The 144,179-nt window shown below is 41.6% G+C and overlaps 1 protein-coding gene across 1 annotated transcript; it reads right to left on the bottom strand.

Annotated features, from left to right (window-relative positions):
- Positions 1-53,024: 53,024 nt before the first annotated feature.
- On the bottom strand, positions 53,025-134,169 carry LOC141986963 (uncharacterized). Its single transcript, XM_074952057.1, has 15 exons — positions 134,006-134,169; positions 129,403-129,514; positions 128,226-128,300; positions 120,661-120,749; positions 114,013-114,175; positions 112,765-112,848; positions 96,928-96,992; positions 71,292-71,369; positions 70,563-70,623; positions 66,993-67,140; positions 65,928-65,992; positions 64,311-64,374; positions 59,746-59,805; positions 58,408-58,455; positions 53,025-53,364 (listed from the first exon to the last, which is right to left on the bottom strand). Exons 1-15 carry the CDS (start codon positions 134,167-134,169, stop codon positions 53,357-53,359), a joined length of 1,284 nt encoding a protein of 427 aa, XP_074808158.1. The 3' UTR covers positions 53,025-53,356.
- Positions 134,170-144,179: the final 10,010 nt, after the last annotated feature.

The following is a 144,179-nucleotide window of genomic DNA, read 5'->3' as shown; positions in this document are numbered from 1 at the left end:
AGCTCTACACCCTCCTCCATCCTCAGGCACCGCCCTCGCAGCTCCCACTGGCTGTGGTTCCTGGCCAATGGGAGCTGTGAAGCCTGCGCTTGGGGCAGGGGTAGCATGTGGAGTCCTCTGGCTGCCGCTACACCTCGGAGCCAGAGAGGGGACATGCCGCTACTTCAAGGTGCTGCATGGAGCCAGGGCAGGCAGGGAGACTGCCGTAGCCCCGCTGCGCCGCCGACCAGACTTTTGACGGCCCAGTCAGCGGTGCTGACCAGAGCTGCCAGGGTCTCTATTTGGCCAGAAGGTTTGGTCGAAAACCAGACACCTGCCAGTCCTATGACTGAAGCATCATAGCATGAACTAGCAAGCCTTCAGTGAGCCAGTGACCTCAATGGCAGTAGAACTGGGTCCTAAATGAAACATAATCATGGAATAATTGTAAATGGACGAGTGTAGACGTTATGTTGCTTGTTCAGTGTTTTTATTTCTTTACGGTTGCTATGCAATAGTTACTTTTAAGGGAACTGAAAGGGTTTGTTTTCATTTTAAATGTTATTCTTAATAATGTGCTACTTAGATAATGAAACCATATTAGTCTAAAGACCCCATAACTGAAAATCTCTCTCTCACCACACACATCTGCTCACCCCTCTGAAGGTTTTGGATGTCCTCCAAACCTTCAGGTAAATGGGGTTGTACAATATTATTTTCATAGTAATAATAATTGCAATACATTACAATATTAACTAATTATCCCTTACATCATCCTGTGAGGAAGGTAGGCAAGTATATATTATCCCCATTTTATAAATGGGGAAAACAGGCCAAAAGGTTAAGTGACTTGCCAAAGGCCACAGAAGGAGCCAATGTCACAACTAGGTTTAGAACTCAGGAAGTCCTGTCTCCTAGTCCTCTGTTGAGAGCCCGTCCTTCCCCACGTTCAGATATCGCTGTCTATGTTCTCAGAGATGGTATGTTAAACAAATGTAAGGGTAGCTGTTAAAAAAAATAAAAACACCATATTCTTGAAAGCAAGAAAATCACCAGGATTGTCAGAGTACAGTGTAGTTCGGTGGCAAACAAAAAGGGACATGAAGAGATAAAAGTGTTTTGTTTTCATTGTGGACAGGGTACAATAGCAAATTCAGGAGGCAACATACTAGGTAGGTGGAGCCAGCCACACTCTCTATTGCTTCCAAATAGATTTCAGTGGCACACAGCAATTGTAGCAAACGTCTCAGAACATCAAAAGTGGATAATGCCCTCATCTTGTTCTCCCAGGTTGATTGATCACTGTAGTTTGCAATTTCCTCTTTCGGAGGGCATAATTTCATGACAGTGAATCTTACTTTTTATGCCTGTTTTAGGGTTGAAGTGCTACTTTTTTAATGTTAATGTTTAAATTAGATCATATCCTGAGTGTCACTTCTGAAACTTCCACAAAATTGACACACTCCAGTCATTTTGAATTGATTTGCATTCCACTGGGCATGCCCAGAGTCAAACGCTCCCAGATTGAAGTACTGCTAAAATTTAAGTACTTCTGTAAATGGAAATTGCTCAGGAAAGTCCCACAATCCTGATCTCTTCCCAGTTGAAGGGCCCTTAGACATTATAAATGCTTGAACAAGTTTAATTATGCCTGTTATGAATGACTAGAAGTCGTATTCATTGTTATTTCTAATTACATATACTAATGTCAGTGCAAAATGACCATTACAAAGTTACTGTATGTTTATTTGATAACTAATTTTAATTCCCAGCTGTAGGGATATCATTTCCGCAGTATAATTTTGATGACTGTTGTATTTTTTCTTCAAATTTATTTAGTTTCTTAGTTGATAGAAAATTCTGCTTTAGGACAAATTCTCCTTTAGACATACATCTGAGTGTAGGGGACTTACAAACAGCTGCTCAAGAAACATTCACATGTATCTGCATGCTTGCAAACTTGTCACAAAGTGATATTAAACTGGGAAAAATAAACAGAGAAGAATCCATTTGGCTCAGTGATGCAGTTACTTGCCCGTGCATGGCACAATGAAAGCATCAAACAAGTGATCTGAATGAGCTCTCCCCTGACATCTCTGATGAGCTGTGGAAAAGGACTTCAGAAGCTGATTTTGTTTGCATGGGCACACCAACCCTGCCTAGGTGCTCAGCATGATGGGATTGCTTGCCCAAATGATCACTTTTGGCTGGTGTTGGATCCCCAGTCTCCTTGTTAATGGGTCAGGAGTAATAAGGGGTTGTTATCCTTGTTGTGTGAATCAAGAGCAGCAGAACTGTACCTGGCATACCCTGGTGGAGGGACTCACCCTCAACTGAATGGCATGCACTAGGCAGGTGGCATGGGTTCCAAAGCCCAATGAGTGGAGAGAGGGTTTGGGCAGGTATATGTAGGCCCTGTTTAAGGGTTCTGGACACCATGTCATCCTTCTTCTCTCCACTGTAAAATAGAAGTGCTAATTTAGACTCAGTTGAAAGTCTTGTTACACACTGAAGAGCTGAAATCACTGATACTTTTGGAACAGTGTGTCTGGTACCAGAGACTGCCCAGTGTACAGTAGCAGTGAGGCTCTTCCACTAACAGCTGAAATCACTGACAGCTGTGTTAAGTGATGGGCCCTGCAGACATCCTGGTGAGGCAGGGCAGCGAGCGAGTGCCCAAGTAGTGGAGCATGTAAGGTGCCTCCTTATCTGTCCCCCTTTTCACCCAGGGTGGGAGGTGAACTCTTTAGATGACTCTCTGAACTCTGGGGTTGTACTGACCAAGGACAGCAACTGGAGTGGGGTGCAGAGAAGGGATGGACACATTAAAGGGACTTTTAGGGTTGCTGGACTTAAGAATCTGAGGGGAAAAGGACACTGCTCAACTTGCTCGGGGGGGGGGGCGGCGTGTCTTTTGCTCATGGTTTATGTCTATGAACCCTAGTTGCAGTGTTTTACCCAATTAATGCTGGGTTACTCACCTCCTTTTATTAAAAGTTTTTGCTACACTCAGACTCTGTGCTTGTGAGAGGGGAAGTATTGCCTTTTAGAGGCACCCAGGGGGTGGTGTGTAATTGGCCCAGGTCACGAAGTGGGGGCTTGAGCTGGTTCTGTGTTGTATTGTTGAAAAGGAACCCCTAGATATTGAACCCGTCCCTTACTGTTGTTAGCTCTGACTGCTAGAAGGGTTACACAAGGAAGAAAAGTAGTTCCTCCCCCCTCCGCCTCCACAGGTAGATAAGCAAACTATATCCCTGCTAGCTGGTGGCTGCTGAGGTAGTTGTTTGCCACCTTTCTTAAGGAGGCTGCCCAGAGGCAGTGAACTGTGGGCTGAATAGAAAAAATAAATAATTACATTATGTCTAGTTATTTCAGTGCCTTCAGATAGAGTTTGTTACTGTGAGCTTGATGTACCATGTGTGTTGTTGCATTGTTCATCCACAGTAATGTATTTTTGTAGATTGCATCAGTCCATGGAGAAAGTGTAGTGGAATCTCTCTCAGCATTTTCTGGCAGTTTCTCAAAGAAACAATATTAAAGGTGCGACTGCAAATTATCATGATGTGAAGGAACAATAGGAAGAATAAATAGTAAGAGGCCAATATGACTCCCTCAGGAACTCTTTAATGACCTAAAAATCAAAAAGGAATCTTACAAAAAGTGGAAACAAAGCTATGCATGAGTACAAAAAGAGTAGCATAAGGATGAAGGGACAAAATCAGAAAGGCTAAAGCACACAATATCTCCCCCCAGCAAGAGACATTAAAGGCAATAAAAAGAGGTTCTTTAAATACATTAGGAGCAAGGGAAACAAAGTAAAGTGTAGATCCTCTACACCGAGGGAAAGGAGAGCTAATAACAGATGACATCAAGAAGGCGGTGGTGTTTAATGCCTATTTTGCTTCAGTTTTCACTAAAAAGGCTAATGGTAACCAGATATTCAACACAATTGCTATTTATCCTTCTCATAAATTTTATCTTGTTAATTTAATTTATATTGAGTCCAGTTAGTTTAAAGTGGACAATTAAATAATTCAGTCTTGTCTGCAAATTGAGACACATTATCCAGCATATAACTTGGAGATACATGGAAAGCAGAAATGTATAGAGTAGTGGAAGAGCTAGAAGAGACATCCCATTTTAAAGGGTGAAAGTGGACAAGATATTGGCAATGAACTTACAGCTAGGAATGGGTGAGCCTGAGTAGTTTGGATTTGTGTACTGATGTTGACTACGAAGTTCAGTATCTAGATACCTTCACTCCACATCATGAAGCTGCAGACTTGAAGTAAAAGGTTCTTCTGAGTCAGCCATGAAACAAGATAAATCTCTTCTCTGCCTTCCATATATGGGCTTCTAAGATCAGAGGGTGGAACACTTTTTGTATCCTCCCTCATAACTACAGGGGAGGATTCACTAATTGGAGGAGCAGTGTAATCTTTCCTTACCCTGGGATTTGAGGCAACATAGGTGGATGTGACTCATGTCACCACAAACCACAGGAAACAAAAAAACAAAAAAATCCCTCGAGCATAGGAAAAGTGATAATGTAAAAGATTTAACAGATTCACAACCAGGACTGCACCCAAAGTCCCTCCCAGAGCCTGCACCCTGTCCCATACCCCAAACCCCTGCCCCTGCCTGGGGGAAGTGAGTGATGGTGGGGGAGAGCAAGCAAGCAGAGGGAGGGGGGAAATGGAGTTAGCAGGGACGGGGCCTCAGAGAGGGGGCAGGGCAAGAGTCTTTGGGTTTGCGCAGTTAGACAGTTGGAAACCCTACTGGGCAGGCATGTAAAAGCTCTGACTGTCCCAGAAGAGCTCACCCAACAGCGCAGCTGGCAGCTTGCAGGGCACCAGCCAGCACAGGTGCAGCACCACCCAAATGTCAGGCAGACTGCATTCACATGGGCACAGCTTGTGTGCGCGTGAGGGCTCATCGACTGTTCTGCTCTGGGGCCTGGAATTGCTGTCAGTGGGCCTGTTCACAACCTTCTCCCATTAAAAATATATATATTTCAGTAAGCAATCAAATGAAAAATTTAGAGACTCAATGAGATTTTTCCTGTGATGATGGGAGAAGTGAGTGTTCAGCACCTCACAGGATGAGGCCCAAGAATGGTATTTTAAAAAAATCATTTACTCAAAACAATTGGGACAAAACCTAGTCTTCACTGAGCTTATTATTCACTTAGAACTTCCACTTAAATGTATTATTAGGCTAAATCCTGATGGGCACCAAGCATCTGAACTTCCCAAATAAGTCACTGGGTCAAATCATGAAGTCTTAACAGCTTTATAAAAGCAGTGGGATTTTGCTTAACTAAGGACTACGTAAAAGCTAAGTATCAGAGGCTCTGGCTCTAGTACAAGCAAACACTCTTTTCAACCCTCCAAATACAACTGAGCATTCACACCATACAAAAAGTCTTGTAGGTTTCTAAGTTTAGCAAAACATTGAGCAGGGCTCTGTGCCAGTCCAGCAAATACTGCACTATGATGGGTGTGTTGTAGTGCTCACATCCCAGTCTCTAACTTTCTTCTAGGCTTCTAACAGCCTGGCTTTTATTTGCAATAAGGGCCTTTTGCACTCCTCTGGCACTGCAAAGTGGCCTCAAAGTGAGCATAAAGTGAATATGAATGTAATTTAAGGGCCTTCTGCTCTGGTAGCATAAAGTGGCCTCAATCAATGCAAACAAGAATCAAGCCCAAAGTCATACTTGCTTATTTTAGTAACAGTTCTCATTTACACAAGTGTAAATCCAGGTTAAATCTGTTGAATTAAAAATGGAGAACAGAATCTAGCCTTAGATTACTAATTGTGCATGATTCTTCCACTGTTAGCCCGGGTTTTCAGAACCCAAAGCAGTGGTAACTTAACTGTTTCACTCCAGGTAGTGTCAGGAATAAATCAGTGGGAAGACAGTGCCTCTGGCTGATGACAGACTGATACAAGTAAGCATGCTCTCAGGGCCAGATTAAGACCTTTAGAGGCCCTAAGCACTGAAAAGATTATGGTGCCCCTCCCATATGTAATTCCAAATAAAAACAATACTATACCGTAAAATAAATTTTTTCAAAATGACACAAAACTTACATGTATGCTGAAATTAAAATAGCTTCTTTCTAGATTTTCTGATTGCAAAATTCTGGATAAGTTCTTTGAAGCTGACTCGACGAAGCATGTGTGCTTTTATACATAATAGGGAAAGTGAATCAAGTCTGTCCTGACACATTGTTGTTCCAAGGGTTTTTTATTCTTTTCAGCTGAGAAAAAGAGCATTCTGCGGAGCAGTTAGTAATCAGTTAGAAAAATACGTAGTGCAATCTCTACATTTGGAAATACAGTATTGAAAGACTGAATACAATGTGTGTCATGAAGATCAATGTGACTGAATTTCATTTTTCCTGTTTCATTAAACTTTACATGCATATAACTGTGGAACTGCCATACTTCTCCACAGAGATTCATGTTCAAGTCAACAGGGTATGAGTCAACTAGCTTTTGGGAACCTTGTGAATATTATTCATCAGATAAGTCCATATTGTTTAGAAGAGAAAAATCTACTTGATATTTCTTTGTACACTTTACCTCTCCTCTTCATATGAGTTTCAAGTGTATCAGTTATAGCACAGTAAGTAGATACGCAAAATGTGTCTCTAGGATTCAATGCTGTTTTGGTTGCAGTGCTATCATTTGCTTGTTTTTTCCTGATTTGCTTGTGGGACTGGGCTTCTTTGTAGTTAGTATCAGGCAAGATATCTTTTGATATGTCTTCAAATCATTCCTCAAAGTGTGTAAGAGGTCTGCTAATCATTGACAGAGGTCTGCACATGTTTTCAAATCCAGTTTTTTCTTAGAGAGCTTGACTTGTGTGGTAAAAGTGTTGTAAAATTTCATTCCACATGGTCAACATGAATACAAACTCTAGTTCTTGTGTCTTGTTTGCAATGTTTTCTGCCTCTCGTATAGTTTCTCCCTTTTGTGATTGGTCTTCAGCTATACTTTCTAATGCATCTTTGCATCCGATGAAGTGAGCTGTAGCTCACGAAAGCTTATGCTCAAATAAATTTGTTAGTCTCTAAGGTGCCACAAGTACTCCTTTTCTTTTTGCGAATACAGACTAAAACAGCTGCTACTCTGAAACCAATCTTTGAGTAGGACTCCAGAATTGCACTTGTTGCCACTGCATGTGCCTCCCAGCAAGTATTAGAAAGATTTCAACACACAATCATTGCCCAAATATGTTTTAAGAACTGCCCATCGGTGTGTTGAGGCAGAGAAAAATATATAAAGTAACTGGACTGTTGAGAAAAAAAAACTTACTGCCACCGGACATCAACCAACAGCACTGCGGCCAACAAGATTGAGAGAGTGTGCAGCACATGGTATGAATATGGCATATTCTATTCTAAAAGCTTCTTCTGCGTTCCTTGATAACGCCCTGACATGTTGGCAGCGTTGTCATAAGATTGACGTCTGCACTTTGAGACATCTATTTTGCAAACTTGGCACAGATAATGCAGTACTTGATTTGCCATTTCTTCACCAGTGTGGCTTTTCAAATTGAGAAATGTTATAAATCATTCAACTGGTTTTCCATCTGTGGGAGGCACATATCTTAGTACAATACTCAATTGATCAATATGTGAAAGATCAGGTGTAGTGTCGACAGATAAACTGAAGTACCCAGCAGTACTTATTTCATCCACAATAGCCGAATGAACTTTGTCACTCATTAGACCAATGAGTTCATCATATATTGTCTTGGATAAGTGTGATGGGTTACCTTTGCCAGCATTCCCATATTTTGAGATATGGCCTGCTAAAATGGGTCATACTGAGCCACAAGCTCCAACCATCTCAAGAAATTTCCATTATGCAATGATCCAAATGTGTCATTTGATCCCCGGAAAGGCAGACCACGTTCAGCTAATGTTTGAACAACAGCTATAACATGCTACAAGACATGTTGCCAGTATTCACACTTCCCTTTAATTTGTTTTTCCAATTTTTGTGTCAATCCAAAGCCCTGTCTTCGATTTAAATATGTCAACACTGAATCTCTGTGAGTCGTGCTATTTTCATGTTGTTCAATTAAAACAGTATTCTGCCAGTCCCTAAATCCATCTGCAGCAAACGGGGATGTTGAAGGTTTATATGCAAAAAATTTGCAAACAAAACAGTACACAGACCCTGTTGATGGTGAACACAGTAGCTATTCTCGAGTGTATTTCTCACCATTCGCTTTCATGCAGAAAAATATTTTTTGTGGACAATATCTTGTTTCTTTGCCATTGGTAAAAGTCCGACGTGATTTCTCAAATGGCCCAGTGTGGTGCTGACAGTCATTGGGTCCACGATCTAGCCAGTAAGCGACATCATCGGTACTGAAATCAACCCACATACCAGGATCTTTTCTCCTATTATTTACAGCATGAGCAGGTTCAGTCTCTGACACATCCACACCTTCTAGAACAATGTCTGTTTTACCACCAGGAGTAGGATGTTCAGTTACAGTCTGACACATCCACATGTTCTTCTATTGGTGAAACATACACAATTCCAGAAGGGTCAGTCTCTGAAACACCTGCAGGTTTTGGAACAATGTCTGTGCTACTGAGAGAAGATGTTCTTTCTGATGGATTCGCTTTGAAAAAATGATGTCAGCTTTGGAAGATTTTGGAAAATTTCACTAGTTTTGTGTTTCTTTTCTTCCGCCAGTTTACATTTCTGTGCTCCACTCAGTTGGTTACGTTTCATCCTGCCCCTTATCTCAGTTATCTGAACTTAAAACAAACACCACAAATGTACACTATTTTTATATATATAAAGAAAAAAATGAATCAAGTACGTATAACTCAGAAGAATATATCAATAATAGATGTATTGAAATACATGACAGGATCTGATTTCCTCGCATTATTTCAATCTACATTAGTAGGATGCCCCCCTGGTTTAGGTGGGGATAAGTAATAAAAAGAGAACAGAAAAACGGGGGTAGACTGTGTAGTGGAGTGTAAGGAAGTCTAACAAAGTTCCAATTTTTCCCATGATGACTACTTCGGTGCTTTTCTTGAAATATCAAATATCAATTAAAAAAAACATCCTTTTTTTTTGGTGCCCCCTGCTTTGCTGGTGCCCTAAGTCTGCCTATTGGGTAATCCAGCCCTGCATGATGCTCTTATCTAAAACTACCATTTTTTAGATTTAAGCACACAGAGACATAAGCAATAGGTTTAGAACATCCCAAATAATTACCAAGAATCTGAGATATTGAATAATTAGGAGCAGGTTGGTGATGGCTAGTCACTTCCCCTCTGGGGATGAGGGGTCAGGAAAAAGTCTCTCACGACAGCTTCAGAGAACTGCTCCAAAATACACTCCATTATCTAGTCTTTTTATAATTAACTTTTACAAAACACACAGCTCATAGGGACACCCCATTGGATTATCACTTCTCTTAACTTCAATAAGCTACTTAAAACATTCCTAGCAATCTTAGTCATAATAAACTTCTATATCAAAATGTGCCCAAACTCAAGGTCTCCATCCACTTATTTTCTTCCAGTCTCAATTTATTGACTTTCCTCCCTCCTCCCATGCTGATTAGCAGAAACTGCAAGCCTGCAGCTAGCATTTGACTTTGCCTCCAGAAGCCCTACTTGTTCAAATTAACCCTTAACTAGGTGGTATTCTATGAATTCATGGTAGCTGAATGCACACAATATGGTTGCAATTTGCTTAATCAAATTCTGGGGTAACACCAGTTACTATCATTGTTCCCTGAGAAGGAAAAAGCTGGAATTACACTGATAATTGAAAGTTCTCTAACCTATTAGAAGCTGGCCTCCAGAATTCTTGGACAGGTGCCAGGTCTTGTACTGTTGCACATGCAATCCTTTACTCTGTCATTTTAATTACACAGCTCTCAGTCAGTGATTGCTGTTGTTATCCAGTGTAGCTGTCTCACACTACAGAGTTTCAAGTATTAGTTACACTGATGACAGCCGTACACTTCTTGCCTAGTCTTTTACCAATAAGACAATTAAAAATACTTGTTTTTGCAAGATCTTTATCTATCGGTAATGACTTAGTAAAGTTGTAGCAGGTAAAATGAATCAGGTTTTATGTAACTCAGGTAACACATCTTTCTACCCACATTAATTATGTCTACCAGTGTTCTCCCCTCCCCCCAATACCCTGATAAGTTCTCTGTCTCAGAGAAAACAAGTCACATACATCCAAACTGTCAGGGCTAGGCCATGGGTGGACTGTGTGCAATGGTCAGTTACCAAGTTGCAGTCAAGAGACAAGTAGCAGGATTAGGGAGAAGATGGGTAAGGACACCAGGAAATTAGAGTCAGGCGCAGAGCAGCAGGTGGGAGGCAAGTTGCAGAGTTGGTGTCAAGCCAGGTTAGGATACCAGGAAGTCAGGGTCAGGTACCAGGTTACAGACAACAGGAAAGTAGTGGAGTCAGGAATGAAGTGGGGTCAGAAGTGGAGTCTAGAGTTCACAGCAAGGCAAGGTCTTGGGCAGAAGTAAACAAACGGTCTACATCATTGTAGAGACAGCTAACCATGCTAACTTCTTGGTTTATATACTTACATGAGCCAACCAATCAGTGTGGGGGGGGGCTGCCACTCAGGCTTCACTGGGTGGTACTTCCTGTAATGTCTAGCATCACAGGCTTCTTCAGGAGAAAGAAGACTTGAGCCTTCAGTAGTGATATAGAGGTGTGGGTAGCCCCACACCCTCGTACTCCCCGGTGCTAGTCCTGCAGTTTCCTACAACTCACACCACAACAGCTTTCTGTTGTTGCAAACTATTTTCAAATAAGTGACTTTGAATGGATTTGTGATGGGTTCCTGCCATCAAAACTACTAATTCTTCTATATCGGTTTAAACACATTGGTCCAAATTCATCCCTGGTGTATTGCCACTCACTGCAAAGGTATTATATAAGAGATTAATTTTGCCTACTGAGAACAAGCTTTCTAAAAGAACAGATAACCTTAGAAATAAGTGTGCCCAGTAATCTGAAATACAAGGCTCAGGTTTTCCATCAACTTTATCACTCACTCAGTATCTTAGATTTCTCATGGGCATTTCTTGATCAAGGGTAGACAAGGTTTAAGTTTCTTGTTCTACCTCTGAAGGCACATATAGTGATCTAATTATTTGTGCACCACTTAAGTCAGACAAACAAAGAAGCTATTTAAAAAAAAAAAGAAAAAAAAAAGGCCACAACAACATAATGCCCCTGGACTCAGCTGATCTCAAAAGTCAAATGTTAGTTTGACATCTCTTCTCCTGGCAGGTCTGAGCTTTTGAACTGCTTTATATAAGAAAACAATTTGAAGCTTTGATGCTTAGCCTGCAGCTGTTACTTTAGTGCAACACTCAAACATTTCTTAAATCTCTTAGCCTGACTTGAGTAGAAAGGTGTGGCATTAAAAGTCTATATACAAGGAGAGGGAACATTACAAAATGTTGTGTTCGCTATTTAAAAGATTAGATCCCGAGGCTTGTGATGTGAAGTAGGGCTCTAAATTGACCTTTACTATCTCAGCATTAAGAGCAAATTTCAGATTAGTGACTAGGAAACAGATACTTGCATCTGGATACAGGAGTGATGCTGTTATGAGCCAATATCTTAAATATGTGTGATCTCTCTTTGATTTCTATCCCAAAGAACTGCTTTTCTTTTGAGGGTGAGCAAAATCCACATGTAAAATCCTACACTCAACCAAAGAAGGAAGGGGTTAAGGGTCTGGTTTGCAGACAGGACCTACCCTCAGCACCTCCCTCTGGCATTCAGAAATCACCCTGGGCCCAAGAGATCCTCTTTATTCACTACCAACTGCCCCTGCATAACAAAACATGGACTTCTGCAAGCCCCTCCCTCACACTTGCTGTCTGGGAAGCTATACCCTGTAAAGATTCAGTTCCCAATACCACATCTTCCTTTCCCAGCCAAAGCTTAATAAGAATAACACTTACACAATTCTAAATACTTATAACCAGCCTGTTAACTAAACTTACTAACAGTGTTTGTTTAATCTCTGAAGAGTCTTGCATTGTTACTTGGACTTGTGGGTCTCCCTTGAAATATCAGTATGAATGTCAGGGGCCAGTGAGTCCATTTGCTCTGGCAGTGTTATGTCCTGGGGCTCAGTTGTCTTGACCTGCTGTGATTGTTCCCCGAGCTCTCCACAGGCAAAATGGCAAACACAGTGCTGCATATCTCCCATCCGTCTTGACACTCGAGAAGGTGCTGCATATTCCTCCTCAGTATATATCTATTGCAGTGACAGCTTCATGAAATTGTGGTGCACCCCCATGTGACACCACTGCTTTTTGGAACCACCGATTTCCACCATAGATGTGCACTGCATACTGTTAATGAAACGGGGGCAGCTCCCAGGATCCCAAATCACATTGCTACTTTTGTTTAGCTGTATCTGTTTCTTTACACTTCTGCAAATCCTCATTTCCTCTGACATCAGCTTCTACCATTATAGGCATTCTAGTTTTCAGTTTAAATAAGACATCTGCAGGGGGCAAACTATGTTTCATAAATGACAGGATGGCATCAAACAGAGTATGGGTCAGAGTCTGACTCCATAATCTTTTTCAGTTGCTGCTTTATCATTTTCCACCAACTCATTTGATTGGGAATAATATGGACTAGTGGTTACAAGTCTAAACCCACATTTCAATGCAGTTTCTTAGTTAACATCCTCTGCCTGAGTTAACTAAAAACTGTCAAACATGTCAAGTGTGTCAGAATCAGCTTGTCACAGGGTTCACTCACCACTAGCAGTGCCACCTGCTGGCTGTCCTGAGAATTAGCTCCACCAGGCTTGCTCTCTCCCTCCGCTTGTGTCTTCCCCACTCCAGTCTTGCTCTGCAGCCCCGTTCACTCTCAGATCTGCAGTCTCCTCTTCATGGCTTGGCCCTCCAGCCAGGTCACTAAGATCATCCCCATCCAGAGAATTCAAAGTCCTTCCAGACCCACTGTCTGGCCAGCATCTTCAACACCCTTGCTACTTCCCTAAAGTTTCAGCCCAGGGACCCTATAACAAGCCGACAAGGTCTCTGCATGGTCCTATCCCTTGCCGCTGTTTCACTAGGCTTCCTCCTTCTCATCTGGCTTCCCCGCTCTCTGGGGTTGCTAACCACCCACATCCCTCCACTCAGGGATAACTACAAGCTAATTCCCTGCCTTCTTGCAGCCCTCTTATAGCTCATTGCTCCTGGGCTTTATATAGGCCCCGCCTGTTCCTGCCCAGCTGAGCCTACTTCTAATTAGTGGCATGCTCCCTGGCTCCCCCTCCAGGTGAAGCTAACTGGCCTGCCTGGCCACCTTAACGCACTTCAACAGCCCATTACACAGCTATTGTCAGAGATAAGACTGCCTTCTGATTATCTTTCTTGTCACTGGCACCCATTGCTTGCAGACACAGTTGTCTTCCCCATCTCCAGAGTGTTTCAGCTTTGGTGTAGCTTACAGCTGCACTGTTCTTCCACTCAGGTTATTTTCTTTAATTTCTACTTATTCCAGGCAATACACGGTGTTCAGGAATCACTTTAGTATTATAAGAGATCCTCTTTATTCAGTAACACAGTTCTAACTGCTTTTACAGCATCTCTTCCCCACACTTCCTGTCTGGGAAGCTAAAACTCTTAAGGGTACAGGTCTTAATCCCACATACCCAACAACTCCTGCCCAGGTGTCAAGACTGGAAGGAGGGTCTTCCAGCTGGAGGAAATAAGAAAGAAAGGTACAAGAAATAAAAGGAAGGAAGAAGGATACTGGGGCTGGATGCTTTCGAAGAAGGAGTAGTTCTCTTGTAGGTCTGGAAGGAACTGGGTCCCAGAGGACTGAGAACTACAGCTTGCCCAGAAGAGCAGCCAGTAGAGACACCAGGTTTCCTCTTAGTTCCTCCATACAGCCTTGAATTCCTTTGATTGTCCTGTTCTAGTCCATCTTTTTACAAGTTGGGGAAAGAGAAAGCTCTCTCCAGATTATTGGCCTACTAAAAGTGTTTCTCTGGGTATGGAAGACACATGAGATCTTGACGGATCACATAAATAATTTTGTGCCCAGATTTATGAAGGAAGTGTCTGAGCTCCCCAAGATAAATACTGAAAAAATCTTAAAGTACATTCCAGACAAAATGGCCTAACATAATGGTAGGGGCTGTGCTCCTTTTGACCTGCTGCTCACAAACAGGGAAGAATTGGTAAGGGAAGTAGTGGGCAACTTGGGCAGCAGTGATCATGAGATAGTCGAGTTCAGGATCCTGACACAGGGAAGAAAGGAGACTAGCAGAATAGGGACCCTGGACTTCAGAAAAGCAGACTTTGACTCCTTCAGGGAACTGATGGGCAGGATCCCCTTGGAGGCTAATATGAGGGGGAAGGGAATCCAGGGGAGCTGGTTGTATTTTAAAGAAGTCTTATTGAACAAACCATCTCCATATGCAGAAAGAATAGCAAATATGGCAGGCGACCAGCTTGGCTTAACAGAGAAATCTTCGGTGAGCTTAAACACAAAAAGGAAGCTTACAAGAAGTGGAAACTTGGACAGATGACCAGGGAGGAGTATAAAAATATTGCTCAAGCATGCCAGGGTGTAATCAGGAAGGCCAAAGCACAATTGGAGTTGCAGCTAGCAACTGATGTGAAAGGTAACAAGAAGGGTTTCTAGAGGTATGTTAGCAACAAGAAGGTGGTCAGGGAAAGTGTGGGAGCCTTCCTGAATGGGGGAGGCAACCGAGTGACAGATGATGTGGAAAAAGCTGAAATACCCAATGCTTTTTTTGCCTCCATCTTCACAGACAAGGTCAGCTCCCAGACTGCCGCACTGGGCAGCACAGCATGGGGAGGAGGTGAGCAGCCCTCAGTGGTGAAAGAATAGGTTAAGGACTACATAGAAAAGCTGGACGTGCACAAGTCCATGGGTCCGGATGCAATGCATCCAAGGGTGCTGAGGGAGTTGGCTGATGTGATTGCAGGGCCATTGGCCATTATTTTTGAAAACTCGTGGTGATCGGGGAGGTCCCAGACAATTGGAAAAAAGGCAAATATAGTGCCCATCTTTAAAAAAGGGAAGAAGGAGAATCTGAGGAACTACAGCTTCACCTCAGTCCCTGGAATAATCATAGAGCAGGTCCTCAAGGAATCCATCTTGAAGCACTTGGAGGAGAGGAAGGTGATCAGGAACAGTCAACATGAGTTCACCAAGGACAAGTCATGCCTGACCAGCCTGATTGCCTTCTATGATGAGATAACTGGCTCTGTGGATATGGGGAAAGCAGTGGACATGATATACCTTGACTTTAGCAAAGCTTTTGATACGCTCTCCCACAGTATTGCCAGCAAGTTAAAAAAGTATGGATTGGATGAATGGACTATAAGGTGGATAGAAAGCTGGCTAGGTCGTCAGGCTCAACAAGTAGTGATCAATGGCTCGATGTCTAGTTGGCAGCCGGTATCAAGTGGAGTGTCCCAGGGGTCGGTCCTGAGGCCAGTTTTGTTCAACATCTTCATTAATGATCTGGATGATGGGATGGATTGCACCCTCAGCAAGTTCGTGTATGACACTAAGCTGAGGGGAGAGGTAGATACGCTGGAGGGTAGGGATAGGGTCCAGAGTGACCTAGACAAATTAGAGGATTGGGCCAAAAGAAATCTGATGAGGTTCAACAAGGTCACGTGCAGAGTCCTGCACTTAGGACAGAAGAATCCTGTGCACTGCTACAGGCTGGAGACCGACTGGCTAAGTGGCAGTTCTGCAGAAAAGGATCTGGGAATTACAGTGAATGAGAAGTTGGATATGAGTCAATAGTGCGGCCTCGTTGCCAAGAAGGCTAATGGCATATTGGGCTGCATTAGTAGGAGCATTGCCAGCAGATAGAGGGAAGTGATTATTCCCCTCTATTCGGCACGGGTGAGGCCACATCTTGGGTATTGCTCCCAGTTTTGGGACCCCACTACAGAAAGGATGTGGACAAATTGGAGAGAGTCCAGCGGAGGGCAACGAAAATTATTAGGGGGCTGGGGCACATGATTTACAAGGACAGGCTGAGAGAACTGGGTTTATTTAGTCTGCAGAAGAGAAGAATGAGGGGGGATTTGATAGCAGCCTGAAGGGGGGTTCCAAAGAGTCTGGAGCTCGGCTGTTCTTAGCGGTGGCAGTGACAGAACAAGGAGCAACGGTCTCAAGTTGCAGTGTGGGAGGCTTAGATTGGATATTAGGAAAAACAATTTCACTAGGAGGGTGGTGAAGCGCTTGAATGGGTTACCTAGGGAGGTGGTGGAATCTCCATCCTTAGAGGTTTTTAAGGCCCGGCTTGACAAAGCCCTGTCTGGGATGATTTAGTTGGGGTTGCTCCTGCTCTGAGAAGGGGTTGGACTAGATGACCTCCTGAGGTCTCTTCCAACCCTAGTCTTCTATGATTCTATGGTTCAATAAGACCCTGGAAAATACGCTCTAACTCTTCAGTACCATTGCTCCACCACAGGAACCAGCTTGTTCAGCCCTCCTTTTTGATGTCCAGAATGTTCCTCAGCCATCGACTAGCTTCTTTCCTTTAGCTCCCAAATAATGCCATGGCATGTACCCTAACAATACTCTTCCCAAGTGAAGCTCAACATAGATGTGGAATAGATGTGGCTCACCACAATGTGGAATTCCTCTTCTAGGAAGGAAGTCATATAGCATTTACCAGATGGGCCCATGGCTTGCTGGGATGGGGTGAAATCTCCTCTACCTCCAGTAATGATCAAGAAAGGGTTAAAAAGGCCCAGTTAGTCACATTCACTTCACCTGGAAGCAGACAGGAAGGCTGGCTCCTGTGAAGGGCTGAAGTGCTAGAGATTGTTGGAGCGTAGAGGCCTCAGCAGGACTTACGTTGGGCAGGACAGTGCTCAGAACCAGAGCTGGGGAAATGTAGTGAAACCCCAGGAAAGGGTTGAACAGATAACCCAGAAGATTAAATTGATTGTTTAGGACTACACCTAGACATTTGGTTACCCCGAAGGTGTTTGAACTAAACACTTCTCAGCCAGAGGGCTGAGTGGTATGCAAAGACAGCCACCCTGCAGGGTGCACCAGAGATGAAAACCTCTGTAATATTGCACTGTGAGACAGGTGGGTGGACTTGCAGTGAGCAGAGGTCATTACACTTGCTCATGAGGATGACTGTGTGTGATGGGATATTCCAATCACACACTGGGCCAGGGTCAGAAAGGGTTACTAGTCTTCTCTGCAGAGTGTTGCTGCAGTTGGCGCTGCTGTGCAACATCTGTCATAAGTGTCCGGTCTGAAGGAATGAAATAAGCAGAAGTGGAAGAAGGGAGAATGCGGATTTCATGGGGCTATTTTCCATGGTAGAAGTAGGAGGTCTCTTGTAGTCCTAGGAAGGACTGAATCCTAGAGCCCTGAGAACTACAGTAGAACTAGAAGAGAGTGAAGGAGCAATAGCGCTTCCTGAGGGGAAGAAGAATAGTTTGAGCCTGAGTTTATTTCTACTGTAGATGGAATAACTGGCCAAGTTTCCTGCAACAGCTGGGAAAGTCTGAGGACCAGATGTACATGCTGTTTTTCCGGAGATACGTTCACACATTTGAAAGCCCAGTGAATGGGAGAGACTTTCCCATTCCCCAAGGAAAGCCTGGGAATGGATGAGAGCGATCATACTGATTCTTGTGTGTCTGCAGCTAGCCCCAGTCTATACCCAGCCCTAGGAGCTGACCTTCTGTTGAATACTCAGATTATCATTTTGATAAAATAGGTTTCTCCTTTAAACCTCCCCTGTGGCAAAAACTTTCCTTTTGGCTTCTGCTGTGGCTTTTCTTGTTCTAAATTTCAAACACCACATTTATCATTGGGCTGGAGGGATCAGTGTGTAGCTGCTAACAAAAGGTCCATCAAAGTATTATATGGAATCACTGAGGCTGAGGCTATTTGTGGGGTAGTGGAAGAGGATATAACGTAATATCCATATCTAATTTTGGGAGGTGGACTGAGACAGTAAAAAGTAGAAGTTATCTGAACTGGATTCAAACTTTTCTTGCCATTCTCTTCCATGTATCCTACTGCCTCAATAATGAATACAAGGACTTTATAGGGAACACATTGCTTCATCTTCCCCAAAAATGTAAAAGGAGCTCTGGTCACTCACATTCACTCTCTTTTTCTCTTTCTTTCTCTCTTCCTTCCTGGAGATACAAAACCCATTCAGGTGAGGGAGACATTCTACAACTTGACACAGAGATAACCAGCTTTTAGTTTCAGAGCCAGGTTTGATCTTCCCATGTGCCATTGCTCAGGTATCTAAACTATACTGTGAAAGAGAGGTTGAGAACCTGCTTAGCAAGGCTGTCTATGCTGTCAAGGCAAGTGAATATTTTGCTTATCTTTTATTTCACGATTTCTTCTCTCCTACTGTAATTTGCTAAGAAGTAGGATCTGAATTATGACAATGTGACCAAGGGCTTGGCCACTGTTAGTGAGGGACAGTGAGTAACTGACACACTCTGGGCCTGATCAACTCTCGATGAATTGCAATTTCGATCCAATAGTAACGTAGCAAGCAAGAGGGTATGCACTACCCGGGGCATTGAGAACTGACTGGCCAAAAGGGAAGAAGCCTGGTACTGTTGTTATTTGTGCTCTTTATAGTTAATAGCAATATAGCTAAAACATGTGAGTTTTCCCTGTACATTCTCAGTGTAGTCTTGAGGAAACAGTTCCATAAAGTTCCCCAAGATCATGTGGCTGATGAGGTCTTTTATTGAGAATACTTAGCTCAAGCTTTTGTTTAGCTAGAAAAACTCATTAATTTATATGGTAGGGGAAGAGGAGGAAGGAACACTGCTGTGAACTATATTTTGCAAAGATTTGTGAACTCAGATTTATTCCGCAAACCCAACAGAACAGACAGAGGGTTGGAAAATCTTCAGGTGTTGCCCATCTTTAGCCTGCTTATATTAATTACTGAAGGCAATCTCAACTCACGAACAAGCTGAGTTAACTGCTAAGTGATTTAGGACACTGGGATAATTGTACCTTCATATCTAAGAGTTTAAGTAACAATATTTGAGTTCTTATTGGGCTGTGAAAGCCCACTGACTTCAGTGAAGTTGCACTGTCCTTACTAAGAGAATTCAACCATTGGTTTAAATTCACATATGGTTTAAGAGGGTGCATCCTCAGTTACTTCTGCTAAGTCACACCTACTTACGTCAGATCTGAATTGAGCTCATTGTCTTTAAGAACAGACAACCCTGTGAACAAGGAGTTGAGAGCTTTGGCATCCTATTAAATGATATCTATTCATATTGTATTGTCATGTCAGATAGAACCTATCCTGACTGAAGTCCTAGGAACCTAAACCACATGATCAGACACATGCCAAGGATAGGGAAAACAGCACTTGCTCTGTTTGAAGAGACAGTTAAAATAAACTGGAGTTGAACAACACTGATTCTTGCAATTTTATTTTTGTGTTGGCTGAGAACACTGGCAGTTTGTACTAAGAGTTGCAGTATCTTTGTGAATAAATTAGGGTATTTACTATTTATGATCCATCTATGGTCAATGTTATATATACACAGGAGCAACTGTAGGTATATATTTGTACATAAAATAGAGTAGTATAATTTTGTGGACTCACACATCTCTGCTAACAGATATATTGCTTAGAGATTACTAATAAAAGATCACTATCAGCTCTGCTATTCTATGGTATCTTAGGTATCTCAGTGATTTCCTGATACTTCAGTGTGGTAGCAGTTGCCAGTTGTTCACTTGTTTTAAATTGGTGGTTCCTGAGTTGTGTGAAGTCATGACAGTAACATCTGTGCTGACAAAATAAGCAGGCCTGAACAGAGAAAGCAATTCTGCATTACTAGAGTGAGCTTTCCACTACGTCTACAAACCCGTTTCTTTCTCTGTTTTCCACTCAAAGTCTCTAAAGAAATTATTAGTGATAAACAGATATGAATTTCCACAGGCTTTCATGTTATTTCCAATAAGCTTTAGGGAAAGCAAAGGTACAGGGGGAAAATGCCTCTCTTTTTTGTCAGGTTTCAGAGTAACAGCCGTGTTAGTCTGTATTCGCAAAAAGAAAAGGAGTACTTGTGGCACCTTAGAGACTAACCAATTTATTTGAGCATAAGCTTTCGTGAGCTACAGCATCCGATGAAGTGAGCTGTAGCTCACGAAAGCTTATGCTCAAATAAATTGGTTAGTCTCTAAGGTGCCACAAGTACTCCTTTTCTCTTTTTTGTGTTGAAGAGATTTCCAAAATAGCCATAGAAATACAAACATTTGTATCACTGTCACACTTTGGCTTTTTGTGGAATTTAGTTAGTAATACCCATTGTGGACCCAAATGGAATAATCATTTTAAGCATGGTTTGAATGCCTTTCCTTTATAATATTAATAACCCATTTACATTTTTAATGACAGGTTTCAGAGTAACAGCCGTGTTAGTCTGTATTCGCAAAAAGAAAAGGAGTACTTGTGGCACCTTAGAGACTAACCAATTTATTTGAGCATGAGCTTTCTTGAGCTACAGCTCACTTCATTGGATGCATACTGTGGAAGCTGCAGAAGACATTATATACACACAGAGACCATGAAACAATACCTCCTCCCACCCCACTCTCCTGCTGGTAATAGCTTATCTAAAGTGATCATCAAGTTGGGCCATTTCCAGCACAAATCCAGGTTTTCTCACCCTCCGCCCCCCCCCCCCCAAACTCACTCTCCTGCTGGTAATAGCCCATCCAAAGTGACCACTCTCTTCACAATGTGTATGATAATCAAGGTGGGCCATTTCCTGCACAAATCCAGGTTCTCTCACCCCCTCACCCCCCTCCAAAAACCACACACACAAACTCACTCTCCTGCTGGTAATAGCCTATCCAAAGTGACCACTCTCCTTACAACGTGCATGAAAATCAAGGTGGGACATTTCCAGCACAAATACAGGTTTTCTCAAACCCCCCCCCCCTTTTTTTTTTTCCAAAAAACACACACACACAAACTTACTCTCCTGCTGGTAATAGCTCATCCAAAGTATCCACTCTCCTTATAACGTGCATGATAATCAAGGTGGGCCATTTCCAGCATAAATCCAGGTTTTCTCACCCCCCCCCCCCCAAAACACACACAGAAACCCATTTCCAGCATAAATCCAAGTTTAACCAGAACGTCTGGGGGGGGGGGGGGTTGTAGGAAAAAACAAGGGGAAATAGGCTACCTTGCATAATGACTTAGCCACTCTCAGTCTCTATTTAAGCCTAAATTAATAGTATCCAATTTGCAAATGAATTCCAATTCAGCAGTTTCTCGCTGGAGTCTGGATTTGAAGTTTTTTTGTTGTAAGATAGCGACCTTCATGTCTGTGATTGCGTGACCAGAGAGATTGAAGTGTTCTCCGACTGGTTTATGAGTGTTATAATTCTTGACATCTGATTTGTGTCCATTTATTCTTTTACGTAGAGACTGTCCAGTTTGACCAATGTACATGGCAGAGGGGCATTGCTGGCACATGATGGCATATATCACATTGGTGGATGTGCAGGTGAACAAGCCTCTGATAGTGTGGCTGATGTTATTAGGCCCTGTGATGGTGTCCCCTGAATAGATATGTGGGCACAGTTGGCAACGGGCTTTGTTGCAAGGATAGGTTCCTGGGTTAGTGGTTCTGTTGTGTGGTATGTGGTTGTTGGTGAGTATTTGCTTCAGGTTGGGGGGCTGTCTGTAGGCAAGGACTGGCCTGTCTCCCAAGATTTGTGAGAGTGTTGGGTCATCCTTAAGGATAGGTTGTAGATCCTTAATAATGCGTTGGAGGGGTTTTAGTTGGGGGCTGAAGGTGACGGCTAGTGGCGTTCTGTTATTTTCTTTGTTAGGCCTGTCCTGTAGTAGGTGACTTCTGGGAACTCTTCTGGCTCTATCAATCTGTTTCTTCACTTCCGCAGGTGGGTATTGTAGTTCTAAGAATGCTTGATAGAGATCTTGTAGGTGTTTGTCTCTGTCTGAGGGGTTGGAGCAAATGCGGTTGTATCGCAGAGCTTGGCTGTAGACGATGGATCGTGTGGTGTGGTCAGGGTGAAAGCTGGAGGCATGTAGGTAGGAATAGCAGTCAGTAGGTTTTCGGTATAGGGTGGTGTTTATGTGACCATCGTTTATTAGCACTGTAGTGTCCAGGAAGTGGATCTGTTGTGTGGACTGGACCAGGCTGAGGTTGATGGTGGGATGGAAATTGTTGAAATCATGGTGGAATTCCTCAAGGGCTTCTTTTCCATGGGTCCAGATGATGAAGATGTCATCAATATAGCGCAAGTAGAGTAGGGGCGTTAGGGGACGAGAGCTGAGGAAGCGTTGTTCTAAATCAGCCATAAAAATGTTGGCATACTGTGGGGCCATGCGGGTACCCATAGCAGTGCCGCTGATCTGAAGGTATACATTGTCCCCAAATGTAAAATAGTTATGGGTAAGGACAAAGTCACAAAGTTCAGCCACCAGGTTAGCCGTGACATTATCGGGGATAGTGTTCTTGACGGCTTGTAGTCCATCTTTGTGTGGAATGTTGGTATAGAGGGCTTCTACATCCATAGTGGCCAGGATGGTGTTATCAGGAAGATCACCGATGGATTGGGATTTGTGCTGGAAATGGCCCACCTTGATTATCATGCACATTATAGGGAGAGTGGATACTTTGGATGAGCTATTACCAGCAGGAGAGTGAGTTTGTGTGTGTATGGGGGTGGGGGGGTGAGAAAACCTGGATTTGTGCTGGAAATGGCCCACCTTGATTATCATGCACATTGTAGGGAGAGTGGTCACTTTGGATAAGCTATTACCAGCAGGAGAGTGAGTTTGTGTGTGTGTGTGTTTTTTGGAAAAAAAAAAAGGGGGGGATGAGAAAACCTGTATTTGTGCTGGAAATGTCCCACCTTGATTTTCATGCACGTTGTAAGGAGAGTGGTCACTTCGGATAGGCTATTACCAGCAGGAGAGTGAGTTTGTGTGTGTGGTTTTTGGAGGGGGGTGAGGGGATGAGAGAACCTGGATTTGTGCAGGAAATGGCCCACCTTGATTATCATACACATTGTGAAGAGAGTGGTCACTTTGGATGGGCTATTACCAGCAGGAGAGTGAGTTTGTGGGGGCGGGGGCGGAGGGTGAGAAAACCTGGATTTGTGCTGGAAATGGCCCAACTTGATGATCACTTTAGATAAGCTATTACCAGCAGGAGAGTGGGGTGGGAGGAGGTATTGTTTCATGGTCTCTGTGCGTATATAATGTCTTCTGCAGCTTCCACAGTATGCATCCGATGAAGTGAGCTGTAGCTCACGAAAGCTCATGCTCAAATAAATTGGTTAGTCTCTAAGGTGCCACAAGTACTCCTTTTCTTTTTACATTTTTAAGAATTTCAGTTGTTCTGTTTGGCATGGTAGGACACTAAAGAATATCTCAGATTTATAGTCTTGACTCCACAGACTAATATTCATCCCTTTTTTCATACTTTGCTTTCTTGGCACAACTGGTAAATATTTAACAATATACTGGCTACAGGACTATATTGTATGATGCAAATTAATTTCTCTTCACACTGCTTATATGGCTTTTTTGTTGGACTCTGTGGAGATACTACATACACAAATGTACAGTATTAATTTGTCAAAGTTCCTGATGTCTGGCAAGAGCTGGTGGAGCAGATGTGCATAAATAACTTGGGAACATCCAAATTGGACAGCTATAACAAAGCAGACCTCATTAGTCTTTAAATAATATTTACTGACCCTCAGTGAAAGGCCTGGAAAACCTACAAGTTTTCTCAGTGCCAGAAGCATTACAAGGAAAACACAGCAATGATTTGTCCCTATTACACCCAGTCCTACCCAGAGTGGCCTTTTCTGACAGCAAGCGCAGAGATATATTTAAGACAGCATTAAAAAACCCCAAACCCCTCTCTTTAATTGATACCATTTGTTTTTAACCCTATGGCTCTTCTGAAATGTGGACTATCAAAATCCACCAGGCTTGTGTTGCATCCAGGACTGTCCAGCCCCATCACTTTCTCTCCATACTACATGCCCTTTTAAGAGATAAAGTTAAAAACCCCAAGTCTGTCCTGTTTGAAGTCTTTACCCTCTCTTAACAAACAAAATAAGTTGAAGTGTCTCTTACACTTCCTTTCCTGGTCTCCCCTGCCTTATTTCCCCTCACGTCAATCCCTTTTATGGCCCCTTTCCCTTTCCTTATCTTTCTGTTTAGTGAATCCCCCTCCTAACTAAACCCCACTCAAAGAATTAAAAATAATTGTGGAACTAACATAATATTTCCAAACCATCGCCTATTTGTAAGTTCTTTCCCTTTCCCCTACCCTTTGTCTGTCTTGTCTATTTTAATTGTAAAGTATTAGGGGCAGAGACGGTCTATTACTCGATATTAGTAAATGCATACCGCAATGGAGTCTCATTCTCAATATGCCCTTTGGCACTAGCTATAAATAAGGCCCTACGAATTTCACAGCCCTAAAAAACATGTCATGGACCATGAAATTAGCCCTTCCTCATTAAATCTAATCTCCCCCTTGCTGCTGGGAGTACCCCAGCTGGGGGGCTCCAAGCTGCAAGTTGCTGCTGGGCTGGGGAGGGGCACGACTTGTTTTTCCCCTGAAAGTTAGAGTGTGTGTGTGGGTGGTGACAACTCCCTGTCATTTGCAGGCTCCGAACTAGAGGCAACTACAGTCTCTAGGCTTGGGAGCACACATCTACTGCTCCCTTTGCGTGCTTTCATGGCTTCTCCTTGCCTTGGCCTTCAGGGTAGGTCAGGCATATGGGGGAAGCAGGTTGCACTATCCGACAATGTGGTGCAAGCTCTAAACTCCCCTTGCACCTTAGAAGGGATTGTTCTTCCCCACATTCCCCTGGGACAGTGTATCTTCATACTACCCCTTACTCAAGACAGTACCTAAGTGACAATCTAGTGCTTACTGTCTAAGCGTGGTTATTTATATAAGAAATAAATGCTAGTGTAGAAATTACTGCAATTTCTAGGCTATTAGGAGAAGATATACAGGACCAGTGGCATTTCTAATCTACATAGTTCCATGTGGAGGCCCCATGCTTCACATCTGACCAGCAAGCCATAGTATTATCTGTCCATGTGTCTGCCCAACGGGCTGCTGGGAGAAGGTGGAATAGAACTAGCATTGCTGACTCTATCTAGGCAGGGATACTCTCCCACTAGGTGAATCCCCACCTGTGAAAGCAATACAAAGAACTTTTATCACAGGCCAATTTGGTCTTGAGAGCTGGGGCACTTCCACAGATCCATTATTTTGAAGTTTGTTATAAATACTGTATAGATACATTTCCACATGAGAGAATAAATACACACTTTGCTTTGAAACTTTAACCTACACATTTGTCAGATGCAACATTACACATCTCCACATGGCAGCAGTTAGAACCTGTAGGGCTGGAATCTGCAACCATAGGCTTCGGGGCCACTGAGGTCTCTTCATCACCACAAGAGGCTGAGGCTGGACTCCTGTGGCAGGATGCTTTGGAGCTGGGCTCAGCAGGAAGTACCACCCAGCAGGACCGGAATGGCAGCCTCAGACAGGTCCCTGACTGGCCAATAAACCAGTAAGTCAAGAAGGGGAGCTGTCGGAGGAACAATCTAACTGCCTGCCTCTGCTGCCGACCTTGCTTGCGAGACACCCTAGATTCTGGTTTCTGACCCTGCCTGCCTCCTGATGCCTGACTCTTGGTTTTCCCTCTGGCCTACCTGGACTCTGACCTCCTGGTACCTGATTCCTAACTCTTGCTCCGACCACTAGGTCTGACCACCCACACCCTAGTTGTGACAGCAGCAGTCTATTTGATTCCCCAAGTCTACAAAAGATTTAGCCACACCTGAGAAGTTTCACACTGTAACAAATTCTTAACTTGAGTTCTTAAGGACTCCTGATCCATATTTCATCTCAGAGTTCTCTCTGGATAGGGCAAGTAATTAAAATGGAACAGAAATTAGAAAATTTTATTCTAAAAATGTACAGGATTTGCCATCTTACAAATACGATCCCACACTGGAGATTGTAAATAACCTATGCTCATTCAGACTTTTTTTTTAATATTGTAGAAATCTTCTAAAATTTTGATGATGAAATGAATTGAGACTTACATGTACAATAATGTGTAATAAAATCTCCTCCCCTGTGGACTCGGGGAAGACTTGATGTACTGTATGAGAGGGCATTTCAGAGATAGAACACCTTCTGGACAGCCTGGGATGTTTTATGAGATCTTACCACTTTCCCTCATCTTACTTTTTCTGTGATGGACGAGTCTAATAAATCATTCCCACTAAAATATGGGAAGTCTAGTGCTTTTGGTGCTAAATCACTGACATCAGAGTGTGAAAGCAATTCTCATGTTGCAATGACATTGGTCTGACCAACAGGTCAGTGGTGTTCTGTTATTTTCCTTGTTGGGCCTGTCCTGTAGTAAGTGATTTCTGGGTACCCGTCTCACCCTGTCAATCTTTTTCCTCACTTCTTCAGGTGGGTATTGTAGTTTTAAGAATGCTTGATAAAGATCTTGTAGGTGTCTGTCTACATCTGAGGGACTGGAACAAATTCGGTTGTATCTTAGGGCTTGGCTGTAGACAATGGATCATGTGATGTGTCCTGGATGGAAGCTGGAGGCATGTAGGTAAGTATAGTGGTCAGTAGGTTTCCCGTATAGGGTGGTGTTTATGTGACCATCTCTTATTTGCACTGTAGTGTCCAGGAAGTGGATCTCTTGTGTGGACTGGTCCAGGCTGAGGTTGATGGTGGGGTGGAAATTGTTGAAATCCAGGTGGAATTCTTCAAGGGCCTCCTTCCCATGGGTCCATATGATGAAGATTTCATTAATGTAGCGCAAGTAGAGGAAGGGCGCTAGGGGACGAGAGCTGAGGAAGTGTTGTTCTAAGTTAGCCATAAAAATGTTGGCATACTGTGGGGCCATGCATGCACCCACAGCAGTGCCATTGACTTGAGGGTATAAGTTGTCCCCAAATCTGAAATGGTTGTGGGTGAGGACAAAGTCACAAAGCTCAGCCACCAGGTGTGCCGTGGCCTCATCGGGGATACTGTTCTTGACAGCTTGTAGTCCATCCTCATGTGGAATATTGGTAAAAGAGCTGTCAAGAACACCATGTGCAGTATTGAGTAAGTCATTTGGTCCTTCCATATATACTGTTTTGAATTAATCAGATACCAAAACTTAGGTGCAAGCTACATCATTACAGCAATTGTCCTCACTATGTGTGTACATTTATTTTTTTTCCTTGAGTCTTGGTGACCCAGATAGTTACAAAGTTCTGTGCTAAGTACCTCTGCTAATTATTGACCTTTATAGCTCTAAGATTCAATCAGATACAATGTACCAAAAAAGTACACACAGGTACACGGTATAAAACCATAAAGAAATCATAACATCAGCATTTCACTTTTTGTTATGTTTCGTTTTGGGTATTTTTAGGCAATCCCATAGAACGAAGGACATATGGAAAAAGCAAAGATCGCTGGGTTTCCTGGTTTTTCAGGTTCTGGAAGGCTTCAATCCAAGTCACCCTCCTGTGTGGTGAGGTAATGCAGTCTCTCACACTGTGCCCAAGAGTGCACCGTTATTGTAGAGTTTCCTCACGAATCCTTTCTTTTGGGGAGGGAAGTGAATGCAATGTGGCAGTTGTGGGTACTGATGTAAAGGAGGCTTGCTATCAATCAGAAGTTTCTAATGTTCCCATCTCCTCTGGCGCAACCAAACAATCCTATTCATTCCCTTTAACTTCAGTTTCACTATCAAGGTTCTTTTGCCCTCTGATTTTCTCTTGGTGTTGCAGTCTCTGCTGGGGTGTGTAGAAGGGCTCCTGCAATATTGGATTTTCCTTGCATTTGTCACCATAGTTAATGTGCTAAGCACCAGTGGGTGACAGCTAAGTAGCCCAATTTCAGTAAGGTCAATGGATATTGAATAACAGCCATTTACCTTTAGATTTGATGTCCACATCTAGTCTTTTAGCTTCTTTAATTTCCCACATGAAATAAAAATATATATTTTGTTAAAAGTGGTCAGTGTAATTTAAATATTTAAAGCTTATTATAAAACTGGCCCTTGTGCAAGCAGAATGAGTGTGGTTCATCTGTATACAAGTATATACACATACTCAATAGAATATATATATATATATATATATATATATGAAATCTACTGAGTACATGGTTCATCTGTGTAGGCATATTATACATATACAGTAGAACTTCAGAGTTACGAACTGACCAGTCAGCAACACACCTCATTGGGAACCGGAAGTACGCACTCAGACAGCAGCAGAGACCCTCTCCTCCTCCCACACTGTGTTAACTGTAAATTACTAAAAAGAAAAAGGGGGGGGGCAGTTTTTAAAAAATTGACAAGGTAAGGAAACTGTTTCTGTACTTGTTTCATTTAAATTAAGATGGGTAAAAGCAGCATTTTTCTTTTGCATAGTAAAGTTTCAAAGCTGTATTAAGTCAATGTTGAGTTGTAAACTTTTGAAAGAACCATAACATTTTGTTCAGAGTAACGAACATTTCAAAGGTTTCAGAGTAACAGCCGTGTTAGTCTGTATTCGCAAAAAGAAAAGGAGGACTTGTGGCACCTTAGAGACTAACCAATTTATTTGAGCACGAGCTTTCGTGAGCTACAGCTCACTTCATCGGATGCATACTGTGGAAACTGCAGAAGACATTATATACACAGAGACCATGAAACAATACCTCCTCCCACCCCACTCTCCTGCTGGTAATAGCTTATCTAAAGTGATCATCAAGTTGGGCCATTTCCAGCACAAATCCAGGTTTTCTCACCCTCCGCCCCCCCCCCCACAAACTCACTCTCCTGCTGGTAATAGCCCATCCAAAGTGACCACTCTCTTTACAATAAGAAAAGGAGTACTTGTGGCACCTTAGAGACTAAATTGGTTAGTCTATGGTGCCACAAGTACTCCTTTTCTTTTTGCGAACATTTCAAAGTTACCATTCCAGAGATGCTCATAACTCTGAGGTTCTACTGTATAAATCTGATACAATACTCATGTTACTGTGAGTAACATGAGCTGAATATATTCAATATGTATATTGAATAGATATATACTGTATATGCTCAGTCCGTTCTTGGGGTTTGACTTCATTGGCAACATAGAAAATAAAGCTAAGCTTTCTCCCTGAATACGACTGTTCTTAGGGTGTCTCCACAGTGCCTCTGACCGTACACAGCGGATATGTTCCACCCCTCTTCTACAGTTAGTCTGGTGCGGTGCTACATGGACACACCTGATTAAACCTCAGAGTCACTCAGCAAAATTACATCTATATGTTGGTCAAGCATGTGACATCCGATGAAGTGAGCTGTAGCTCACGAAAGCTTATGCTCAAATAAATTTGTTAGTCTCTAAGGTGCCACAAGTACTCCTTTTCTTTTTGTGAATACAGACTAACACGGCTGCTACTCTGAAACCAGAATACCTTTGTATACATGTATGTTTATGCAATCCTTCACTTGGCTCTGCAGAAATATAGTATAAAGTAGAAGTATCTTATGAAAAAATAAAGTTATTTGGGAAAAAAAGTGATCTACTGTTAAATACCTGGGATGCAGTACACATTTCAGACCATATATCAATTCATGTATAAATCTTAGCTGTCACAGGCTTCAATTTTATGTAATGTGTGGGTGATTTATATCACTGAAATGGCAAATAAAAATCTGTGAACTATTAAAGGCACAGAGAAGCTCCCTCCCCAATAATAGGTCAATTACTCACCACTAATTAATGTATAAATGGGAAATGTCCAGGGCTGATAAGTCATCTAATTTCTTATTGCTTTGAAGTTTTTCAAAAGGTTTATCAAAAGATTTAAATTTTAGTCCCTAATATTAAAATCAGAGTGTATGAATGGTGCAATTTAGTATCAATGACCTTTCCTCCTCCACATTAACAGTTATCCTTTCTTTGGACCCCATTTGTGAGTGGTGGCCTTAGTTCTATGAGAAAGTACCTAAATAAGAGTTCTGTCCCCCTCTACATTCCTTCACTGGTTTGGATACACACAAGCTATCCCCCAATCTCTAGGAATTAAGTTATTCTACAAATTCTGCCCTTTCAGGGCCTTACAATTTCATAGTTACTGCATAATTATCTGTTCTTTCACATTAGGTAAGTGATTAGTAAAGTTTTCCCCATCCACCCTCAGAAGCTATTCTTGAGTCCTTAAAGGCCTTCCATCAATATTTCTTTCAGAGACAAGGTTCTAACTGGTGGCTTCTCCTTTGAACAATTCAGTGGAATTAAATATAAACATTAGGCCTGTGATCTACACCAAGTGGCGATGTCTGTCTCCTTGAATTCTTTACTTACATTATATTATTATTTAGTGAAATAGCAGAGTGAAGGAAAGCAGCTGCATTACAGAGTTCTTGTTAACTTTTTTTTCTTAAATGTATATACTGATAGTGAATGAAGTAGGTTTCAAAGGAGGATTAGAATTCAATTAGCCTCTAAAGCCTGAGGGGAAGTTGAAATGCAAATATACAAGAAAAATTATAGAAAGATTAAAAGGTTTCTGAAAGCTTCAAAATCAGCAGTTCTGCTAGTTGGATAAGAACCTGTGTGCCTAGGATAAGAAGCCTGATTTAGGCAGGAGCCATGCTCCTGATGCAGGGAGACTGAGCTAGGCAGAATCTCCTCCTGAGACTGGAAGCCTGAGCTAAACAAAAACTGTGCTCCCAGGGCAGGAATCTGGGTTAAGCAGAAAGTAAGTTCCTAGGGTAGAGAGCCTAAAGGGGGGTTCTGGAAACAGAGAGGTTCTTGGGGAACCTACCAGGCCAGGGAGCCTGGAAAAAATACTTCAGGACAGGGTAGGACTCAGGAGGGAGAGTCACAGTGGGCAGACAGCCCAGAGGCCCCTGCCTAGTATTTGCGGTGGCCCCTTTGAGAGACCTCCATAAATCCCCATGTCAGAGAGAGACTCCACCCAGGCAGCATCAGGAGCCTTGAGGTGAGAACAACCAGATATAGTACCTGGCTGGAGGGGACTACTAAACTCAAGACAGGTGACAGACAGACTGGGACTGACTGAGTCCCTCAGCCAGGAAGCTGAGATAAAACATGTCCTGTATGCCTGTGGGGGACACTGTTAAATAAAGAGAGATCCTCCAGGAAGTTTGCCCTTTAATACCAAAAGCTGGTCTGCACTTGTTCATGTTCCGCATGAAGAGAAATCAAGGCAGGACTCACCTGCACTGCCATGCCCGATTGTATGGGCATGTGCTGGTGTATGCTGTCATGTTTGAAATTTCATCCATAGCTACAGTACTCAAAGTAGACTCATCTTATTCCAGTCATGATTCTGTAGGGTTTTCTGAGTAGTGAGACTAATTTTATAAATTATATCAAGTCTCAAGAGGCATCTTCTACTTCTAGAGCCACATTGCAAAAGAATTAGACTCCTTAAGTCTGTTTCTTCAAGTAGCTCTTTAAAGAGTTCAGTGGAAAAAAATAATTTGGCTTTATTTAGTTCTCTCTTCTTGAGTTGTGCTGTTCTATATAGAGGTACATTAGAGTATCTTGAATGTGACTTTTCTTTTTGGCCTGGCTCTTAAAATGCCTTTGCATAAAAATTGAATCTGTTTTTCAATGCTCTGACTGTGAAACACTTGGAAAAATAAATTTGACATTCTAACCCCAATAGTGCATGTTTCATTATATCAAATGTGACTGTAGAGTAGTTTCTGGTGGCTATACATTGTAAAGAGTCTGTTTCACTTGCCCTATTCATGGGGAAAAGGCACATTATAGATTCACTGTGAAGAAAATTGAATTTCACTCTTCCCTTGGTCTGTCCTTCTTTTCATAGGAAAGTCTGTTTTGCACTATTCTTGTCTCCAGGGTGGCAATTGCTCTTCATTTTAAAGACAGGAGAAAACCAGAAGTTTCATGTATTTCTTAATCAATGAAGTGTCTGTCTGTCTCCAGCTCATAGCCCTGGGGCTACCTGTCGCCTTTGAGGCTCAAAACTAGTCTTGAGGGGCAACTGTGTTTAGAAGAAGACTTTAATGCATTATTGCCAACTCCCAGCATTCAAAATTCTGAGCTGGGGCCCCCAGAAGTCATGGTACTGGCTTAAAATCATGAAACTTAAAATATATATATATTTACCCTCACATTGTCAAGCTTTTCTTTGCACCCATTAGGCTTAGAAACCTGCATTGGGTTTTAATGAACGCTGAGATTCTTGCATGTTCACAGGACTTCATGAGACAGGACTTTAAGAAACTCTCCAAATATCACAAGAGTTGGCAGTACTGATTATGAATTGAAATATGTTCTCTGAGCCAGGCCCTGTGATTTTAGATCAGGCTGCATGTCACCCACAGAACTGGAGTTTACCAGCTCCTGTAGCTCTGGACTCATCCTCTAGCCCCTTCCACCCCCCCACTCAAAAGGACACAAACTATAATGTATGCAGTGTTGCAGACATTTGGTCCCAGGGTAGAGTGTTGTAATAAGCCATAAATCCAGTGTCTCTATTCAATCCAAAACTTTTAGTGTCTAACAAAGTTGTGACTTTACGCTCCCAGACTTGTCTTTTGAAGGTGTTGTGCAAGTTTCCTTTGAGGATGAGCACCGAGAGATCAGATATAGAGTGATCACTTTGTGAAAAGTGTTCACTCACCGGTGATATGGTGTTTTTATCTTTTAGCATTTTTCTGTGAATTCGAGAGTGTTGCGAGTGTCTGGTTTTCCCCCACATAGTTATTGGCGCATTTAGTGCACTGGATGAGGTACAACACATGTTGATAGGTATGTGTAGGACTCGTGGATCTTGGAAAGGTGTGTTGTGAGGGGTGTTGATTGTTAGGGGAGATTTTGACAGCCCAGCAAAATGCCTAGGCCACTGCCAGTGCTGGAATATTGATTATTATGCTTATTTCCAAAAGCAGCTGTAAGGCCTTTGTAGCAGCCTTAGCATAATTCAGCAGGCCAGGAGAGGAGGGAGAGTGACCACGAGAACTGAGCATGATCCTGTGCCATCCTGTCTTGCTACTTTCAAACCGGTGACGTATGTGGTTTTGGAAAGACTGGAAATCTGTCTGTATTTGACGTGTGTGTGTGTGTGTGTGTGTGTGTGTGTGTGTGTGTGTGTGTTGGGGCCCATGAGACTGTGGACTCTGCAGAAACACATCTATATAACTAATAGCTCGAAACTTCTTGCTTAACAAACTGCTTGCTCAGTGGTTATTGGTGATTGACAAGCTATGTGACTTTTTGAACATAAAAAGGGAAAGATCTGAGTGATTTGGATTTGACCTTCTGAATATCTCCTGGAATCTCCAGTGACAGGCGGATAGCTGGCCACTTAAACTTTGTCATTTGACCACCAAAGGCCCCTCCAGACCCTGGATAACTATTGTTTGGGGGTGCTCTAACACTTTTGCATATCTCTGTGTGCTGGAGATCTAATAAAATAGTAATTTTGGAAAAAAGCACTTTGGGTTTATGCCAGTCTTAAATCAGTGGAGACATAGCCCATCCATCTGATTGATTTCCTGATACCACCTCACAAAGAGTAAAGTTACCAAGAGCTTTGGGTTGAGAGAACCCCGGATAACATTGAGCAGTGCCAGTATGTCTACAGGTTTTGCATCTGTTCTGGCAGGGTGTGGTGCTGCTTGGAGTTGGTGGGTCCTGGTCTGTGGGTATCTTGCTTCTGATGGTGTTTGGGGATTGTTTGAAGGCCAGAAGAGGGGATTCAGAAAAGGATTCCTTTCAGGATATGGTCCTCATTGAGTTTGGGTTGTAATATTTGGTCATAAACTGTATGGATTCCACTGTGGGGTGGTAGGTGACAACTAGAGGTGCGTGGTCAGAGGGGGTTTTATTTCTGTATTTTCTTGGGGTATTTGGGTGGACCATTCCACAATGCAATCTACCTCTCTGAAGGAATGTCCTTATCTAGTGAAAGCAGGTTTACATGTGTTAAGGTGTATATCCCAGACTTTCTCCTCAGCGTATATTCTCTGGTATCTGAGTGCCTGGCTGTAGAGAAGAGATTTCGCGATGTGTTTGGGGTGGTTACTGGGTCTGTGAAGGCAGGTGAGGTGATCTGTGGGTTTCTTGTATATAGTTGTCTATAGTGTTCCAGTGCTGAAGCTGATTGTGGTGTCCAGGAAGCTGATGCTGGCATGGGATTGCTCTAATGAAAATTATATTAATGGTGTCAGTGGTTGAAGTTGTGATGGAAATCTGAGGGAGTTTAGGTCATCTGTCCAGAGGATGAAAATTCAGGAAGTTGATGCTAGTGTGAGGATGAAAAAACTCATCCTCTAGGCAGATGACCTAAACTCCCTTTTAGATTTCCACCACAACTTCAACCCCTGCCACCCATCCATTAAACTCTCCCTGGAACCGTCCCACTCCCACTAGGCAGGCCACTGGCTTTATACCAGACAGTCCTCTTCTTGGCTGATTTGTTTCACCCATCCAGTACTAAGACAAAATTAGACATGGTTTTGTCCAGTATCAGATGGGGGGGACACCATTTTGAATAGTAAGCCACTTTGCCCCCACTGGTGTGACAGCATATGCACGCTGCATTCGAGATCATACTGGTAAGGACAGGGCAGGGCCCTCTTGAAATAGCATCCCCTATGATATTGCACACACTGTGTATACAAGGTGACACTGGCGGAGTGGCCCATGCCATTCCCAGAAGTGCAGCACTTCTGGGAATGGCATGGGCCACTCCGCCAGTGTCACCTTGTATACACAGTGTGTGCAATATCATGGGGGATGCTATTTTATATATATAAAATACAGCACACTGATAAAATTTGCAGATGAGCTGGGGTGGGGTTGCCAATACTTTGGAGGATAAAGCTAAAAATGCAGAGGGAACTTGAAAAATTGGAGAACTGGACTACAGACAACAAAATGAAATTCACGGAAGACAAATGTAAGAACCTGCACTTAGGAAAGAAAAAACAAATGCACAAATACAGAATGGGGGAAAACTGGCTTGACAGCAGCACTGCTGAGAAGGATCTGGGAGTTGTGGTGAATCATAACCTCTGCATGAGTCAGCAATGCGATGCTGCTGCAGAAAAAGCAAGTCACAGGCGGTGATAGTACCACTCTACTCAGTGCTGGTTAGGCCTCAGTTGGAGGTCCAACTATATATTGGTCCAAATTTGGTCACCAATATATAGAAAGGATTAGCAAAACTGGAAAGGATGCAGAGGCGAGCAACAAAGATGATCAAAGGGATGGAATGCAAGCCATATGAGCAAAGGTTGAAGGAACTGGGTATGTTTCGTTCGGAAAAGAGGAGATTAGGGGGGATATGATAGTGGTCTTCAGATACAGAAAGGCTGCCATAAAAAAATGAGGAAAAAAATGTTCTCTCTTGCCACAGAGGGTAGGACAAGAGGCAATGAGTTCAAACTACAGCACAGCAGATTTAGATTAAATTTCAGGAAAAAAATCCTAACTATAAGAATAGTAGGACAATGGAACAGTCTGCCTCAGGAGGTTGTGGAAGCTCCTTCACTGGAGGTTTTCAAAAAGAGGCTGGATACCCACCTGTCTTGAATTGTTGAGACACAACAAATCCTGTATCTTGGCAGGGGGTTAGACTAGATGACCCTTGTGGTCCCTTCTGGCCCCCTCCGTTCATGGCTCAAATGTTTGTGATGGGCAAGTCTGCAACTGGGCTCACTGGGTAAAAGGTTTGCAGTGCAATAACATCCTGCAGAGCTGTGAGAGTTTGATTTAAAATATTCCTGATAAGAATAGGGAGGGTTTTAGTGTGAATGGAGCTTCCCCAACTGCAGTGAAGCTATTGAAGGAATTGTTTTTTTGCAAGCCGCTACTCACAAAAGGCAAATAGCCTGAAAGGCGACAACTGCATGAAATGAAAGCCCTAATGGATTACAGAGCCCAGCTCCTGGACAGTTGCATCAACTTCCCTGGAAAAGCACGACAGAGATTTTCAAGAGCTCTGGCTTGTACGAGAAGGAACAGAAAGGGAAACTTTTTTCTTCTTTCCCTACACAACATAGCTACTAACAGACGACCCGTGAGGAATGGGAGTGATGGTGAGGGTAAGCGTTGGAGGTGGTGAGGATGGGAACATGAGTGGGAACATGAGACAGTGTCATTACAGAAAGATTGGGATTCAGAAGAAAGAAGAGGTGGAAGATGATAGGAGGCAACTGGTGGAGGCAGTGTTAGTTCGTGTTTAATGGTTGTACAACTAGAATTGTTGAGAGAAAAACTCTTAACAAGGAAGCAAATGCCCCACTTTGCAGTTCACAGTTGAGAAAGCTCCTAATATTATAGAGGAACAAACAGCAAGATAAGGATATGCCCTGGGATTGAATGTGTGGGAGTTGAGAGGAGTTGTGCTGCTGGACAAGGAAAATAGCAGAGTGGAAGTAGGAGAGAGCTGACTTGTAGTGGACATAGTCTCAATAGTCATGGGACTGTCTCCATAGTGTCAGCAGCAAGAGTGAAACAAACAGAAGTTGGGGGTAAGGCAGGGTTGGTGAGATGGTCCTTTCAGGGAGAGAAGTGAAAAAGAGTCAGGTTTATGAAGAACGTTATCTCCCCTCTGTAACAGGGGTGATAGGAGGTTAAATTCATTGACTGTCAGTCATTCAGCTACTACAGAGATGGGGCCAAAGAAAAGCCAATAAGTAAATTCTGTCCCCTTCTCCCCCTCAAATAAGTCCTCCAGTAATACCAAGGAACATCAGACTTGACACTGCTCGGGGAGTGAACACAGATTTCAGGCTTTGCGTGTAAGACAGTAGCAAAAAAGTGCACAAGTCCAGGCTGATTTTCTCTATTAACATCACAACACAGGCTGAGAGTTAAGTGCCAGAACTCTGTTTCTGCTGGGTCTCTTTAAACCCTGCTTTCAAGGTAATGAGCTCCAGCTAATAAGACTTAACTGACTATTGGATTTCTTCAACATGCACTTCAGCAAAACAGCAAATGCCTCGTGGGGGGGCACTGCAGAAATAAACTGCTTATTATGCATCAGTCAAAGCTAAACTGTTTTGTTTCAAGGCTTAACTCTGAAGAGACTTGGGACTCCTGTCAAATTCATGGGGAGCATGCAAGGAGCAAGGTTCCATGTCTGTCAGAAGCTCATTGTTCAGTGCCATGTTCTGACACTTTTCAAACCAATTACACAGCCTAACTTCTGGAATACATGACATGCTGAAACTGTTAATCCCATTTTCACTGCCTCTGACTACCCTTTGGCTTATTTGTCATGTGTCCTAATCACAAATTAATCATGTGGAAAAGCACAAGACAAAGCAGCCTGGATGAGCTGGAAAATGCTTTAATGGAGCCTCATTTGGTGGCCTCGCTGCTGGCATTCTAGAGAAATGTAAATTTGCTCTCTTCCCTCTGAGATGCTTACACAACTCATCAATCTGGACAACATGAATGCTTGTTATTTTCCTAAGGATTTGTGAGATGTCCTTCAAATATTTTTTTAAACTTTCTTTCTCTTGAACTCCCTTTTAACTTTAGACCCAGTGACCATGAAAGCTTAATTTATACTCAGGCTGGTATCTATTATATCATTACTATCATCAGATGTGTTTGACTACAATGGAAAGCTCTAATGGTACTGAAGTGTTGTATATAAGTTTTTTGGGGATAGACATCTTCTCTGTAAAGTTGCTAGGTGGTGGTCACTTCCATGGCTAGTGGTACTGGCTAACATTGCACCAGCAACTATCCGATGAGATGTTGGACAATTAGCGAGTACATAAAGATCATGGCAAATACCACACGACCGCTCCTCCGTGACCTAGAACACTCCCCTCATTGCTGACTTCTGCTCTCATGACACAGCCCTCTTTGCGGGAGATAAGGATGTTCTCAGAAGATCGTCTGAAGCCTGGTCAGCTGCTAAAATACCAATACAAAAAAATCTGCACGTGCCAGGCTTCTTCTCCAAATGGCATATATGGACAGCTCTTAACTCGTATTTGCACTCAACATGGAAGATGCATATACTTACTCCACAGATGGAAAGTGAGGGAATTACTGAACTGCAACTGTTGTGTGGTGCTCTGGGCTGGATAAGAGACTTTAAGATCCACCTTTAGTTACACCACTACGTTCACTGTTCCGCTATTGCCATACGTAAAAAGAAGGTGGCGCTGGTTGCATCTATGGCTCAGCACAAATAAGAAATAAGTAAATGCAGTTTTCTAATTAAAGCAAGATCACAGAAGTGTATGAGTCCAATGTCTCTACAAGTGTACACTCAAAGCTCTCAAGGAGTTCCCCAGTGGATCGTGTCATGGTTCACATTTATCCCTGGTAAAAAAACTCCATTGACTTAGTTGGAGTTACACAAGGCATCCATGTAGCACAATGTATTTAAATAATCCCGCTTCATAATGTCAATACGATGAACAATAAAGTTAGCTTAGAGTGTAAGTGTTGATGGTTCTCTCATTGTTCTACTTCTTGGTTACTCAAATTAGGAAGCATTTAAATCCATCTGTTGCAAGAGCTCCACCGTGTACAAATACAGATCTGCAAAACCTGCCAAAGTCCTTCAATACACAGTTCAGCCAGAGACAGAGCTACCTCTTCCACTTTCCAGCTCTAAGACGGTCTTCTCAGAAGAAGTGACTGAGAGTTTGGCCTGTTTTCATTTGTTATCACTTCTTTTCTTGTGTGACTGGCAGTTCCAATCACTTTCCGCTTTCTTCCCATGTGAAATGCTTGTTTCTGGTCCCCCTCCCCCCTTCCCCCCGCACTATTACTTTTCTGGTGAATATGGAGCAAAAGTGTGTAACGTTTCCCAGCAATGTGCACTTGTTTTGTTGCAAGAACACCCTGCCATTAGTAAGGTATTTTAATAATATCTTTACAATAATGCAGAGATGCTGGGATGAAATTCACCATTTCTGCTCTTGAATAACCCACAGAAAATTTCTACTAATTTCAGCACAACATTTCTGATCAAAATTCTGATTCATCTGAAATGCACCACACACTTCAGTGAGCAAGACTCACCTCAGACTGTGATAGCAATCAAGCTGAGCCCCAGCTTTGGTAGGAATGCTCCACTGAGCTCATGAAGCTGAAACACGGATTGTCGTACAATTCTCTGTGAGGTGACACCTCAGCATGCAAAGTCAGAGCCCAGAAGAAGAATGTTTGAGTGAGTGAAGACAGGTGGGTATAATACCCTTCAATTACAGGCTTAAAAAGAAGCAAATCAATAGAACAATTGTAAATTGCCTTGCAGCTGGTAAACAGCAAATATGCAGAGATACCCCCTATGTAGTTCACAACTACACAGAACATCAGCTGGGCATGTTAGGAATTATACATTTTTAAAAAACCTATACAATAAAACTAAAATTGTGTTACATTGCTTAAGTGCACACATTTTGGTGAGGAAAGTTACACAGCTTTCTATCAAGGTAGGCAAAACTAGTACCAGTAAAAAGGTAATTTCACAAGTTTCTAGTTCTCATGGTTTTCCTTCCATTAAAAATGTCCACTGAACTGAGAAAATAAAAGGATTTTTTACAAAAAGTTCCTAAGTCATGTACAAGGATAATAAACCCTTTATATTGGGCACTCTTATATTGACTTCTACTGGGACAGGTCACAGTAATTTACAAACATTAGTGAACTAAGCCTGACAAAGCTCTTGTGAAGTAGGTCAGTGATGGTTTTCCCATTTTACAGATGAGGAAACAGTCTTAAAGAAGGTGACATACCCAATGCACACAGTAAATTGAAGAGTCATGACTAGGACCTAAAACTCATGACTCTCGGTCCTGCTTTTTAGCTGCTAGGCAGTGTCCTGTCAAAAAAGTACAGTATAGTCAGCTTGAATGTTCTAAACAGAGGGACAGGAATACACTCAAGATCCCAAGCTCACCTCATAACATCCAAACACTCTCCTGTCCCTATTTCTGGCACAATGCCTCCAGTGCTCCTTTTTATACTTTAACACTTAGCTACGTGTCCTAAGGGTTATAAGGATGGCCTCTCACACAAAGTAAAGTAAAAAGCAACCAGCATGTGCTGGCTTCATCTTATTTGCTTCAGACCATCCACTGGGCAATTACTCATTGAAGAGAATTAGCCTTCGCTTATCACTGAGTACATTTTCGCTGGTTCTATTTGCAAATCTCTGGAACTTGTCACTTGTTCAATTTTGGCCCATCCTTCCTCAGATGGTATCTACTAGGAAGTTAACACTTCTTTTGCCAAGGGTTCTGCTTGTGAATGACCACCAGCAAAAGTACATCTATTCCATACACACCCCACAGAGACTATTAATAGCCCTCAACAGGCATATCACACTTCATATCTTTGAAGCAGTGTACAAAGGCTACATAATCACCTCCCAACCTTGTGAGGTGATTAAGTATGATTATACTTTCCTGTACAGATGGGGAGGCTGAGGGAAAGGAGCAAAGAAACTTGCCCACAGCATCATTAGAAGACCCAGGATTAGAACTTGTGTTCTCCAGATCCTTAACCCTATGCTCATGCCGTCATACCATGCTGCCTCCCTAAAGTACTAAATACACTGTTATACTTCCTTGTCTGGGATGGTTGTTTCTTGCAGTGGGGGTACATACACAATGCTACAAGCCCTTAAAAGTACAAGGCATGTGTATAGTCAATCATCTCTTTCTGCTATGTTTTACTGCCCATAAAATCTTTATAATTTAACTTGTGATAATTCATTAATGATTTCATTTATGTATAATTTATTCTTAATTTAATAGTTAGCTCTCTAGACAAAATCCATATTAAAACTTTTCATGTATTAAACTTGTATTTTAAAACTGTCGTGTGCTAATTTGTTGAGAAGATCTGCTATACTTCATAATGCATGAAATTAGTTTTTAATCCAAATAAACCTACTCTGAGGTCATAATACACATTTATTTTTATCTTGACTATAGGGTATGCAAGCACACAATTTTAAACAAACCCTGATCCATATGGACATGTTCTTTTATTGTGTATGTATAATGTCATTAAAATTTGAGATGCAGCATCTTAATCCAATCTCATCCTACTGCAATGATAGATCACTGAAGCACATGAAAAAATCAAGTTGTTTGCCTCCGATTATGGAGAACTTGGGGTTTCTCTGCCATCTCTCACAAAAAAATAGCCCTCTCGAGTGGTTTGATGTAATGTATTAACTTTGTTTTACCACAGCTGTCTTCATTTCCAAAAGCAATTATGTATTGTGCTTACACACATCAACAGTTCCTGACCCAAAGAACTGACAATGGACAGTCCTGATCCTGCAAGTTATTCTGCATGGGTGGACCCCTGCGCTTATGCAGAACCCTATTGATGTCAGTGGGGCTCGGCATCAGCAGAGATGTCCAGCTGTACAGAGCAGATAGCAGGATCAGGACCTATGACATCCAAACCCTTAACTCAGAAGGTATGAGATTCAGAACTTCAAATACTTGATATTGGCCTACTCTTCTTCCAAGAAGCTAAACCAAACTTCCAGATCTGAGCAGCCCTGCATTCTGGGAAAGTTGAGGTCCAGATTAAAACGTAGTGGCTATGCCTCTAACAATAAGTTTTTACTTTGTAAGCCAGTGAGAAAAATGCAGGTGGTTGCGACCAGGGGTATATTAGGGCAGACTTCTGGATCTTCAGGTTCAGACCCTATGTCTGGAAAAGGCACTGGTGCTTTTAAATGGTGCTAATAAAGATCTAATGCAGTGGGGGGTGTCCACAGAAAATGAAACCATTAAGTCTGGAAGAGTAGCAGGAGGCACAAATGGATGTTGATGTTCTAGGTTGCTGCCTTCCTGCACTTTGCAGTCCTGCCCTGGTGAGCCAGCTGAGAGTGGGCAGGCTGTTGGCACCTGTGGGACAAGAGGCTTGCCAAAGGCAGAAACAAGCCTCAAGGAGACACAAGGTCACAGGGCCGGTCTAACTCCAATTTCCCTTTGTGTGGGGAGGAGCATTAAAAGTGCAGCAGGCAGCGATATAACCTGCCCTACCAGAAATACTCAGCTTGCCTGCAGGCTAGCTACATCTCTTTCCCCTCAGTTCAAGGGTTCTGGAACTGCATTTTCCAAATCTATTTCTCATTTTTTACAAATAATTTTTAGTTCCCTGTTACAGTGTCTAATTCCTACAATTCAGCATATTCATTGCATTCATTAACATCACATAGAAATTCCCTGCTTACTGCCCCTTCCCTGTTTAGCAATCCCAGCAGCATTAACATTTTCTCCTGAGTTTCCCCTGTAGAATGGTCAAATATACATATATCCAAACTCTTCTCTTACCTCCCATCCATGCAAAGTCATTTCATTCAATGAGATGTGCATAGCATCTCAGTCAGGCCAGCCTTTGGTTCATACCATTATGTGTTTGTATATAGTATATATGGATATATATTCTTTTGACATATACAGTGTCTATTAATAATTCTCTAGGTTCAATCCACTGAAATTCGTATACAATAACTGACTAGTGTTGAAATGATACTAAAAGGATCTCTCATTCCCCAAGTAAAACCCTCTTCTCTCAAGAAACACTGGAGCATATACAGTAGATGTGTATTTGCAGTATGCCCAGATTGTCAATGCACTCATATTTGTTGGACCTGTGGGAAAAAAGCAAATTCCAAAGTCCAGAGGCCTCCATTTTGACTATCCTTCCCCAAACACCTGGGTTCATAGAGATGGTGAACTTGAGCAGTCCAGTAGATCTCAATTGGCATGGTATTGCACCAAGTGGCTGCTTCCCCAAACCATCATTCATACAAGTAGTTGCCATCAGTGGGACTACTCACATAAGAAAATGTTTGCAGGATGGAGCCCAAAGAGAGAGGTCTCCTAGCTACTCAGGGGCAGATCTTCAACTGGTGTGAATTGTCATAGCTCTGGAGCAATGGAACTATGACAGTTTACACCAGTTGCCAAGCTTCCCTCGTCACCCCAGGTGTAAGTCACAAAGGGTTTTATAGAACAAATCTAACACTTTGGAATGCACCTGGAAACCCACTGGCAGCCAGTGCAGCCACTAGAGTTGCAATATGCCTTCCGTGCACACTGCTGCTGAGTAAGTGGGCAGATGCTGTGATGGTGCCCCCATAAGGCTTTATGGAAATATGCTTATGAATATGTATGACATAACTGGAATATGTTCTATGCTATATATGCCATGTAGCATATCTATGTAAAGGTTATGATCTACTGAATCTATTAATCCTATTTGTATGCATGTATCATTTTTGTATTCGAAGTTATGAATATTGGCCGTATTCTGGCTTGATTTCCAAATAAGAGCATTTGGTCAGTTCCTGGAGAAAGGAATGCGCAAAGTTAAGTGCCCAATCAAGAAGCACTTAAGGAACAATGCATCTTGGAATGCTCCAATCCACATAAGAAGTCTTCCTGGAGACATTCAGGATACCATGTGGGCAATGGTTTCTGCCTGTAAAAACTGTGAGTCATGCATGGACATGTGACTTGCCCAGGTGACTCCAGAACTCCATCTTGGAGCTGGACTTTGCATAGGAGAGAGGAGAGGGTCTCCACCCACAAGAGAAAGTCTATTTAAGCCTCTGGGAGACCCCTCCATTTTGTCTTCAGCTGGCTAAAGAGAGAGCCTCTCCACCCCCAAGAAAGAAACTGGAACAAAGGGCAATAACTACAGGGGGTGTGAATGATTGCTGGACCCAGTCTAGAAGGAGATCAGTCTGTAAAAGGAAGCTTACTGGAACTGGTGAGGTTTTGTCTGTATTCAGTTTTATTAGACATAGACTTGTGGGTTTTATTTTATTTTGCTTGGTAATTCACTTTGTTCTGTCTGTTACTACTTGGAAACACTTAAATCCTACTTTCTGTATTTAATAAAATCAATTTTTACTTATTAATTAACCCAGAGTATGTATTAATACTGGGGGGGAGGGGCAAACAACTGTGCATATCTCTCTATCAGTGTTATAGAGGGCGAACAATTTATGAGTTTACCCTGTATATGCTTTATACAGGGTAAAACAGATTTATTTAGGGTTTGGATCCCGTTGGGAGTTGGGCATCTGAGTGTTAAAGACAGGAACACTTCTGTAAGCTGCTTTCAATCAAGCCTGTGGCTTTGGGGCACGTGGATCAGACTCTGGGTCTGTATTGGAGCAGACTGGCGTGTCTGGCTCAACAAGACAGGGTGCTGGAGTCCTAAGCTAGCAGGGAAAGCAGGGGCAGAAGTAGTCTTGGCACATCAGGTGAGAGTCACGAGGGGGTTTCTGTGATCCAACCTGTCACAGATGCATTTTGCACATGCTAAAGTTTGTACTGGTCAAGGGTAGGTCCAAATTAAAAATGGTGCAATAATCCAGTCTGGAATGACAAGGGCAGGGAAGATTTACATTGCACTTGCAAAGCACAGATGAAGAAGGCACTCTTGCTTCTGCACCTATTTAGAAATTCAGAAGCAGTTATGGGTACAATAGGGCTCCTTTAGTGTATATATGAATATATCTATATATACTGTGGACACATGTATAGATATATGGTATATAATTAACACCTGGATTTTTTTAACCAATCTGGAACGATAAAATATGGTAATTAATGTCAGAAACAAGATCTGTGCTATTCCCCCGTAAGAGAGCTCACAGCATCACTGACATCAAACAGCAGCTGCAACTAGCCAGCATGGCAGCTGACTGACCTCACGCTTCCTGCTGGGAAGAGAAACGATCATCTTCCCTAATATTTTGTGCAAGGATCTGCTGCTTGCCCAGGGAGCTATCACAACCTGTTAGCGAAAGGAGAGGTTGGACTGGACAGCTACACTTAGGCAGGAGACACAGTTGGCTTGCAGAGTCTCACAATCTTCAACACATATCACTAAGTCACTAGTGGCTCCCTTTGTATACTCCACTTATCACACCCATGACAACTGCAAACAAAAAAGGGCTGAACACTAACCCCTGATGCAGGCCAACATTTACCAGAAATTCTCTCCTGTAGCCCCATTAGTTTTGACTATGGTAGTCTTTCCATCACACATATTCTGGATAAGACAGACATATCCTTCAGGCACTCCTCTCCATCACAAACTTCACCAAACTAGCTCTCTTGGTATACCACAATCATACGCCTTCTTCATGTCCTCACAGCCCATATTCAGTTGCCATCTCTCTTCTCTGAACTTCTACCATGAAGATTCATAGTGGAAATATGACAAACTGTGCTCCTTCCTAGCAGGAATCCATACTGACCCTTCCAAATTTCAACCATTCCATGGAGACAATTTTCAATAATTTTCTCCCATACTTTCATAGTATGTGACATCAGCTAAATCGGGCAATAATTAGCACAAAGTGTAATATCTCCTTTGTGTTTGAAAATGGGCACCACAAAGCTTTTACACCATTCATTTGGCATTTTCCTTTTCTAAGAATGTCATTGACAAACTTGTAAGATATTTGATGCCTCCCTTCCCAATAGCTTCACCACTGCCATGGCTAGTTCATCTGTCCCAGATGCTTCCTCCTTTTTCATTTTCCTAAGTACCTCTGCCAGCTCTTCCTCATGTATGCAATCTCTCATGCCCTGGTTTGGCTTACGTGTGCTTACTTCCTCCCTGGGATTCTCCTCATTCATCATTCTTTCAAAATAATCACTTCAAACTTTGTTGACTGATTCACCATTCATTTACAATATACCATATTAATTTCTAATGTAAGCAAGCGATTATTCATCATTTCTCATATTGTTAAAAAGAAATCAATTTGGACTTGTGTCCTTGTGATGCGGTTTACAGACCCCATGCTAAACCAGAGCAAGGAAAAGAGTAGTACTGGGCTATGGAGGCCCCACTCCTCAGGAGCTGCAGGGCATGCTCCAAGTGGAGGGGTAGTCTAAAAGGGCACTGGTAGCCCAAGGGAAGGAGCTATAGCCTCACTTCCTGGTGCAGTCTAACTCCAGGAGCTGTGAGAAAAAAGGGAAGAAGGAGAATCCGGGGAAATACAGACCGGTCAGCCTCACTTCAGTCCCCAGAAAAATCATGGAGCAAGTCCTCAAGGAATCCATTTTGAAGCACTTGGAGGAGAGGAAGGTGATCAGTAACAGTCAACATGGATTCACCAAGGGCAAGTCATGCCTGACCAACCTGATTGCCTTCTATGGTGAGATAACTGGCTCTGTGGATATGAGGAAAGTGGTGGATGTGATATACCTTGACTTTAGGAAAGCTTTTGATATTTCTCTTTCAGGTTATTTCAGTTACAGGGTCAATTGGGATTGTGTGTCTGGGGACTGTTTGAGCCTTTGTTCCCTGGATTATCCTTGATCAGCCTCAGTCAGCCTTGTGATCACCCTCCCCCTGTGTGATTAACGAGGGGGTAGGGCTGACCTAGGAGAAAAGACCTTAAAAGCCAGGGGCTAAGCAACCAAGGGGAACTAGAGAGGGAGTTTGTGGGAGGGAGATGTAATATAATTGCTACATTTAGGAAGGCCGCATCGCCAGTGCCAACACTGCTCCTGTCTCCTCCACCTGCACCTGTATCCAGACAGAGAACCTAACCATGGGTGCCTCTACCCAGATCCTTGTGTGGATTTGCAGAGACTGTGGCCTGCATTTCCCACTAACAGAAAGCCAGGCTGGGGGAACCGTCCTGTGCAAAAGGTGCCTGCTGGTGAATCTCTCAGGAAGCAGGTGGGAGAATTACAGGAGGATGTGGCTAGGCTGAGGAGCATCCATGCCCACAAGGAATTCCTTGAGAGTATTCACAGGGAGACATCCAAGGCTGAGGAAGCTATCCAGCTAGAGAGGACTGCTGTTACACAACCAGGGGAGGAGGATATGGCTCTGGTACAGGGAGGACACTGACTGCTGGTTACTTCTGGCAGCAGGCAGTGCTTCAACCCTACTCCCACCCCACCCACCATGGTGATGCAAAACCATTATGCTGCCCTGGCAACAAGCAAGGAGGAATCACCCTCAAAGGTGAAGGAGAAGAAGCCATGTACTGCCAAGGCTGGGAGGATCACAGCCACCACTCCCAGGAGGAAACGTAGGGTAGTGGTGGTTTGTGACCCTCTTCTGAGGGGGACGGAGGCACCCATGTGTCGCCCTGACATGACATCCCGGGAGGTATGCTGCCTGCCAGGGGCCCGTATCCAAGACGGGGCCCGTATCCAAGACGTTACAGAGGGATTGTCAAGGATCATCCAGCCCTCTGACTACTACCCCATGCTACTCATCTATGTGGGCACTAATGATACTGCGAGGTATGACCCTCTGCAGATCAGAAGTGACTACAGGGCTCTGGGAGCAAGGGTGAAGGAGTTGGGAACACAGGTGGTGTTCTCTTTGATCCTTCTGGTCAAGGGTAGGGGCCCTGGCAGAGACAGGTGCCTCCTGGAGATGAATGCCTGGCTGCGTTGATGGTGTCACCAGGTGGGCTTTGGCTTTCTTGACTATGGGATGCTGTTCCAGGAAGAAGGACTGCTAAGCAGAGATGGGGCCCACCTTTCGAGCATATTTGGATACAGACTGGCTAACCTAATGAGGAGGGCTTTAAACTAGGTTCGAAGGGGGCAGGTGACCAAAGCCCACAGGTAAGTCAAAAACGGGGAAATCAAATCAGTATCTTAGATGTCTGTATACTAATGCGAGAAGTATGGGGAATAAGCAGGAAGAACTCAAAATGCTAGTAAATAAACACAACTATGACATATTTGGCATCACAGGATAATACGAATGACTGGAATATTGGTATAGAAGGGTACAGCTTGCTCAGGAAGGACAGGCAGGGGAAAAGGGAGGAGGTGTTGCCTTGTATATTAAAAATGTATACACTTGGACTGAGGTTGAGATGGAAATAGGAGACAGGCTTGTTCAAAGTCTCTGGGTAAGGATAAAAGGGGTAAAAAAACTAAGGGTGATGTCATGGTAGGGGTCTACTACAGAACCACCTAACCAGGAAGAAGAGGTGGATAAGCCTTTTTTTAGTTGCACACATACAAAACGAGAAAGGACGGCCTAGGAAGGAGTGCTGCGGAAAGGGATCTGGGGGTCATAGCAGACTACAAGCTAAATATGAGTCAACAGTGTAACACTGTTGCAAAAAAAGCAAACATCATTCTGGGATGTATTAGCCTAGGGAGGTTGTGGAATCTACATCATTGGAGATTTTTAAGAGCGGTTAGACAAACACCTGTCAGGGATAGTCTAGATAATACTTAATCCTGCCATGAGTGCAGGGGACTGGACTAGATGACCTCTCCAGGTCCCTTCCTGTCCTATGATTCTATGATCATTTCAGTTTTTGTTCATAACGTTATACACAAAGTTGCTACTTACATTTCACCATGATATTATTGACCACTGAGCTATTAGTTTCCAAATGATATCTCACAAGGCATATTTTGTACAAAGATTATTACATTAGTGTGTAGGGTGTGCATACAGGGGTGCATTTGGTCACAGGGCACCACCTCTATCAGTTTTTCTTCTAAAAGGACTAACTTGGCATATGTCCCTAATTTCAGGAGAAGATTCACCTTTGTGAATCCCAAGTGGAGGGCGGTTTCTCCAGCACAGAGTTAGACCTTGTCTACACTACAGATGCTTTGCTGCTATAGCTATGCCACGTAGCATGTGCCAAAAGGAGTTTTTCTGTCAGCGTAATTATACTACCACCCCAATGACAGCTATGTGAATAGAAGCACTCATATGGTGGCATAGCTGCATCCATGCTGGGGGTTTTGCTAGCATAGTTATGTCAGCGATGGGGTGTGTTTTTCACACCTTTGACTGTGGTACCTATGACAATAAAACTATGTAGTGTTTTATAAAACTGGCCTTAGGGGTCTAACACTCTTGGAAGTGCAGGAGTTAGGCCACCCCTTCCCCTCAGCATTTCCAACTGGTTAGCTTAGGCAGTTCCCTGCTCTGTGTGCTGGCCTCGGTGAATCCCATTTTTATGCACCTAATGCTCCCAATGCCTTGTGTGGGGAGCCTGGGCACATAACTCGGGGTTGAGAATCCCCCTTGATAGCAGGACCTCTAGAAGTTAGATGCTCAGCCTAAGTCCCCCTTGAGAATCCTAGTCTGTTAATATGCATGCATGCCCTGGATTTTCTGTAGCAATAGATGAACAGTTCTGCAATTCTGCACTGTACTTAGGTCTCCTATTCATATGAAGTTGTGAGGCTGGGTCACAGGACCTTGTGGGGTGCACTCCCTGATTGCAGAACTGCTCCATAACCAGTTCTTCTGGCATTTGTTGCTAGGCATCCTGTTTGCTTTTTCTATTGTGGCCTCACATTGGGCGGAAGGCTTTAGATATGTATATTTAGTTATCAACTTGCTACCTTGATATTTGCACATGTCTATTCAGCAACTGTTCTTTCCTTCATTTTTCTAGCCCAGGAAAACAGCTGCTCATATTAGACTACAAATAAACATCTCCTCTATATGAGATTAATAAATACAGGCAATTATTCCACTAGTTGGAAGATAAAATTAAAAGAAAAACAAGACTCGATAAAGAGCTTTTTTTTTATAGATGCTAGTGATTTTGCTCTAATCCTCTTTTCAGAAGAAGTTGCAACCAAAATTACCAGCAGTGAGTTTCCAGATGGAGATAATTTGCTCACAAGGGAATGCCTCATGGAAGCAGTTTTGTATGGTCCACAACACTGAGTCAATGGACAGCATAGGCAAGGCTGTTCTCTGAGAAACCTTGGAGTAATAATAGTCTCATATTCACAGCTTCTGGGTTTCTTTTCTGAGGAAATCCGATAATTCTATACAGGGCCAATGGAAGCAGGCAGCTGAAACCTGCCTATTGCTGGGGGGAAAATGAGGAGGAGAAAGGAGGTCAGCAAAACGTCACTCATGTAATCGATGTTCAGTTGCAAAACTTTTTCATTGTTGGTTTTAGAGACATGATTGGGGAGCAGTGAAGGGATATATGAGTGGACATTTTATAGCTGAGTAGAATCTTTTCCTAAGTTTAGGGGAGGGGGAGAATTCAACCTTTCAATAGATGTATGCTGTATTCTCCTTCTGTGAATGTAATAGTGAAACATATCTTACATGGTAATTAAAATAATTGTGAAAAAACAAATTCGCGGGTAGCATTATTCTGCTCCATCACTGTAACAGGGGACTCACCTCTAGATCACCTCCAAGCAGCAGGGTATGGTACTAGAGTTATTTTCTTGCCCCTGGTCCCCCTACAGGCTATTAGTCAATCTTGGAGAGTCAAACCACTGAAGACCCTGCCAGCCAAATCACAAAGTCCAAATGAACCCCTTCCAGAGTATTGAGTCCAATCAATAGACAATCTATTTGCCCTCATTAGGGTCTTCACCCCTGGCTCTGGGCCATTTAAACACAGCCCTTTGTTCAGGCAGCTCCCAACGAAGCCCTGTCCCCTCATTTATGCCACTTTACTTGTGGCCAGTAGGGGAACCCAGGCCCAACCACCACCCCAGGTTCCAACCTAGGGACCCTAAAACATCAGCCACATACTTGATTCAGTTCATTGCTGCTATTTCCCTGGGTCTCTTCCTGCCTTTAGCTTCACCCTTATCTCAGGGTTAAGGTTCTCAGGTCCTCTTCTCCCCTATAAACCCAGATATGCAAAATGCAGCCAGAAAAAAAACCATTAGCTATCACTCAAGCATCTTTGGCCAGAGACAAACACCCTCCCTCATCCCTCTGTTTCCACCCAGCAACTGAACTGTTAACGCCCTGCAGACCCTTTTATCTGAGCCTGCTGGGCTCTGATTGGCTGTCATTTGCCCTGTTAGCCTTTTGACAGCCAGGTCTCTCTAGTTTCCAAGATGGTTGCTCCAGGGAGGCCTCTTTATGCAGGCCTGGAGGACCCACTTTTTGCAACTCTTTCCCTCCCATTTTACTGCTTCCTGGGGTGGGGAGTAGTAGGGCTGTGGGGCCTCCCGTAGGGAGCTGCAAAGGCCAGGTACACCCTGTTACAATCACCTTTTCATAAATAGATTTTCAAAATTTCTAGCACAGAACTCCACAAGGGATCAAGTGACAGAGGGCGAACAGTGATTTAGCAGAGCTTCTCAGGTGTTAAGCTAATAACAAAGGTTCTGATTTTGAGCCCTTTTTGTAACTTTAAGACAAAGAAAAAAATTCTCATTGACAATGTGAACATTTTCTGAGAATGTTGAATAAACTATATCACACTTATTGGGATTAAACATGTTTTAAATGACTTCATTTAGGGATAAAAGTAGGTATTAATGTGTTCAAGGTAGAGCTCCATTATTAACTTAATTTCATCGCTTTTAAGGTTTGTTTTTTAAACGTGATAGATACCTGTCAGCTAGCAACCTTAAGTGCTTTTCTTGAAACTAAATGTTTTGATTTTGCAACATGTTTCTGAGGATATCCCCATGGAAATTCTTATTTAAGTTCTCCATTCTGTTAGGATAACTTAAGTAAAGTGTGGGGAACAAATTCAGCCCTAATTTAAAGTGGGTACCTAACACCAGGGCTAAATTTGTCCCTTATTAATAAGATGCTTTTCCCTTTTAAAACCAGGACAGTTGCTCTTCCTGAAGACCTGCTGTTTCTGAAGGGATGGCATTTACTCCACCTCCGTTGATTTCTTCTGCTTCTGTCTCTTCCCTCCTTTTGAGTTCACTTCTGAGCAAGCATCATGCTTGTCAGGAGCACTGAGGGAAGGTGCACAATGACTCTTGCTACACCCTCCAACAGGGTACAGTGTCTGGCTAGCTCTATTGACTGAGATGAAAGGGAAGCCACCCCATAGTTTCTATTTCTACATTTGACCACTGAGCCAGGTGCAATTGTGGTCCTTTGCTCTCCCGTCACACAAGGTGAGGACAAGCTCCTTACAGCCTTCTCTTGCCCTTCTGCACGCTGTCACAGGGCTAGGCACAGGGATTATTAACTCTAGCAGGGCCATTCCTTTTTGCAGTTGCCATAGACTGGGTCTTTCCTGTGCACAAGAAATGCTATAGAAAGAGCAGAAGAGAGGCCTGCAAAGGCCTTGCAGAGATAAAATTTAATCCCCACAAGGCTGAATATACAGAAAGCTGCATCTTAAGATTTACTGGAAGCCCTGCATACTGTATATAACACTTGATATGTTCAAAGCACTATATAAATATTCAGTAATTTATCCTCAGAACATTTCTGTGAAGTAGATTGTTATGCCCATTTTATAAATAGTGAAAGTGAGGCAAGGAAGTGAAATGATTTGCTTAAGATCCTGCAGTGAATTAATAGCAAGCTCAAACTCAGACTTTAACTCCCAACCCTGTAGTCGGAATCATTCCTTCCTATGACAATAGAAAGAAGAAATATAAAGTGTATACCTATACAATGCAGAACTCCTTGTTTTATTCTAACATTAATATCAGCCTCAGCTCTACCTCTTCTATTGTTCCATCCATTTTCCCATAATGGTAAACTGGCACCACACGGTATTTGATTGTCTGCTCCCCTGACTTTTGTTTACAAGAGGCTTATCAAAGTTTTTATAATGGCATCCATCTAACATGAGTTTTTACAGTGTAGAAGAAAACTAAAATCTCCATTACAATGTGCTGGCTGGTTTGTTTGCACTGTGGCCACAGCAATGATACTCAGATACTGACTATAGCCAGACAAATAAGAATTGTGGCACACCTGGAGTGGTAGAGGAAGAGCTAGGAACTTCAACATACTATTTAAAAGAGAAGTGTAGGACAAAAACAGGTGATTTTTAGGCTCTGATCTTCGAGGGCAGCAACTCCCATTGGAGTCTTTGTTGGCTCTTAGGATCAGGCCTATTGATCAAAAATACTTGCAGTTTTATACAATGGAACAAACTTTATTTAAAAGGCATATAACATGTCTGCATTATCCTGTGTGTATATAGTCATGGACAGTACATATTTTCCCATTAGCACATGCTTGAGTATCATCATTATCTCATTCACTAAAAGAAGAAGTATCTGGCCATAAGGCACCACCATAGACATCTTAAAAAGAAAAGCCAGCTGAAGTTGGCATAGCTTGTCTCTCAAGCTGTTGTCCAATAAGCTTGGCCTTGTAAGTATTCCAAGCTTGATGCGTAGTATAGTTCTCCATAATCATGTTCTCTGAGGGGTAACTTTTCACCAACTCGAGAGCCATCTTTCTCAACTTGACAGGTGCTTTGTCTAGAAAAAGTTTTTTGGGAATAAAAATGCACTCCGCTCCTTCACTGATCTGTGGGAAAGAAAAAACAAACAAAAACCCAGAATAACTGTATTGGTTTCTAGGCAGTACTAAAACTTCATACTGTTCTCTCTTCCTATATCTTCACTGTAAATTATTAATTACAAATAGGTTTATAAATGCATCTTAATTTATTACAGTGTGTTCTGTATTTACGTTACGTATCACATTAAGAATTCTTTCAAAATCAGTTCAGAAAGTTGATAGACAACATGTAAGAGTTGCCCAGCCATTATGTTTTATTTCTGTAGCTCACAGATGGAAAAGATCAAAAACACTATTATCCAAAATAAAATGGTTTCCTCCTTTAAAAAAGGTTAGGTTTATTTTTTATTTTAAGGATAATGAAATCTGAGTTCACATTTATGAATGTTGTGATAGCTTAAACTAGGATTAAATGGAATTATCATACTGTGCTCTGCATAGAGAGTGATGCTGATTCGGTAAGAGAAATTGCTTGGATTTAAAATGATAACAGGGAAGTAAATACATTCTCTTTAGCTTTTAAGGAAACTTGTCAGTTTTCAGGCCAAACCAGATTTGCTAATCCAAGTTCATATAGGGCTTATAATGGACACTGGCTGCAACCTTAAATAGAAAGGATATCCCTCCAAAACAAATGTCATAATTAGCATGTGTGTAACACTGTTTTTTAAAGCTCTCGTAGCAGGGTGGCCTGCCCCTATCAGGGTGAGATTGTTAACGAATCAGATGCAGCCGAGATAAAACTGGACGTGGTTTTGTCCAATATCAGATGCCATTCTGAAGAGCGCATTGCTCTCTCCCAGCCACTGTGACCTCTCATGCATTGTGCATCTGAGGTCACGCCGGTTGGGGCAGGGCAGTGCGCTATAAAAACACCCTGTTCGACATGCTCTTAAAAATGGTCCAAGTCCAAATGTCTACACCACAATTAAACAACCCCTTAGCCTGAGCCAAGTCAGCTGGCATGGGCCAACTGCGACTGTGCAACTGAAGTGTAGACATACCCTTACAGCTCTCTATTCAGTTTTAACTAAGGGCTCATCTACACTGTGCCTCGGTGTGGAATATGGGAGCTTTGGAGTAAATTGCAAAGTGCATTAAAGTGTTGCATTGTAACTGCCCTGCGTGGACAGTGCTAACGTAAATGAAGAGGTTCCTAGTTCTTGGTAACGTACTCTTTGAAATGGGACTATGAACGAGGCACCTCTTTGTTCATGCCAGCAATGTACACAACAGGTAGTTACACCAACACTCTGATGCTCTCTGTAATTTACACACACCACTCCACAGTCCGCACTACACTATAGGATGAGAGAGAACAGATGAATTCAAAAGCAGAGAAGGGGAGCACAAGCAAACAATGAAACAATACTGGTCAGCATGGTAAGCCAGTCACATAACTTCTATCTTGACACTTTTTTTTTTTATATTCTTAATGGAAAATGTCACTTTCTGTACTTTTCATTTTATCTAATGTTAATCTCATAACACCACTGCCCTCACAAGCAAACATTCCTTATTTAATTTATTATCCATTTATTACTATTAAAAGCACTTGTTAACATTTTTATCTCTACCATCTCTCTCTAAACCTATCTTGTATATCTATTTATATATGTTCATGAAATTAAGAAATCTGATATTATTTTATAATGGACCAGAATCTCTATTTTCCCACAAAATGAATGCTTCTGAGTAGCCTTTCAGTATGACTATAACCAGAACCTACTGGTTGGATTTTCAGAGGTGTTCCTAGTAAAGTCATTGGGAGTTGTATGTGCTCAACATCTTTGAAAATCTGGCCATATAGTCTATGTATGATTTAATGGCAGCATCCATAAAACCTTGAGAAAGAGTCCCATATTTACTAGATTCATGAAAAGTTGAGCTCTTCAAAACATTGTCTTTGCTTCATTATTAATTAGCAAACAAATACCCCAAGTACTCATTTTCTAAACAACATACTGATAAATACAACAATCACAAGTAAACTTCCGACTGTGGCATAATAAAAGAAATTTGCTCATAACATAAAAACTCTACCAGTTCCAGACACTAAGAATCTTAATACAATTGTGTGTGTTTATAGAAATGTACTGGAGAAACCAACAAAAAAAAATTACTGGGACAAAAATGATGGTTTTAGAAGACAGCAAGCAAGTCTCCTTGATCTGCTGGGACAAGTCAAGCCCTGATTCTACAGCATGAATCATTAGTTGTCTCTGCATTGATGCATATGTACAACAGTACAAGGCTCTGAAGAGAGAGCAGAAATGTCAACGCTTGCCAAGTAGGATGAACTGAGCAGTTAAAATCATCCCTACCTCTCCTACTCCTAGTCCCTACTTCAGTACTCAATCTATTTTCTTTATAGTAGTTCTTTCCCAACTCATAACAGCTTGAAGAAATGACATTTCTTTGTGTTTACAGCTCTGTATGAGTTTATTGAGCAGCTCTTAGGCCAATGAGGAGAGAAGTATCTGTGGTTCTTTCTTCAGTACACTGCTCATTACCACCAAACAAATTTGTCTGCTAACGATGAGCAGTGCACTGAAGAAAGAACCTGACCAGGCTTGACATACTTACTACACCTAACAAACTGTTGTCATGATATATACCCAACGGGTGGCATGATATAATTCATTGGAAAACTAATAACTCACTGATCATTAATATTTTTGCATGTAGGTATGGGGTATGCACAAAGAGTTATGGATATGTGCTAGAATTATATTCTTAAAATGTGTTTGGCAAGCACTGCTTAAGCCCAGTCTGCCCTAGACAAAGGAATGAGTATTTTCTGACCTGCCTGATTGTCAGGCAGAGACAATGAAGGCACATTTACTTAGAAGGTAAACAAAGCCATCAATCTAGCGAGTGGAGGAGATAGCCTCTGGTGTATAAAGACAGGGAGTCTGAACTGCTACATGAGGAATTATGAATATTCAATGATACTATGCTTTAAAGTCTGTGACCTAACACAGGGAGAAACAGGTTTCCCCCAGACAGGAGGAAAGGCAGCTATTTACCTGTCCCCATTGAAATTGAGCAAAGTGTGACCAAAAACAATGGAAACTCCATTTACATACAAATCAGCAGGGGGATGGGAAATCCACAGGAAGGAAAGGACAGCATGAGATAATCCTAAGTCTGGGGACAAAACAGTGAGTTTGTGACGATATAAGGAAAGAGAAGGAGCCATCTTGACATCCATCACTAGACAGACACAAGGGGCTGGAGCTCTTGCAAGCCTAGAAAGATGGGCCCTTCAACCAAGGGGGTTGAAGTCTCTGGGACTGGAAGACAGATGGGGAAACTACCTTGAACAAAGATTGCTGAAGTTAAGTCTTAGTAACTAGAAATCACTTTCCACATTTATTTGCTTGTAACCAATTCTGACTTTATCCCTTATACTTGAACTCACTTAAAATCCACTTTCTTTCCATTAGTAAACTTGTTCTACTTTTAATCTAAACTAACCCAGTGTTTGTGTTTGAATTGAAGTGATTATTAACTCCAGTTAAAGCAGCACATTGCTGTTTTTGTCTCTTTAAAAGAGCAATGGACCTTACTACTTCTCTAAACATTCCAGGAAGGGACTGGACATTTCAGGGCAGTTATGGGGAAATCTGGGACTGGAGGTGTATTGGGGTCACTAGGCTAGTAGTAACCAAGGCTGGTGGACTCCAGAGTGTGGCTGTTGTGTAACAAACAGGCTGCTAGAGTCAGAGCTGCTGAACTAGGGCTGCTTAACACACAGACACTCAGTGCATGCTTATCTGTCCAGACAGGAAGCAAGCACAGCAGAGCATTTTAAGGCACTCAGGGTTACAGGACAAGTGGTGAAACAACCTTTCACTGGTCTGGGTTGCACCCCAAAATGTGACACCTGGTCAATGATGATCAAACTACAGGAAATTGCACACAGATGTTAGGAGGCTTTGATAGTATTTTAGCTGTAATGCAATCTTTGTGAACTCAAGAGATGCAAAGTGCAGCTTGTTTTTGAAAACCACTGAATAGCTGAGACAATTGCTTTTTGGAATAACACCCACTTGTTGAGCTAGTATAATAGGCCCCATCTAAACAGCTATAACAACTGTGTTGTGACTACCATGTTTAAATGTGGTTTAAACTCTATTATAATCTAAGCAGGTCAGACTAGTTTCACCAGACAGTGTAGATGTGGCTAAAGTTATGGTTTAACCATTTAACAATCATGCTTTATCCCAGGTAGAGACCTAGGATAGAGTGTATTCTTTTTGAAGTGCTTTGGTCTCATCCAGATGTGTTTGCCAAAATATACTGAAATCCAGTTGGGCCAAGATCAAGTTTACATCCTTCTTGAGTATGGCTTGTGTAGAGAGGGCTTTTTTCTCTTTCTTTTCCCCGTGTCTTTTATTAAGTGGGATATAATGGTGTACAAATTGCAAACTATATTCAGGAATATGTTGGAGAACAAGAGCTGTCACAGGTAACCACAAGGCATAGCTTTGTCTATTTCAGTGACCACTGGTGCAGGTAATGGAGGGGATGAGGACTATTGTCATCAATTTCCTCTTTCCCAACCATTGGACCAGTCACGGCTTTCTTCTTCACATCTGCATGATCAAAAAGAGGGAGAGAGACCAGTGGTGATGCCTACAGAGCACATAAACAATTCAAGATGACTTCCTCAAGATTTTCTTCTTCTTTTAGTTTTCAGGCTCATTTTTCTTATTAAAAGAAACAGGAACATTCAGACTAAGAACAAGTCCTACTGGGGGAATGGCAATTACCACACAGGCTTTACTGTGACAGGCTCACAATTACTGGAAATGCCTATTTTTTACATATATTTTGGAACTGAATATGGTCTCAGCCCAAACTGCAGCAATTTAAGTTCAGACTTACATTTGTCTAAATACAAATTTTTTAATTTCAGTGCAGAATGGCAGCTGCCTCCGTTTAAATACGTCCAGTTGGTTAAAAATCTCAAAAAAAACCCCAAAATAAAACAAAAAACCAAAAACCCCAACATTTTACTACCCTCCCTTCCAATCTTCTTACCAAGCTGAATTGAAGGCGACAAAACTTGTCCATTGTTTCTCTCAAACCCTACAATGATAAAGAACTTTTTAAAAAGTTAACATGATTTAATATAGGGCCAAACTATATGAATTTTTTCTAAGTGGAAACCATTGCAATTTAATACAGCGCAAGAAAAGTATAAGCCAAATGATGTAAAAGTATAAGCCATTCTCTCTGATGGAATGTCTGCTCCCGTGTAGTGCAATATTTCAATTTTTAAAAGTTGTTTTCTTCTCCTTGGTAATCCATGAGAGCTGGATAAGTGACCCCCCTCCCCCTTGCTTTCAGAGGAAGGATACAGTCACAGCAATATTTCAGTGTAGGAAATATAGACTGTAATTCAGGAAAGCACTTATGCATGCACTTTACTTTTAAAAAGTGCTTTAAGACCATTGACTTCAATGGGAATTCTCATTTACTTAAAGTTAAGCATATGCTTAAGTGCTCTGCTGAATCTGGGCCTATGTATGTTATCGGCATATATCACAAAAAAACCATATAGATGTAAGTGATGTATGGATTGATTTGAAAGTGACCATTACAATAATTTTTAAATATCCTGCTTGTTTGTTTTTTTGGTGGGGTGGGATAGGACAAACTGCTAAACACCAACTTAAAGTAATTTTCACATGGTTTTAGATGTTATGTGGAGGAGAAACTTGTACCCAGGGACTAGCCAATATGGTCTCTGCCCTCCCTGTAGCTCAAGCACTACACAAAGGTTGTTGTCGGTGTTAGTGTCTTAAAAGTATGCAAGGAGGAGCTACGTAGTGTTCAAAACATGACCACTTATTTCTGCCACTGTTGCCTCATTGCTGCACTCTGTGATATGAAAAGTTCTCAGGACAACCATAGCTTAATCGAAGCTTTTGCTTATGCCATTCACGGCAGATGTTGTTTCTCCTTAGAGATCTGTCTTACCACCTATTCTCTATCATTGTAGTTTTCACAGTAGTATGGATAGATACTAAGAGTGAAGAATATGTCACACTTAATTACCTCTTTGCCTGGAATGTGTATAGAGCTGAACTTTTAAAAATATATTTTAAAACATTTATTTATTTAAGTTAAGAGTTCTGAAAATATTTTGCTAAAGCACCCCGTGACTTTTGGTATGGATTGCCCAAATTCTAAATCTATTATTATTGGTATAAAAGCTAAGAGTAAAGGAGGGAATGTCCTGGAATCAGGACTCCTGGGTTCCGTTCCCAGTTCTGTCAATGACTCACTGTGTCACACTGGGAAGGTTACAGCTATTTTTTAAATACACAAACCCACATACACAACTTCACAACAGATTTAATCACAGAAACTCACAAAAATGCCACCTTGTTCCAGAGCCCTTATCTTCAGGAACTGAGGAGCTGATGAAGCCACCTGCAGAGAGAAGACCACCATGAAACACTTATGACCATTAACTGGAAAGAGGTAAAGCCAGAGGTAAAATAGGAGCATGCTTGACAAAACATCTGAGATCTCTTTACACCATTAAAGATATTGTATATTGTCAGTATTATTTAGATGCTGCAATCCAAATGCATTGCTATGTTAGTTACACCAGAATATTAAATCTAGGGTTACTGATATGTATGCCTGTGTTTTAAATATGTCATGTTTTGAAACAGAGTGGGCCAGATCCCCTGCAAGTGTAAATGGACATAGCTCTGTTAGCTGCATTAGAGCTGTGCTGATTCACACCAGCCAAGGAGGGTCCTGTCTGTAGAGTGAATATGGTACAAACTATTTCCTTTATAGTACAAGGTAATCACCAGAGAAACTGATTTCTGTCCGAGAATCTAACAACCACTACAGATAATTTCACAGTCACACCAGTATATAAACTTAGTCTTTACAAATCCACACATCAATGTTACTTTTACAAGGAGAAACCATCAATAGTATGTATTAAATCATTTGGAAAATGACAGCTAGTATTCTTTCAGTTCAAAAGATGTATTCTTAAAACTAAACCATTAGGCATGTGACTTTCAAAGCAGTAGGAGTAGCAATGTCAAGTTCTGAAGTATTCTATTAAGTTACAGCAAATTATTCTTCTGGCACAGATTTATACAATGTTTTTTTAAAATATATCAATTACAAAACTAGCAAAATTTAATTATAGGATATTCTAGTAATTAGGGTAAGGAAAGGAATCTAGACAGAGGAAACATTGTTTTGAAGTAGTTTTGTAAGTCTTGAGCCCCATTTCTGCAAAGACTTTAAGCACACGGGTAGCCCTATTGAAATCAATGAGGCTGCTCACTTATACAAAATTAAGCACATGCCTAAATATTTGGAACTGTGCTCTAACTGTGTCAAGAAACAACTGTACTGTGATCAGGTCACTCAGGAAGGCTGTGCTTGTAATGCAGATGGGGCTTACACTAGAAATCGTGTTAGAAGTTTAGTATCGGGTAATAAAAAAGGGGGAGAAAATGATAAAAGCAAAAATGGGATAGCAATTTGCCAATAGTAGTTATTTAAATATGAGGTGAAGGAAAGTTAATAAGCAAAGATTTAGATTTGACTAAATTGGTGCAACAAATCCTAAGGAGGAAAATATCATTACAATATAATAGAGATTGAGAAGGAAAATTGTGTACATTTGTTTTAATCATCATAAGTAATAGGAAGGAAATGTCTTGGGAATGAAAGATTACCAAGAAACATATTGATTGTTCTTGTGGGAGAAGATTACAGTGCAGTAACTGACCAGACCTACAGCTATATGACTAACATTGGCATCACTTTTTAAACCTAGTCTGGGAACAAGATAATAAACTGGACTAACTGAATGATCAGTATTAATGTTTGCCGGGGTGCAGTATTAAAAGAAGAAAAAATGAAACCATTAAAATACTTTATGAATGTAGGGACTGGTACAGATATTAAGGAATAGGTTGTGTTATAGAATATATCCTGTAGGATATTAAGAATTTAGGTCCAATTCAGTAAACCTCTTAAGCATTTGCTTGAAATTAAGTGCTTGAAATTAAGCACATTAACCCTATCACTACTGAACAATGCACTTAAGTATGTGGCTAAAATTAAGCAGGCGCTTATGGGAATTGCTGAATCAGGGCCCCTGGGATTAACAAATAATTTGTCTTGTAAATAAAATTATTTTGACATTGTGATGTGTACTAATTTTTCCCCTCCCTTATTCTGTTGGTGATACCCTATGAGGTAAGATCACAGGAAAAGCAATATGCTATGTTCTTTCCATCATTCCCAAAAGTTTGTCCCATACAGGAGATAATTCAGAAAAATGTCACAGCAACGGCCAACTATAGGCTTGCACAATTATGTCATTGTTGGAAACAGACCTTTCTCCTTTCTCCAAGAATGCTATGTCTGAGAATGAGAAGGTTCAAAGTAGTGAACAATTGTAATACCAGGTTGGAGTGAGCATGGTAAAATCCCTGGTTGCTCCAATCCAAACCTAGCTATATCCTAAGCCCATTGATTTGAAATCAATGGAATGACTCCCATTGACTTCAATGAGCTTTGGAACTGACTGTGGGCTCAATCTTGTGAGGTGCTGAGCACTCTAGCCCCAATCCAGCAAAGAACTTAAGCATCAAAGGGGCCAATACATGCTTAAGATTAAGCATATGCTTAAGTGCTTTGCTGAATTGGAACAGAGTGCTCAGCCCCTGAAGAACTTACTTAGCCATAAATTAATCAAAATCTTTTTCAGGTATGTATACATCACATATAGGGTTTGGTAGTAAACTATGCTTATTGCAGGTACAGCGTTCACAGGGTGGGATTTAAAGGATGCCTTGTAATGATTCACTGTACTGGCTTGTGCACCATTGCCTATGAATGGTTGTTAAAAGATCTGTTAAAAATTCTGGCTCAAAGTATGACAAACATTAGTCATAAATTGAAATACAGATGCTTACAGGATGATGGTAATAAAGTTAAATATTTGAATTTAACTTGCAATGTGCATAATGTATCAAGATATTATGCTTATATGTGATTAATCCAGTGATTAAGGTATGACTTGCGTGAGAATATCCACATGAATAAAGTTAGGTATAGTCTTAAATCTTTGCAGGATTGGGCCCCATAGGGTTTGACTGGCACTTACTAAGGTCCTGTATTATAGGTGCCTAGTTTCAATATTGATAACAAAATTATCTTCTCAGTATAGAACCAAATTAGATCCCAATCCCACAAAGACTTTTGAACATGTTTAACCTTACATACTTTGTGAGTAGCCCCATTGAAGCCACTGACAGTGCGTAAAATTAAGTACATGCAAAAGTCTTTGCAGGATCAGGGTCTTCAATAGGATTACTACTTTTTGATAATACTTTAGTTATTCTATCAAATTTAATGATCATTTCTTGATAAATTTGCACATGCCAAGTTAAATAAAGATGTTGATCTTTCTTATCATCATATAGGCATCTTTAGTTCTACTTTTATTTCTTTTAAAGGTTTTCTTAACCAAAATGTAAATTTCTTCTAAATTTTTAACAGAGAATTGAAGTAAATTTATAAGAAAGTTTTGTATGGTTCATTTATTTTAATTTGATGTTGAAAACTTATTCTCACTTTCTCATTTAATGTTAAAAAAACAGATTCAAGAGAAAAATGCAATATTTTAATGCCTTTTGTTTCCTGCCACCTCTCTTCGTCTCAGCATCTTTTTCACCTAATCCTAAAAAAAATAAATAAATAAATAAATCTCACAATCATAAATCTACAAGAAACCCTAAAGATATCAGAAAGATGAAGAATATGAAATGTAAAATCACCTCTAAAGTTCCTAGGTACCTAAAGTGTAGCATAGTAACACATACAGTTTGGCCAGGAGGCTCAACATAAAATCTAATAGTTAAAAATATATATTTAAGAAGCACCAAGTCAGAGCTGTAAGTGGTTTTTCGCTTGCTTGTTGTTGGTTTTTTGTTTTGGTTTGGATTTTTGTAGAATATGCTGTTAAGTGATCATCAGCAAAACCACAACGAGAAGCTCCATTTGTTTTAATGGTGTCATTCTTGCTGCATTGCTACAGTACAGTCAGTATATTGAAACTAGTTTATAGGATTCAGGTATTCTTGCTATTCTGTTAAAGAGGTCAACAGCTTTTAGCATGTGTAGATAAATGGTCAGCGCAAAGGCTTCAACTACTTTACCAACATATAATCCCAAAGAAGACTACGGTTTGACTGGTAAAAGAAATATTTTAAGAGGCAATCAGATACACTGTTCTCCTCACTAGGGAAAGAACCAGATTATAACAGAATAGAGACAACTCATGACTTTTAAATTCCCTTGTTTTCATAGATTCTGTGGGTGAATAATTTGTGAATTAGAGATTTTTCAGAATAATTGTTTTAAACTGCACAGAGTAGAAAACTAGCTATCGCTATTTTTGTGCAGAGAAATATTTTAAAATACAGAAAGGTACATCTACAAAAGGTAGGTGACAGCTCCAGTTGCAGAAGAGAAAATTATAATATGCAGGGATAGAATTAGGATTTTTACTTTCACTATTTCCACAGTTCCACACTTTTGACTTAGATTTGCTAAATTAGTACTTAAATTAGTAATTTATAAAATTCTACTTATTTTTTATCAGTTTGTCTGCAACTATGTGGTAGCTATAAGGAAAAGAAGTTCCAATTCGGAACTTCTCAATATGCTTTTCAGCACTGTATGTTGCTTTCTGAGTAGAGTGACCAGACAGCAAGTGTGAAAAATTAGGACGGCGGTGGGGGGTAATAAGTGCCTATATAAGACAAAGCCCCAAATATTGGGACTGTCTCTATAAAATCGGGACATCTGGTCATCCTATTTCTGACACACTTGTCACTTCAGACCATGCTTACCTTCTATTAGATTTGCATGCAATGCCTCATTACCTTTCTGTTCCAGATCACCAAAGGCTCTTCTATCCCTGAGCGAATAACATAGTACCGCAGCTGTCTATTAAATCAATCAAGGAAGAAGTTAAAGGAACCTGTATTTTAAGCAACTTGTTCATTTGTTTTAGGAAAGTATCCGTCTTCTTAATTAACTTTGCCACTATATTTAATTAACTAGGGTTTAATGACAGTTGGTAAGTGATACATTAATTAACTTAGGAAATGATTCATTTTCTCTGCCTTTTTATAATATTCTTGTAATAAAATCAAGTGTGGCATGAGTAATCCAGTTAAAGGCACACTGTCATTTCATGCTATGTATTATTACAATCTGAACACCATGATAAAAACAGTATATTAAATCAGAAATGAGTGAATTATGCTATATAATCACAAGTAAGGTATAGGAAAAGAAGAATATTTTCTTTTTACAAATTCTGAACTTGCTCAGTTCTGCACAGCAGATGTCTTACTGTTAAAGTATTTTTGCATACTCAGTGTTCTCAAAATGCATGCTTACCACCTTACAATATGTTTAAGATATTATGTGATTATGATTATTTGTTAGTAATTATTCACAACCTGCCTTTCATTTATGTGCACACCGTTGGTGCTATCCAAATAAACAAACAAAAAACAAGCACACTATTAATGGGACCAGACCAGCCCTGCTCCCATTATCTTCAGTTCTACCAGCTTAGGCACAAAGGCCCAGATTCATAAAAGTACTTAGGTGCCTAACTCCTCACTAGAGGTGCTTACATCCAAAATGTAGGCACCAGTCAGATCCTCAAAACCCCTTCTTGGCTGCTACCTAGTCCTGTAGGTACCTAAAATTCCCTAGCACCTAAATTCTCTCTATTAAAATTTCTGCCACTCAGCATGTGCACAATGCCTATCTCATGCTTAAGGCCCAGCATGATCTTCAGACCAGGTAAAGATAGCTGGGGCAATGCTTATCTCGCCTGTGGGGTCCAATCCCGTGGGTTTGCTGAGAGCATGCCTATGGGATCAGGCACCACCCAAAAATCCAGCTGGATAAAGCGATGCCTTCCTTATCATTTTTAGCTCACTGCTTAGAGCACTTACCCAGGATATGGGAGACCCAAGTTCAAATCCTCTCTATCAGGCAGAGGGGGAAACTGAACAGGGATTTCCCACCTCTGAGAAGGGTGCCCCAAACAGTTGGCTATGGGATATTCTGATGTAGTCTCTCTCCATCTCTCCTGTTGTCCCTGTTCCACTTTGGATAAGTACTTAAATAGTCATTGAAGCAGGGGGATTAAACCCTGAGTCTCTCCCTCTCAGGTGAGTGCCTGAACCTCCAGGATATAGAATCATTCTCATTCTCTCTCTCAATGACTATGTAAGTGGGACAAGTAGAAAAGTTCTGTCAGCAGGTATCTATATTCAAGGGCTTTCACGATCCTCTTTACTGGCTGTTACATCTTGAACTCAAGGGATAAACTATAACAGAAGATCCCCTTCACTGGTACATGAAGAGTTTAAAAACTTCTGCAAATCTGCACCATAGGAAGGGGATGATCCCACCCTCCTAAGAAATGACCCAGAAAAGGAAAATTCTAAACTAAGAGGTAGAAATGGTTGTCCTACTTGAGGTCTTTGTCCTCTGGGCATCTGGGTAAGAGGCGTTCTCTGAGCAGCTGAATACAGAGATCCTAAAATCAAATCAAATATGACTTTTGTAACAGCAATTTGAGATATTAACATAACAGATATTATAATAAATCCTTGAAACTACATCATTATAAAAGTCAGGGTGACTTAATTTGCTTTTGTTTTGTTAATTTAATTCCCAGTCTAGAGAGAGAATTTGACAACTCACATTGTAATTTGTAGGACTTAATTTGATGTTGTTTGCTGGCCTCAATATAATTTTGTTTTAATGAAAAATGGAGATTTTTAACAAATAAAAACAAGAAGAAAATAAAAGTAAGTCAAGTCACTTACATTAGTGTTACCATGGAAATTATAGCAGTAAGCTTTGACATCACTTTCTTTCCTTCCATGAGGGGATTTGCTAATTTAAGACAGCATATGCAAAGGATGCCCTCACTTCCAGTTACATGATCCTAGGAGATCTAGCTGGTTCATTAAGAACTTGGAGTTTTAATTAACATTTTAAGTATGGCCACCAGTTTTCACTTTAGAATTCTATAGTCCCTCCCAGCTCCATTGCACCACTAAGGTAACAACGAACTCTTTTCCTAGATTTAAAAGATGCTCCTTAGTGGATAGCCCACAAATGCTTGATACTGTGACACTAAACGTATTTCCCCTCCCAACTCCCTGTGGGTGCTTCAAACCCAACAACCAAGATGTATGTGTAACTACTAAACATGAGCTCCCCAAATGTTACCACAACAGACAGTGTGGAATAGACCAATATATTCTGAATGTTTAGACTTTTTCCAGACTATATTGTGTGTTATTGTAATTGCCATGTGTGGAATTTTCAAAAGCACCTACATGTCTTAGAAACAAAAGTCAGTGAGACTTGTAGTCCTAAACAGCTTAGGCTCATCTGAAAATCCCACCCCCTATTCATAGCATTTACATAGAGAAAGAGATTACAATATTCAGAACTGCTGGTTATCTAGCCTCCAAATAAGGGTTAAAGTATTTTATACTGTTACCTACTATGACAAAGACACTTACTTTCCCAAAGTCTTCTAGTCAAATCCTTCTTTTCTTTTAAGGACAATATTGTGTTAAAATTATTACAAAGAGAAGAAAAATTCTGCATTTCATTGGAGTGTGCATATATTCTCTCTTGATCCAGTTGTGTCACTATCAGACATCGACCCTGGAAATGTATGGAGATTATAATTAGATGGAAATAATATTTAGAGATGTTTTTGTTATTCTACATTGCCTAAAATGTTACCATTACTCTTTTCCGTGTCTGACCTACAATTTTATTTTGACAATGTGCAAAATAAAACGTGCAGATGAAACCATCATACTGATACTAGTTGACTTATTTAATATGATGTTCTGTGATAGAAGCTTTTGTAGAAGAAAATTCATCTTCCAAGAATAAAGGGATACATTTTCAAAATATTGCACAAGGTTTCCACTGTATGATTCTCACTTAAGTTTAAATGTTACAGTAATAGTGCGGGTTGTTATGCAATATCTATCTGAACAATTGCAAAATTTACTTCCCCTGAATTACTCAGGTAGCCTGTCTGATTTCTTCACAAGTGAGTTTTGCTTGCAAGGAATATAAGTTTTGTCAGACTTGCTAAGTAACTCCAAGCAAGAATGTGTTCTAAAAAAGTTCACACCGTAAAGGTAATTAAAATGCATTGTCTGTTCTACTAAGCACTAAAACTTATTTTTGACTGTTCAAATTAAACATAAGGCAGCTTTTTCAAAATAACTTTCAGTTGTCTGAAACTGTGCTAATAAAAGCCCCAATTCAGAAGAGCATTTAAACATAGTAGTAAGTCAGCTATGGGATAACCATGAATGTATACCTGTGCCCCTAGACACACAACCTATTCAAATACTGATCTCCAGTAAAAAATGTTTACAACGGTGGAATACAGCACTTTGGAAAAAAAATTCACTGGATGCAAAGGGTAAATGTGTAAATCACATTACTGTTAATACCAGCTGCATTTGCAAATCTCCATAATTTGATATAAGAACACATCTCCTTAATATTTCCTAGCAAAGTAATTTAATTATATAACTATTGGGGCAAGAACAACAGTCCATACAAGTTTTATTTTTAAAAGGTTTTTGCCAGCATTAAAACACAATTACTTTTGCCATTATTTATAAAAACAACAGTCCTAAAATTAGTTTCTCCTAATTTTGGTTACATAGTTCTTGCAATTTATATCAGGGCTTTCTAAACCATCTGTGGGTCCTACCTTGCTTCCCCAAACCCAGGGGGAATATTTAACTGCTTTCCAAGTCAGGAAAATTATTTATATACATATATATTCCATGGTGTATATCAAAGCACACCAATAAATTTTAAATAAAAAGTCTTGATGTACAAGTTCTTACTTTCCACTAGGAATACACATGACATGACATTATAAAATCGGATATGAATTCCCCAGCCATAATTAGGATCAGATTTATAGTTTTCATATAACTCAAAGCTCTGTTTCAAGTCCTGATCAGCTTTTGTATGGGTTTCCTCTCTAAACTTCCAGTTTAGCAATGAACCATGGAAAAGGTGATGCAATTAGCATACTAAGGATTAATTAGGCGGCAGTCAGACAGCAGAATGAAAAACAGTTTGCAGCACATGAGCGTTTTTTAGACTGCATTAATGTCGCCTCATTTATGAATGAATCAAAATATGTAGAAAAACAAGCCTTTAGAGGGAAAAAACACAGAGCCAGACTGCAATCCTTGATGCTCTGCACACAGGAGACCCTCCCTGCAAGGACTTCTCCTTGCCTAGCTGATAGGGGCAGGAATGTGGTTTCCGTGATACCATCCCCACCCATTTGTCCCATGCAGATTCCCCTTCACTGGACTCTGCGGTCTACAGAGAGGAAGAGATGGATGGTCGGTAGGGATGCAACCTGCCCAAAATTTAGAAGGCTATTTTAGCCTTTCCACTGAGATCCTTCTGCACTGTGGAGGCCTCCTTTAAAGAGAGTTCCAGTGGCAGAAGCTGGCAGACAGAAGGAAGGAAAAAAACACAGTGGGCTGGAGGGTGTTCACAGGGTCTCCAAGTGGGCAGAGCAGAGAAGGATTATGGCTTTGAGGGGCCCTGGGCCAGAGCAAGTACCCTCTCCACCCCTTCTGCTTGCATTTCCCCTCCCCACGCTTCTGCCAGGGAAATGGGGTCAGGGTACAGGGGCCTGCCCCTCTCTGCCTGGTGCTCCTGCCGGGGACCCCATAGGAATGCTGAGCGGGCGGGCAGAGTGGGTTGGGGCACGGGGGTGCCCATTTTTATAGTGGCCCCCAATTGCCCAGGGCTTCTGGGGGCACAAACACCGTCGGCCCAGTAGCTAATCCGCCACTGGGGCAGCCTGTCCTCAAGTGGATCTTGGGGAATGCACATACTATATTGTGGGGCATGTGGGGTCGGGGAGTTAACCTCTTTACCCCAGTGCAACAGTGTGAGGGAAACTCCACAAGATGAACTTCACATACTATTCTGGCCTCCTTCCTCTCCACCACTGGTGTGTTTCCCCACAAGATGGGCAATTTGGCCTTTAATTCTTAAAGGTTTATTGTCATCATTTATAAACTAAATAATACTTAGAATGTGTATGGTGCTTTGTATTTTCAAAGCACTGTACAGGCATTAGCTAATCCTCATAACACCCTTGTAAGGCAGCTAAGTATTATTATCCCCATTGTGCTAAAGCTGAGGCAGAAAGGCTAAGTGACATGCACAAAGCCATGAAGTGAGTCAGTGACAGAGCCTGGAGCTAAACTCTGGACTTTTTGTCTCCCAAGCCTATGCTCATTCTGCCAGACCACACTGCCTTAGAATTCTGGGTTTGAAGAAAGGACTGATCTGCTAATAACATATATAGAAATACATATGTTAAATAGCATTTCATAAACATGCAATCCTTTTAGGACAAGCCATTATAAACTGTACTCTGTGAAACCATATCCAAGATTTGAAACCTGAGAATATCATTTTCATGGTCTAGATATTTTTACAAGACTTTAACTGCTTGATTCATACATGAATATTCTGGGCCAAGTTTTCAGCTTCTGTTTTGTGAGGCACAAAACCAATACAGGCTAAAAATGTAGCCCAATATGACTTGAGGTAGATTTCTTCATAGCTATAATGATTGAAAAATATCTCAGACATGTAATGGATTAATAACATCTTTCAAAACACTGTTATGGAAAAACAGGATCCCCATGCTACCTCAGAATAGAATGAATTTACAGTATGTTCCTGATCCTGAGGTCCTTTCTCAAGCAAAACTTCCCACTGTAGTCAAAGAGCTGAAAGTGAAAGGAAAGTCATTGAGAAGCTATTGTCTGAATGAGGAATGCAGGGTCAGACCCACAATGTAAACTAAAAAATGCAAATAGCTTCCTATAGGCTGTATTCAAAGATTACATCCCCGCATGAGGCTAGCACCAGTTTTCACATGCATCATGCTCACAAAGTTTTCTTATATTCAGTTTTATTCCTTACTCTGACCTCCAGTTATCTGAGCTTTTACACCAGGAATTATAGGATGTCATTTCTGCCATATGATGTGTCTTTAACATACTTACCGATTTTACAACTACTAAGAAGTAAGAGTTTAAACTTTCTGGAATAACAGTTGTTCCTGTCCTGAAGACAATAGAAAAACGGAATAGATGTCAGTGCATTTACAAACTCCTTCCACAGATATTCTGAAACAAAAGGGTCAGTGATGCCAATATCCAAAACTTTCTTATAGCAATTCAGTACCATGTAAGTGGACAGTGCTAGAGCTCTGGAAACAAGCCAAAAGCTTCAGTGGCTTAACATAGAATGTTTACAAAAATACCTTAGGTTTTTTGTTTTTTTGGGGGTGAAAAATACCTTAGTTTCCCTTGTGGTAAAACTTAATGCTCATGAGTAGAAAAATACTGCTGTTCCCCTTTTTGCAACAGTGTTAGAAGTTATGTGTTATATGTTCTAGTTATGTAGGAAACTGCAGTTTTTACGAGCAGATTCTCCATTCACTTAGCTCAGGAGTAGCTCCACTGAAGTCAGTGGGCTGCATTCTATTCCTAGTTACACCAATGTAAATCCAGAGTAATACTATATCAATCTTATTGTTAATGTTTATACTGATGAAGTATGAAGTCCACACAAATACAATCTAATGTCTACAAATATAGATCAAAACAAAGACTTCTTGAGTTATTAAAATAGGGCTACATTTGCACCTGCCTATAAAATAGCCTATCTAATTTTACAGGAAAAGTATTATCTATTCTTATTAAATTTTGTTGTATTTCCCTAACAACCACCTGTAAAATCTCTGTAGGGAGCAGTGAACAAGAAAGTCTATTTCTTCTGCTGGCCATGAAGAGAATAATGTGAGTTTCCTGTAGGGAAAGGAAAAGAGATATTAGAATTGTTAATAAACTCCTGCTCTACTTCTGAAACCCTCAGATGAAATTCTACTTTCTCCTGAATTAGAAATAAATTACTGTATTTAATTGAGACCTCTAGGCACTAGTGTAATAAAACAGTAAGTAATAATACTGAAAACTGTACTTTGTTGAACAAAAAACATTTAAAAATCTGCACAATAGCTTCTTGCAGTGCATTCATTTACTCAGCCCATCCAGTTAAACATACCAATATGTATTTTGAGGTTTTTCTTTAACAGGTGAGGAAAGGAGAAAGAGGTTATTTGTACTGTTTGATTTTTAATTACTAGGGAGACAATCACACACTAGAGATATAATGAGGTCCGTATAAGTACCTAGAGAGAAAGACATTGCCTTCAGGCACCACCCCCGCAGCTCCCATTGGCCACGGTTCCTGGCCAATGGGAGCTGCGAAGCCAGCACTCTGGGCGGAGGCAGCACACAGAGCTGCCTGGCCACGCCTCCGCAGGGAGCTGAGAGGGGGAATGTCACCGTTTTCAGGGAGCCCCCCAGGTAAGTTCTGCCCAGAGCCGTCTCACCTTGTTCTGTGCCCCAATCCCACACTCTGCTGCTGGGGGTGAAGGGGAGGCGCGGAACCAGGTAGGAAGCCTGCTGGCCCCACCAAACCCCCTCATGCCAGCAACAGCAGGGTCCTGGGCCACACGCTGCCTCCCATGCCCCCTCAGCACCAGCGGGAGTCCCGGGCCGCCCCCTTCCCCCTTCAGCACCAGCAGAGATCCCGGGCCATGTGCCGCCACCTGCCCCCTCTCCAGCACCTGGGACACCCTCCCCCTGCAGCCACAGCCCCCCGGGCAGCCCTCCCTCCAAGTTTTAGTCACGGGTATTTTTAGTAAAAGTCATGGACAGGTCATGGGTAGTGAATTTTTGTTTACAGCCTGTGACCTGTCCATGACTTTTACTAAAAATACCCATGACTAAAACGTAGCCTTACTAATGATTTCCAAAGACAGCAACAAAATATCAGGGCATATTTCAGTGGCTCATCAAAATGCAAAAGAGGGAGAGGGAGTTATAACTGCAGTATCATACCCACAAATCTACAATATACAAGGTTTGCTAGGAAAAAGTACTTTACAGCTGAATCACTAAGATCACGTGAGATACTTTTAAGGACTAGAGGCAGAGGCCTAAATTCTGATTTACACTAGTGCCTTTTTACACACAGCTTAAATTAGTACAGCCAGAGCGATACAAAGGGGCCTTACCATAAATAAGAATCAGACCCAGAGTGTTTTCCCCACTATGGAAGTCACTCACTCAGCCCATAGGTACTTATCTTAAATGTGCCGCACAAGGCAAATAATTTTGATCAAGCATGTGTTCAACTATGGATCAACTAGAAGGAACTTTCTTCCCATGATGCAGGCTGTATGTTTTGGGAAACTGAATTTAATTAGTTTTAAATATATCATATGGTCAGTAGCCAGACTGATTGGTGCACAGAATTAAATACACGAAACAAGGTAACCTTTAACGGGAACTTTTAAATTCTATCCCAAGGTATCTTTCACTGTATAAACAATATCTATTTTTTCAATTTTACCAATTTTATTATACTTAGCATTTATAAATGTGTCAGAACAAAATACTATCAGTTTTCCATGTGACTAATGGAGTTCCAGCCAGGCTGCAGTGCCTGGAAATTATACGTTCATAGGATAAATTTAAAGAGCTCTGCAGAGGAAGGATCAATGTTCTCATAAGGCGCCTGATTCAATTTTTTAAAATGTCCAGAAGCCATTAAAAATTTAATTTTTCAGGGCTTCTGTCCTGAGAAACCCAGACATATTTTTGTTTTAAATTAAATTGGACACCGGGAAAGGAAGAAAATCTCCCTAAAAAGACTAGGCTATTATGGAATAATGATAGAAATTATCTGATAAATGATTTATGAATTCTAACGTCATTATACATCTGCTGCTTAACTAAATAAAATTGCATTATAATGCATAGAGATGACAGTTCAATCTGATAATCATCCTGGTGTCATTCTTCATAAATGATTTCATACTCAACACATGTTCTACAATATGTTCAACAAGCATGTTCTACAATAAAGGAACACAATGGCACCCAATACACTAAACAGACTGTGGCAGGGCAGAAGTAAACCCTGTGAATGCCCTGCTAAAAGGGGCTGGCCGCACCCTGCTCCCTGGCAGAGTGGCCAGGTACTGGAGGCCCAGGCACTCAGCAGGGTGCCCAGCTGCAGGCCCTAAAGAGGGCTGGCCCAGAGGAATAGGCTGAGCCAAGTGGAGACAGCTGTATATAAGCCCTGAGAAAAGTTCAGTCAGGACTAGCCTGGTAGGGGACAGGAGGGCTGCATTTCTGCCTCTGTACCAACTGAAGGAAGGCTCAAAGGCCAGCAGACCCTGGGAAGGGTGTGTAGGGGGATAGCGGTTGGAGGAATTAGGGGCTAATGGGAGCACTGTGAGGGAGGGGAAGTCTGAGCAGACCCTGCGACATAGACATATCCCTGAATTTCCTCAAGGGCTCACTGATAATAGTAACTGTCATTATTTGTATTAACCCAGTACCTAGGAGCCCCAGTTATTCACCTGGACCCCATTTTGCTAGGCATTGTACGAACACAGAACAAAAAAACAGCGCCTGCCCCTGAAGAACTTAACTTGTAAGTATAAGCCAAGACAAGGGACAACCGATCGATACAGATAGATAGTGTGCATATATATATTGAAATACTGTAGGATGAGCATAAAAAGTTCAGTGATGTTTAAAAAGAATCTCCACCCCACATAGCATGAGGCAATCTTCAAAAGGGGAACAAGACCATACAATGGAGAGTTTATAATACTCTTTGGTGACACTTGTTAATACTGATGCTTTGACTAGACAGAGTTTTCAAGGAGGGTTAAGAAATGGTGCTTACCTGTTTTATTTCGGATTATATTCGTTGTATTGCTGTTAGACTAATAATTTAGGCTCAGATTGTGACTAGCCTTTGTACGTGAGGGGGATGGGAAAGAAGCCTGTAAGAAGCCTTTTTACACCCCTGACACGACGACATCTCACAATTTCATTCCCTGCATGGTCCACAAGGGGGTGAGAAGGCCTTTGGGGATAAACACTGCACACATTGATGGGAGTTTGCAGCTCTTTGTACTCAGGACTGAGCCCTGAGATAGAAACAGCACAAAGAAACAGCAAAATATCTATAAAAATGAACAGAAAAATAGGCAGGGATTTAAAATAGTAGATAGGAAAATCAAATAAGAAGCGACACACACTGTAGCAATCAGAAAGCACGGATCAAACTAAAAAGACCAAAAAAAATATGGACAGAGTAGGCTAGACGGAATAAAAGGAGAATCGGAAAATGAAAAACAGAACTCTCTTCTTTGGAAGAAGATTTGGTGACATTAATGTGACACACTGAAAATAACTTGAGATCTTTCACTATATCTAAAAAATTTGGAAACTGTGCACAATATTCAATATATTTTAAAAAACTCTCTGGTATGAAATTTGTCACCTCCCACCCCAAAATATAATTAATATAAAAATATCAGTGGGTTCATATACTTTTGGAAATCTACAATTGATATGATAAAAATATATGTAATAAATCAATATTTTTGTGAAGAGGCCAAATGATAATGAATCATATGCTTTTGGGGCAGACTTGAAGCCCAACTTGAAATCTTTAGAAAACCTCCCATCGACTTCAATAAGCATGTCACAGTGATTGTTACCATGCAGACCTTAGGATGATTTATGGTATGTTCAAGTAATCAGTTTCTTTTCCAGTAAACTGTGATGGTTGCCCTTGATTGGAGATTAGAATATGTCTATTATTGTGCTTGTACATGATAAATGAAAGATTTTAAGTATTCCTTGATGTGATATATAAAGGCTTTGTGGCATTTGAAGTGAAAAATAGGCTTCTTTAAATTTACTAAATATGAATTTCCATGATAGATTGTACCATCCAAACAAGGTTAAAAAGTAAATTAAACATTTCAAAAGTTGTTAAAGCTGCACTTATATGATAAACATACGTTTCAATGCATTTACATATTAGAAATGGCAAATATTATGTTTATCAAGTAAAAAAATGTAAAAAATTATTACTTAATAGTGGAAGGACTGTAAAGACCTTAACAGAAGCTTGTATATGAACCTAAATTAACAAGCAAATTTAGAGAAATAAACACTGAAATAAATATAACACTTTTTTTGTGAAATGCATTAGACTCTTGTTTCTGTGACCATTTACCATGTTCTTTTGAACAGTCATTTACAGATAAAGCTCATTTTTTGTTTTAAAAATAAATATGTAAAACAAACACTGTCTCTTCTCATATAACTCCATCAAATAGGTTCGTTTAAAAAAAAGTCGGGGGGAAAAGCTGCACAAAATTTCACATGCACACACAAACTATGAGGAAAGGTTCCACAAATGCAGATTAAAGACTCAAATTCTATCATTATCTCACTCTGTTATGAGTAAATATTCTTGCTGAGGACATGGTTAATTCACAGGCAATCCAAAAGACTACTAAAAGAAACACCTATGCTGTGAGTAATGCTGATACCCAGTGGTATACAATGAAAAATGTGTAGGATAACAAAAGAAAAGGAAGTAAGTGATGGTTTGTCAAGAGAAAGGAAGAGGGGATCTGAAAAAAGAGAGTGAAAAACACAGCTAACAATTTGACTATAACATGTTTTGTTGAGTAATTATACAAATGTTTTCCCATTATGATTGATTGTCCAAACAGAACCACATATGAGAGAGGCAACAATGGATCAAATGGAGTCCCTGAAGACAAGATTTACACCAACAATAAATTTAGCTCAGTCACATTAATTCAGAATGAGATTTCAGCTTTAACTCTGCACTTAAGGTACATGAAAAAAATCCATTTTACAGAAATTCAAGGATCAGGTGGAGAGAGTATGGATATTTACCTGAATACGGACATTGTCTCAGGACATAAATGGGATAAAATGCTCAATTATGGTGAACTTTTTCACCTGTGATCCACAAGTGCTTGTCAGATTTGGAGCCAAGGAGGAATAACCCCCCAGACCTCTGAAGAACTGAGCAGAGACTATTCCTTAGGTGCTCAGATAAGATGATGGGTGGCTATATAAAACACTTAAGGGTATGTCTTCATTGCAGAGTTAGCCTGGGCTCTAGCCTAGGTGTCACCCCAACCTCCTTTCCATACACTTCTAACCCAAGCTTGAGAGTGCTTTAACCCTGAGCTACAGGCATGGCTGAGGGTATAGGCTTGAGCTCAGGTTTCACTCCAGCTCTGGCTGGCAACCTATCTACAATGCCATGTAAATGCAAGCTAATCAAGCCTGGGTTCTGTTAGTCTTCCAGTCCTATTCCACAATTCCACCTGGGCTGTACATTCTTGTCTATGTTCTTTCTTCTGCACTGAACTTTCTTTTACTGGATCAGCATTTTAACCCCATGTTTGCCAGCTCATTTTTTGAAGCATTTCCACAGCATTTGAACAGATGCCATCCAAGAAATCCTCCTTTCTGTGCTGCCCATTAGCCAGAGGCTGATACCAGCCTTCTGGTAAAGCTGTGGTGTGATATCAGTAAAACTCAAATTGGGGAAGTGTCCCCAAAATCATAATTTTATATTCAGTTGACAGGAAAGAAAGAGAGGCAGAGAAGCCAGTCAGGTACATTACAAATCGCTTTACAGTTTCCAGACTGCATTCCCTAATGGTATTCTCATTGAAAGTTATTGCTGCCAAACACTGTTCGCTTTCGCCTTCAGAACTGTCTGTGCTAATAAATAGTAAGTCCAGTTGGAAGTTATTTACATAAAGTATTGTTCTCATGTCATTACCATGGACAGCAGTTCCCGCTTTGGGCAGGGGGAGGGGGAAAAGAGCCTCTTTTGAATGAATTCATAGAGCAGTCCACTTTTATGCACCACTAAGAACCACGGGATATCCCACCAGAAATCCATTCAAGCACACAGGCCAGTACAGCAGCACTGTGGACTCTGTAATACAGGTCTGGCACACGTAGCACTTTGCAATGGGGATGCTCCTCCCCTGCTGGGCTAGTCCTGGCTAACTTTGCAGAGAAGACATACACCCATTTGAGTCTATCTCAGGGTATTTTACATGATTGGATTCCTATTAATAAGGGGAGGGAGGTGGCAGGCAACAGTGGTCCTCATTGTCTTTGTTTCTCCAAGGAAACACTCTTTAAGAGTGAGTAGTATGAGTCCCTCTACGAGACAACAAGAAGAAAAAAATACAGTCAATCACTATCATTTAAAGATCCAATCAATCCACTTCTTTCTTAGTAGTAATACAGTCAAGTATTAATATAATCTCAAGTCCATTTAATACAAATGTTTTTTTCTATGTAGCAAATAATTTAGCAGATGCATCTACTTCAGATCTGTCTATCACAATGAATTCCCTGGGTATCCATCATAATAATACCTGAGCACCAATTTATGTTAAATGATTGATGATCAATTGACATTAAGTGATTTTCTGTTTAATGTCAATAAAAAAATCATTAACTCCCTGATCTAAACAGAACTTCATGTCAATAATTTTACATGATGCCAGAAATATGTGAAAGATGATTTGCCAGTAGGAGGATTTTATTTTTTCCTTTATGACAGATTTCAGAGTAGCAGCCGTGTTAGTCTGTATCTGCAAAAAGAAAAGGAGTACTTGTGGTACCTTAGAGACTAACATTTATTTGAGCATAAGCTTTCGTGGGCTACAGCCACTTCATCGGATGCATAGAATGGAACATATTGATTATCGCTACAAAAGATTTTTTCTCCTGCTGATAATAGCTCATCTTAATTGATTAGCCTTTTACCCCACCTTTTCATATTCTCTGTATGTGTGTACATCTATATCTATATCTTCCTACTATATGTTCCATTCTAAGCATCCGATGAAGTGGGCTGTAGCCCATGGAAGCTTATGCTCAAATAAATTTGTTAGTCTCTAAGGTACCACAAAGTACTCCTGTTCTTTTTATTTTTTCCTTTGTCTCCCAGGGGGAAAAAAATTGGAAAATTCCACTTAATGGAAAATATACTGTTGGCACACTGTTATGGATAATAAGGTCTGATTGTGCAACCATGGGAGCTGAGAACAAGCCAAAGCATAGAGTTTGGGAAAATTCAATGACAGACCCACAAAAATATGCATCCTTGAGGTCTATGGAGTAAAGGAAATCCTCCAGGAACCAGAAAAGCAGAATGGAATGGAATGGAGGATTTCCAGCTGGAAATAAATCCTGCAAATTCCATTTCTGAAGTGGTTTAAGTCCAGCATGGGTCAAAATCTTTCCAACTTGTTTGGGACCAAAACAGGCTAGGACCAACAAATCTCCAGCCTTGCTCCTCCAAAGAGATTATCACAATAGACTTTAGGAAGCCCCATGCTGGAATTTCCCATGAGGACTTGTCTATGAGAGAGTTCCAGGGCTTGTCTAGGAAAAAAATGTATAAGCCAGGCTGTCTCTCTAAATATAAAAGGAATACAACAAGGGACAGATTCTAGATGTTTCCTTATGTAACCTCCTCTCAAGCCTAGGTATCTGAACAAACCCCTGGCAAACTGTAAGCAAACTAGTAGGGGCTATCCTTCAAAAGGTGTTTGGGGAGACTAAGAGGAAATTGATCATATCTGTGAGGCTTTTAATGAATCTTATAAGGTTCCCCAGGCTCAAAAGAGCCTCTACAAAAAGATGAAAAAGTGCTGTGACAGGAGAAGGTTGTGGGTCTGAGTCAGAAGGACCTACGATGCTGAAGAAGAAGAAATGTGAGAGAGAACTCTTTGGCTACCTTCTCTAGGTCTTCTCCAAATAGCGCTTCTCTGAAGGAGAAAGCTGCTATAACAAGGCAGTAGCCCTTTAAGAGCCAAGCTGAGTCTGGTGCAGCCGCTCTGTTCATCAAGGTCCCTTTAAGACAAGGTGTTCCATGGCTGAAAGCCCCAATGGAGGGCATGTGATGTGACAGAGAGCAGGAGACAGAACAGGTGCCACAACCCCAGTTCTGGATATATCTTCTTCCTTGCTGAAGTCCGGTAAATATATCTGGAGCCTATTCTAATGGAAATTGTCAGCGTCTCTGTTACAAAAAGCAAGGCTGCTGGATTCGCCTAAGAAGCTCTCTCTTCACATTGACAATATGGTTAAGATTACTGAAAAGATTGCAGCAAGACAATCCCACAGCATCTAGATAGTTCAGATTTCCTAGAACCTTGCCATTCTGAATATCAGCACTGAGCTGGATGCACTGGTTGACAACCTCCTACTGGCCATTAATGAAGATCAGTTGTCCATACTGATATTACTGATCATAAAGTGTTATTGACCCATCCGCAGACCTCCAGGAGGAGTGCATGGCATTGCCCTTAAATGGCTTCTGTCTTTTCTCTCAGATTTTGAAGAACGTCACATTGGGCTGTTGCTATTCTTCCTCTCATGTGGAGTTCTACAGGGTCCCATCATGTCCCCCCTCCTATTAAAAATGTACGTGGGGCTAGTAGAAGGGATAGTGATAACATGTCATTGTGATGCCTTCAGTACACACACAAGACCTATCTGTTTCTTTCTTTTCTGAGCCAGATGTTACAGTTGTGTACCTTTACCCAGTGCCTGGATGAACATGAGTATGGGTGAGAGTGAGTAGACTAAGGCTCACGGAGTGGTCTTATCCTAAATTTACTGATGTCAATAGGAGTCTTTCCATTGATTTTTAACATGCTTTGGAGAAGATCTTCAATTTATATTATACAGAGGGAATATTGGTGGGTTGGGGAATAAGGTGAGGATTATGTCTGTTTGAGGCTACTTGTATTTACAACTTGAGAGCCTGGTTAGATTCCCAGTTGTTGAATAGGCAGGACAACTTTCTTTTATTTGCATCAGGCTAGGAAACAGCAACCTCTTCTTTTGGATGTGGACTTCACTATGATTCATGTCCTCATTGCATAAGATTAGACTACTGCAATGTGCTCTATTTGTGGCTACATCTTAAATCTACCAGATGCTGAATATGGTGCATAATGCAGCAGCACACAATTTGCTGTGTATAATTAGATACAACTGCTGTCCTCAATTTATATCCACTCATATCAGCAGGTAGTCTGGTGGCAATATGCAAAACCCCAGAAGATTTAAGAATGTTATTGCCTTGTGAGATCACATGCCTCTGCTAGGAATATACATAAATTTGTCCCATTTTTCTAATGATTGTGGATGGTGGTCCCTTACTTACATGATAATTTCCCCTCAGAGGAACTCCTTATGCTCAGCCCCTCACAAAATGAAACATAGCAGTGTATTTTCCCTGGCTGAATTATTTCATTAGCTATTGCATAGCACCATCTGGCGGTCATTTTTCTAGCTGTAATATAGAATTGTATTTGTCTTAAATAATTTGATAATCCAAAATTAGAGCTTTATTTGTTGAGAGGTGTGTGATCTAGTAGTTTGATCACAGGCTTTCCCAGGTTCTAATCTGAACAGACACTAATTGCCACTATAGTCCTAGGCAAGCCATTTAACTTCTCTGCCTCAATTTCCCACCTTTAAAAAGGGAATACTACTATTTGTCTCCCTCTCATACTGTTGTTGAGAAGATTAGACGGTAGGTTACATTCTACTCTCAGTCTCCTTAGTGTTAATTCAAAGTAACTCCATTGACTTAAAATAACAGGATTTGGACCAATGTCAGTAAAGGCCACAAAGAGTGCTCTTTGAATGTTAATTACTTTTACTGAAGGCATAATAGTTATTTTTAGAAAAATTCAACAGGTAAGTTACATCCCATGATGAGCTCAGAGCCTGAGGCAAATAGGGAAAAAAAGCTCCCCACCAACGGGTGTTAGTCTTACTTGAATAATATATTGTAAGTCACAACCATGTAATGCTCAGCTCAGCAACCATAATAGATGTCGTAGAAGTATTTCTACTCATCAGTGATGGAATGCCACAGCTTGGGAGTGCAAACCTATTCAGTAGAAACCCTGTCATGCAACGTACATTTGTTTCTCATCATGAAATATGTGGCAGGTGGGACTGCTCTTTAGCACGCCCTGTGGGCAGCCCTGCTTTGTAACACTCGTTATGTGTGGCCCATGCTGTAAGTAGGGCGTCAATCTCTCAACAAGAAAAGGAGTACTTGTGGCACCTTAGAGACTAACCAATTTATTTGAGCATAAGCTTTCGTGAGCTACAGCTCACTTCATCGTGAGCTGTAGCTCACGAAAGCTTATGCTCAAATAAATTGGTTAGTCTCTAAGGTGCCACAAGTACTCCTTTTCTTTTTGCAAATACAGACTAACACGGCTGTTACTCTGAAACCAGTCTCTCAACAGTTAAACAACAAAATAAACTCAGGCTTTGACTCTCTGTGCCTTTAAGTAAAGAAACAAAAACCTTAAGTATAAGCCCTTTGTTGCAGTGCTTGAAGGCAAGGCCCTCACCTGGACCTCAGTTTCTCGGCTAGAACTGAGAACCTCCTCCTTTGTTCCAGGTTCTCACCAGCTCAACCACTGAGGTGAGAGCAAGCAAGCAAGCCTTATTAACTGGCTTTCTGACTCTTGATTTGTTAGTATGTCCTCCAGGTCTTTCTAGGCCTCTGGAGGAGTGTCTTGTTGGGAGCCCAGTTTGAGTGGATTTTCCTTAAGTGGGGATGTCAGGGCATGGATGCCTCCAGCAGGGGGATAAAGGCGGCCTGATAGACCATGTCACAGAGTAGAATAAGAAACCAGTTGCTAAGTCAGTGGCTTTTTATTCTGGAAAAAAAATCAAACAAAAACCACTTGCCATAGTTTTAGATTCTTCATTCATAGCTCCAAGGAAAAGTGCCTCCAATTCATCTTCTCATTTAAGCTTTTAAAAAGCCATTATAGTTAGACAGGCTGCTGGAATGGCTATGCATGAAAAGGCTTGTAGCTAATTAACCATGTTTATTTGTTCCTGAGTAAAAGTAAGGAAAAGCAAGATCCACTGGAGATGAAAGTCTAGCAAAGCATTCTATAGCAGTACTCCCTTGGGTCTGAACGCCAGCTGACAATGAAACAGATTCTGGCTCTGAGAGCACCATAAGCCATGCAAACCCTCCAGCCATCTGGTTTTTTGTTTGGTGGTGGCTGTTTTTTGCAGTTAATTTCATAATGTTGGGATGGGGATGGGTGGGGTGGAGAATAGGGAGGTTTCAGAACCACTACTGGTGCAAAATTAAAGACTCAAAAGGTGTAAGCAATTTATCGTCACTCTCACTTGTTGCATTATAGAGCTCTGCAGACAAGACATTTGACTTCACTGCAAACCATTAGCAGCACCGACTACATGCATGTAAGCACCCTGTAGGTCAGCTTCAGGATTAGAAATGGGTCAGTAATAGCAGCAACTTGATACAAATTTTCTGTCTCTCCTAGACTCTCTCCTCATTTACAATACACAAAAAGAAAAATATTCCAAGACAGCAACTATAGCACTTCTACTGCAAATGGCAGGAGCACAACACTGAGCTAAATGTACATTGTTTATTTTATTGTATCTTTTGAAAGAAAAAAATATTAAACTGCCCAAATATTTTGCAAAAAAAATTAAAATAACTAAGTATTAATTATCTAAACGATTCTAGTATTATAAACCATTGCAAAAAAAAGCTCTGCCATGTTACAGTTCTTATAAAAGAGGGAAAATATTTAAGAAAAACCTCAAATATGGCAGAAAAATCCAATTGATGAGTTTTCGCGTCACATTTCTAAAAATAACCCTAACAATGCTTCATATTTTACCTCAGCAAACCTTGATTATATACCTAATCAGAGATACATTATGTACCTTAAGTCTTGAAGCAAAAATAACCTAGAAATATGATAACTATTAAATGCCACAGAGGCGCTTAGTTTACTGTCTTAGGACAGTCATGGTTCAATTCATAGTCTTGCTGGAGTTCAGAAAACTGATATTTTGGCAAGCATGAAAAGAAGTCAGCCATACTGTATAGGGAAGGATGTTCCAGAAAAGGAACTTTATTATGACAATTGCCAAGAAATAAAGTCACTGGATAAGTGTACAGATACATTCTGATGTGTTCAGAGATTTCATAATTCTTTTGTACCAACGACAGCACTATATGGATAAGGCCCTGGGGAGACCCTGGTTGGCGAGGAACTGAGCCCAGGATCCACCCCACACCATTATCCCCCTGCTGGGGCAGGGCCCCCTCACACACATGCACATGTTCCAACCAGTGGTGGCACTGGCTACTATGCTGAGTACGGTGTGGGGAGATGGATCCCAGTCCCCGCTCCATACCAGCCAGTGCTGCAGTGCCTCCCCTTAGCAAGGCCAGGGCTTCTAATCACTGCACTGTTAGCACATCTGGGTAAGGAAATTGTATGGTGGGCCATGAATGCTCATGCAATTGGGGTAGGGATGTAGGAGGAAGTGTGGGCTCTGGCTGGGGATGCGGGATCTCGGGTGGGGCCAGAAATGAGGAGTTCAGGGTATGCAAGGGGACTCCAGGCTGGGGCAGGGGGTTCAGGTGTGGGAGGGATGAAGGCTCTAGCTGGAGGTGCGGGCTCTGGGGTGGGGCTGGCGATGAGGGATTTGGAGCATATGAGGGTGCTCCAGGCTGGGACCAAGGGGTTCAGAGGGTGGGCGGGAGATAAGGGCTGGGGCAGAAGATTGGGGTATGGTGGGATGAGAGCTGTGGCTGGGGGTGCAGGCTCTGGGGTGGGGCCAGAAATGAAGAGTTCAGGGTGAGGGAGGGGGCTCCAGGCTGGGGCAAGGGGTTGGGATATAGGGGTGGAGGGTGCTCCGGGCTGGGATCAATGGGTTCCAGAGCAGGAGGGGGATCAGGGCTAGGGCAGGGGGTTGGAGCAGGGGAGGGGCTCAGGGACGCAGTTCCTGGCCCATGGGAGCTGCAGGGGCGGCGCTTGTGGTGGGGGCAGTGCGCTGAGCCCCCTTACTGCCCCTAAACGTAGGAGTCAGAGGGGGGACATGCTGCTGCTTCTTGGAGCAGCGCAGAGCTGTGGCATGAATGCGCAGAGTGGCCCCCAACCCCACTCCCCGGCTGGAGCACGGGAGCAGGGCAAGCCCCAGGCCCCACTCCGCAGCAGGAGCTCGAGGGCCATATTAAAATCAATTGGTGGGCTGGATGTGGCCCACAGGCCATAGTTTGCCCATCCCTGAGCTATAGCCTAGTTAGGGAGGTGGAAGTGGGGATACCTGCCTCTGCCTCCCTGCTATTGGGGGTGGAAATCACATTGTTGGGCTAATTTTAAAATTTCCATGCAATCCCTGAAATTGCATTTTTCCCTTTTGCACAGAAGAGGTTACTTACCCTGAACAGAAACAAACATCTCGAAGAGTTTTAGTCCCTATGGGTGCTCCACTCCAGATGTGTATGCACTGAGGAGCAATGGCATTGGAGGATAGACATAGAGGAGATTCCTCAACCATTAAATGAGGAAGATTTCTCCTAGAGATTGATGGCTTAGACCCCCTATCGAACAGACCTTCCAGCACTTTCTGTTGATGGCAGTGGCAAAGAGGTCTATTTCTAGAAAAAACCCAGATGAGGGAATATTTGTGTAACCCTTCTGCCCGTCAGAGTTGGCAGCAACAAGGGCCGGGTTCAATATCTAGGGGATCCATTCCAATAACACAATGAAAACTGGCTCGAGCCCCCACCCAGTGACCTGGGACAAATATATACCACCCCCGCTGGGCGCCTCCAAGAGGCAATACTTCTCCTCTCGCAAGCACATAGTCTGAGTGTAGCAAAAAGCATTTTAATAACAGAGAGAAACAATGTGGCATTATGTTGGGGAACCACCACCAACAGGATTCATAACACAACCCATGAGCAAAAACCCACCCCAAGCAAATTTGGGGCATGCCCTTTCCCTTTGGTTCTTGAGTCCAGCAACCCCAAATCACCCAAAGTCCCAAAAGTCCAGTGACCAAAAAGTCTCTGTCCCTGGTCAGGGCAGCCCCAGAATTCGAAAGTTTATCTGCAGAGCTTTACCTCCCAACCTGGGTGGAGACTGGGGGGAGGGTGGGGAAGAGAGGTAAGGGGCACCTTACATGATCTGAAGCTGACCGCCCCACAGCTCCATAGGCCTTCGCGCCGCTCCACCAGCTGCCCCATGAACTGCTTCGCTTGGCTCCGCTCCGCGTCCCACAAGCAGCTCCCGCCGTCCCAGAAACTGCTCCACCAGCCTGTCCACAAGGCGCTCCAGCCGTCCCAGAAACTGCTCCACAATATATCTTCAGGCTTCCCCACTACTTAACACAACGCTCAGTGATTTCAGCTCTTAGGTGAATTCAGCTTGTAGTAGGGGAGCCTCAGTGCTGGTACACCATTAGCCCAAAGTGAGCTCAGCAGCCTGTAACTAGACTCCTAATGGAATCAAAATTAGCTCTGATATTCCACAGTGGAGAGAGGAAGTGCAATTAGCATGTAAGGCCCTCACCAAGGGGCCCATGCCACCAAGTATTAATACTTGTCCCCAGCCTCTCTCAACTCACACAGTTTTGGAACCCATGACCCTTGCCTAGCGAGTGCTACTTAGTTGATGGTGAGTCCCTCCATCATAACAAAAGGCCCAGTACAGTTCCAAACACAGTTCCCATAATCAGGGTAATAACAATTTATTCTTCCTGCCCCAATAACAGAGACACTGGGGATCCCACAGCAGCCAAAATGACCATTTGGGCAGCTATGGCCTCATTCTAGGCAGGGTGGATGAGCCTATGCAAATGAGATAGGCCACTGAAGTTCTTTTCCACAACTTGCCACACTTCACCACCAGATGTCAGGGTGGAGCTCATTCTGACACTGTTTACATCTGCTTGAGGTTGTTGATCTCCCTCTCGCCCTCGCAGAAGTTTCTGCTCAAACCATCAGCAAGACGACCCAGTAAGCCTGAAGTGCAGATGAAGATTTGCTGAGCTATGCACCAGTTCCATAGTTTTATTGCTTCTGCACAAAGTGAAGGGGATGTTGCTCCTCGACTCTTTGTCTAGTACGTGGTGGCTGTGTTGTCTGTCATGATGTTTCTGGACTGGCCCTTGATCATGGGAAGGAATGTTTGCAGACATATCTGATTGCTCTGAGCTCCAGGAGGTTGATATGAAGAATGGACCTTTGGGCAGTTCATTTGTCTTGAATGGTGCGCATTCAAAATTGAGCTCCCCCTCATGAGAGATGCATCCAATGCCCTAGTCAGAGAGTGGGGAGGTGGAGCGAAGGGGACTCCAGCACAGATCTTCTCCAAGTCATTCCACCAACTGAGCAACATCAAAATCTGATGAGGGATTGACACTAATTTGCAGACTGTGTGTGTTAAGAGCGTAAACAGTTCTCAACCATTCTTGGAAGCAACATAGGAGCAATCTGGCTTGAAGTGTGACAAAATTGCAGGTTGCCATGTGACCTAGGAGCCACAGACAAGGGTGTTTCTGTGCACTCATTTGAACCTCTTAAATCACGTTCTTCAGTGTCATAAATCTGTCAGTAGGTAAAGTGACTGTTGTGGCATCCGAGATGGCTTCTACAAACACTATTGATTGGATTGGTGTCCAAGTGGACTTTTCTCTGTTGACTTCAAGTCCTAATTTGTCAAATAAGGTCATAGCTTTCCTTACTGCGGAATTAACTTCTTTGCTTGATCAGCCAATTGTCAATACATGGGAAGATGATTATTCCTAATGGATGTAGTTAAGAAGCTCCTACCACCAGAACCTTCATAAGGATGCTGGGGGCAGTAGAGAGTCCAAAGAGCATTCTATATTTCAAGTACTCCCTGTCTGACCATGAAGTATAGAAACAGGGCCAGATTAAGACCTTTAGAGGCCCTAAGCACTGAAAAGATTATGGTGCCCCCCCATATGTAATTCAAAATAAAAATACTATACCGTAAAACAAAATTTTATTTTTCTAAATGACACAAAACTTACATGTATGCTGAAATTAAAATAGTTTCTTTCTAGATTTTCTGATTGCAAAATTCTGGATACGTTCATCGAAGCTGACTCGATGAAGCATGTCTGCTTCCATACACGACAGGGAAAGTGAATCAAGTCTGTCCTGACACATTGCTGTTCTCTGAGTGTTTTTTATTCTTTTCAGCTGAGAAAAAGAGTTCTGCAGAGCAGTTAGTAATCATCAATGTTAGAAAAATACATAATGTGATCTCTACATTTGGAAATACACACTATATTCCATCTTTCAATATTGTGCCATGAAGATCAATGTGACTGAATTTCATTTTTCCTGTTTCATTAAATTTTGCACACATATAACAGTGGAACTGCCATACTTCTCCACAGAGATTCACGTTCAAGTCAACAGGGTATGAGTCAACTAGTTTTTGGGAACCTTGTGAATATTGTTTGTCAGATAAGTCCATATCATTTAGAAAAGAAAATCTACTTGATACTTCTTTGTGCACTTCATCTCTCCTCTCCATATGAGCTTCAAGTGTATCAATTATAGCATAGTAAATATATACGCGAAATGTGTCTCTAGGATTCAATGCCGTTTCTGTTGCACTGCTATCGTTTCACTTGCGGGACTGGGCTTCTTTGTAGTTAGTATCAGGCAAGATATCTTTTGATATGTCTTCAAATCTTTTGAAATCATTCCTCAAAGTGTGTAAGAGGTCTGCTAATGATTGACAGAGGTCTGCACATGTTTTCAAATCCAATTGTTTTTCTTGGAGAGCTTGACTTGTGTGGTAAAAAAGAGTTGTAAAATTTCATTCCACATGGTCAACATGAATACAAACTCTAGTTCTTGTGTCTTGTTTGCAATGTTTTCTGCCTCTTGTGTAGTTTCTCCCTTTTGTGATTGGTCTTCAGCTATACTTTCTAATGCATCCACAATCTTTGAGTAGGACTCCAGAATTGCACTTGTTGCCACTGCATATGCCTCTCAGCAAGTATTAGAAAGATTTCAACACACGATCATTGCCCAAATATGTTTTAAGAACTGCCCATCAGTGTGTTGAGGCAGAGAAAAATGTATAAAGTAACTGGACTGTTGAGAAAAAAAAAAAAAACTTACTGCCACCGGACATCAATCAACAGCACTGCGGATAACAAGACAGAGAGTGTGCAGCACATGGTATGAATATGGCATATTTGTTCTATTCTAAAAGCTTCTTCTGCGTTCCTTGATAACGCCCTGACATGTTGGCAGCGTGGTCATAAGACTGACCTCTGCACTTTGAGACATCTATTTTGCAAACTTGGCACAGATAATGCAGTACTTGATTTGCCATTTCTTCACCAGTGTGACTTTTCAAATTGAGGAATGTTATAAATCATTCAACTGGTTTTCCCTCTGTGGGAGGCACATATCTTAGTACAATACTCAATTGATCAATATGTGAAAGATCAGGTGTAGAGTTGACAGATAAACTGAAGTACCCAGCAGTACTTATTTCATCCACAATAGCCGAATGAACTTTGTCACTCATTAGACCAATGAGTTCATCACATATTGTCTTGGATAATTGTGATGGGTTACCTTTGCCAGCATTCCCATATTTTGAGATATGGCCTGCTAAAAATGGGTCAAACTGAGCCACAAGCTCCAACCATCTCAAGAAATTTCCATTCTGCAATGATCCAAATGTGTCATTTGATTCCCAGAAAGGCAGACCACGTTCAGCTAATGTTTGAACAACAGCTATAACATGCTACAAGACATGTTGCCAGTATTCACACTTCCCTTTAATTTGTTTTTCCAATTTTTGTGTCAATCCAAAGCCCTGTCTTCAATTTAAATATGTCAACATTGAATCTCTGTGAGTCGTGCTATTTTCATGTCGTTCAATTAAAACAGTATTCTGCCAGTCCCTAAATCCATCTGCAGCAAACGGGGATGTTGAAGGTTTATATGCAAAAAGTTTGCAAACAAAACAGTACACAGACCCTGTTGATGGTGAACACAGTAGCTATTCTCGAGTGTATTTCTCACCATTCGCTTTCATGTAGAAAAATATTTTTTGTGGACAATATCTTGTTTCTTTGCCATTGGTAAAAGTCCGACGTGATTTCTCAAATGGCCCAGTGTGGTGCTGACGGTCATTGGGTCCACGATCTAGCCAGTAAGCGACATCATCAGTACTGAAATCAACCCACATACCAGGATCTTTTCTCCTATTATTTACAGCATGAGCAGTTTCAGTCTCTGACACATCCACACCTTCTAGAACAATGTCTGTTTTACCACCAGGAGTAGGATGATCAGTTACAGTCTCTGACACATCTACATGTTCTGGAATGGTGTTTGTTTCACCAATAGAAGAAGGGTCAGTCTCTGAAACACCTACAGGTTTTGGAACGATGTCTGTGCTACTGAGAGAAGATGTTGCTTCTGATGTATTCGCTTTGAAAAATGATGTCAGCTTTGGAAGATTTTGGAAAATTTCACTAGTTTTTTGTTTCTTTCCTTCCGCCACTTTACATTTCTGTGCTCCACTCAGTTGGTTACGTTTCATCCTGCCCCTTATCTCAGTTATCTGAACTTAAAAAAAACAATTTTTTTGTATATATAAGAAAAAAATGAATCAAGTACGTATAACTCAGAAGAATATATCAATAATAAAACAAATGTATTGCAATACATGACAGGATCTGAATTCCTCGCATTATTTCAATCTATGTTAGTAGGACGCCCCCCTGGTTTAGGTGGGGATAAGTAATAAAAAGAGAACAAAAAACGGGGGAAGAGTGTGTAGTGGAGTGTAAGGAAGTCTAACAAAGTTCCGATTTTTCCCATGATGACTACTTCGGTGCTTTTCTTGAAATATTAAATATCAATTTTTTTCAAATAAAAATCTCATTTTTTTGTGCGCCCTGCTTTGCTGGTGCCCTAAGCACGTGCTTAGTCTGCCTAGTGGGTAATCCATCCCTGCATAGAAACCTCTTGCGAGATGGATAAATCATGATACGAAAATACACATCCTATAGGTAGGGGGCTGCAAACAACTCCCCTCAACCAAGGCATCAACATTTACTTTATAATCAAGTATTCTGTAGTTGCTGTGGTTATATTTTGCAATCAGAGCTTGGTAACTGATTATTCTAAGTTGCACTAATGAAGATGAGTGACTCCTGCAACCAAATAGGCTCAGGTGTCTTTGGTCTTTATTGTGTGGGGTGGCTTTAGAATGGTGTTACCTATTATGACACTAAGCACCCCTGTATTCCCACCCCACACACTACTGTAAAAACCTTTGTACAAAATATCCCTTGTGAGGTATCATTTGAAAACTAATAACTCAGCTGTAGCTCACAAAAGCTTATGCTCAAATAAATTTGTTAATCTCTAAGGTGCCACAAGTACTCCTTTTCTTTTCACTGATCATTAATATTCTTGTATGGTGTATGTATGTCATGGGTATTCAAAGTTATGGATAGATGCTATAAATATGACTAAAGTGTATGTAAACCAGACTTGCCAGCAGGAGCTGGTAAACAGGTCTGCACTAGACAAAGGAATGTGTTTTCCCCACCTGGGAGTTACATCCAAAGTATTTTGAAAGACAATGGGAATTTATTTACATATTGGGTAAACAAACCCATCCAGCTAAGAAAGGGTGAAGGCAAACCTCACACTAACAAGTGGGGGAAAGGACAGCATGGTGTCCACACCGAGCAGGATAGAGAAGCTTGGTCTGGGTTTTACTTTTCAAAGAATACATTGGAAAGGTTTACTGGTCTATAAAGACAGGAAGGACTGAACCTCAAATGCTAAGCAACTGAAGGTATACTACATTACTGTATTATAAAAAAGTGTATAGAGAGATCTTTCTGAAAGCTAATGACACACTGGTGATTAATATCATTGTGAAATGTATGTATTAATACTATATAAGGAATTATGGATCCTCATTGATACTAGGCTGTAGTCTGCCCAGGCAGGAGGGAATGTCACAGCTCTCTAATTGCCTTCCATGTAAGTTAAGAATGGTAGAATCAGAAACAACGGAAGCCCCATTTACATAGAAATCATACAGAGAGATGGGAAGCCCACAAGAAGGGAAGAACAGAACAGCATGAGGTCATCCTGCCTCTTGAAACAAGGTCATTGAACTTTGGCATCCATCATTAGACAGACAAGAGGACAGAGCTGAGAAAGATGGGTCCTTCAACCAAGGAGGGGTAGAAGTCTGTGGAACAGAATATAGGTAAGAAACCTGTGTACGTAAAGGTCTTTCACCTAGAAAGACAAGGGAAGCCAGTACTTTGTACTTTTGTGCAAGGTACTGACTGAGGGAAAGTCAGTCCTGGCTGGGAAAAGAATGCCTGGTGAGAGAAACCATCTTGAACAAAGCCTGTATCTTGCTAGATTAAGTTTTAGATTTTTAGAAGCATGTTTTCACTTTTATTTGCTTTTAATCCTTTCTAACTTTATTCCTGTTACTTACCATCATTTAAACTATGTCCTATTGTTAATAAATTTGTTTTATTTTTACTATAAACCAACTCAGTGTGGTGCTTAAATGAAAGGATGTATTTAACCTAGTTAAGTTAATAAGCTGTGATGTGCTTTTCTTTCTTTACAAGAACAAACCACCCTGATTATTTCTCTGAACTGTCCAGGATAGGGCTGGACATTACAGAGCACATGGTTTGGGGAAAATTTGGGACTGGGAGCGAACTGGGGTCACTCTACAAGTAATAACCAAGGTTGGTGGAAGCCAGAGTGTAACTGGAGTGTTGCTGGCTGTCTGTTGGGATCAGAGTCTGCTGGACCAGGCCTCCAGCTATATGCAGATACCTGCATGCTTCTTGGCAGGCTATAGGCATCCCAGGCAGGGAATTAAAGTAGAAAAGCATTGTGAGGCAACCAGGGGTACACAGTAAGAGGTGACACAATCCCTTACTGGTCTGGATTGCACACTGAACCCCGTCACACCTATGAAGTTTGTTCACAGCATCAACCATGAAGGAATTGGGTGCTGGGTGTATGAACAAAAATTCTGCACTTTTGGCAGGAACATAATACTTTTTATCTACCCTTTTACAACTTGGAGGCCTGGTGACCAGGGTTGCTGGATTGTTTTGGCAGGTTCAAGTAAAACCTCATTTATGTGCTTACCTGACCAGAGGTGGCAGCATGGAGAATGTCCAAGAGTTTATGCTGAGTCTCATGGACCTCCTCCAGGGGGATTTGGAGGGAGTCAGTGATCCTCTTCATAAGCTCCTGGAACTGCTTAAAATCATCCACATATGAGGGGAGGGAGGGATCACCACCTCATTGGGTGAAGAGGAGGAGATGTCTGTGATGTAGCGTCCTCAGCAGCCCTTTTCTCCTGCTCCTCTAAAGATTCCTCCTGTGACAGAGATGTGGAGGGACATGAAGAGCAGATAATTGCTGCCTCTGGCACTCCCCAGGGTGTAGCAGAGTGCTCTGGAGAACTGTTGCCGATAAGCAGCCCACAGGTCCCCCCAATATGGCAACTGAGGGGGCCATAAGGAAAAGGAGGTACCCAAGATGCGTCCCTCTTTATTCCTCCTGGTATGACTAGAGTCTGCCTGTGTTTTAGAGTTTCTCTCTCAGAAAAGATCTCAGCAGAGGTAACTCTAGGTTGGTGATCACATGAGCCTCAAATGGAAATCGTCAGAGAAGTTATGCTCCTCATAGCCCACGGGAGGGGCAGTCAGAGGTGGTTTTTAGGCAAGTTGTCTGTCCTTTCTAGTGGGTACTGGGGAGCAAGGCTGTACTGGAGAATGATGTGATAATGGTGACAGATGAAGCTCCAATACAAAGAGTCTTTTGCACCCATAGCAGAGGGGACTCAGATTCATCAAAAACAAACAAGTCCCTGGATAATCTAAACTCCCATGGTACCAGGTGAATCTGTGCAGCAACCTGGAGAGGCCTGGCAGTGAGAACTAGTGGTATTGATGGTGACTTTGGCTTCAATGGCACCGGTCAATCAGTTTGTGATTTCAACTTGAGTATGGTAGATAACATGGAAGAAGCAGAGGCTGCAGCCAGTACCAGCTTCTTCAACACAGAGTCCTTAGAGATCCTAGCACCATGATCCTAGCTGGCTGGTACCAGGGCTGGCTTCAGTATCAAGCGATGCTGAGTACAATGGGACTTAGAAGTACCTGAAGCCTTAGATGAGGAGGGACCCTCAGTACCAGGAGAACTTTGAGCCTCAGCAGTACCCTTTTTGGGATGTGAGCTCTCTGGAGCCGCAGGTCTCTGTGGTAACCTAGGCACCTGTTTCTCTCTGATGGTATCTGGAGCTCCTCTTTCTGGAAGTCTTGGTACTATCTCCCATGGTTCTCTCCTGCAAAGATCTAATGGGTGAGCTGGCTGCAAAGGCATTGTGTTCACTGGAAAACTGCTGTATAGGGGGGTATCAGGGCCTGGGTCAGAGGCAGGTCAAAAGGAGTGTACCATAATGAGAAGCCCAAGCCCAAGCCCTGTTCTTTCTAGACCCACTCATAAACCCTGAGCAAATTTTACACTTAGATGGGACATAGGTATCCCTTAAGCAGTGGATAAAGTGAGAGTGACTGCACTAACTGGGATAGGATCCCAGCAAGTAAGGCAAGGTACAAATCCAGGTATTTAGGCATAACCCAAGATAGCCTCCTTCAAAGGAAGGAGAAACATCAGGGGAGTCTCCCGAAGAAGTCCCCCCTCAAAAAAACCTGCTAATATGGATAAAAAAAACCTAGAGAGAGCTAAAAGGTAAAACCTAAAACCAACAATAGTTAAACAAGAACAGCTATTCCCTAAGGTAAACTAGCTAAGAAGAGGGCACTGCAAAACACTCCGTCTCAGGCCAAGGCTGTTGAAAACGAACTGATGGCAGTTTGTCCCACATGGCTCTGTATATCCTTGGTACAGGGCACAAGGATAGCTAGGGTGCATGTGTAGACTGAATGGGCATTGTTACCAAACGTTTCCAATCAAAGGCACATGGAGTATATGCGCACCCAAAATGGAGCACCTATAGGGACATTACTTGAAGAAGAACAATACAAGGAGAGGGGGAGAACAAATAGAAAAAGCATAATTTAATCTGGAAAAATTTGGAAAATAAAACAGTAATGTCCTAAAACAAACATTTTGGAAAGACTGGTCACATACCACTGCCTACAAAATGAGCATCTGAGAGGTAAAGCAGCTCATATTACCAAAAATACATTCAAAGCAATAAACCAGAGGTTCTCAAACTGTGGTCCGCGGACCACTGCTCCATTCAGGTGTTCCGTGGATAGTTCCCTCTAAGGTGCACACCTGGGCAGCCGCACATCAGAAAATGAAGGGCCACCCACCTAATTAGTGGAGCCGCGCATGGGTAGCTCCACTAATTAGGTGCCTGGACCCTGGAGAAGATGCGCATGTAAGGTGAGGTGGTGGCCTTGGGGGGAAGAGAGGGTAAGTGGGAGGGGGCAGTGGGGTGAGAAGAGGGGATGGGGAGGAATTTGGGACATGCAGGGCTCCGGCAGCCAGAGAAAGAGGTGACTTTCCCCAGCTCCAGGGCTCCAGCTTCCAAGAGAGACAGCGCTCCTTCCCAGCCCCAGCTCGAAGGCTGCTGCAGTAGGGGAGAAAGGGAGAGACCCCCCCAGCTCCTTCCCAACCCCAGCTCAGGGGCTGCCACAGTGGGGGAGAGAGGGCACATCCATCGCGTTAGAAAGGTAAGACAACTGATATTAAAATAGGAGTTGTGTGCTTTTACTTGTAGAACAAAAAATGTTTATTTTTATTAAGTTTTTTTTATATAGTGCTTTTATCCAAAGTGCTTTATAATAATTAGCTAACGGGACAAACAACATTTGGAAAGCTCATTAAGTGGTCCGCTGAGACCCTCAGCAATTTTCAAGTGGTCTGTGAAAAAAAAGTTTGGGAACCACTGCAATAGACAAAGCCAAAAGATAATGTTTATTCTGGAAAGAAATTAAAAACAAATGTTTTCGAACAATGGAGGGGTTGAATAAAGCCTTCCAGAATTTCAGTTTGGAGCCAGCATTTTATATTCAGTCAGATGAGTTAAAACTGCTCTGTGTTGCCAAACCAGCATTTGTCATACAACTTCTCAAAGTGTACAATACTAATAGCTAGCCTCTATACAAGCAAGACTATATTGCAGGGTCTAGCGGGGGCCTAGTAATGACAATATGAAAAGAAGGCAGACAAATGATGTTGCTAATGCATAGTCCCTCATGCAATTAAAGTAAATGGTGATTCAAACAATAGTTTAAGTTACACACATGGGTGGAAGTGGGTCAGAAAGCAGGCATGGGTAGGAGCAACTGATATTCAAATATGGCCAATTTTGCACACTCAGTGAATACCCGATTAGTGCAGGATAGATTGCTTTATCATTTAAGCCCATTAAGGCCAGGTCTACATAGAAAATTGCATCTGTCAAACTAAAGGTGTGATATTAAGGTGATTTAGTTAACCTAATGAAAAACCATGTCTGAACCTTCTTAATTCAATTTATAACTTGCTTATATTGGTTTAGCTTGCGTTGACAAATTTACAGGCACAAGCTAAACCAAAATAATCAGCTTAAAACCAATATACGTGTAACTACACAGGGGTTTGTACAAATTTAACTAAATCAATTATAATCCAACTTAATTAAACTGATGCAACTTGTGTTTTTGAAGCTAACACTTCTTTCCTGATCCACATGTACCTCAGTTTAAATCATCCATGAATCTGGTTCTATGTCTCATGGAATAGGCATCAATCGCATGCCTTTCTTGCCTTCTTTCCATTTATACTGGCATAATTGACCTCAAACTCTGATCTAGAAAGTACAAATAAAATAGATAAATGATAAAAGGATCAAAAGGGAGTAGAATGAGTATAGCAAGAAATAGGTATAACAGGAAAAGCAGCTAACAGGAAGATGCAAGATAAAATAGTCTATTTTTCTATTCCCCTTCTAGCTGATTTTCCCGCTAGATCCCTCTTTGTGCTTCTGATGTGTAAAATACATTCATTTTACATATCCACTGAATACCAAATTGGTGCAGGTTACATTATATCATCACTAAGTTACAGCCATTTTCCAGCCCACTTACACTCTACATGTAACTTGAGTCACCAATCAATTTATCCCAGACTCTTCCGTGGGATATCCAGACACTTCCATGGGAGTGGTGCCAGCTTACACCAGAGATAAATTTATCTCAATATGTGGATGGATGATGGATCCATAAGAAAATCTATCAGCACCCTCCTGTCTGTCGTTTAAGGCCTGGTCCAAAGCCCACAAGAGTCAGCGGAAAGACTCAAATTAACTCCAATGCACTTTAGATCAGACTCAATTCATATAAATGCCAACAAGGGGAAAAAAAAGAAAAGAAAAGCTAAAATACATGAGTATTTTATGAAACTCTCATGACAAAGTCGAATTGAGTCAGATACAACTGAATTCCAGACATCCCCACTACTTTATCTCCAATATCCAACATTTAGGGAAAGAAATTTTACCTTAGAAAGTTACATGTTGCGCGGTATTGTTCATGTAGGAAATCTGCAAGAATACAATCAAAATCCTACAATAAGAGAGAGAGAAATGTGCATCTGAACACAAGCTACAATTGGAAACAAAGTATCAGTATCCATTAAACTAGATACAAACTGATGACAGGTTTTGGAAAGTCTTAATTAACAAATATTTTCTTGTTTGAAGATCTTGATTTTGCAGAAGGTTATGTCTATACAAGGGGAGTGCTTTACAGTATAGGAATACCAGTACACTTCACCAGCAAAGCCTCCTATTGTGGACATAGCTCGAGCGGCAAAGCTGTATTTTGCACCAATATAATAGAACCATCCCACACACATGCAACACACACTGTGTACCAGTAAAAGCACAATTTGGCCTAAATGCATCAATACTATAGACTTCTGCCAGCACAGCTATGTCAGTCTGGGATCACCTCTCGGCATCCCTGACCAACACCGCTGTGCTGACTGATGTCTGTAGTGTACACCTAGCTGTAGGGCAAGAATTTTAAAAGTACAGTTATGAGCTGTGTGAAACCTTGTTATAGGTTGAGTTAAGATCTTGTTCATAGTGACATGTGAATATGATCCTCATGTAAGATAGTTTTCAGAATAGCAGCCGTGTTAGTTTGTATCCTCAAAAAGAAAAGGAGGACTTGTGGCACCTTAGAGACTAACAAGTTTATTAGAGCATGGCAACCACGTGGTCGCCATGCTCTAATAAATTTGTTAGTCTCTGAGGTGCCACAAGTCCTCCTTTTCTATTTAAGATAGTTGTAAGATACAGTTAAGGGGCAATACCTAAAACAAAGCCTAATAGAGTCTGCCAGAAACTAGCTCCAGGTGCGCGGAGGGTCTAACTGGTTATTTCGACTAGGTGCGTGGGTGTATGGGAGAGCACACAAAAACTGAGGTGAGGGCAGACACAAAACAGAGACAGAGGTACAGGCAAAAAGTGAGAAAGCCAAACAGTAGCCTGTAAGCATAGTGTGTCCCTGGAAAAAGTGAGGAGGAGAGTTTTTCAGCCTGTTGGCTAAAGGGGGTTTGGGGCTGTAAACAAAAAAAGTCTCCTTTTGTTCTTGGTTCCTTCTGTGTTCAGAAACACAGGAGTTTGTACTTTTTTGGTAAACAAACAAAACTGCATTCCAGAAATACCTATCACTAATTTCTACTCCCAACTAGAACATCCCCAAGGCCCCAAAATATACTAGCCACTTGGATTGAAAAAGGGCAACAGTGTTTAGGCACCTAAAGATGCAGTTAAAAAGAACAAGAAGTCTGGTGGCACCCTAAAGACTAACAGGAGTCCTAATGGGATTTTCAAAATCACCTATCTGCATTTTAGGCACCTAAATACCTTAAAAAATCTGGCTGAGGCACATGGTTAACATCCCAACTTCAACAGTACTATTCAGAGTGGACAAAAATAATCGTATGCCTAAACCTTAGAACGATCAGTCTAAAAAGCCAGAGCACGCACCATAAGAACAAGATAAGACATATGCTTTTTTATGCTGTACCCACATTGCCAGTTTTCAGTATGCTGAAGACTTTTTTTTTTTATTGACAATGCATAATTGCATCATGAATGGTGACAAAAGGAAGCTGAAGATTTAGGCAACTCAGTAAGAGACTGCTGGGACTTTTAGCATCTGGGGGGAAATGAAAGGCAATTTGGGATTGTGGGATAATTACATTAGATGTATATTTCTGTTTAAATCACTGGAAGTGAAACACAATATGAGAGAGACTAGGTAGATAGAGATAATATCTTGTATTGGACCAACTTCTGTTGGTAGAAGGTACAATCTTTCGAGCTACAGAGAGAAGCAGAGCTCTGTGTAGCTTGAAAGCTTGCACCTTTCACCAACAGAAGTTGGTCCAACAAAAGATATTACCACACCCACCTTGTCTCTTTCATATCCTGGGACCATCACAGTTGCAACACTCATTGCTACAAACAGACAGACAATACTGACATTTAAGTATAATTATTTTGTTCCAGAATTCAACCATTGAGATGAATGGGGCAGTTCACACCTCTTAGGCTTTTATTGTAGACTGTCTTCAGATTCACAAATACAGTATTGATTCAGTTTACACACTTCACATTTTCAAGGTGCTAGAAAGTTTTTGAAAACAAATGAAAACTTAGGGGATTTTTACCACAAGTCTGCTGAAAAAGGCAGCCAACGCATGTGTTCTGCAGCTGCATAATACATAGGGTCATACATAAGTGAAGATATATATTTGACCTTTCTGTGCATCTCACGGTGCATTTTGCATTATATGTCCATTTAGATTAAACACTCCTCAGGAAGAATTGTCTCTTGTTCAGCAGTCAGTGCTTAACAATAATAAACAATATAAATAATACAGCAAAGGAAATCTCAGTAAAACCTCTTAGAACCACATTTGTTAAGTGTACATATTTTTTTAAATCCTATGGAATGCAAAGAGTCAATTGCCTGTGGTAGAATGAAAAAATGCATTATTGTAACATACAGTTCTTATATGATGCTTTACATTTTCAAATGCTGTATAAACATTAAGATCCCCAGACTCCCCTAAATCCAAGGGTCTGGAAATGACATGAGTCTGCACTCAAACTTTTCTCTTCATTCTTCTACTGGGGCCATGGGAGGTTGCACTTCTGCAGAAACGACAAAGGGAGTGGTCCACACATCTAATGAGATCTCGAGAGAGCCACCAGAGGACTCTGTCATCTCCTTAGATGCTCTGGCTCTTGGTTACCTGTAACCCACTGACAGCATGAATCCGATGTTGCTGTTTGACAGAGCCCAAAGTATGACTCCTTACCTCTCCTTCAGGTGTTGAGAGGATTAGAATGTGGATGGGGAACTTACTGAAGATAATGTTGATTCAATCAGCGTTACTTGTGCTAGTTTGCCCATCCATGTGTTTGAAGGTGGCACAATGCAGTTGTGCATGACAACCACCTCCAAAACTTGCTCCCTCCTATTTCATCCCCCACCCACAGAGCCTACATTCTGCTAAATGGCTTACATGGGGTTGTGAGAAAGAGAGCATGTTACGGAGCTAACAGCCCCAATATTGCATCCGGTCAAATTCACCTTTGCTTACATAGAGGGACAGGAGCATTGGATCTTAACTAATTCATCCTCCAACCTCAATGAAGTAGGGAAGTATTATTTCCATTTTACAGATGATGGAATGGGCACAGAGAGGTTAAGTGATTTGTCTAAGACACAGGGAATCAGCGTTAGGGCCATGGCTAGAATTTGGCTCCCTGCCCCTTGCTTGGTCCACAAGAAAAAAGCTGCTTCTCATTACCGCTTCATTCTTAACAGCAATCCTGTGCAAGCTTTTATCTTTAACATACAGTTACACTGAGCCCTGACTAGCATAACACAAGGGAAACCCACAAATAGTTAGATTGACAACATTTCCTTTAATGTCCTTTGTATCAAATACATTTAAATGAGAAATGTGGTCTATGCAAAAGAGTAAATGTTCATCTACATACAAAGGGGATCCCAAACAACTAAAATGGTTTTAATTAACAAATTTATTTATGTCAGTTCAAGTGTGTGTGTGGACACACTTATTCTGGAATAAGACCACCCTTTTCAATTTACATTATGTCATTTTTGTAAATTTTATTCTGGAATATGGCTGTCCACACACAGACTTGCACCAACATTACTGAAGGTTTCAGAGTAGCAGCCGTGTTATTCTGTATCCGCAAAAAGAAAAGGAGGACTTGTGGCACCTTAGAGACTAACAAATTTATTTGAGCATAAGCTCTCGTGAGCTACAGCTCACTTCATCGGATGCATTCAGTGGAAATGTATCCGATGAAGTGAGCTGTAGCTCACGAGAGCTTATGCTCAAATAAATTTGTTAGTCTCTAAGGTGCCACAAGTCCTCCTTTTCTTATAACTGAAGGTGTGAATTAAAACATGATTTGGTTCCAAATTGTGCATATACTAGCCCTCCATGCTAGGAATTCCTAAACTCAAAATCTGACTCTGACTCTAGTTTTCTCTGTAACCTTGGGCAAGTCATTTCATCTTTGTCTCAGCTTCTCCATCTGTACAATGGAGATAATAATTACCTGCCAAAAGGGTACTGTGAAAATTACTTAGTTTATGTAAAATGCATTGAAAATGAAAAATGCTACATTAGTACAAAATATTGGCATTATATTTAGGACACATGCATGAGTCTGTATATTCAGACTCCATAATCCAACAAGGCCACAAAATGCAGCATTATTTCACATTGTAAGTTGTGGCCAACCATCCACTTGGCTTCTTCTTCCATTCACTAATTCGCTCCTGTCATAAATATAAAGGGAAGGCTAACCACCTTTAAATCCCTCCTGGCCAGAGGAAAAAACACTTTCACCTGTAAAGGGTTAAGAAGCTAAAGATAACCTCGCTGGCACTTGACCAAAATGACCAATGAGGAGACAAGATACTTTCAAAGCTGGAGGGAGGGGGGGGAACAAAGGGTTCTCTCTGTCTGTGTTGCTTTTTCTGGGACCAGAGCAGGAATGCAGGTCAGAACCCCTGTAAAAAATCAGTGAGCAATCTAGTTAGATATGCGTTAGATTCTGTTTTGTTTAAATGGCTGATAAAATAAGTTGTGCTGAATGGAATGTATATTACTGTTTTTGTGTCTTTTTGTAACTTCAGGTTTTGCATAGAGGGATTCTCTATGTTTTGAATCTGATTACCCTGTAAGGTATTTACCATCCTGATTTTACAGAGGGAATTCTTTTACTTTTTCTTCAATTAAAATTCTTCTTTTAAGAACCTGATTGCTTTTTCATTGTTCTTAAGATCCAAGGGTTTGGGTCTGTGTTCACCTATGCAAATTGGTGAGGATTTTTATCAAGCCTTCCCCAGGAAAGGGGGTGTAGGGCTTGGGGGGATTTTGGGGGGAAAGACTTTCCAAGTGGGCTCTTTCCCAGTTATATTTTGTTAGACACTTGGTGGTGGCAGCAATAAAGTCCAGGGACAAAAAGGTAAAATAGTTTGTACCTTGGGGAAGTTTTAACCTAAAGCGGGGAAAAATAAGCTTAGAGGGGTTTTTCATGCAGGTCCTCTCATCTGTACCCTAGAGTTCAGAGTGGGGAAAGAACCTTGACAGCTCCTTTTTCAAAAACAACAACCAGTCCTAGAGGTGAAAATACTATACATTAAACAAAACCCAAAAATAAATCTTTGACTTAAGTCAAAGTGGAAACTAAATTTTTACTTCTGCCAACCTCAGTTTGTGTGCCAGGTACTAAGGCATGCCTTTGGTAAGACAGAATTCTTTACTTTTAAAATGTGCCACAAATTCTATTAGAGAAAGCATAAATAATTAAAGTTAATGCCTGGAAACTGGCACCAGCTACCAGCATGATGACTCAACCTCTTAGAGCGCCATTCATTATATTCAGCTACAAAAGCTAGAAGTTATAAAATATGTATGAATAAATTCTATTAACACACTACTTCCTTAAATGTTCATTCTGACCCAGGTGGTACTGATAGAGATTCTCTCCCCTCAGGCATTTTTTACTTAAAATAACCCAAGATTATTGTGCTGCCTCTGGGGATTAAACAAATTACTGTCTTAAAAACGTATTATAGGACTCTCCCACTTTCCAAGGCATGAAATATAGTTAATGCGAAGTTTGCTCTATGGCATCAATTGTTACACTGATTAAGAAGTGCTGGACTTGACTGTATAGATCATCTTCATCTTTCTCCTTTAATTTTAAACATTTTGAACCAGAGTCTTCAGTCTGCTAAATTCAGTCTTATGCAGACCAAACTGAACTGAATGTGGCAAGGGATCTGCACTGAAGAATTACCCTTTAAAGGAGGAATCTTCATAGGCACAAAAAGCTGGCAGAGGCAGCTCCGTGACTTGACTCTATTTTAGGATTTTAGCAGTATCCGAGTACTTTCCACCTAAAATCAATAGTAATTGCAAAAACCCTAGTCAATTCCATAGTGTTTCTGGCACTTCTCCTTTTTCAGGATAAAAACTCTGCTTGGGGTAGGGATTTTGCTTTGATTTTTTTAGATTTCATTAATTTATATCTTGTTTTAGGTTGACTTCTTAGAGGGAAAAAAATCCGGAAATTAATGCTTTCATGTAACTGGTCTGTATAGGTTACATAATAGGCCAAGACTTTAAGTTTTGAAAATCTGTGCCATACTTAATCACTGCTACCAAGGTTTAAAAGGACCCAGGGTTTTTTTTGTTTTGAAAACAAATACATTTTGAAAACTCTCTCAAACATGCTGTCAGTCTACACATTACAATTATTGTCCCAAACCTTCAGACCACTTCTCACCTCAGATGTCTCATAACAAATCTTTTATTAGCCCTGATCCTATTGGTTATAGCTTTTTTCCTCTGATGACAGCTGACATTTGTCTTTGTCTCTCCTATGACAGAATTGCCACAAAGATGGGTATTTAATGCAATACAAGTATTATCCCTTTGTTAATACATCTATGACTCAGAGGTTGTCAGCATATTTCAAATAATATGAGTCTTGTTCATGTGTATAACAGGGTTAAAAAAAGAACGAGATAAGTTCATGGATGACAGGTCCATCGATGGCTATTAGCCAGGATGGACAGGGATGGTGTCCCTAGCCTCTGTTTGCCAGAAGCTGGGAATGAGCGACAGGGGATGGATTACCTGGTAATTACATGTTCTGTTCATTCCCTCTGGGGAACCTAGCATTGACCACTGTCGGAAGACAGGATACTGGGCTAGATGGACCATTGGTCTGACCCAGTATGGCCGTTCTTATGTACACTGTATACCAGGGATCAGCACCTTTTGGCATGTTGCCCATCAGCGAAATCCGCTGGCGGGCTGGGACGGTTTGTTTACTGCAGCATCCACAGGTTCAGCCAATCATAGCTCCCACTGACCGTGGTTCACCATTCAAGGACAATGGGGGCTGTGGGAAGCAACAGCCAGCACATCCCTCAGCCCACGCCACTTCCCGCAGCCCCCATTGGCCTGGAACAGCGAACCACGGCCAGTGAGAGCTGCGATAGTCCAAACCTGTGGACGCTGCAGGTAAACAAACCGTCCTGGCCCGCCAGCGGATTTCCCTGATGGGCCCCATGCCACAGGTTGCTGATCCCTGCTGCATACCATGTGTGATTCTCTATACTTAAAAAAAAGATTCTCCAAAAAAAACAAATAAAGGGCCCCAAGCCTGAGAGTCACCGAGTGAACCTGCCTGCAAGTGCTGAGCACTCTCAGTCCCCATCAAAAGTAATGAGTTAAAGGTGCTGAATATCTCACTGAGGGTATTCAATGCCTCATAGAATCAGGCCCAAAATGAGGTGCAGGAGGGAGGGAGGGAAATTTCTCTTCTGCGAGCACTCCCACTTTTATAAAACCATACAAACAACTCTTCTTACAGCTAATAACATAATTAAAGTCATATCCCTATATTGTGCACAACCATTCATTCTTTTGGTAACCACAGCAAAAGCATTGCATCCCACTTAACGTTAAGTAATTTTAATAAAATTATGTTTACCATAACTCAAAGTCTTTGGATCCAAGTACCTTACCACAACACTTTCAGCAAAGAAGGGAACTATTTAAATTGTGGTTACAGTCAGAAAAGTGGCTTAATAACAATGACACCTTCTTATCTTATAGTACTGGTCCCTTTATATAATCATGCAACACCTGATTATTGGCAAAAATAAGATTTTTTTTTTATTGTTTACTACTCTTAGCTGTGACATGTACCTCAAAATAGCACCCTATAATCCCCATGTTCATCATTCATATACGGTTGTGATATTTCATAGAAAGCATGCCATGTAAGATATCGTATGAAATGTCACGATCTGCTGAAACCTGTTGTTCTGTACAAATATGTATATCATCATTAGTGTGTGTATAGTTATGAGATTTTGCTGTATGGTTGTTACTGAAATATGTTATAAGTTTGCTAGTGACATACAATGAAGGCAAACAACTCCCAGGAGAGTGCTCAACGACCATTAATCAGCAGGAGAGTTGTAATCAAGGGATTTGCAATTCAATGAGGACTGCCCAAGCACCACACAACAGGGACTACTGAACTCTATGATTCAGTTGCACAAGATCACACCAGGGGAATTGTTCAACCCTGTGACTAAGCAAAGCTCACCAAGACATGCCTGGGCTAGTGTTTTCTAGGCATATGGACTAAGGATATAAAATAGGGGACAGTGGCATCATGCTTTTTCCTTTCTCCTCCCCTACCTAGGCTAGAAGCAACAAGAATGCTGGGAAAAAAGAAAACTTCAACTGAAGAGACTAGTCCAGGCTAAGGGAGAAGCCTGTGTATTAAGAACTATAATATCCAGTGGGCTGAGAAAATTGCTTGATCTAAATACTGTCTAGTGTAATAAGTGTGACAAAGCTCTGTCCTTGCCTCTGTGGGTCCCGCGTTTCCTGGCAGATTTCACTTGCCTCAGAGGCTCACTGTGACCCTGCCCGTAACCCTTCTTTCTCTAGAGACAAGGGTCACAGTCTACTGAGCCATTTTCATCATAAGCCAGCGAGGGAGGGGAGGAGAAGTTATCCTTCCTTGCACAGTCTCTGTTGTCTCTCAGTCTCAGTGATTAATCAGGGGGCAAAGGTCGGGTGGGGGGGGAGCCTGGGCCCACCCTCTACTCCGGGCTCCAGCCCAGGGACCCTAATAGTATCAGCTATGGTAGCTGACCTTTTAGAAACATGACATGTACAGTTCCCTGGGCTACTTCCCCCACAGCAGCCCTCACTTCCTCAAGCTCCACTTCACCCTTACCTCAGGGCCTCCTTCCTTGTGCCTGATATGGTGTGTACTACTCAGCCTCTCCAACAGCACAACTTCCTCCCACAGCTCCTGACATGCACACCCACCTGACTAACTGGGAGGCTTTTAACTAGTTTCAGCCAGCCCCTGATTGGCTTCAGGTGTCCCAATCAACCTAGCATTCTCCCTGCCTTCTGGAAAGTTCTTAATTGGCCCCAGGTGTCTTAATTGACCTGGAGCAGCTTCCATTTCACTTAACCTGGTACCAGGGATTTGTTTAGCCTGGAGCTAATATATCTATCTCCCACTACTTTTCTATAGCCATCCGGCCTTGTCCTGTCACATAAGACATAAGATTTAGATTGTGCGCATATCTTTTTTCTTTTAATGTCTATCTCTGACCTTTTATGCCTACCACTTATAATCACTTAAAATCTATCTTTCTGTAGTTAATAAATCTGTTTTATATTTTACCTAAAAGGGTGTATTTTCCTTGAAGTGCTTGGGAAATCTCAGCTCAGGTTACAAAAAAAGGCTAGTGTATGTTCTCTCCACACTGGGGGAGGGGTGGACTGGGTAATAAACTTACACTGGTCAGGCTTCTGACCAGGGTAAGATGGTACAGCTCTGGGGTGTAAGGCTGGGGAGCTGCATGGTCTCCATGCAGCTAGTCCCTTCTTGTCAGTCTTCCTAGGCCTAGTTGTCCCATCCACCAAATGGCTCATCTAGGTAGCAAGGTGTCTTAGGACATGTCTACATTGCAATTAAAAACCCATGTCAGCTGACTCAGGCTCCCGGAGCTCAGGGTAAGGGGCTGTTTAATTGTACTTTAGACATTCAGGCTCAGGCTGGAGCCCGGGCTCTGGGACACCTCAGGCTCTTGGCTGGAATCAAGGCTTCCCTTGTCAAGCAAGTAGCAGAGCTCTGCTCTCTTTCCTGGACATTTTTTGCAAGTAGTGGTGGGGTGGGGTCAGCTGGGCTCACAAGTTCTCTTCAACCCCTTGATACCAGTGTGGGGCCTATCCGGCCCATCACAGGTGACCTATGTGAAATGAGTTGGTGAACACAGTCCATTTATTAGTCGACAATATCAACAATCACAAAGTTATAACTACACTAATTGGCATCTTTGTTGGCTGTCTCAATTAGGGATGCCATTAATTTTTGCCTCATTTCAAATCCATTTAAACGTTGAAATTCAGACTGTTTAAAGAATTACTGGGCTCATGTTTCATTTGGAACACTAAACTGAAATGACAGTTTTGACAAATGTAAATACCACAAAATCATATACATTAGCTACACAGGAGTTACAGCTAAAATACAGGGTGAAATCCTCTGAATTTATTTCTAGTCATGGAAATCTAAGCAAAATGTTCAAGTACACTATACAGTGTAAAATCCCTCTTTCACACAGGAACAGATGCAACTGCACTATAAATTAAGGGTAATATTTTCTAAAGCACCTGCATGATTAAGAAGCGTAAGTCCCACTTTCACGTCCCACTGATTTTCAAAGGTATATAGGTACCTAAAGATGCAAAATAACAATACCATAACTCTTTACAAAGCGCTTTGCATCATTAGATCGCAAAGCACTTTACAAAGGAGATCAGTAAGATTAACCCTATTTTACAGATGGGGAAACTGAGTCATGCAGAGGTGAATTGACTCTGCCATGGTCACACAGCAGGTGAGTGTCAGACCTGGGAATAAAACCCAACCCTTGAGAGTCCCAATCCAGTGCTCTAGCCACTGTTCCACACAGTGCTACCTAAACTGCATAGTAGCCAGGAAAAAATACATAATATTGACATAAATAGTTCTATGATTCTGCTATCATTCAAATAACAGAATTGTCTGATATATTATCTATGGGCTGTAGTACATGTACTTAACTACAGTGGAGCTATTTTTCATACACACTTTGGGACAGATCCAACTTCCATTAAAGTTAGGGGGAAAAGGGTCCCATCTATTTCAATTGGGGAGGGCTTCAGGACAGTCATCTACAACATATTATTACTACTAGAAATCACATATATCGCACAGTCAAATTACATTAAACCTAAAACAGAACAAAATGAAAACAAGACAAAACAAGAAAAAAAAATACCCACTCACTCACCCCCGTCCACACTCCATATTTATTTAACTAGATTCTGACATGTTCATCTGACCCATTTTCAACAAACATGACTGTGTTGCATACTACAGCATTTCCTCCAGCCTAATGGTACATCAGTTATGTTTGCTGCATCCTCTTGCTTTTGTTTTTCACTTGCCTTCTAGGCAACTGAAACAGCAACAATTGTACACAAATCAATCTGAGGTGGTGTATGGAAAAAAAGGTGGCTACATATGAGAAGGTAGTCATATCTTTATGTTGACAAAATGAACAGCAGAGGCAAGACTTGAAGCCAGTTCTAACCAAAGTTGGAATACTATTTATAGCTGTCTGGACTGAGTTACTGGCTGAGAAATCTTTGGATGATCAGACATACTTGAACTTCTCCACATGGAGTTAGTGCCATATGACCCATATGGACAAGAGAATTCTTAGCAGTCTGGAGGTTGGCCCACAGCACTGATCACCACACTCTGGTGGAATATTTGGAGTGGCAAAGTCCAGCATCAATGCAATTGTTTTTAGATTTACAGTATACAATAAGGCCTATTGACTGCATGATCACCATTGCTAAAGTACTGGAGAAGTCTATGGTTTTTGTTTCCGCTCTACTGTTTATTTGCGGTTCCAGAGGCGATAAAATGAAAGCATTTAAGAAGAGCCTCCCTCACTTTGCCTCTCTAAGTCCCAAGAGCTGACAAGGCTTTTAAAGTATCTTTTTATTTCTTTATTCCATTATTCAATTCCCCTAGGTAGACTGATTCTTATGGAGTTTAATCTTCAGCCTCTTGCAATATAAAACAAACAGAGAATCAGATGCACTGCTGAGTCAAAGATATTAATAATACATAAAAAAGGTAGACGGGCAGCTCTATATTTCTGTATGTGACTGGCAGACACACTGTTTTGAAAGGAACCTGCAAAGTCAAAATATGCATAAATGACTTCACATAAGGTGAAGAGAGAGAGAAACATTCTTTTTAAATGGCTAGACTATTGTTGACTGACATGAATTTATAGACATATTAGCCATAGTGCAAAAGTGATAAACACATTATTATAAAATCCCAGATGGCATTTCCCTAGCAAAAAAAATATGCTGTACCCAGGCCATTCCACCTCTGACTTTGGTCCAAAGCACTCTCATCTTTTGTTAAATTAGGTTCTTTAATGAACTTTATTACATCATCATATTACCATATTTTCAGTGATCACACTGTAGCCTCTATAAACTCTGAAATAGCTTTTCTTGTGCGGCTGGTACAAATGAAGACACCAGTTAATGTGTTTCCATTACAAAAAATGGTGTATAAACTCCTCTTGTAACTTTAAAACTATGTCTCCATGGTGAGGAATTGCAGAGTAGCTTGAAAAAGAGCTCAGTGGCTTGGGAGAAATGATCATCATCCCAACTGGAGTATGCAGCAAACAAGTTTCTTCAACCCCAAGGTGGGAATAATGGGCTATTTCAGAAGTCTTTTTAAGTGTGGGGTGGAGATCCAGAGAGATAGGGAAATGAACTGTCTACGCTCAGTGAAAGGTGTTCTCAGTGGCATCGTGTATGCCCCACTATTTTCAGAGTGGGGAAGAGGAATCTCTGAGCCACAGAGACTTTCTAACTAACATTTAGCCAGACAACCCAGAAACAACTCACCCTTTCTACCTTAAGGACATGGGAGGGAGGATCATTTGCATTCATTCCCATTACCCCAATTGCTATTTACAATGATCAGTCTGGGTGGACATTTTTACTCCTGTGAACGGAGCAGTCTCAAATGGCTGGGAAATGCCTCAACTAGTACAGTTGTTAGGGTGACCAGATGTCTCGATTTTATAGGGACAGTCCCGATATTTGGGGATTTTTCTTACATAGGTGCCAATTACCCCCCACCCCCATCCTGATTTTTCACACTTACTATCTGGTCACCCTAACAGAAGCACATAACTTCTCCTGAGAGATGGGTACTTCCCCCTTTAAACCAGTAGCAGTCCAGCTCCTTGACAGCTTGGGGCTAAGTAATTTGGGCTAAATAAGTATGATATCCCCAAAAAACAAATTCAGAGCAAGGAAATGCCAAGTTGTAGGACATTTCTTACCCATTCCTTAATGCTCACACAGTGTATTTCAACTGACAGTGACAGACATGCAATTTCACAAGGAGCTCCCTTCTGCCTCCATACAGGCAAGTTACATATTAATTTCCTTCACAGAGTAACAAAAAACTGTAATTACAACCTCAGTGACATAAGCAAATATTCACTGCTAACATATGTACGCAGGTAAAGTATGCAGTTTGTGTTATGTGTTTGTGAGGAGGTCATAATTTGTGTGCTTATCCTTGTGTGACTGTGCAATGAAACCTATTTTAGTAGACCATGGGGAGAGAGCACTTATTTGAACATCCTGTCTCTCATACTCCAGAGACACAGGACTTGCCTGACCTCACTCCAGATGAGCAAAGGTAACACACCTTCTTGAAAGCTTTAAGAGCAGTTTAACCCAGCATGTACAAAACAGATATATGGAAAACTGGGGTTTGTATGAAACTCTAAAGAGAGACTGTGGATACAGATTAGACACTGCAAATTAAAGCTGCAGCACCCCCTAGCTTGAGGTGGATTTCATTATAGACAGGGTTTACGGATTGGTTCAATGGCTCCCAGCACCCCCACTATACAAATTGTTCCAGCACCCCTGGCAGGCTGGTGATGACTGTCTTCCAGAACAACAAAATATCCATTTTCAAAAGCAGCCCTATCATACTGAAGCACATTTCTAAAAAGAGAATGAAACTAGTGGCAGTGGAAAACAACAATTGTTCTGCTTCGAAGTGAACTGAAACAACAGCAGTGGATAAAATGCTAATTCCCTTCATGAATAAAATGAAAAGTGCTAGCAAAAGAAATACTGTTGTATTGACATAAACAAATGGTATAAAAGTTAACATTGGGGAAAGGAGGAAGCCTTCCAGATGCAAAAATTTGAACAATGTTTTTTTTCATATAGGAAACTAAATCATTGTGCCTGTAAAATGCTGCTAAAACTAATTGAAAATCTTCACTGATGAGCATGTAACAACACTGTTTGGGGCACTACATATACATAACAGACATAACCTACTGTTTGAATGTTTCCATTAGCACTCAGTTATCATTCTTTGTAAAAAAAAGTCATTGGATTAATAGAGCTCTCTCTTTCCTTTTCTATTTTATAAATAATACAATGAATATGATATTCAAAAAGAGAAAACCACATCCAGGGCATGATTTTATTTATGGTGTATTTTTGCAGTATCGCAATACTATTTTATTACATTAACCATTCTCACAATTGTTGCAGGTAATCAGATTCCTAGGGCTTCTGTTGAGTTTTTAAAAAATAAAAGTGATCACATTAAACTAATAAGATCTTTGAGTGCTAAAACAGTCAGGATATTTCCTCTAACATTTTCAAATTGAAATGCATCACACTTGCATAGCTCTACTATTATTAGGAGCAGGAGAATATCAGCCTGATTTATCTTGGCAAATATCAAGTATGGATTTTTACACAATAAGTATTGACAAAGGTGTCTGGAAAAAAAAATCTAACCTTTTTACACACATCCAGAACCATTATTTGCTTCCATAAGAGTACACCACCACATCATAGTCTTTCTTTTCTCTCTGCTCTTTTTCCAGGCCACGCTGGTAACCACACCAACACCCAAAAGCACTTTTGGGCTAGAGTCTAATGCCACAAAGCTTCCTACAGATAATCTATAATGTTCCAGAACAGCCAATGAGTTCCCCTATTCCCCCACCCTCAGCAGAGGCAAATCAAGGCTGTTACTCAAAGTTCCCTAGAGAGGGACTAAGCAATAAACTCTACAACCTGGCACATCAAGATAGATATACTATTGTCATCATTACATCAGGAATTCATGGCCTAAACAGCTTTAGAAAGCCACATAAAGAGACTTCTAGCATTAGGCGATCACCCTGCGAATTAAGACTTACTGCCTCATGAAAGGTTTCAGAGTAACAGCCGTGTTAGTCTGTATTCGCAAAAAGAAAAGGAGTACTTGTGGCACCTTAGAGACTAACCAATTTATTTGAACATAAGCTTTCGTGAGCTACAGCTCACTTCATCGGATGCATAGTGTGCATCCGATGAAGTGAGCTGTAGCTCACGAAAGCTTATGCTCAAATAAATTGGTTAGTCTCTAAGGTGCCACAAGTACTCCTTTTCTTTTTGCCTCATGAGATTTACCTTATCAATATTTTTAAAATAAAAAAAGAGACCCAGAACCAGCAATAAAAATTGTTCTTTATTTATAATCCATCTCCCAAAAACACTGAAAAACTTAAGTTTCGGCCCTAGAGACTTATATGCCAAATTGTGATACAGCTGCCCATACAAATGTGATCAGATAGTTTTTCTGCTGTAACATTAGCAGTTCATGCACCACTACATCGTATTGTTAGATATGAGTCTCAGAGGGGTTCTAACTGAAAATATAAAGAAACCACTGTAACAAGCCACACTATATATTTCCTAAAAAATAATACTTCGTAGCAGCTTACCTCAGGTGCCTTTTTTCTTCATCACAATACTTTGGCTCCTGGAACACTGTATCTGCATTATTTTTAACATCTAACGGTATCATTTTAAACTACCCTAATACCGTTGATTATACATTCACAGTTCATTCCTTGTAAAGAATTTGCACAACAATTTACTAATGATATTAAATATCAGAACACTAATTGTTCAGAGATTAATTTTTAAATGGCCATTTTTGTCTTCAAAGATGTGAAATGTATTAAAAAGTATTTTAGAAGAGAATAAATTCAATTAAAGAAACCACTTATTTTGCCATTCATTTTTTTTCCCAAGTACCTCTTTGTTTATCACTAGAAGTTCCACATCGGATTTACATATAATGGAAGTAGATCGGTTTGTATTAGTCAGAAGACAGATTTCCTGCAAAACAAAAACAAGAAGCATAATTCTTCTTTCAGCTGTACAGTTTACTTTTATAATAAAACACTTAAGATTGCATAGAGGATTGTACAACTTTTAATTAAAGGTATAAAGATAAATTAATAATAGTACACTGGGTAAGCACCCAGTCCTACAAGGAACTAAGTTCTATCTACTTCCATTGACTGTAATATATTGCTTTATCCTAACTGCCCCTTGCAATTAATATCAAATGCACTCTGCTCAAGGACACATTTTAAAAAGCTTGAAAATTCTAAAGTAAATGTTGGGAAAATAAAATTATTGCAGGTAAAGAAATCAGAGGGCTTTCTAAATGTAAACTACCTTCTAAATGGGCATCTAATTTCAAAGGGCCAAATGCTGCCTTCTGTGGAAGATAAACACTTGTACTTTGGGGCAAAATCCAGCCTAATATTTTTAGGGTGCAAAGCTAAAGAGAGTTACCACCATTTGTATTGTATGAGGAACAAACGCCTTTAAAATGAAAATAGATTTAATCACACAGGTTCATTTTCCTTTAATCCCATTAGGCAGGAAGTATGAGACAAGAATTCTCTCATAGCAGCATGTTGCATTGCTACTAGACAATCTATTGGGCCCATCAAATTAATTTTTTATTAACAAATGTCTAAGGGCCTGATTGTCCCTTACTGAAGGAAGAGGCTAAAGAGAAGGAAGGTAATCTATATAAGATTTCTTCCAAACATTCCTACAGGCTGTCACTGGAGACCAGAAACAGCATGTCTCCCTTCCCTCTGCTCCCCGCCCCGTAGAAACAAACAAAACATGAAAGCCTGGATCAACTGGAATGTACTGTGGTGTGCAGTCACAGAAAGATAATAGGACCTGGAGCCAAGTTCTCTCTTCTGCCCACCTCCTCGTCCATGCCCCACATCTGCTCCAACTTGCCCCTTTTTCCTGCACAGATCACAGGATTCATGGAACACTTCACCTTAGGAGGAATTTTTACCACATTATTTTTAATTTTGTAAATGTTATTAAAAACTTGACAAAAGAGACTAAGGTAATTAGGTATCCAGGTTCTACTGACTTTCCTTTTGTGTCTTTGGAAATATCCCCTTTAAACATTTTAAAGCATATTTTCATTCAAATAATATTAAAATTTTAAATGAAAATATTTACCCCTACGAAGTCTCCTTCTTCAGCTTCACATAATATTTCAGAGGTGAAAGTTTGGTCTTTGAAATTTGCATCACCCCATATGACTTTTAGTTTTCCAGATAGTATTAAGTAACATTCACTTGGAACATGTCCTTGCCTTATAACTATGGTTCCAGCTTCACACCTAGAAAGAGAATTAAAATCCCAAAAGGTAAAAGTTACGTAATGTTGACAATGAACAATGACTGCAATATGCAAAATGTAAACAGAAAGATACAGACATCAGAACGTATCCTAGTAGACTGGATGAAAATTATTCCATAATTAACATGACACACTGAAAAAAGCATAACCGCTAATAACAGATTAACTTGATATTATGTCAGGAGACGAACAAAGCTGTAGAACCACAGCTGGTACATATACTTTATGCAATCATGGTAATAGCAGGTGCAGATTAATATCATGAGTGTGCAAGTACTGAAATGCAAATTTGAGTGCACTTTTCCTGCAACTGCATTCCTAAGTGCATCAGTCATGCATGTAAATTAAACACAGAAATGGTATATACTTTTGCACATAAACTGTGCACACAGCATTCTAAAAGTCTTAGCCTTTGATGCCAAGATACTTATCAGCAAGGATCCCTGCTAAACCTTAGAGGAATTCTATCAGAGTAGTTATAACACATGATTTAGCCTGTGTTGAGACTCATCCAATTTAAAGTTTTCCCCTTCAGAAATCTCACCATGTATTTATTTTGTAAAAAGGATCCTTCTAGTATTAGATATACAGCTTATTGGTACATTAATTTTAAATATTACATGTTTTCCATGATATGTGAAATGTAACATCAACCATTAATTAATGGTTGATTTGTTTAAGTTTCAGGATACAATAAGGATCAATCTGCAAAACAGAGAGTGGAATTCCTAAAAGATGACACAGTTACAACATAAGGTGGTGTTCTTGCACACCCATGGTAGTTACCCGTCACTATAAAATGCTTAAATCTCTGTGCATGAAAAGTGTTATTTAAGTGCCAAGTACCAAACAGTAATGACTATAATATATTACATACATGAAGGAAATCAGAAGGTCCTTCTCCTGAACCACAGAATCCACTAAATAATTATCAGGACAGCTACTCTTTACCGTCAACTACCTAACTTTTCAGACTACTATCACCAAAGCTCAGACTCCAATGCAGTGGTTCCCAACCTATTTACCATTGTGGGCCGCTTCCAATACTACCTGTATGGCCCCAAGAATGTCACATGGGCTGCAGCTGTGTGCTGACTGGGCCGCAGGTGGAGAACCACTGCCTAACGTATTCAGCTGTGAAGAGCTTCCATCCTAGTTCACTGGACAAAAACATAACTAAACCAGAATCTGAGCTGATGTCACCAATAACAAAATAACACAGTGGAACAAAGCTACTCGCCAGCCTACTTTGTCAAAACATCTGCTGCACTAACAGAGACCTGAAAGCAGTCAGGAAAACTGAATTCTATTCCCAGCTGTAGCAGACTTTTTCTATGTGAAATGAGGTGAATCACTTCACCTGTTTTTGCCCTAATTTTCTCATCTGTCCAATGGAGACACTAGTTACCCACTACACAGACTTGTGGTGAGGCTAAATGCATGATGCTAAGGCAACTTTACACTATCCCCACCATGTAAAGTGGCCTTAAAGTGGGTGTAAACATAATTTACACCCTGTTTAAGGCCCCTTTACATTGGCACAGCAGCATAAAATAGCCTTAGTGAAATGAGAATAAGACCCATTAATGTTAATAAGGCACTTTGGGATGTTAGGTTGGAAAGTGCTATATAAGCACAATATATCACTTATTATGATGCAATGGTAGGTATGCCATAGGTAAGGCTGCCTTACAAAGCTCAATTTTAACAGAAGGTTTACATTATTTTGTAAAAATCCCATTGAAATGGCAAAAAAAAATAAAGCATAGAATATAAACTTTGAGTTCTATCTGGATTTTTTCATGGTGGTTTGATGAAAAATGAATTGACACAGAACGAATAAGAGCAGTTCCAAATCACCTCTTCTGGTGATTTTTTTGGTCATTGATTGTCTCACTTTCTTTGTACCCCTTTTGCACTTTAAGACACTCTGGGACTTGTCCTTTGGCATCATTGTGGCTTCTTGTGTGCTGAATCATGGAGTATGTTATACATGGGTAGTGTTTATCTATAGAGTGTTATGTGCACTGAGGCAAACCCACCAATATTTAATTTGACAACAAATCTGCTGCAGGCAAATGAGAGAGAAAGACACACCCCAAATACACTTGAAGCCTAAGGAAAAGTTTCTTGAGCTGGCAAAGAGGAGACCAGGTGTTCAAATCCCACCTCTTCTAAGTGTTGTTTAAATTCCCATGCATTTTACTACCCTGATTATTGATTACAATCCCAAACCTCAGTCTAAAAGACAGTTAAGGAAGAGCTAAACACTCGCCCACATTTTTAAAATAAATTAGCAAAGATTTTATACACGATCACTATAGGCCCAAAACTCTAACATGAGAAACCACAATCTTATCCAGTACATAACACTGCATTTTAAAGGGAGTAAATCCAACTATCCTATCTCTAACCGCTGTAAACCCACACTCCCTTCCAAGAGCTAGTTATAGAATCCAAGATTCCTAATAAACTATATTTTACTTCTGACGAATAAATAATTAAGAAAACATGTTTCAAGACCTCTCCAGGGGTTCATCTAGAGTTACGCCTACAGCTCAAATAGTAAGAGCCTACATTAGGGATCTGAAGATCAAGAGATTCAGATCAGCAATAGAATTTATGTGGGGTGATGGAATGTTTATGAGAGTTTCACAAATTGAAAAAAACCACTTTAAAACAGATTTTGCACTTTAACGCCATAATTTAAGATATCATAGTTAATCACCAGAATACACATTTCACATTTCAGTCATTTGCTAAACATTTTACTTTTGGAACCCACTAGTCAGTGTGTGTATATATGTCCCGCTATGCCCAATTCATAATGGATGTAAATCTGTGACAGCTCTCTACTTGTGAGCCTCAGTCCTTAGCACATTATAAAAACTTACGCTTTTAGCTCTGGGGTTTATCATTTCAATCCCTGATGTTGGCCAAGATGTCAGCTATCAGATCTGCAGGTGTCCCTCGTTGGTATATTTAAAGGTTGAAAGTAGGGCTGTCGATTAATCACAATTAACTCACGCGATTAACTCAAAAAAATTAATCGCAATTTAAAAAACTTATCGTGATTAATCGCACTATTAAACAATAGAATACCAATTGAAATTTATTAAATATTTTTGAATGTTTTTCTACATTTTCAAATATATTGATTTCAATTATAACACAGAATACAACTTGTACAGTGCTCACTTTATATTACTTTTGATTACAAGTATTTGCATGGTAAAAACGATAAAAGAAACAGTATTTTTCGATTCACCTCATATAAGTACTGTAGTGCAATCTCTTTATCATGAAAGTGCAACTTACAAATGTAGGGTTTTTTTTGTTACATAACTGCACTCAAAAACAAAACATAAAACTTTAGAGCCTACATGTCCACTCAGTCCTACTTCTTGTTCAGCTGATTGCTAAGAGAAACAAGTTTGTTTACATTTACTGGAGATAATGCTGCCCACTTCTTAATTACAATGTCACCTGAAAGTGAGAACAGGCGTTCGCACGGCACCGCTGTTGCTGGCATCGCAAGATATTTACATGCCAGATGCGCTAAGGATTTATATGCCTTTTCATCCTTTGGCCATCGTTCCAGAGGACATGCTTCTATGCTGATGATGTTCGTTAAACAAATAATGCGTTAATTAAATTTGTCAAGCTTCAGAGGGGTAGCCGTGTTAGTCTGGATTTGTAAAAGCGGCAAAGAGTCCTGCGGCACCTTATAGACTAACAGACATATTGGAGCATGAGCTTTCGTGGGTGAATACCCACTTCATCGAATGCATCTGACGAAGTGGGTATTCACCCACGAAAGCTCATGCTCCAATATGTCTGTTAGTCTATAAGGTGCCACAGGACTCTTTGCTGCAATTAAATTTGTGACTCCTTGGGGGAGAATTGTATGTCTCCTGTTCTGTTTTACCTGCATTCTGCCATATATTTCATGTTATAGCACTCTCGGATGATGACCCAACACATGTTGTTCATTTTAAGAACACTTTCACTGCAGATTTGACAAAACTCAAAGAAGGTACCAATGTGAGATTTCTAAGGATAAATACAGCAGTCGACCCAAGGTTTAAGAATCTGAAGTGGTATTCTATTATTGTTTAATAGTGTGATTAATTATGATTAATTTTTTCATCATGCGATTAATCGCAATTAATTTTTTTAATCACTTGAGAGCCCCAAAATAAATGGTATTCTATTATTGTTTAACATCATGATTAATTTTTTTAATCATGCAATTAATCGTGATTACTTTTTTTAATCGCTTGACAGCCCTAGTTGAAAGGTTTGCTTCATAGTGGCAGGAAAGAGGGAGAGCAATAGGCAGATCTACTGGTGTAACATGTTGTTGCTACAGGCTATAGCAAAGCTATTTCTATGCCAACTTTATTAAATTTGGAACTGTAATGCAAAACCTCAACCCTCTTTTATATCGATTTTATCAACAGGAGTTCATCTGGATGTCACACATTCCATGCAAGTGGGAAGTTATTGTGCTTTATCACTGCTGAGGTCACTGTTAAGGCTCTGAGGTAGAGTGCAAATTTGATGAAGCTGTTGTGTATCTGTTGGAGATGGAAGTAAAAGCCTTATGGAGTGCTGGAAATGTGTTAATCAACAGAGTTGTAGGCCACAGGAAAGTGGAAAGAAATGCACAAGTCACAATGCTTAGCTTATTTCCACTTTAAGATTGTGGGTGGGTGGGGTATGCTCTGCCACAGCCTTAACTGTCACTAAATGTAGAGGTTGTTTGCTAATTATGCATATTCCTTTTGAACAAAACATCATGCTCCCACGACGTTTCTGATACAGGACAGCATGTAAGAAGACCATATTTATAATCTGAAAATGTACTTGCTGAAGTTGCATGGGTAGAGGGATTTGTTCTCAAATTTTAATGCTGCTCAAACAAAAGAGTAGATTTCATAGCCAGGATTAATATTGTCTCAGGGGTGGGGCAAGCACAAAAGAGGTCTTAAGATATCTCTGAGTCCATGTTTCACTGTTCCATGGTATATTTCACACCAAAAGGTCCAGTTTCTGCAATGCAAGAACCTGCCTTTCCCAAAAGCCAGCTATATCCACACATCAGTGTGATGTCGAGTTCATTACAGGATACAAGAGGGCCAAGACATTGAAAGGTAAGGTGGTTTTCTGGGGGGTCAGGCAGGTGGGAGCCAGGACTTACTGCAGGAAGTGGTTAAATTGCTTGGATCCTGGGGAGATCTTTTAATTTAAATAGTTATGTCTTTATTTTTGTATTTTCTTGGGAGAAGCCTTTTGTATTAGCACACTGATGATCTTGCATTCCAACTGGATTTTTAGATCTCAGGTATGGAAGCTCTCCATTTCAGGACTGCGGTCCAAATCACCAAATACCAGAGAAGTATTATATAGCTCTGGGTGACGGGGTGTACTCACCTTGCACTGGGCGGGGAAGGGTTAACCCTACATTGTGGGTTGAGGAAGACATGCCCACGTTACTCTACTGGCAATGCTCCAGGTGCACTGGTATAAAAGGGAGCAGTTCACCTCAGTTGGGGTGGACTGCTGTGGAAGAAGGACGTGTGCCAGCCACTCCAACCAGGGCTCAGTGGAAGCCTGGGACTGTAGGAGCTGGGGATGCCGCAGCCCAGGCAGACTCCAAGGCAACTGCAAAGGCCACGCTGGGTATGGAGATGCCGGAGAAAGGGCAGACCGGAGAACCTAAAGGTAACAGGGATGCCCAGACCACAGCAGCAGGGACGACGGCAGGAAGCAGCCCAGGGGAATCAGACGGCAGACAGGTGAGTGAGCCAAAGCCTTGAGTCAGTGTGTTTTTGTCGGAGCCTTTCCCCGCTGACTCAGTGGCCCACGCTATAACCATTAACAGGGCCTTGGACTGGGGTCCGGTGGAGAGGGAGGGCCTGGACCCCTCTGCTGAGGGTGCAACCCCTCCCCCTGTGCCCGCTAGACCTTACTGCCCCACTCACAATGGCGAATTTATTGACCCTGGCCGCTAGGCCTTATTGTTCTGCAAAAAGGGATGAAGTTATTGACTTGGGCCACTAGGCGCCTTACTGCCTTGCAAAAAGGGGCGGATTGACTGACATTAGCCCCTAGGCCTTACTGCACAGTTGACAATGGTGAATTTATGTACTCTGGCCACTAGGCTGCACCACCCTGCTGATAAGGATGAGTGTCTGGACTCAGGCTGGGAGGGACATAGAAGTAAGGTACATATGCCCCCCCCCCAACATTCCCTAAGAGAAGCGGGCACACTCTCCCTGCACAGGACGGGGTTTCTCCCAACCCTGTCACACTCCGCTTGTCAATATTTTATTTTAATGGGGTGAGTGTTTCTGAAGTATGATTAATATTTAATTCAAAGAGTTACAGTTTTGTTGAAAAATGTGCATGTTCTGACCTCGGTTTCTGAAGGAAACAGTAGCATTCTTGTCTCTTACTTACTCTTGGTAGACTACAGCATGGCAAAGTTGGAGCTGTGTTTTATGAGGTAAACACTGAAATGTTCTGTTCTTCTTCAGACATGTTTGTATCTTGGAAAAAAAAGACAGCACACTTCAATTTAATAAACAGGCTCAGATAACACACCAAAGAAATTGTAAACTACACTGTGGTCAAGTTGAGCCCCTGCGTGTGTGCCCAGGCAGAGGAAGAGGGTGGAAGAATCTTCCATTTCCTTGGCCCTCATGTAGGACCCAGGCACAACAGCAGTGCTTGAGCTCGGCAAGACTAGTATGCTGTTGGCTTCCTTGGCCCTGCCCCATTTTCCACACCAGCCAGTATAGAGGAGAGTGGATGATTTTCTCTCCTTACGGGTTGTAGGGTAGCCATGCTTTCCTTGCCCTCAAAACAGCACCAAGAAGCATTGGGCCTACTTCAGGTACTATGCCTCCCAAGGCTTCCACTAGAATGGTTGGCCTCCATCCCAGCTCCAGTTCAGGGTTTTGAGAGCCAGATTCTATACTCATTGGGGGCTCTAAGCACCATTACACTCAGTGGGAGACAGGAGCTGTGTGCATATATATTCAGGACCAAATTTGTGACTGAGAGGATACTGCTAACAAAGTCTTCTCAACCCCTTTAAAGTAGGGATCTTGTTCATAAGGAACAAAGGAAAATAGTACTTTTTTTTTTTTGCATCATACTTCTTCTAAATGCATTGGGCTCTCTCTATATTTTAAGATTTTCTCAGAACATAATGGATTCTCTGTTGTGAATGTCATGATTTAGTAACCACATTATTGTATTACTATTACCATTTCCTTTCCTCACCCTGTCTGTCTCAGAATGTGACTCTAATCTCGAGCTTGCCTGATAGACATGGGGCCAAGTTCTGCCCCTAGTTACTCTGTATTTACCCCACTAGTACCTCCACAAAAGTCAGAGTTGCTCTGCATTTACACTGCTGTAGCTGAGAGCAGAGTTTGGCCCCATGATGTTACTCCAGACATAATTAAAGGGTGCCACATGCACATATCTTAGTACAGAATTTGGCACTAAGAACCTTTGTTGCATGTCAGAATCTCACTTTCAGCAGCACAACCAGATAATCTGTCTGAATTAAAAGTTATACAGATGAAAAATATTCTAACAAATTCGCTACTTTTGTTTTTTTTTTTTTTTTTTACATTCTGATATCCACCAACTTATATTATGATAAATGGAATTTCTAGGATAGGACCATGCAATATACAAATTTGAAAGTTTCTAGCTAGGTCAAGTCTGGAAGAGAACCATGTAAGGGTAGATTACCTATGGATCCCTGTGACAGGGATCAGAATTCAAAAGTTCCAGTACTCAAGCAGTTATAGTAGCTGGTAGTGAATCAGAGAGATGCAGAAAAGCAGCTGTAGATGGACACTTCACAGCTGGATTTTGCTGGTTAGCAGCATACTGGTAGGAGACCAAATTTAGGCGCAGGGGAGAAGGTAAAGTGAGCTGATACCTCTCATATCAGGAGGGCTAAAGGAGGCAACAAGCCTCTCAACTGATTGCTGCTAGCCACACACCTGATGCTGCTGCAGCAGGATAATGCAAGTAAGAGGGGCACTATGGACATTGTCTCTCCTCTCAGTCTTTCAAGTCATGTCATAGCGTGGGGAAGGAGGATAAGGGAACAGGTTCATCATGCTCACCACACTGCCATTCTGCCTTGTGACAGTTTTTGAAGTACCCCATTAGTTGTGAATTTCACTCCATCGGTACCTTAAGGACAGGACCGGCTCTAGGCACCAGCAAAGCAAGCACGTGCTTGAGGTGGTACAATTCCAGGGGCGGCATCATTCCAGCCACCCTTTTTTTTGCTTGGGCAGTTGCGCTCTCGGAGCTTGGGGTGGCAAGTTTTTTGCTTGGGACGGCAAAAAACCTAGAGCTGGCCCTGCTTCAGGAGAAGACAGACTGCCAGCTTGATACTGGTTTGATAGAAAAGAGTCAGCTCTGACTGGGTCCTTGAAGTGGGAAATTGAGCAAGGACCCAGTCTGTCCAGGATGGGACTTGGCAGCACAGGACTGAGCTGCCTGTGTAGGAGGAAGAGCCTGGTGGGGTTGTTGCCATCATGGGAAAGCAGAATTGAGGGACAGACAGCTGTCAGTGTAGCAGATGGATGAAAGGGTCTGTCTGAGAAGACTCAAAAAATAAGGAGGAGGATGAAATTTTGGTGGATCCAGGAGCTTGAATCCATCCCTAAGGCCAAGTCTCATTCTAAAGCATCCCTAAGGCCAAGCTACTGCTAAAATTCCACACAATCAACTGGAAGACACTACAGATCCATGGTCAATAAGTTAATGGAGTTTAAATCATTAGCAGATTTATCAAATTTAGAAAAATGATTTATTTTTATTATACTATGGGTAACAAGTGACTGGCAATGACTCAGATCTGAAGTGTGTTATGTGAAAGGACTCCTAGCTTCTCAGTCATCTCCACACAACTCACATGATGCAGTCTTTCAAAAGGGGAACAACTTTTGTCAATATTTGTCAGATGCTTTAGAATGAGCCTTGTGTTTACATAAAAGCTTTTTATACTGGAAAAATTAAACAAAAATCTGACCTCTAAAAGGTCATAGTTAACAAAATGAAATGTAAGTTTCTTTGTCCATTAGTACGTGAGAGATGATTACCCAATTTACTTAGGGATATTAAAATTTAAAGTGCATAAAAATATGACCCTTCCCTTGTCCCCACCCAGTTTCTAAGGGGGGGGAAAAGGCTATAATCCTATACTTGGTCTCTGAAGTATGATCAAAGTCTAAACAACTACATTTTCAGAAAAGAATTTGGTCTAATGTGGACATTCATCACCATAGTATCTAAACAGTTTTCACAGATCTTTAATTACTTTACCCTATATATTTGGTATATGTGTAAAGATCCACTGCAAGATTTCAAAATTATTCATAATGAAGTCATACTCTTCTCTCTTCTTTGTTCATTGAGATATGTGGGTAAAGAGAAACACACTTTGTTCTTTATTTACCCTGGATAGTTCTGTGACTCACAAGATCACACAACATCAGTACAAATAGGAATACGGAATACTCCCTAAGAAGCAAATTCTACCCCCTTATTCATGGCAGTGAAGAGTTCCCCTGTAGCAGAACTGATGTGGTTCCATGTCCCAGTGAGCAAGAAGCACTTTGGGGAGGAGTGAAAGGGAATGGACACCATGCAGGGCAGTTGCCTCACTCCCCCAACAATGTAACACAGCACTTTAATTAGATCTGGTAAAATCTGATGGGCAGTGTTTTCACACAGTGATAACTATGGTGTGGTATCTAAATCCATATTATTAGACACCTAGCTTTAGGCATCCTAGTTTGAAAATGCAGGCCTGATGCTTTTTGGAGTTTGCATTAGTGTGGTAAGTATTTTTAACAGACAAGTCAACAAGTTAAACAGAGACCTGACAATTTGTGTCAACTGATTGACATCATAGCAGCTAGAGGCTCCTTTGACTCATCAAAACTGCAGTCTTGTTGGATGCAGAGAACTCCTTTTACACATGGATTACTTTTACATGCTTGCTAAACTGACTGCCAAATTTATCTCCTACATTAAACTTCTTTGTATGAGTCCCTCTTCCAGGGCTGTCACCCAGGGCATTACTTTAAAACCATTCCCCTTTCACCTTTGCTTTTGACCTAGCCCTTGAACCTTTAGCTACTGCTAACTATACAAGTCAATATATACATGGCATCAGGATAGGCCAAATGGAGCACAAGATCATGCTTTATGCGGATGATGCTTTTGTTCTTGTATCTAAACCTGAAGATTTTGTTCCTAGCCTATTAAATCTAATTAATGCATTTGGAAACCTCTCGGGATGTAAAAACAATTGGAAAAAACTGGAAATTCTGGGTATAAGTAAACAAGCTCATAGGGGAATCTATGATAATTGGAATATTAAGCGCAACCCAAACGGATTAAATATTTAGGGAAAATCATCCCCAATGAGATAGAGAATCTGGTCAAAATTAATTTAGAGTCCATTTTAGCTCAGGTAGTGAGCGTTTGGGGCATATGGAGAACCCATGCTCTTAGCCTTTGGGGCAAAATTAATGTCATCAAAATGAGTGTGTCCTTCCCTGAACATGGTGTATCCTGAAAGGTCTCCCAGTTTCTATTCCAGTGGGCGGGAGGACAAGACTGGCTTCGTTTAAACTGCAACTCTCAATCACATTGGGAGGCTTCCAACTTGCAGCATTATCATACGGACTTATCCGCAGGCAGGCAGCCCTGTCACTCCAGAACATAACAGAGAAGATCACTCCCTGGGCTGCTGGTGGAACAGGAGTTCATAGAATCATAGAATATCAGGGTTGGAAGGGACCCCAGAAGGTCATCTAGTCCAACCCCCTGCTCGAAGCAGGACCAATTCCCAGTTAAATCATCCCAGCCAGGGCTTTGTCAAGCCTGACCTTAAAAACCTCTAAGGAAGGAGATTCTACCACCTCCCTAGGTAACGCATTCCAGTGTTTCACCACCCTCTTAGTGAAAAAGTTTTTCCTAATATCCAACCTAAACCTCCCCCATTGCAACTTGAGACCATTACTCCTCGTTCTGTCATCTGCTACCATTGAGAACAGTCTAGAGCCATCCTCTTTGGAACCCCCTTTCAGGTAGTTGAAAGCAGCTATCAAATCCCCCCTCATTCTTCTCTTCTGCAGACTAAACAATCCCAGCTCCCTCAGCCTCTCTTCATAAGTCATGTGCTCTAGACCCCTAATCATTTTTGTTGCCCTTCCCTGGACTCTCTCCAATTTATCCACATCCTTCTTGTAGTGTGGGGCCCAAAACTGGACACAGTACTCCAGATGAGGCCTCACCAGTGTCGAATAGAGGGGAACGATCACAACCCTCGATCTGCTCGCTATGCCCCTACTTATACATCCCAAAATGCCATTGGCCTTCTTGGCAACAAGGGCACACTGTTGACTCATATCCAGCTTCTCGTCCACTGTCACCCCTAGGTCCTTTTCCGCAGAACTGCTGCCTAGCCATTCGGTCCCTAGTCTGTAGCGGTGCATTGGATTCTTCCATCCTAAGTGCAGGACCCTGTACTTATCCTTATTGAACCTCATCAGATTTCTTTTGGCCCAATCCTCCAATTTGTCTAGGTCCTTCTGTATCCTATCCCTCCCCTCCAGCGTATCTACCACTCCTCCCAGTTTAGTATCATCTGCAAATTTGCTGAGAGTGCAATCCACACCATCCTCCAGATCGTTTATGAAGATATTGAACAAAACCGGCCCCAGGACCGACCCCTGGGGCACTCCACTTGACACCGGCTGCCAACTAGACATGGAGCCATTGATCACTACCCGTTGAGCCCGACAATCTAGCCAGCTTTCTACCCACCTTATAGTGCATTCATCTAGCCCATACTTCCTTAACTTGCTGACAAGAATACTGTGGGAGACCGTGTCAAAAGCTTTGCTAAAGTCAAGAAACAATACATCCACTGCTTTCCCTTCATCCACAGAACCAGTAATCTCATCATAAAAGGCGATTAGATTAGTCAGGCATGACCTTCCCTTGGTGAATCCATGCTGACTGTTCCTGATCACTTTCCTCTCATGTAAGTGCTTCAGGATTGATTCTTTGAGGACCTGCTCCATGATTTTTCCAGGGACTGAGGTGAGGCTGACTGGCCTGTAGTTCCCAGGATCCTCCTTCTTCCCTTTTTTAAAGATTGGCACTACATTAGCCTTTTTCCAGTCATCCGGGACTTCCCCCGTTCGCCACGAGTTTTCAAAGATAATGGCCAAGGGCTCTGCAATCACAGCCGCCAATTCCTTCAGCACTCTCGGATGTAACTCGTCCGGCCCCATGGACTTGTGCACGTGATGTTGCACGAGTTGATCCATCACCTTCCATTGTCAGGAATTTTAGGTTCAGCCTACTAACATTTTGATTGTAAAATGTCCCCTACAATATTGGCTACCAGACAAACATGGGCCAGGTTGGCTAGAAAATGTAAATTCCACCCCTTCTCATTCATTGATGCTATACTTTGGGGCAACCCAGTGCTGAAAATGATCAAGAAAACATTGATGCAGAGAGAGTGGATGGATAAGGGGATAGCTTGGGTCTCTTAATTGTGGATCAGTTTCTCCCATTCCAAGCACTCCAAAACCAATACAACCTAGCTGGTGTAGCTGCCTGGCATTACCAGCAGCTTAAGCATCTCTTGAAGGACATATTTGGTCCTGATGCGCTGGGAGCACCAGAAACTCCTGAATAAGTGTTGATATAGAGAGAGCTCCAGAGGTTTACCCAATCATCTGTAGCCTGTTATGACTTCCTGGTCCAAAAGACACTCCCTAACTTAGATTGCCTGTGCCAGGCCTGGAACAAAGATTGGCATACATACTTGAACCCTAGCCCATGGGGAAGTGCCTTGCAAAAAATTAGAAACCTCTTCTACTGATCCATGATTAAGGCTGATCCAGCAGAAAACATTATTTCATTCATTCTGGTCCTCACATAGGTTTGAGTGCCTGGGCCTTACCAAAATGGAGTGCTGCTTGAGATGGGGGGCTCCCGAACCCACCCTGGCTCACATGTTTTGGGACTGTCCCAGGATACAGTCCTTTTGGCTAGAAGTAGGCAGGAGGATTAATATGATCATGGATACTTCCTTAAAAATGACTTCCCAGAGCTGTGATCCATCCCATCACCTTGGAAATTCTGAAACTCACAGAAAGCTTGGGTCTCTAGAGCAGTGTTTGTAGCCAAAGGGCTCACATTGAAGAACAGACTGCCTCTAGGGATAGAAGACTGGCACAGAGGCTTGGATGACCTGGCAGCTAAAGCGTGCATAAATTTTTGGAGAAGTGGACTTGAAAAAATTTGAAAAGATTTGATCTGACATTTTAGAAATCTTTGATTCCTAGCAGATGGAAAATGAGATGTCGCTCTCCTTTCTCCTCCACTCCTTTCCTTTCCCTCCCTTTATTTTTTTTTGTTCTTTTTTTGCTTTTTTCTTCCCTCCCCTTATTTGATACCAATCACCCAACCTACTTTATTACTTTTGAAGTATGAAGTGGATTTGAGTATCTGAATTTACCTTCATAAGCTTAATAGTATAGAATTTTGGATAATCAAGTATACCCATATAGGTCAAGTTTCTCCAGGGCCACCCACATACACTGCTAATGTTAGTGTGTCTACATTGGAGGCCTGTGATCTGCTATCCCTTAACACCACAGTAGAACTAGTTGGATGGAGTTCCCCCAAAATCTGGAAACTGACATCAGACAGAATAGTCCTCAAATACTCAGGTCTGAACAGATGGGAGTAGTAATCAGTTTCAGGTGAAGCAGTCTAAACATTCAGCGCAATCACTAATTTTGCATGCTGTACTAGCACAGTTTTCTTCTTTCTAAATTATGTTTGCATAAGTTAAATGGTTATCTACAAAAATAAAATGACATAAGAAAATCATCACTGTGCCCTAGTATCATTGGATTAATTATTTATCAAATAAAGTGCTTTATTTTCCTTACCTGCCTGAGATCTTGCTGGCCCCTTTCTTTAGGGCAAATATACAACAGACGCTTCAGCTTTTCAAAATCTCCCCTCTAAAACAAAAGTAAAAATGTAAACATTAGTATATGTATTCCTGTTTACTGTATTCTACTTGTCCCTATGGACACTGAGTGTACTTTAAATAGAATAAAGGTTTCTACAGTAGTCATGGGTATCTGTTTGAGTGGTGTGTTTATTTTGGTTTTATTTTTGTTCCACAAATGTAGGCTAACTTTTCCAAGACACGCATTCATTAATTAACATAATTCATACATACTGTAAAACTCTTATAAGGAAATCATTTTATTTGAATGCACTGAAATATGCAAACAATTCTAGCAATAGCTAGATTGTTCTGTGAAGGATTTGGCTGGGAGTTTCAACCTACTTCATTGTGAGTTTGTTACAAGTATGTTCCACTCTGACTCCACTGAATGACTTGGGGCGGGGGGGCGGAGGGGGGAGGGGGAAGTGTTTGAACATGTTGACTACATTCTTCTTTTCCCCATCTTTTTGAGGTAATCATAATCTATCTTAAAATACTTGTGATAAATATTATATTTTCAGGTTTCAGAGTAGCACCCGTGTTAGTCTGTATCCCCAAAAAGAAAAAGGAGGACTTGTGGCACCTTAGAGACTAACAAATTTATTTGAGCATAAGCTTTTGTGAGCATTCCGATGAAGTGAGCTGTAGCTCACGAAAGCTTATGCTCAAATAAATTTGTTAGTCTCTAAGGTGCCACAAGTCCTCCTTTTCTTTTTATATTTTCAGTTATCTTAAATGAGAAGTTTTAGTATACTCAGATACGCTTTAAGATTATACAGAAACAAATATCTAATTTTTGTTAGACAAAAGATATACAGGAAAAAAGCTTAACAATCCCTCATTAGAACTAGATTAATAATTGCATAAAACCTGATCCTTGCATACCCAGATGTCCTGCAGAAATTAATAGGAATTTTTGCCACAAAAATGCATAGGCACCAAACCTGCAATCTGATCTGCACAGGCAGGTCCTTACACCTGTGCAGAATCCAGTGAAGTTAATGAGGCTCTTCATGGACACACAGGTCCATGGGCATATCTAAATGTAGGACTGGGACCACAGGTACCAATTATGGCAGAGTTATAGCACAAATATCGAAAATACCAACAAGATTAGTTGTAGAATAATTGTTGATGTTGAATAAGAGATCACTTCCAAGATGTGTCTGCCTCTTCAGGTGAAATATTGCCCACTGTAATACTGGACTCTTTCCAACATATCTAGACAGAAAGCAGAGTATTCAAAAAGCTTCTTAAATAAATGAAGAAAATCATCCTAAGGCCTTGAACATTTACGAATCTGCTTAAGTTTAAACATTCTGTTATTTTGATTGGACTATTCATTTGGTTAAAAGGTTAAGCAGCTTGCTAGGGCCCTAAAAGATCAAGGAAGAAAGAGCTCATGTTTGACATTACATGTACATTCCTAGAACAAATATAGACACTCTACAATACCTACATGTATAATTTATGCCAACATGAATTTTCTGTGAATTTTTCTAAAATGTTTTTGTTTTTGGCTGGTGTGGTGAGAGCTCCCCATTAGGGTGACCAGATAGGAAGAGTGAAAAATTGGGGGGCAGTAATTGACACCTATATAAGAAAAAGCCCCATATATCGGAACTGTCCCTATAAAATCGGGACATCCGGTCACCCTACTCCCCAACCTGTTGCAATATACTTGAATACCTTCAAAGAACATTTCACCATATATGCTGGGTTGTTCGTCTAGCCAGAGCACTGAAATAATTTATTTTGTTTTTTAATTATCATTACTTGGCTGTCATCCATTTGGAATATATTGCAAAAACTGAGTGAAGGGCTGCATTGGCCCAGGTTAGGGGCATTCTTAAGGAGGTCAAAACTGACACATTTGGGGACAAGTATTTCATGATGGACTTGAGCATCGTTATAAGTGATGTGTTTTACTTTGCAAGAAGATGATCTCTTGTTGTCTGAGGTTTTGCAAAACCTATAAAGTGCTATGCTGGAATGAAAAACAGAGGTGGCCCATCTAGCCAATTATCCTTAGGAAAAGGCAAATATAAAGGTGACAAATTTAAACACTTCTGGATCTCTAGAGGAAAACCAGTAGAAAAATCAGATCTATATGCTTGAAGCTATACATGGATGCCAGATTCATCAGGCTACTGCATCAAGCATTCACATTGTTTCAATGTTTTGTCTTCACACTGTGACCTAGTAATAAAAAAATATATTGTCCATTCATTGCAATATGCAATTGACATATTGGTAGAATCACTTTACACAGATACTGAGAGAGTAGGAAAAGGAAGGTGACCTGTATCAGTGATTTCCCTCTGAAATCACATTTAAATACCAAGAAATTAACACAAGACAGTGCACAAGCATGTTTAACAAAGTTTTTTATGACCAGGCCACCTGACCTTCAGAATGTATTGCTTTGATGGAAATATTGTTCTCACTGTCTCAACTTCTGCAGTGCTATGTTTCCCCCAACCAATGTAATCAAAGCAAGCCTATGGATATATATGCACAAAGCAGGCCTATGGATATATATGCACATATATATGCCCAAAAGGGCATTCCCGGACTCTATGCATATATGAGCAAATGGCCCAAGTGTACAGCCTTTCCAGCTCCACATTCTCTAATGACTTGAAGAGCAGGAACCAAAGAAAAACATATTCATGGGCAAAGTCATAGTTATTGCTAAACATCAACAGGCAGCACTAGTGAAAGAGTAGACTAATTCCACTCTACATGATCAGATCTAGATTTTAAACCAGATGGACGGGCGCGGTCCACAATATTATTTACATCTTAATATTTTGAATTTAAAATAAGTTATTTGGTCTCACATTCCCAGATTAGTGATAGAAATGATATTTTAGTTTATATTAAAACTCAACCTATAAAATTAAGTGAGAGTCGGATGCACCCAAGAGAATGAAAGTTAGAAACCCTGGCACAATCATCCAAACTAGGACAAGCAGAATACAGAGAAATGTCCCTTGACCACCCTAGGCAGCAACAGTAAAACAACATTTTAATTTTCTTGAGCAAAAAGGCTCACAGCTCCAATAACCAAATTTGAAGTTTTGGCTGCCACTGAGCAAATAATCATTATTATTTTTATCTATGTGTATTACCATAGTGCCTGGGGTCCTTAATAAAAGGACCAGGACTCCATTGTGCTAGGCACTGTACAAACAAAGAACAAAAAGACACTCCCTGCCCTAAAGAGCTTACAGCCTAAGTTTAAGACAAGCAGCAACAAACTGATGCAGACAAAGAAGAGGGAGTACATGGAAACAATGAGACAATATTGGTCAGCATGACAGGCAGTGATCTCAGCTTGCTAGCTGCCTGTTAAGTGTTTTGTATGCAGTGTTGTTGTGTGAAGTTGGCCCCACGATATTAAAGAGACAAGGTTGGTGAGATAATATCTTTTATGGGGCCAACTTTTGGTGGTGAAAGACACAAGGTGTCAAGCTTACATAAAACTTTTCTTTGGGTCTTCTTTAGACCTGAAGAGCTCTGTGTAAGCTCAAAAGCCTGTCTCTTTCATGAACAGAAGTTGGTTTCACCCACCTTCTATCTCTACATTTTGTGTAAGCATCAGAAAAAGGAGAGAATTATAAGGATGGATTTGAAGGAGGACAATGAGGTAGCTCAAAAACAGAAAAGAGGGTGCAACTGTGGGTTTGCTAAATAAAATGAGAAAATACTTAACACTGCAATGTTTGTTTTCATGGAAGAGAAGTAATTACAGAATAATTAACAGAGATGCTAATACAGAGCTGTTGGATACCTGCTGAAGTCTCTATATACTCCTGGGGGAATTCTGTACCACTGCGCATGTGCAGGATTTATGTCTCCCACATATTTTTTTGCTTCCCCAGAGAAAAATGACTTTCTGATGGGGAAAGCAAAGGGAAGCCACAAGAGCAGTCATACGACCCTCCCCAGCAGTATGTTTTGGGTGCCCATGGCAGCTGGCAGAGAGGTAAATTGCTGTGGGGTATGGGGCAGGACTGAAGAAGACCCGGCTGGTGGCTCTTACGTTGCGCTGGGCTCAGCTGCTAGTCCCAGCTGGGCTGGAGAGGACAGGACTTCCTCTTCCCCTGCACAGTATCTGGGGCTGTGTCAGACCCACCCCCAGATTTCTCCCCTGGCTGTAGGAAGCTCTGCAAACTCTCCCCCGCCCAATGCTTCCTACACCCGTCACTCCTCAGCTGCAGGAGGAGGGATCCCTGTACAGGGAGCTGCTCCCCCATCCACCCAACCCCTGTGCATCCAGACCCCCTCATACTCAGATCCTCCTGACAAGCTTCACCTGCACCCAGAACCACGCCCCCCCCCCCCCGGACGAGCCCTCACCTGGATCATCCCAAGCCACACACACCCAGAACCCTACCCTACTGTGCCCCAACCAGCTGCACACGGATCCCCACTCCACTGAGCCCCACTCCCCCAGCATCTGGAACCTCCCACTGAGTTCTCCACCCCAGAGCCCCCAGCCAAGCTCTATCCCCCCCACATACACCCAGACACCCCCCCTGCTGAACCCCCACCACCTTCACCTGGATCCCCCTACAGACTCCCATTACTGTTGCACACAGAACTCCCCAACAAGCCCCTGTGCATCCAGATCTCCCCCCACACCCAGATCCTCCACTGAGCCACCCGCACCCAGAATGCCCCACACAAAACCCTCTCAACCCACACCTGGATCCCACCCACACTAAGCCCCTTCACACTTGGATCCTGCCTTGCTAAGCCTGCCTGCCCGCACCTGGCACAGAGGGGCAGGGCTCTGGGGTGTTTCTGTGGCAGGTCCAGTCCTTGTGCTGTGTCAGGGTTAGGTGCAACCTCGCTGCTGAGTCCATATCCCAGGGAGGAGCTGCACGGTGATCCCCCAAGTCCCACCTCTGTGCAGCCAGTGACCTGTGCACCCCAATGCCAAGGTGGAGCTTCCACATTTATTTGACAAATAAAATTTGCAGAATTTTAAAATATTGTGTGCAGAATTTTTAATTTTTTTGGCACAGAAATGCCCTCAAGAGTATCTATAGCAGTAAGTTTTAAAAGACACGGCCAAGTAGTTTAGTCCTGAGTCTGAGGTCCTGGATATGGCCACAGTTGGAGAATCTCTTCCTAAATCTCAGTATCTTGGTGAATGTCTCAGCAGCAGAGTGCTGCGATTTTTAGGGGAAACTGATTTTAAAATTGGTGGTGGGGCAGAACCTGACAACAGCGGCAATGATTTTTGTTATGCTGACAGACACGATCAGATCACCCCAGCGACTCTAGCTACGGCTATTACTAATTAAACGCCAGCAACGTCTGCCTGCGTACAGTGGGCGCTAATGACTGAGACAGGCGCGGCCGCTCCTGGCCGCCTTCTGCCGCGCGCTTTTACACGGCGCTGCCCCCTGCCCTCGCCCTGCAGCCCCTTTCCCGCTCTGGGGCGTGCTCGGGGGCCAGTCCTGCGCCCACTGACGTCAATGGCCAACACCCCTTTGCGCTTCGCGGGGCAGGGCTGAGCCTACATTGGGGAGCTGCTGCCGCCGCCGCCCCTCGTTCCGGCCGCCGGGGGGAGTTGGCTGAGCTGCCCTGGGGCGAGCGGGGCCCGCTCTGTGGTGGCCGGGTCGGCCGATGGCCCTGGGACCGGGAGCGCCTGCGAGCCCTGTCCCCGCCGCGGGACCCGCCGCCCGGCCCACGCACCTTTTCCGCCACAAGCTCAGTCCGCAGAGATGCGCCAGGGCTCGGGCTGCCCTGCGGAAGCGCCGCCGCGGCTCGCCCGCTCCCTGGGGGCGCCAGGCACCGCTGAGCCCAGCCGCCCCGCGCCGCTCATGGGCAGCGCCTCCCTGGCCCGGCCCGGAGGCCATGAGCGCCGCTGCCGTGCCGGGGTCTGGGCGGGCTCGGGGCCGCGGTCACGGCGCGCTCAGGGGCCGGGCAGCAGCCGCCTCTCACGGTGCCCGGCCACGCTCTGGCTGCCCCCGTCCCGTCCGGGCTGGGTTCGCTGCGGGCCTTGGGTTAGCACCTGGGAAACGCTCTGCCCACCTCTTAATTCATCACAAGCACCTCGGCCCCGTCACACAGCGGCTGTGCTAGGGAGCCACTCCCAGCAGCCCGCAGGCTTGCCCCTCGCCTTCCCCGCCCCTCCCTGGCACTTTAATATCCCGCTCTTACACGCGGGAAACTGAGGCACAGAGAAAGTACCTAACCAAGCTCCCCAGCGACTCAGTGCAGAGCCGGGAACTGGAACCCAGCCAGCCTGGCTCCTTGCCGTCAGTCTCAGCCCCTGTGCTGCCCCAGCTGTCATGGTTTGGTTTGGATCATGTAGTCATATAAGCCATGCTGGGCCTGACCATGGGGGCCCACTGCACAGATCAGTTTGCAGGATCAAGACAAACTGCCAAAGTGAAGAGGTGTTTAGGTTTACAGGAGGACATATAATCAAGGCCTAATTAGAAGCTGTCATCCTTATGCAGAGGTAGCTCCCTTTGGCAAGTGTAGGGGAAAGATTCCTATAAACTTCAACAGGAGTTGGATTGGAGTCAAATATTTGAGAGTTTGATTCTTATTTGTATAACACCATAAACATGCATGGCTCTACACAAAGCTCAGGGGGTCTACTTCTATCTATCCATCCAGATGCTCCACACTGCCTTGCACCTTATGTTGTCATCTACAGATATGCACAGGTGGTGTAAAACACTATCATTTTGATCTGATTGCATTTTATATTCACTTTGCACAGAGATGTAAATAATTTCACAAAGTACAAAATAGTGGAGAATCAGGCCCCATATCTTTCACCCAGCTTTGCTATGATGATTGAAAGAAACAGTTGATGCTATTTTACTCACCTTTAGAAAAAAAAAGAAGAGAAAACACACATACAGGAAAATACCAACTTTACACGTAGGAGCATTTCTCATCTGAGGATTTAAATGCATTTTATAAACATTAATCAAGCCTCATGCTTCTTCTGTGATGTATGTAGTATCTGTAAGAAATGTACAGCTTTGGAGGCATGGAAATCTTCAAAGACTACTATACTGTATGATATGTAGAGCACTATGGCCACACAAAATATCCTTTGTATCAATAAGTATATATTTCAGAGTAACAGCCGTGTTAGTCTGTATTCGCAAAAAGAAAAGGAGTACTTGTGGCACCTTAGAGACTAACCAATTTATTTGAGCATAAGCTTTCGTGAGCTACAGCTTCACTTCATTCATAGAAGATCTTTTTATATACACACAAAGCATGAAAAAATACCTCCTCCCACCTGGATTTGTGCTGGAAATGGCCCAACTTGATTATCATACACATTGTAAGGAGAGTGATCACTTTAGATAAGCTATTACCAGCAGGAGAGTGGGATGGGAGGAGGTATTTTTTCATGCTTTGTGTGTATATAAAAAGATCTTCTACACTTTCCACAGTATGCATCCGATGAAGTGAGCTGTAGCTCACGAAAGCTTACGCTCAAATAAATTGGTTAGTCTCTAAGGTGCCACAAGTACTCCTTTTCTTTTTGCAAATAAGTATTTATGTATCTATATATTCCTGTTTTACTGGATGCATTTCCTGTGGAATTTGGAATCACTAGGGGTGTTTAATGCAGTCTCATACACTAAGAAATTGTTAAATTTAAAGAGCAATATACCCCCATTTGCCTTACTTATGTGAGTAGTCCTTTGAAGCTTAGCCTTCTGGGGAAAGGGGCATTGTCTGGTTTTACCTGTTTCAGGAGGCCTGGGAGAACAAAGGCCCCCAATCTGTGTAAAGAGTGATCCTGAAATAACTCAGGTCCCTCAAACGGGCATGAGATTTTAACCATATGGAAGATGAGTGACATGTGGTAAGGTTAGTGTGTGTGTAGACTATTGTTTTGATATTATGTTTTTTTCTGAATGATTTCGTCCTAAATAAATCTACTATGTTCTGGAGGTTGGCTGGTCAATGGTAAACCCTGTCTTGGTCCATGTTAGGCATCCAAACAGCTGGTGCTGGACTTAGGTCAGACCTGCTGGGGTAAGAACAATGAATTGCAAGGGAACTGCAACCCTAAAACTCTGGTCTGCAGGGAAAGGAATGAGGGTTCCCACACACAAAGAGGTGACAGCTAGAGGCCTGAAATCTAAGCGGGTATCTTTGAGGAGACCATAAAGAAAGCAAAGGTGCAGTTAACTCCAGAACCATGACAATATTGTCCCCATTTTATGAGTTGTAGCCAATTAGCTTGCATTTGGTAATATATGATTTAGGAGTTGGGTGTGTGTGTGTGGGGATTTATTAGTAATAGGGGGAATAATAGGTAAGAAATAAGTGGGAAACCAGTACGGGGAGGGGGGGGGTAGAACTGACAGGCATGTATTAATGTAGCATATAGATAAAATATTGAGATTTTGATTGAGTACTAATCAAACTGAATAGATGGCTGTGGGCAGCAGTGAAAGTAAGTTAAAGGACTTACCGGTACACCAGAGTCCTGAGTGGGGGGCATGGCCTCAACCAGAAGAGGCAGGGCCTTAAATCCCTGGGCCCTTTAAATCTTGATTTAAAGGGCCCTGGGCTCCAGCTGCAATAGTGGTGGCTGGGAGCCTTAGGCCCTTTAAATCACCCCCGAGTTACCAGCTGCAGAGGTGGCTGGTAAGCCCGGGGGCGATTTAAAGGGCCCAGGGCTCCAGCTGCCGCTACTGCAGCAGAGCCCCGGGCCCTTTAAATCACTGAGGAGCCCTGTGGACTCCCGGCTGCTACCACTAACCTGGGGCTCTGTCAGAGCTTTAAAGGGCCCGGGGCTCTGCTGTGGTAGTGGCTGTTGGAGCCCTGAGCCCTTTAAATCCCCACCTGAGCCCTGCTGCCCGAGCCCTGGGGTAGCGGGGCTCCAGTGGCAATTTAGAGGGCCCCGCGGCCATAGCAGAGGCTGGAGCCCTGGGGCCCTTTAAATCCCTGCCAGAGCCCCGCTGCCGCTACCCCAGGGCTTCGGCAGCAGGGCTCAGGCAGAGATTTAAAGGGCTTGAGGCTCTGGCAGCCGCTACTGCCCCGGCCCTTTAAATTCCCTCCGGAGCCACGCCACCGCTACCCCAGGGCTTCGGCAGCAGGGCTCTGGCGGGGATTTAAAGGGCCGGGGCGGTGGCTGGAGTTCCGGGGTCCTTTAAATTCCCGCCGGAGCCCTGCTGCCGCTACCCCAGGGCTTTAAATTGCCATCTGGGAAAGCCGGTCCCGGTACAGCGCACCAGCTCTTGCCAGTACACTGTACCGGCTTACTTTCACCTCTGGCTGTGGGAAGAGTAAACAGGAAAGCCACACAATAGAGCAAAATAAGGACACCCCAGCACAAACTTGAAATATATTTAGGGAAAGCTGTTGCTTCATGAATCCTGACTCCTTGCTCAAGCCTTGTTTTGCCAAAGCGAGGAGTCTGGACTAAAAAGCCAGTAGCTGTCTAAAGTGACAGGCTGACAGAACCTTTGGGAGGGAGTCTAAAGAAGCTGGTCTTTCCTAGATCCAGAGAATGGTAAGCCTTCGGGGAAAAGCAAAATATGTGTACATTCTGTTTCTATTGTTTAAGATAGTTTTCTCTGAAATGTTTTGATGCTAAATAAATGATACCTTGCTTTAAGGAAATTGTTTGGTCACTGCTTACTACTGTCATTGCTCTCAGAGGGAACAGAACTGCAAGGGCTGAGCCCAAGTCAGACCAACTGAGGTAAACATGGTTAATACAAGAGGACTGACTAGGCCATAAGCTGGAGTGGGAGAATCACATGATTCTACTCAGAGCCAGGTAACAGCTTGAGACCTGAGGAAGGGTGTTCTCAGAGAGATCTGGAGGGGTCAGAAGTCCTGTTCACCTGGTAACTGACACTTATAACATTTTGAAATTGCACCATGCATAGATTTGGAGAGTGTTAAGGTCAAAAGGGACCACTAGCTCATCTAGTCGGAATACCTGTATATCACAGCCCATTCATTACATTTCACCCGTATACCCTCTATTGAGCCCAATAACTGGTGTTTGGCTAAAGTATATAATCCAGAAAGGCATGATAAACCTGTGAATTACTGTATAAAATAAAGTGTATTTTAAGGCAGAAGAAGTGTTAAGTATATTGATCTCCCATATACAATATAGTATAACACATTCACATTACTTCAGTTTATGGTTTCCTGATTCCTTATGGAACTTTAAAAAAAAATGTATTGGATGCCCAATACAATCTTACTGTTTTAAGAGTGCTTTGTCCCACATTCATGTATTGATTTTAATCATAACTCATGCATATTAATCTGAAGTTACTAACTATTTTCCATTAATAATGTTCACTTTTCATGCAGGAATAAAATGGTTCCTGGCCCAAGATACATGAACATCTTTACTGTAGGGCTGTAAATAAAAATTAAAAATTAGAGACTTGCTACTGAATTTCTAATAATGTGACCCATGGTAACTGCAAAAAACAAAAAAATCCGACAACCTATATTTACCCAAAGAAAAATGTAAGCAAAGGGAAAAAACAAAAGGGAAGTTTTAGTTAATTTCATAAACAATTCTAATTTGCTTTGTTTATTTAACATAATATTATTGGTCTTTTTCTTTACTCTAATGAAAAGTGTCATAGAATTTGCAGTTTACACACAGCAGTGGGGACTCTGATCCAAGATTTTTATTTATTTATTTATTTTTTAAAGTGGGTGACTGAACCTAGATTTCCAACTGCCAGGAAATCACCACTCACTTAGGTGCCTAAATATAGACATAGGACTTAGAGCCTAGCTTTAGGCACACATATTTTTAAAATCTGTCTTTAGAAAGACCCCCATGCAGAACTACATTTATCTACTTTAAAAGGACAGAGAGCTGAGCTGACCATACCACTATTTGATCCTGGTAATTATATAAAGGCTGCAATTCAGCAAAGCAGCCCAATTCAGCAAAGTACTTAAGCTTGTGTTAAAGTGTTCTGCTGAACTGGGACCTAAATTACTAACTTGATTTACTCCATAAGGCCCCCCAATTCTGAAAAAACTTGCATGCATAATTGGCTCAATTTGAGTTCAATGGGATTACTCATGTTTAAAATTAAGCACATTTGTAAATCTTTGCAGAAGTGAGGCCTAGGTTATGCTCTACTCTGATAGATTCCATATACTTGCCACCATCTGGATTATTTTCTAAAAATGTGGGAAGCAGAGTGGAAGGCTTTTCAACATGGTAGTGCCACAGTGATATATTTCTTCAGATGTAATAAATTATATTTTTCCTCAAAATATACCATAAATTCTCATATAAAACTTGAATATAGATATCTATGCATACATCCCATGAAATACCTCTATAAAAAGGATAACAAGATTAAAAAAAAATCAAACTCAGATGTTACATCATAATATAGAAGCCCATCATGTTGTCTTTTAAAGTGTTCTGCTTTACCAGGATTAGTGAGTTCCTAAGTCAGACAGCATTTCTGCATCCATAAACCTTGTTATTTTTCCATCTCTTAACTCTTTTCCAACTCTTAACAGAATCTCAAATGACATGCTGTACTAAAGTAGATAGCTGAAAACACTCTTAACCAGTTGATATCTCCTCTATAAAGTGTTCCCATATTTCTACTTCAGCAATGCATGAAACAAGTTAAAAATTACCCTGTTTAATTGTGATTTCACTATTGAAGCATGAAAGAGTTTCACTTTTTATTTTAGACTTCAATACATCTAAACTACAGCTATTATTAATTCAGATACTAACCACTTACCATTAAGGAGCCATATAATGGGTAAAGGGCTTTTAGAAATAGTGGGGAAAGTCATGACTGAAAATGAATCCATGAATAAATGAGAATGGAAAAGATTAAATTAAATGACTAGTTTAGTAAAGTCCTCTTAAAATTTGTTTGGAGGGCTGAATTGAGTCAGCTCATGGCAGCACAGCTAATCAGTTTTTTTAAAGTAAAGATTTCCATCTTGTGCTCCAAAAACAAGCCTTTTAGTTAAAAGTAGGTCTCTAGCCCTTACAGCTGTGAAGAAAACTTTCATAGTGTAAACTGATGCAGTGATGTCTGACTGCATCTGCAGACAGCCTGAAACCAATAACTGTGAGAGAGGTAAAGCCTAATGAAGATCACTTAAGGCCCGGTCTACGCTGGTGGGGGGTAATCTAAGTTACACAATAATGTAGCTGAAGTCAACATACTTGGATCGGCTTACTGTGGTGTCTTCACCACAGTGAGTCGACTGCTGCCGCTCCCCCATCGACTCTGCCTGTGCCTCTCGGGGAGCTGGAGTAAAGGAGAGCGCTCAGAAGTTGATTTATTGCATCTAGTCTAGACACGATAAATCGACCCCCGCTGGATCGATTGCTGCCCACCGATCCTGTGGTTAGTGTAGACGTACCCTAAAATGATAGTTATTCCCCCCCCCCCCCCCTTTCAGTATCTAGGGATCCTTTATAGCTTAGACAGATTCTTGAGAATTTCACAGTTTTAATTCCTTCCTTTGCCCCCAATAGCACTATCTTTCCAAGTAAGGAAAGACAGACAGAAATCTTCAGTCTCATTCAACACTGCTTTCTACGAACCTAGAATTTCTTCCATTAAATCAAGGGGAGTTTTTCCATTGCCTTCAATGAGAGCAGGATCAGGTCCTATATATATAGGATTTAATATTGAGCAACAGAGACACTCCATCCAGGCTTGAGCTGTGTGCTCTCTCTGTCCCTGTCCAATTCAGGGACAAAGAGCCTGGCTAGAAGAACTGATTCTAGAACTCCTCCCTACCAGCACAGAATAATCACTCTAGAATATTGGCTTAGGCCAATGTTTGTTTCAAAGCTATTTGTTTAAATTACTAGACTTTTAATGTATATATTAAAAGTAATTACAATAAGCATCAGAAAAATCTGTTTTTCTTTAGCCCAGAATGAAACAAACATTCTTATTCACAGCATATTTTGCTGCTCCATTAGGGCCTGATCCAAAACCATTGAAGTCAGTGGAAGTCTTTTTATTGGCTTAATGGTCTTTGGATCAGGATCCAAGTAATCAGTTAAATGTATATACTAATGGACATTAGTAAGTCCAAAAAAGCTATATGGACACATCATAAATATCTTTTCTAAAGCTGATGAATTGCTTTTTCCCAGAACATTGCGTCTGAGAAACCATAAAAGCTTAGTACTAGAGACAATGGTTTATTCTTTTGGGGCTTGCTCCTGCTCAAGTTAATGGGAGTTTTGCTGAGCATAATTAATATATACACACAAAGTCAGATAAGGTTTGCAAGGAAAAAATAAGGCAAGAAAAGACAATAGTAGTAGTTAATACTTGACCACAGGATTTAACATTCTCATCCTCGGTTTCCCTCATGTTTGGTAACCAGACTAAGTAAAGCACAGTAAATGGGATTGTTGATTTTACTATAAGTTTTCTGCAGGCTGGTGATGAAAGTGAACTTCGCACGGGAGTAGGAAGTCCAGAGAGTTGGTTATATTCTGGAGCAGGGCATACTTATTCGGGCCACCTCTGTAACTCACAACCACTCTTCCTTCCAAGATGTGCTGGTCAGTCACTAGATATCTAAATATCTTCTTAGTATACAGATGGCTGTCTTCCACTGGCCTGGAGCAGAAGATCACACTTCCATTTGCGGATCTCCAAAACAACAATGTTCTCCACAGGTTGCCCTGCCTGAAAGGATTTAAAAACTAGAACTAGTGACTAGACTATAATTGCAAGTTTAATGATACGTAATGACTAGGGCCCTACCAAATTCATGGTTCTTTCTGGTCAATTTCACGGCAATAGGATTTTAAAATGAGTCAGTTTCACATTTTCAGCTGTTTACATCTGAAATTTTAGGGTGTTGTAACTGTGGAGGTCCTGACCCAAATAGAGGTTCTGGAGGGGGCACAAAGCTGTAGTGGGGGAGGGGGGGGTTGCGGGATTGCCACCCTCACTTGTGTTGCCTTGGAGCTTCCTGCAGCTAGAGGAGGCTCCTGGAGGTGGATCTCTTCCATGCTGCTGACAGTGCCCCATCCGGGGGCTCCTAGTTGCTAGTCCTGGCTGGGCTGGGCAAGGACAAGACTTCCTCTTCCCCTGCACAGCTGCTCTCAGGTACCTCTTCTGGCTGCAGAAAGCCCTGTACACTCCCCCACACACTTGCTTCCTGCCTGCATCCCTCTGCAGCTACAGGAGGAGGGGTCACTATATGGGGAATGTCCCCCCTTCCAGATGCAATTATTAGCTTGTTTCAATAAAATAAAGAAAAGTCATGTGAACTTAACAGGATTTATTGATTGACACTTTACGCAGCAAACGCTCATGGCTTAACTCCCTGATTAGTAGATATAGGCATCCAAGGTGGTTTTGTAGGGTAGCGATCTGATCTCAATTGGTAGCCTCAAACTTGAGAGCCACTGCCTTAAGTTAACAAAAGCAAGTGGGGGGAAAAAGTTCTGGTTTCAAATATCATTAATTGAATGTCAAAATAGAGGATCCAGCAACTGTCTTTCTTCATTCCCTGTCTCTGCATTGAAAACACTTCTCCGTGTTTAGACAGAGCTCTCTCTGCATCCATGGAGTTCATTGGAACTGTCAAACAGCACTCAGATAGCTATGCTAGGTGTGGGATTCTGCCTTCCACTAAGAACATAAGAATGGCCATAATGGGTCAGACCAAAGGTCCATCCAACCCAGTATCCTGTCTACCGACAGTGGCCAATGCCAGGTGCCCCAGAGGGAGTGAACCTAGCAGGTAATGATCCAGTGATCTCTCTCCTGTCATCCATCTTCACCCTCTGACAAACAGAGGCTAGGGACACCATTCCTTACCCATCCTGACTAATAGCCATTAATGGACTTAACCTCCATGCAAGAAAACACCTGCTGAGCACGGGCATTTAACTCTGTATGGTCAGGGTGATTTTTGTTTGATTGTGCTTCAGCCCAGAACAGTACAACCATTACTTTATTGTAAGTTTGGTGGATTGTGACATGTTAAGATTCAAACCAAGTGATTAAGTCCATCAGTTCTGTGGTATTCTTGGCAACAAACTGAACTTCCTCATTCAGCCGAGCACTGTTTAGAAGGGTTGAAAGTTCTGTTAAATCCTGCGGTTTTGGTCTCTGTCAGCTCTTCTGAGATGAACTCAGTAGTACTTCAGGTGAGCTGCATGGTATTGTACAGCCCAAAACGAAAATTCCAACGAGTAATTACTGGCTCTGAATGGAGTACAATTTTTTGTTCCCCGTTTTCAGTCGTGCTTGCAATATGCTGCCTGTTTTGAAGTTGGCAGCTAGGGCAGTGTTTAAAGTTCTTTTTAATGTAGCTGACCAGTTTATCAACTTTACCAAAAACTTGCATCTCCACAAATCACTGACAAGAGAAATTATATATGCATTACATGTAATATGGACAGCATTTGGCATTAGACCTTAGAGAACAGATTTCAAAGATTTAGTCATGTAAGTTCCATTGTCGCTTATGAAACCATATACTCTGTCAAAGTCTGCACCGTATTTTGAAATGGTTTTCATTATCTCTTGAGAAACTGTAGTGTAGTTAACAGCATCACAGTAAATGCTGTCAGCAAGCACTGTTAGCTTTCCTGTCTGTACATCTTTGGCCTTGTCAGAAATAAAAACCAAACAAAACATGCAATATGTATTGTCTTGCTCATCTGTCGACTCATCCAAAATAATTCCAAAAGACTCACAAGTTAATTTGAGACTTCTTAGTCTCAAAATGCATAGTACACACTTTTGGAAGTTAAAGCTGTTGTAACTTATTCGCACTTGGTAAGCAACCGACATTTTGTACATTCCATGGAATGAATTCATGTAGCTTTGCAGGATAAAGTTCTTCCAATGGTATATTAGCACTT

This window comes from Natator depressus, chromosome 4 (assembly GCF_965152275.1).
Source record: "Natator depressus isolate rNatDep1 chromosome 4, rNatDep2.hap1, whole genome shotgun sequence".
NCBI lineage: Eukaryota > Metazoa > Chordata > Testudines > Cheloniidae > Natator > Natator depressus.
Note: the sequence above shows the minus strand (reverse complement) of the source record. Positions and strands in the feature narration are given on the sequence as shown.

Coding starts and splice junctions, on each gene's coding strand:
- LOC141986963 (XM_074952057.1), bottom strand. CDS start 134,169: ATGGCCTCCGGGCCGGGCCAGGGAGGCGCTGCCCATGAGCGGCGCGGG. Junction 120,750..128,225: donor GCCAGCAAGATCTCAGGCAG/GTAAGGAAAATA, acceptor TTTTTTTCCAAG/ATACAAACATGTCTGAAGAA. Junction 59,806..64,310: donor TGGTGATCTGGAACAGAAAG/GTAATGAGGCAT, acceptor TTCTCTCTGCAG/GTGGCTTCATCAGCTCCTCA.